The 123216-nt window shown below is 32.7% G+C and overlaps 5 protein-coding genes across 5 annotated transcripts; 1 reads left to right on the forward strand and 4 right to left on the reverse strand.

The window, feature by feature from the left end:
* Positions 1-6557: 6557 nt before the first annotated feature.
* LOC128163317 (alpha-1-macroglobulin-like) lies at positions 6558-57943 on the reverse strand. Its single transcript, XM_052826884.1, has 35 exons — positions 57882-57943; positions 54194-54366; positions 51369-51596; positions 50911-50963; positions 50462-50534; positions 49949-50065; positions 47301-47385; positions 46280-46409; positions 42116-42209; positions 41180-41295; positions 40714-40887; positions 40316-40528; positions 39417-39558; positions 39020-39225; positions 38438-38630; positions 36931-36971; positions 35811-35892; positions 34348-34450; positions 24695-24923; positions 24042-24194; positions 23175-23325; positions 22962-23051; positions 22704-22880; positions 16728-17056; positions 15342-15504; positions 15019-15242; positions 14520-14732; positions 13972-14096; positions 13029-13098; positions 11795-11878; positions 10905-11007; positions 10649-10714; positions 10461-10477; positions 6689-6764; positions 6558-6565 (listed from the first exon to the last, which is right to left on the reverse strand). The coding sequence occupies exons 1-35, from the start codon at positions 57941-57943 to the stop codon at positions 6558-6560; spliced, it is 4563 nt and encodes a 1520-aa protein (XP_052682844.1).
* Positions 57944-63095: 5152 nt separating this feature from the next.
* On the reverse strand, positions 63096-74830 carry LOC128163318 (uncharacterized). Its single transcript, XM_052826885.1, has 15 exons — positions 74769-74830; positions 70289-70344; positions 69834-69874; positions 69464-69567; positions 69068-69134; positions 68286-68369; positions 67609-67717; positions 67279-67419; positions 66811-66827; positions 66408-66532; positions 65806-65875; positions 65049-65132; positions 64022-64124; positions 63754-63885; positions 63096-63591 (listed from the first exon to the last, which is right to left on the reverse strand). The coding sequence occupies exons 1-15, from the start codon at positions 74828-74830 to the stop codon at positions 63557-63559; spliced, it is 1230 nt and encodes a 409-aa protein (XP_052682845.1). The 3' UTR covers positions 63096-63556.
* A 660-nt stretch (positions 74831-75490) lies between these two features.
* LOC128162374 (alpha-2-macroglobulin-P-like) lies at positions 75491-108887 on the reverse strand. The gene is made up of 48 exons (XM_052825542.1): positions 108758-108887; positions 104900-105063; positions 104354-104590; positions 103970-104028; positions 103653-103725; positions 103103-103219; positions 102511-102595; positions 101764-101890; positions 101049-101163; positions 100186-100301; positions 99714-99890; positions 99223-99435; positions 98336-98477; positions 97973-98013; positions 97759-97822; positions 97267-97473; positions 96120-96204; positions 95294-95406; positions 94447-94528; positions 93661-93782; positions 93259-93337; positions 92240-92367; positions 91083-91295; positions 90462-90686; positions 89519-89877; positions 89172-89321; positions 88723-88831; positions 88188-88246; positions 87385-87475; positions 86995-87100; positions 85330-85558; positions 84121-84273; positions 83649-83799; positions 83272-83364; positions 82945-83121; positions 82169-82497; positions 81856-82018; positions 81546-81763; positions 80975-81187; positions 80563-80687; positions 79871-79961; positions 79575-79658; positions 79115-79217; positions 78525-78674; positions 78142-78173; positions 77254-77329; positions 76440-76589; positions 75491-75853 (listed from the first exon to the last, which is right to left on the reverse strand). The coding sequence occupies exons 1-48, from the start codon at positions 108817-108819 to the stop codon at positions 75714-75716; spliced, it is 6597 nt and encodes a 2198-aa protein (XP_052681502.1). The 5' UTR covers positions 108820-108887; the 3' UTR covers positions 75491-75713.
* Positions 108888-110950: 2063 nt separating this feature from the next.
* LOC128163319 (trichohyalin-like) lies at positions 110951-113889 on the forward strand. Its single transcript, XM_052826886.1, has 5 exons — positions 110951-110958; positions 111921-112246; positions 112442-112641; positions 112734-113261; positions 113356-113889. Exons 1-5 carry the CDS (start codon positions 110951-110953, stop codon positions 113887-113889), a joined length of 1596 nt encoding a protein of 531 aa, XP_052682846.1.
* Positions 113890-115550: 1661 nt separating this feature from the next.
* On the reverse strand, positions 115551-120656 carry LOC128164359 (uncharacterized). Its single transcript, XM_052828157.1, has 6 exons — positions 120617-120656; positions 120408-120512; positions 119689-119889; positions 117700-119559; positions 117503-117557; positions 115551-117355 (listed from the first exon to the last, which is right to left on the reverse strand). Exons 1-6 carry the CDS (start codon positions 120654-120656, stop codon positions 115630-115632), a joined length of 3987 nt encoding a protein of 1328 aa, XP_052684117.1. The 3' UTR covers positions 115551-115629.
* Between the last annotated feature and the right edge of the window lie 2560 nt (positions 120657-123216).

A 123216-nucleotide genomic window follows, 5' to 3' on the forward strand; every position in this document is an offset into this window, starting at 1 on the left:
CTTGATATAGGTTGATAAACATAAGCAAATGCGTGTCAAAACCTTCAAATAGTGAAATATTTCAAACTTCAATGCCTTTTCCTTTATAGAGTGGGTCTGAGCTCTAAATTTTTGCCATGGTCCAAAAAAGTTTGATGGTAATCAAACCGATTTTAATCAACAAAAACATGGAGAGATGACCCAATATACTTTTAAAATGTCATTTGTATCCAAACAATTGGACTTTTTATAATCAAAGTACTGAAAAACTGATGGGAGTTGATTTTGTCGATGTTAATTTATTTTAAAATCAATGATACATGTATGTTATTTTGCATGACAAGTACATGTAGTTTCTAATTTGTATTTGAATTACGCACATTTTTATAATATGAATTTTTGGACTTTTTCGACAAGAATGTCAAAAACCCCCATATGAATCATGTTCAATAATATTTAATGATAAAATTAGTTCAATCAAACTATGTATCAGTAATAGGAATATTTTTCGAAAATTGTATGGATCCAAGCAATATCGAACTCTAGTTTCGTTCAAACAAACGCTCGACTGACACCGCAAATCTTCGACAAGCAAGAGAGACTCTCTGCTTGTCGGAGATTTACGGAGACAGCCGAGCGTCGAGTTGAACGAAAATATATTAAACTCTGGCGTAGGAATACATACGACTACAAAAATATCTAAATTGTTCGTACCATTTAAAATCTGAATATTTTGAAGGTATTCATAAATAAGTTTCCTTGAAAAACAATGCTTTAGCATACATTACATCGAATTTAATAATTATTCTTAGATCTAAGTCTTGTCAGCAGCGATGAATTGTGCTGAGGTCCGAACGCTGTTTCGCTTTCGGTTTGTTCGAGTAACTGCATAGGAGAGTTGATAAAAATCCACTCTCAAAAATAATACAAGTCCGTTTTTTCGTGGCCGTAGCCTCATATAGCATTGAACAAAAATATCTGTTGTGACTAAAATGACTCAATGGTTAGAGCACTAGTCTATAGGTAATTTATTTGAACTTGGATTTCCAGGTTGTTGGTTCGATACCACTAAAACTATAATCATTTTTTCTTATCTTTTGTTAAAATATTCTAAACTGAATATAGGTAGAAATTTCCCCTTGTTGACTTGTATTTTAATATATCAAATATACTTATTAAACAAAAACTAATTTTTAAATTGTATTATACGACTTAAACAAAAGGGCGTTTGCACTTTCTGGTTCCCCCATCTTCTTTAAAAAATCTTGAAAAAGTGTTATCATATTTAATTCTCTTCACATGACTATACTGTCCATCGAAAGAACCAAAATCAATCAGATCAAAGTTCTTAACCAGTATAACCTCACCATGATGTTAAATCCTACCGCAACTTAATTTCCATATAAAGAAAAGTCTGAAAAAGAATTTTTGGGCGACAATCGGAGACATTGTATTGTCTAAAAACTGGACAATAATTTTACCTCATCATAATAATTATTCCCCCAGAAAAATCTCATGAATTTTGTCATATATTTCGAACATTCCTTAAACGAGTAGCTTACTTGTTAAAGATTATGACGCATCACCGTTCTTTATAAATCATAATACAATATTAATAAATGAAAAACATTATTTTTTTTATTTAACTTAATCTTTCATTAAAAAAAAAACAAACTCAATGTACAAATAAATTTATGAAAAAAGTAGATACATGTTAACGTGCATTATTACACTTAAGCCGCATTTAAGTACGGCTTAAGTATAGCTTTTTAAAATACTATACTTTGACCTGTGCGTGCTCGAGTTGACATATGATATTAGACATTTACGAAATAGATAAATCTATGCACCGTATTGTTGACATTTACTCAACAATAATTAATGCTATTAATTTCTTTGCTTAGTTAGAATAATCTAACTGTGCCTCGGGACAGTTAAAATGTCTCCCATATACCTGTAATGTAGCAGAAAATTGTAGAATCGCTCCGAAACGATTTTGAACAAATGAATGAAATTACATTGAAAATAACAGTCAAATTATTTATAACAAACCATTTTGAGGCTAAAATTTTTATTCATATAATTAAAGAATACAACACTTTTCTTGTCCATCATTTTTTAATTGCTTCAAATTAACACACAATATTGACATTCAGAACTCTCGGGATTTTTCATAGTAAATGAAATGTGTTAAAGTTACCTCCAGTATGTTCTTTGATGAACAGAATATATAGCGAATTTCCAATGAAAATTTACACGTATTTGTATTATCTTTTCTGAGTTTACCAATATAAATGTGAACTAAAAAGCCCTCTATGATTAAGCGTGAATGCAATGCGCACGCGCAAGATTGTAAAATTATAAAAAATCCAGATGATTTCCGAAATTTATTTTAGCAATTGTTGAACTCTTGGTTGAGGAAAAAAACCCAAAAAGTTTATCTTTAAGTACCAATGATGTTTATAAAAATATAAAACAAAAGACAGCACTCTTCCGATTTATTGGTATTAAAGGCCAAAAATTCGAGTCTATTATTTTAATATAGTAGTAAAGATATCCCATTTACAGACATGTAAAATATATTTAGCAGATTCATGAAGCTGAATGTACAAATTCATATACATATACATAATATAAGCAGTTTGATATCACATCATAAACATTTCTCAAACATTTCTCAAACATTTCTCAAACAAAGCGACAGAGGATGAAACTCTGCTAATTAGCCAAATGAAAGATACTGAAAAGCTTACTGATAGGTGAATAAATAATAGTACATAATATTCATGGGATTATCCCGCATTTCCGTCTAATCAGAGTAACAAAAACCTTAAGCAAAATTTCATATGTCTGTCTAATGATAGTAGTGGTCTCTGTGAATCTGAGCTCGTTCCTTACTTCATTGAACTGATCCTTTGTATCAAAGATCAGCATACTTTCGCCTGAAACACATCGCATAACGTTAGTTTTAATTTACTTTGTATGCATTCTTTTCTTTCAAACATATATATATATATATATATATATATATATATATATATATATATATATATATATATATATATATATATATATATACACACACACGCAATGCCTTTTGTCTATTGATCAATGAATAAAATGGCTGGACATGCGAATAGTGATACGATGCATTTTTTTGCTTCAAAGGACAGAAATTACCAAAAAAATGTGCTGGAATTGACATATCGACCTTAATTTGAGTTCTAGTGAACAGGGTACCCTTAACGGGGTTCCAATATCTAATATGAGCATATTTCATATTAATAGATAACTTAGACTAGGAATGTGAACGACTACTCGAGTACTCGACAATCGCTTGGTCACGCCGTTCATCGACTTAAATTTTCTTAGTCGATTACTCGTTATAAAGTGAAGAAAAAAATTCAAGCCATTTTTTTTCTTACCACAGCAGTTTTTTGGGCTTCAAACAAAAAAAAGAGTTTTCTTTTCTCTGCATTTTTTATCATGTTACATTCTGTTCCGTCGTAAGTGTGTTCCTGATATATTTTGAAGCGACTAAAAATTGGTGTCGTCTGAATTTATAGACCAAATAATTGTTTTGAATAGAAGAACTTGTGCAAACATGTACTTGAAGAGATCAATTTGTGGTTCTTCTAATCAGTTTTTATTGGATTAAATGTTTGTATTCATCAAACAATGAATCATAATATGATGATATTATAATCTCAAGGCGTTTGTTCTCATAATCATTAACTTTAACTGTTGATTTGGTACGGCACGGGACATTGATTAACATGAAACAGGTCACGTTTACTTTCCTTTAGACTGAATGGATCTCAATTACGTGTAAGCGTCACAAGAAAAGGAAAGCTACGACATTAGCTACCGGATATTTAAATTAAATACTCTTTTTCGTTTTTTGTGTATATCAAATACATCTAGTGCGTATTATCAAACATTAAATGAGTTTAAGATACGATGCGTGTGACAGTAGATTTATTTTATTTGAAAATGACAAACAGTTTTAAATAAATCAACGAGTACTCGACTATCGCTCGACTACAGGCTCCGAATAATCGACTAAGCCAAACGAATAAAATTCTCATCCCTAATTTAGATAAAAAGAAACCATACGCTCTGAAGGAAAGTTAAGAATATGTTCTTGCATAACGAGCTATATTTTAAAGCTGCGTTCATGACTTCTTGAAGAGACCTGGACAAAGTGATCGCACATTAGATAGTTCAATATATTCATCGATTGCAAAAAGAGTAGTTTGTTACACAGACACGTAGCATCGTTTTTGAAAGTGGGGGGGGGGGGGGCCAGACTCATCCAAAAAATCTTGACAAGCAAAAAAAAAAAAAAAAGGAAAATATTACGTTTCCCAAAATCTTCAAAATCCTAATCGGTGGGTGGGGGGGGGGGGGGGGCTCGCTACTATATAACTTCAATTTCACTACTCATTTCCTTATTTTCATATCAATTTTTTTACATACTCCCAAAAAAGTTGGGGGGGGGGGGGGCAACTAAATGATAATTCCATTTTTTAAATGTAAATTTTAAAAAAATTGTTGCTGCGAGAAAAAGTGGGGGGGGGGGGGGGGCAGCCCCCCCCCCTGATGCTACGTGCCTGTTACATTATTAAAAAAAATTGACAAAGACAATGTGTTAAGAGCATCGTGGCCAATTTGTATAGAGTACTAAATTATGAGATTCTACCAGAAGGCCAATGAGCTAGAATTTACGTTACTAGCGTGCGGCGACTATCATTACACTGCGCTCTTATAAAATATATCTTCTTCGGAAATAATTATCACAATGCATGAAAATTTTTAGATTTGAACTGAAATAGGTAGATATATCAAAGTACAAGTTTTTGTCACTTTAAGCAAATTTTTCACGATTTTATCGCATCTATGACATTACTTTTGGATCAACCCTCGTATATATATCTATCATAACTTATTAAATATTTGATGTTTATGGTTTATACATCAGATGATTATAGTTACATTATATTTAATGGTTCTTGTATTAATACTTTTACAGGGCCATTTATTTATTTATCTATAACATTTACCACCGAGGATAAAAAGTTGCTGAGCCACACAAGCCTTGTTGTTTATTACTAAAATAACCAAGGTTTACAAAGGTAAGTGACAATAGGTGCTGGAGTTTTTTGTGGGCTTTTTTTAAACAAAGAATAAAAATGATTTACCTACTACTACGTATACTTAACGAAACAGTCGAACACTTAAAAAAGCAATAAATTTAGCAACATCACCTTACAAATTCACAAACCGATTGAAAACCAGCTAATTAATAGAAATCATGTTTCTTTGGTTTTGATACCTATCTTATCCAGATGATCGCAGATACATTCCTGGTACATCCGGTAACGAACCAAAGAAGGGATAAACTCTCTTCTCGTAAAATTTAAATCTTCTCTGCGTTTCATATTAAGTAACCTTTGTTCCGAACCGCGATCATATATTGACACCCTTTTTCTGTCCTTATAAGCACGGTTCACCGACAAATTGTAATCCGACGATCGCTGGGTAGTATTTGTAATGAAAAATAAATCTTCAAAAACGTCATCTTCCTTGGGAGGGTGAGTCTTCTCTGCACTGAAAACTAGTTTTTAAAACAAAAAGCAAGTTTTATATTTTTTAAACAGTGCATAATCAAGATTTTTGACAATTTTGAACGATAAATATTACACAAAATTCAAATATTCTTTTAAAATGCCAATGTCAAACCCGTAATTTCTCTGTGTAGTGAAAGATTACACTTCGTATGCTGTACATATTTATGATACAATCGGCGACTAACATTTCCTTAATGACCTGGAAGTCTTGTCATGATTTTTTCAATTTTACTTTTCAAAGGACTATATTTGGTATTGTCAAATATATGCCCCTAATTTTAACCAATTTTTAAACAGTATCGTATAAAAATCAAATCTTTATAAATAATTGTACAGAGGATGTTTATCACGCTAATCTTGATTTTAGTAATCATAGCTCATTTGCTGTTTATCTATGAAAATGAAAATATGTTATTATTGTCTATATATTTTGCCTTCGGAAGTATAGGGCGCAGGTCTGCTAAAGTATGATTTACACATATGTTTTTCTTCATATGATAATTCACAACATACTAAAAATTGTAAAAATGGTACTTTGGCAATCCTGCGCTCGATGTTTCACAGAAATGTTTAAATAGAATATCGGAAAACATCCATATTTGCTACAAAACATCAATTTGTCAAAATAAGACAATATTCATGACGTCATTTCCACATTTTGTCTCACTGTTGTGATAATCTTATACACACATATTTTTAATATGATTTTAACTATCTTCCACATTATTTTTCAAGCTCTTTAAAAAACTTGTTTTGTTATGTTTGACATTGTTAGACAACCTTTGTAAAGAAAAATATGGCACGTGCTTTAAAACTGTTTGCTCTGTATCTTGCTTATTATATAATAAATAAAAAACGGACGGTAATATTTTAGATGACCATCATTAACACTCTAGGAAATCTTCTCAAAACTGGAAATGTAAAATTTGAAGAAAAATAAAATCGGGATTAAGCCCCTTCAAAATATAATTAAGCAAATTACTTTATAACAAGATCAATTTTTTGCACTAAACAAAAGATTTGACAAACTTTCACGTCAAATGTATCGAGGAAATCGACAAAATGTTTTTAAATCTTACCTCTTGTAGAACTGCAAACCAAATCTCTTAACTCTTCACTTTCGGCTTCCATAGGCTCTGTACAAACTGGGCAGCCCTTTAAAAACATTTTGAGATGTTAATAATAACATGCATTATTCATGATAAAATTGTCAACATATATTATTTTACCTCTACTTATTTATCACTATGTAAGGAATAAGGAATCCAATAAAGCCCAAGGGCATTTATGATAGATTTTATCACGCCCCTGCCGAAATTGACGCCTTATAATATTCAAAGAATAATACCTTGTTGCTTACACCTTTATGATTTTTATCAATTGTACGATTAAATATTTGAATATAAATAGGCAATCCTCGCTTGCGCCCCATATGTCATTTGAATTTATTTGGACAGTATAGAACAAAATCGATAAATTGTGTTATCATAGGCAAAAACACTGAAAAATGTAAATATATTATCATGGTAATTCGATATATTTCGCTGATATCCTGAAAATCGCCGTAAACAGACTGATTCCCTGCAAAAGGTCTAATGCACTGATGCACACCTATACGGGGCACTTTCTGTTAGATAAAGGAAAAGTTCCGAAATATTCTGAATAAAATCGTAAATATTCATAACCATATAATTTAATTCTAGTTATGTCATTTTTAATTGGCTATTTTTATTCGTCTTTATCGTATAACATAACTTGCCTACAGTATACGTCACAATACGACGCGCGTGCAATTTAATTTTATTTATTTTAATGTTAAAATGTTTTGGATACATCAAGAGTTATATTAATTTGAACTTTATTGATTGATTGTTTGTATCGGTGTAATAACAGTAATAATATACCATTGAGGGATTTTCCATCCCCCGAGAGCAAGTCTATTTCCCGAGGCGAATATTAATATTTAGCATTTCGAAATGTACAAACATTCATTTTAAGTAATAAGACTCAACATAAAGGCATAAATGTACACATTAGAAGTTACAAAAAAAGAAAAGAAATTTATGGTCTTTTACAGTAGATTTAAAGAAAAAATATTTTACAAAATGTGTATCTTTTTACTTTTTTTTAATATGTTTCCATATCATCAGAAAGAATCCACTAAGAATACCACTAGTTGTATTGACCTTTAACAACCGAATAAGTATAAAATAGGAATAATCTATACATTTGAATTCAAATTTCAACTCGCGTTCACTGTTTAATCGAACACACAGCAAAAACTATAAAGTTAACATTCAGTTAAACCAACAAACATTTTAAGAAATCTTTTTTCAAGTGATTTGTTGTTTTGGAAATGAGCACGCAGACTTTATAGATACCTTCAAATACTGTGGAGTGATTTTTATTCGTAGGGGTCAATGTTAATTGGTAAACAGAATTTTCCTGGTTCGTGGGGACATAGTTTCTGGTAGCAAGTTCGGGATATATTTAAAACTGTATACAGGAATATTTTCGCCCCGTGTAATTTTTGCCATTCTCCACTTGCAAACAGTTTTGCCCCGTCTTGAATTCGCCATGACATAGTTGTGATTAAAGAGAGATAATTTGAGACCTTTTAGGTCGCCCAGTCTTACATTAGCCCACTGACAAGGAGGGCGAAAGGGGCGAAAATAAAACAGTGGCAAATCTTTCCCAGTATACAATAGATATTTGCAGAAAAAAGTTCTGTATGAAAATAAGCGGACAGTTTCGAGGCCCATTTGGGTGAGAACTGTCTAATATGTTTTCATACAGAAGTGTTTACATGTAAGGCATACATTGTACTTAAGACACCGCTATTAAAATTCATTGTTGATAAACCTGATACAATCCGATTTTGAAGGATATCAATACTGTAACCACTGGTAACGGTCTGATATTAAAAATCTCACTATTATCGGACTGTCACAGGTAAAATTCTAGAATGCCGTAACAAAGGAATTACATAACAGCGGTGTTATTATGATAAATATTAAACAAATGCAAGTATATGCGTACTTGGGGATGCAAATTTATGGGCAAGAATAACTGACGAATGCAAACATAGGTTCCCGACGAACAATGACGATTCCATTGTATTTACCACAAGGACTATAAATGTTGACTAAAAACATATTGATTTAAACTATAAAACATTTTTTTTTCAATAAATGTCACCTTAATATACAAATGCTCAACTCAGGTAAATGGACTTGCTCTGGTCACGTGATGATATTTATAACAAATGCCGTTAAATAAATCATTTACCACAACTGTCTCGGTGCAGTATTGTATAGTTGTTGTCTGTTTTTGATTATAAAAATATTTATGGAAATTTAACAGTAACGCAGCACTGTTAAGGACTAATTTGTGGTCGCGCCGACCAGAAAGTACGGGAAATGTTAACTATGACATCACACAAAACAACAAGTCGTTAAAAATGATAATTAATAAAGTAATTTCCACTTGTTATGGGTACGAAAACATTAAACTACATTAAAAATTACCTATGCGTGCAACTTTGTAGTCAAATAAGTCCAACAACAATAAATATAAACAAAAGACTGATCGATGTGACGTCATATTGTAAATTTTGACGCATATTATGTGTAGAGAGAAGCGGATCAATCATTTTTTTGAGAAATGCATTTTATAAATGAACGGATCATAATCATAAAACAATTATTATACCATTAAATACAATCTACTATGCTTGTTTTGATTCGGCATTTGATTATTTTTTAGAGCGTGTATTATTTCTCTTTTAGAGTGTTTAATGTACAAGTTCGATGTGTTTGACATAAGGAAGCCTATCTAAATACACTTTTTACAAGGGCATACACTTAACAGATCATTTTGATCTTTTAGATATTAATTAAGGTAATGTCAAAATTAATAAAAAGTGCTGCTGCTTCAATAAGATCTACAGAATGAATTATTAAATACGTAAAATATTAAGCGAAGGTCATATAAATTCCAACCGGAGCTCATTTCTTTGATATTTGTTCTAATAAAAGATGAACTCTATACAAAGAAGCAGCACTTTTCAGAATCTACTAGAATAGTAGAATTTAATTATCATTTAAAATTTTCACTCAAAAAAGGGTATGCCCTTGTAATATTGAAATTTGTTTATGACCTCCAATGGGGAGAATTATCAACACATATCACGTGACCATCAATTCAGGGGACCACACTAAGTGTCATCCAAAGTAGCATTCAATGTACGCTTTCATTTAATATCACATTTATATCATAATAAAATAACTTTACATAAATATTTTGTAATAATAGATGTATCGTTTTTATGAACGTTTAAATCCGTTGATATTTTCATAGCAAGCCTTAACAGTGCTGCGAAATTGTTAAGCAATCAAGACATGTATTTCAGCAAGCAGAAACCAAAGAATTAAAAAAGCACCGCAAGTTTTATGATAGTAATTCAAATTCCTTGTATGTCATATAATTATTATTTACTTCTTTACAGGTTATGAGTACGATAGCAGGATTAACCCCCCCCCCTCCCAGGCAGCAGCTATTTCCTGAGAGGAAGCCAAATAGTAAGGAGATAGGCATTTAATTATTTATACAAAACAATTTTTTAATTTACAGGTAATGAAAAGGTGATGAAAAGAATGCAATCAGGTTTAAGTAATTTGTTTTTAAATTTAACGCAGCGCCAAAATAATATCAAAGGGAAATAAAACAGTGCATCGGTTAAATTGGATAATAAAAGCAAAGTCAACAAGAATTCTGATATCCATAAGGACCAAGTCGGAACAATAATCTTCAATCAAAAATTCATACATTTTCCCTTTTCTCAGTACTTACCGATTTATGTGCAATATCTGAAAAGATAAGGTCATAAGCATTAGAAAAAAGAAGCCTGATTTAAATACCTTACCCTTAAAAACATAGAACAAAAATCTTGTATTTAATTGCCTTCATTTTTTTTGCTAGTGCATCATATTCTGCTGTATGTCTGAATGGTACCCGAAGCTGCATAAAAGATGGCTTACTTAGACGACGTTTTTCCGGCGTCCCACGTATTGTTTTCATGTCGTATTCTTTAGTTACTGATGAATCTATGTAGAAAAGATTAATAAGTGAAACCTATATCACTGCTAATATCTTTTTCACTCAAACATTTTATAAAGCATGCGTTTAAAATTGAAATCTAATTATTTAAAGCGCGTGTACGCTTTTCAAGTTTAAAGTAGATATATATTCATACAAGGTCCTTGCAAGAAATAAAAAAAACATTTTATTTATCACCTGTGTCATAGTAGTCATATATCTTTACGTAAGCTGGTTGAGGGTTCTTTAATTCAATTTCCTGCACTACATCTAAGTTAAAACACTTCTGTTCTGCATCAAACTAAAACAAATGATACAAATGCCTATAAAATGAAAAAAAGTTAAATGTTTTGATAAAGGCAGCAATACACGTACAAAATGTTCACATGAAAATTCGCTATTGATAATTCATAGTTCGATCTTACCGATATACAGTTTACAAATATTGTACAATTTTATAATGCATGAATAGTCAGTAGACCATTATATTTTCCCGATGTGCATTGGACAGCTCAGTGTGTTCAAATGCCCTTGGCCAACGACATCATATAATTGTTTTATCACCTTATTCCATATTAGTATTCAGATCTAATATATTGCAGTCTATTGACTGGGGGTCTAATACATGTAAGTCAAATAAAATATATACAGACTAATTTGACAACAATATTGAATCTGCAATTAAATCACAAGCTTCCTTAGGTAAACATAAATATTAAGATTTGAAACAAATTGTACTTATAAAAGTTTATCCTACGTATTTGTCAACGACAACACTTCGCACATATATATATATATATAGAGAGAGAGAGAGAGAGAGAGAGAGAGAGAGAGAGAGAGAGAGAGAGAGAGAGAGAGAACAACCACCACCCCTCTCCCCAAAAACAAAAAATATGCAACAACATATCTGCACGTTTTAAATATATCATTCATTAGTATTTATTTTGTTGCTTAGAACAACATAATCTTTATACCTGGCTGTAAAACTTCAACGTTTTGAGTATTTATTACAAAATTTAAATAAATATAAACTAAGAAGGTAAATAAACGCAATCATGCTGGCATTCAGGAGAATGAAAATAGCTCACGTGTTCAAAATAAAAGTGGACAACATTTCCGTCGATTTCATATTTTTGAAGGCCTGTTGTGTTTTTAATATCATCGGAGATAACCTGTAAAATTGAAAGATAACTATTCATTAAGATAGTATAAACAAATCAGTTACGAAACAAAACACCTGCAGCAATTTTATTTAATTTTTTTCTTTTATTTAAATCGCGTGCGACTGATTATGGTTATACATCTATAAGTCTGAAACATCATCTTAAATTTTTGACACACAAATTTTTTAAAAGATTTTATAAATCATTATCAATCAGTCTGAATAATACCACCCCTCTTCACCATACATTCGGCCGATAAGAGGTCATCTTCACTTGACTTCTACATTTACATAGAATCTAAGTATGCAAACCAATTATATACATTCGTTTATCTGTTTTATGTGAGGTGTAGCTCTTCAATACTGGATAATACATGGAAAAATCAAAGTACAGAAGAACTGACGGGAGTTGATTTTGTCCATGTTTATTTATTTATTTTGAAATCAATGATATGTTATTTTCTATGACAAGTACATGTCTTTTCTAATTTGAATTACGCACATTTTTATAATATGAATTTTTTTGACTTTTTCGACAAGAATGTCGGAAACCCCCATATGAATGTTAAATAATATTTAAAGATCTAGTCTCTTTCAACTAAACACTCAGCTGACACCGTAAATCTCCGACAAGGATTTACGGAGACAGCCGAGCGTCGAGTTGAACCAGACTATATTGAACTCTGGCGTAGGAATACATACGACTATAAAAAATATTTAAATTGTTCGTACCATTTAAAATCTGACTATTTTCAAGGTATATATAAATAAGTTTCCTTGAAAAACAATGCTTTAGCATACATTACATAGAATTCATCAATTATTTCAAGAACCAAGTCTTGTCAGCAGCAATGATTTGTGCTGAGGTCCAAACACTGTTTCACTTTCGGTTTGTCTGATTAACTGCATAGGAGAGTTGATTAAAATCAACTCCCAAAAACCCATTAATTGTCTCTCTCCTTTTAGATTTTCTAAAGCAGTGGAAGCCTTTTCCTGATTAGTCGGAAGTAAAGGTCGTGTGAAGATGACCTCATATCGATACTTGTTAGACCCCGAAAAGTGTATGGAGAAGAAGGGTGATTAACTAAGACTGTAACTCGGCAAGATTAAAACATGTAAAGTTTATTATATTTGTTTATAATTAAGCGTTCGATACAAACCGGGATCCAACCAGTCTGCATTTTGACATCAGCAATCGCCATCTTCGTTCGACCACTTCTACCGTTATAACTAGAAATAAAACCACTTTTAACAAATCTTTTCCCATTAATATCTGAACAAATATTGTGGGGTTCATAATTTTTAATTTTATAATTGCCTAAATTTTCAATAGTGTACATGATAACCTTTTGATCAGGCTAATACATGTTTTTATAAATCCAGTAAGAACAAAGCAATTTAGCGTAAAATGTTTTATAATAATAAGAGAAAAGGTATTAAACTTCAAGATTATAACAATAAATATTTGAATCATGATGATGCTTTGGGATGTCATTATAACGCACATTCAAAAATTATTCTTACAGAATATGTGTATATCTATTCTTTTTTTATTATCATAAAGACGTACATTATTATGTATGCACTAGTTTTTTTAAACACGACTGATTTTGAACACAAGTATTAAATGCATCAATACAAGTGATGCTCACCTTATCATCGTCGCTTTTTGAATTCAACTTTATTATATAATCAGTGTTTTGATGTTTGGCTTACAAAGAAATAATATATTAAGGGTTCAAAAACGCTCTTAAGGAAATGCTTCGCGATTCAAGCAGTATTATGTAATCAGGAAATGATATTTAAACCGTTATTAAGTATAAGCCTGTTTCGTTGGAAAATATTTGCCACACTCTACAAATTCAACAAACCAAAAATGTTAGCAAAGATCATCACGCACAAAGGATGCTTTTAAAAGGCATTTTGTGTTGGTGTAAACCAAATCTACTTGAGCATGCTTGACTATAAGTTTTTGATATAGAAGCAATAAGTCTTAACCCTTTTGACATTTACATTAACAAAATGAAATAATAGGTTTCTATTACATTTTTCTACTTGCTTGGTTGACAAATGATGCCTTAACACGAATGATATTAAATGTACCTTGCACATATATTGATAATTCTTTTGGAACAATGGCTATGTTTTTGCTGAGATCTGCGGATTGAGACATTCAAAGCAAAGTCCGGATCAGCCTTCACCTTTGGAGTGTTGTATTTCACGTTTGCCTGAAAGGAAACGACTTTTTATCAGACAATGTTTAAATGAATAACAATGACTTTTAAATATAAATCTTTGAATTTATAACCTCCAGTAGAATCATGGCAAAACTATTTCTGAAGGTGATTGGCTATTAATCAAAGCTCAGATTATTGTAATTAACACCATAGGTCAAACCTGTATTTATGGAAATGATGTAAATCCAATGCCTTACTGTTTGTACTAGATAAATCGAATGACTGTAAATTTTACAGCTCTTATATAATTAATATGCCTTTTTTCAAATTTCTACAATAAAAGTTATACTTTAACGCTTTGAAATATCAAACAACAGGACAAGTAGATGTATAGACATACAATCTTCTACAAAATAAACTCAATCTTAGAAATTAACAAAATCCGAGTAGGTTTTTTCTGTTACTAATGGATACCTGTACTAAGGCACATCCCACTCCCCGCACTGTCACATTCAGTGCATTTGGTAAGCGTAAGATGGGCACCGTTTGAAGAATTAGTCTATTTTCATTGCTGATGTTATACGTTGAAGACATCTGATCTCCAGTGACTACTACTGTGACATTTGTCTCACCATTGTGTAGCAAACTTCCATACACAGAAAGGGCCTGTAAAGCAATAACGGTGTCCTACAACAATAACATTTAATATTGCACATTAACTTGTTACTATCAAATGACTATGTTAGGATTTTGTGTCACTTAAAATTCGTTCTTACAAGTTGTGGTTAAAAAGTAAAGCTTCACATTTTAAACAGAACACTTTTTGAGTGTACCCATTGTGAGTAAATGTGGCAAAATTAAAAAAAATTCTCTTAGAAATATTTTATGTTCTAAATTAAAACCTTTTTTTTATTCTTTCAGATCGTCCGCGAAAAAAGTTAGGAAATAGTTTACACATATTTTTGAATAATACCTGAGTTGAACTGAAGCCACCTTGTGCATTTCTTTGTCTGGTGAGCCACAGGACAATTGGTGCAATATAGCCGGCGGCCATAGACTGATTTCCAACTGTCAAAGCTAGCAATGCGTATGACGTCATTTCCACCTCCGCTGAAGATGCGTGTTTATAGGGAAAATCAAGGAAATCTTGACTTTGTTCCTTCGGTTGAGGATATCGAGACCAGTAAATCATATCAACTATAAAATAAAGTTAAGTTTTTCAATTGTAATGATAACTTCCCAACAATAAACATGTTTTTTTTTATTGAATTCAAAATGATTGAAAGGGTGCGTTACTTCCTATTCTCTTCATTTTAGACCGCAGCAGGAACATAATTTCTAGTCGTCTTGCGGAGTTGATGTCATAAAGCGAGTAGGCATACGCCATGAGAGTCAACAAGTAGGTGTTCTTGACATCCTGGCGGTCAAGGCAACGAATAGCACTTCGAACGGCGAGGTCCTAAGAATAATCACAGAAAATTTATCCAATTTTAAGACAAATGGAACATTTTACCTTTGAATCCTATTAGGACAAGAGACTATGAGGCCACACCGCTTACCTAAACAACAATTGCAAACAAAAGACTCTTTTAGAATGTTAAATACAGAAAATCTCAAGGGTATATATCTTGGTTTTTAAATACAATTGGGTTTTCTCCATTTAATTCTAATTCAAACATTCAGCTCCTTTCATTGTTTTCAGATTTTGAGAAAAAAATGTTTTTCTCTGTAATTTCCTATGTGAATATTCAAACCCATTGTGACCACATCTTACCCAATGCTTTGAATAAACTACGCATGTTTAAACATTATTTTACAATTTTTCTGGCCAACTATTTTTAAGTCTATTTAATCCTATATTAAAATCACCCCACCCCATTTCCCAGTAATCATGACTTGAACAAACCTATATCTACTTTTACCCACCCTATTTAAAGATTCTTCAACACAGGATTACTTTTTTCTGGCCTATGGGTTTTTTGATTACGGTAGTAGATTGTCAACGATATGTTTTCTCTATAATAGACCTACATAAGAAATCGAACCCATCCTAGTCCTGGACACATGATTTGAGCTTATTTGAATCTACTTGAGGATGCACCCATCAAAGATACAGCTTTTCAGATTAAATTGTTTTCAGAAGTAGATTTTTCAAACATTTTCTATGTATACATATTCCTATGGATTATGATTCGAATACACTTGAATCTACACTGCCTGAAGATGTGTTCATCTTACTTAAATTATGTGAAGAATATTTTGAAATATTTTCTCTGTTTATTTCTATGTAAAAAATGGCCTTAATCCCCCCCCCCAGGAATGCTGATTTAAGCAAACCTGAATCGTTACTGTCTGAGGATGTTTCCACCTAATTTGATTAATTGAAATGCAATATGCCTTGATATTTTTTATGGAAACTATTTTTAATTCAATAGTATCACCCCTTTTAACAAGGCGTGGCCATTCGTTTAAAAACACGTGAATTCCTATGAATTCCCTTCAGCCAAAAATGTTTGAAAGTTTGCTTGGAATTGGCTAAATGGTTTTGAAGAAGAAGCTGCAATATGAAAAGTTTACGACGCCAGCAACATCGCCAGACAACGGACAAATTTTGATCATGTGAGCTAACAAACTTTTTAATATGTTCATTCTGACAAAGCATGTGTATGCTTGGAAACTAACATTTTTCGGGAGTCCTGCTTCCAACATGGCTATAAGTACAAATGCTGTGAGAGTCCCCTCTTCGTCGTTGCCCTTCCCCCAACCCCCCTTCAGGTAGTAGCTATGGGTATATCCAACCTTGGGGAAGCAGCCAAACTCATTTTGTTGACGTTTGAACCAAGCGATACTGGTGTAAAGGTCAGTTTGATCAATATCGATGTACTTCTGTGATTGTCCCAAACATTTTACGACAAATGCCGTCAGCCATGTGCTTCCGCTTCTGCCATCTGTCTCCCCGAATGCGGAATACGATCCGTCTTTGTGTCTGTACTTCAGTTGTCTTTGATAACCTTAACAGTTTTTAAGTAAAAAAATAACAATTAATATATGCATCTGGAAAATTAAAAAAAAATGATATTAAACTGCTGAATTATTATTAATAGCAAGAGTCATCATTTTAGATTAATTTATAAAAGAATGCATATGCAACAATTGCAAAATTATAGCGGAATGTATACGGACTTCAATGGAGCACTACATCTACCTCATATAAAAGGAAATATGTATATTTTGTTAAATATAACTTGTTCAGGACAAGGTCATGCTTCTCAAACCGGAAGGCACGCGTAGAACACATGAATTGAGTCTACGCGTAAGAAAATAGTGCAGAAAGTTTTCATGCATTTCAGTAAATGTGTATTATAAAAACACGCATTGAATCTTTAAGTCCTCGGTTTATAAACAAAATTCTATTTAGAAAATAAACAAATAGTTTTATTGATCAAAATATTCTTGCTCGGGTTCAAATGTGGAATGAGTTGCGTAACTTAATGCACAACGCCGTTGAAGATTAATTTGGTGTACGAGCTCATTAATCAATAGAAGTGGTAGATGGTGGAATCGAAATTAAAGTTCCCAAACGTAATGTGCCATTTTTGAAAAGTTGTGCACTTTATTTTGACAATCTTTCACCTAAATGCTACCAAACTTCATGCGCAAGCCGAAGTTAAAATCGGGACGGGTTATACACAGATGTTTTACAAATTAAATAGGCGTTTCATTGTCTTCCAGTCTACTTGCGGTATGACTGCTGTTCCCCTCTAGAAGAATTTTGTACAAAGAAAAAAAAAAGTCTGAATTTGCCTTCTCGTTCGTTGGCTCTTTAGCTGATTAAACTGAATTTAAATTTTAAACAATGCATTGTAATCGAAATCTATAATAGATTATACATTTTGGAAGACTAATACCTCATATAAAATATACAATCTTATCGATTGAAAAACCAAGTTTAATGTTAATGTTTATGTTTTCCGGCTTAGTTGGAATCAGGCTTGGGGTGAATTACATTGTAAAGTAATGCATTACATTACCATTACTTCATGAATTAGGGCATTAAATTACCATTACAATTACTTAATTTTCTTGAAGTAATGCATTAAATTACTATTACATGCGTAAAGTAATGCATTACCATTACTTTGTGAAAGTCAATAAGTTTTAAAAAAGTAATTTAAAAACTAAATAAAAAGTTTTTGTAAATATTTTATGAATAAAACAATCTTAAACATATTTACAGGTTCATTTTCATGTTCACTATCAGGTTCAAATTAAATGACTTATACAAGATTGCTGTTGCACTTGTAGTTCGCAAAGTGAGGTTGGTCCCGTAACATTTACACGCTAATGGCAGAGTTGCCAATCTCTGTTATTTATGTCTCTGATTTTCGGAGTATGATTTTTAATGAAAGGAACGGTTGTATTGTAATTCGTGTAGATGATGCACGAGCTTACACAAAGAAGTAGCAAGCGGCGAACGGATTTATTTTCACCTATTAATTTTTCATGAATTGCAAATGAAGAAAATCGTGTCAGATAAGTCGGTCTTAAAAATCAAAATGGCGACCGTGACAAATCTTTTTATTGTTTATGTTCTTGGAACCTTATTGTAAAAAATAATATTTCTAACGTCAGGTGCCTGTGTTTGTTATCGGTATCCAAATGTTCACTTTGTTTGTTAATTCAGCAGTTTTAGAGTATTGGGGGTTTTCATAAAACTTCTATTACGGATACCGTCCGACTTGCGGATTTTCCCTTGGTATCACAAAATTGAATAAATATAATGATAAAAATTTTCTACTTTGATATAGTTGTTTGATTTTCCGGGTTAGTAGTAACTTTTAAAATTTTTCTCCAGGGTCTTTTTTTTTACATAAAATACCGTTATGTCAATTTTCTACAATTATGAAGACAGGGATTGAGTAAAATTAAGACAAAGTATCAGACAATTGCAAAAGAGCCGAATTAACATAGATTGTAACAACTAATTCAAACTCATAATTTTTGGAAGCATTTTCGAGAAAATCCAGGACAATTACAAATTCAAACTTTCACGACCCCGTCTTTCAGTACTCTCAGTACTTTGATTATGTAAAGGTGGTTGTTAATTTCATGTAAAGATGGATTTTTTTTATATAAAGGTTGTGCTTTTATGCAATTTGTTTTTTAAAAAGAGTTAAGTTCTTGTGTGGCCATTTAAATTACAAATTATTTGTTTGAGCGTTAGCGGAGATTGACAAATAGATGTAGCGAAACTTTTCAATATCAGCAATTTTCTCATAGAGAAATAAAATAAGTATCCTTTTAAGCGGGATATAATTTTGGCGAATTTGAGCCTACAAGAAATATCACTTTTTGGCGGACATAGTTTTGGTGAATCCCTTTCCTTTATTAAAAACCTACTGACGGTTTATTATTATCAGCAGAGTAGTACATGTACATGTTATTTTTAATAAGCAAAACTCATAAGTCGCCTTTACAACAGCAAAAAAAATATATTTTTCTATCTCGACTCATTTAATATTTTTAACAGAAAAATCTAGCATAAGTTAATATATGGTTCAAAAAAGTATACGTTAATATCAATCAATTTTAATCTAATTATTGGGGAAGATCCCATTTGTCAGAAATTATTTGCACCTAAGTCGGAAATGGTCATATGTCTCCTAAAACATCACAAGCTAACACCCTTATCACTGGGGTTAATAACACACCTGAAGGGTCAGAAAAGTAAAATACTTCTTTCATTCAAAATGATGTTTAGTTTTAATTAACCATATTTTTTTTTTTTTGCTTACTATCAATTGTACATTTGTATTTGTAACACTGTATGCAACTAACAATTGTTCTTTTTGATTATGCCCACAGACTTCCCAAATTGTGTTCAAAGTTAGACTTAAAAACTATATGTTTGTCAATATACATGTAAGTATTCAAATTTAATAATTTTGATTTTGATGAATTTCCTAAAATCGCGAAAATAGGCCAAAATCATATCCCAACCAAAAATCCAACTTCACGATATTTATCAATTTTTAGTGTTTAGCGATTTGTAAATAGAGAACAAAGAGTTTAATATTTTAAGGTAATGAAAATGAAATGCCCGTTTGATGAAAGAACGCTTTAAATATGAAAATGACAAACTGAAATGAAGAAAAATCTACATTTAAAATGTAATAAAAAGGATTGTTTAAACCATACTATATTTTTCATGTCACTTAATTCATTTAACGCTTATACATTAAAATTGTGTGTTTCATCTTCAGTAAAAGTTTATAACCTTTGGGTGGGGGGAACCAATTTGCAATTGGATTGTGGCGTTTTTATATTTTGTATATCCCACCATTTTTTGATGATTGGCGTATCAGGGCCATACTTTTCTATGTTTTTTTATGTAGGGGGTCAGATGCTATATTATATGTTGCCAAAAATTTTGAAAATGCATCAGCGGTGTTTTTCTAGTCCCGTCTGACCCCCTCAATATTTACTGTTTTTTTTTTTTTACATCTTTGTCATTTATTTAAATAAATGGCCTTTTTCATCTTTAACTATGTTATGTGTTTCTATTCTCATAACAAAATCTAGTGCAGTCGTCTTGCCTCTTAATAACAAAGGAACATAAAATAGTTATTATTATTGACAGATGATAATACCCTTTATGTGACGTGTGAATTTATTTCATGTATGTCTTTTTATATGCAAGTAAATCTGTATATGTTTATTGTTTCTGTCTGTTCATCTGAAATGTTTGACGACGTGTTATGTAATAGCATGTGCTACGTCTTGGTCTTATTTGCTTAATTTAACTGTCCTGCATTATGCAAAAATCTTAACCAATTAGAAAAGCCCCAAAGGTCGCGCATTTGTTTGTCCTCTGGGTCAATGTTCTATTTTTAAACCGATTCTGAGAATTCGATAGGATTTGACCAATCAGCGTGGCTTCTCAGATCACGTGACTTCATTGTTTGTTTGTAAGTAATAGGTGAAGCCACGCCCAAATAGGCTAAGAATTATTTTCGGCAAAAAACAATAGTTGAAGATGAAAATAGGCCATTGATTCAAATAAGTGACAAAGATGTAAAAAACAGTAAATATTGAGGGGGTCAGACGAGACAAACACCGCTGATACATATTCAAAATATTTGGCAACATATAATATAGCATCTGACCCCCTACATAGAAAACATAGAAAAATATGGCCCTGATACGCCAATCATCAAAAAAGGGTGGGATATACAAAATATAAAAACGCAAACATGAAGATGACCCAGAGACAAACAAATGCGCGACCTTTGGGGCTTTTCTAATTGGTTAAGATTTTTGCATAATGCAGGACAGTTAAATTAAGCAAATAAGACCAAGAGGTAGCACCTGCTATTACATAACACGTCGTCAAACATTTCAGATGAACAGACAGAAACAATAAACATATACAGATTTACATGTATATAAAAAGACATACATGAAATAAATTCACACGTCACATAAAGGGTATTATCATCTGTCAATAGTAATAACTATTATTTGATTGCGGCGTTCTTCAGATAAATTAATTTGTAAACAAAACACAAATTTATTTTCCCCTGCAAATGCTATAGCTGTTTTTTTATTATCACCTAAAGAAAACAAATCCATCATTTCATCAATCTTCAAGATGTTTCTAGGCATAAAAGATTTTTTTTTCATAACGTGAAGTTTTCTTTATTAAACGTTTCAATCATACAGTTGTAAGTATATATATCTAAAAGTATAAATGCATTGTTTTTCAAAGTAGAGCTGGACATAAAATGTAGCAAGTTTTTGGCTAATATACGATTTAGAATTGAAGATAGTTATTCAAATCTGCTTATAATAATCAAAGTACTTAGAGTACTGAAAGACGGGGTCTTGAAAGTTTGAATTTGTAATTGTCATGGATTTCCTCGAATATGCTTCCAAAATTTATGACTTTGAATTAGTTGTTACAATCTACATTGCATTTTAATTCGGCTTTTTTGCAATTGTCTGATACTTTGTCTAAATTTTACTCAATCCCGGCCTTCATAATTATGGAAAATTGATACAACGGTATGTTATGTAAAATAAGACCCCAAGGAAAAATTTTAAAAATTACTACTAACCGGGAAAATCAAACAACTATATCAAAGTAGATAATTTTAATACATATTTACTAAAATGCATGAAAACTCTCTGCACTATTTTCTTACGCGTAGACTCAATTCATGTGGTCTACGCGTGTCTTCCGGTTTGAGACTTCGGCTGACAGTAAACCAATAAACGGGGTCATATGACCCCGTCTAAAAATGAATAAGTTTTATTCAAAGTGACCTTTTCAGATGAAATAAGAACAACATTTGATAAAATAAATCACCTTTACATAAGAAGGCATATGTTCATACCAAAAAACACACCAACATGGAAAAGCGTCTGCAGTGAAAATACATTCCATAAAAAACAACGTTATCACAATTGAAAGTACTTTTTTTACGAATAAAGAGCACCAGGGAATCCCATTATTTTTGAATTTTGAAGCAGATAAGAAATTTATTCTTCTCAATTCTTTTCGCACCTTTTGTGATAGTTCCCTTCCCGCGCGCTAGCAACGCAAATAACACATTTAAGATTTAATCGTTTGTTGTCCTAAAAAGAAAAAAAACATACCAATTCTCATGTATCTCAGTGCATCGTCTAACACACGACTCACGTCCATATTGTTGTTGTAGAGATACTGTAAAAGGAAGATATTCGGAGCAAATGCGGCCATATTCTGTTCGCCACAGCCATTAGGCATTTTCAGCAGGCCCTTCAAATTCTTAAGAGCAGGTCCCATTACATCACCTGGTCAACATGGGGAAAAGGAAGACGATTATGACATTTTCTCTAAAATTAATCATTTTACTGTAAAGGATAAATATTTACCAATGATGTTCATAAATCCTCTTTCAGAGTCTTGGATTCTATTAAAAGGAAGCTGCAATTGTATATTTTCTGTCAAAGTTCCGGGTTCCCCTGCATAAAATATTTGTCAATTTTTATCACATGCACAAGGAAAGTAATTTACAATGTAAATAAAACTCTTTGTTGTCCATGTATCAGCTTGAAGGAAATAACCTAACCGCATATTTCACTCACCTGATGGACATACAAAAGAAGAATATGTATACTCGTTTTCTAGTCCCTCTGCATCTACCTGAAGTTGTCGCCGGACGGCGTCGGACACCCCTGTTGCATCGCTACTAACCGAACTGTTACCGCACGTTCCGTCATCAGCAATGGATTCAGCCTGAAAGAGTTCTCAGACACTAACAACAAACAAAAAAAAATCTAGAAAAACGTTTAAACAGGCACGAAGCGCAGTAAAGAGTAAAGAGTTTTTCTTAATTATCATATAAAAAATTGAAATAACATGGAGTTGCCCCCCCCCTCCCACCTTTTCTGGGACCATTAAATAATTGAATTGAAAATAGGAAAATAAACACCGAAGTTAAAAGTATAGCTGCTTCCCCCACTCCCACCACACACACACACACGGATTAGGATTTTAAAAATTTAGAAACGAAACCGGTTTTCCCTTTTTTTTTCCTTGGCAAGATTTTCTGGATGATCCCCCCCCCCTCCCCTTACTTTTAAAAACGATGCTACTCTCTGTAAAAAACCGAATTGTCACCAAAATAGAAATGACGGTGAAAGAAATACAATGAGCCAAACTTAAGAAAATTAATTGTAATATTTTTGTCATCATGCATCATAAAAGGGATTATTAAAACATTCAAAATAAGGACAATCATGACATTCCTTATAAATCTCACCTTTGTATTGGTAAATAAAAAAATTGCGATTATGCCAAGCAATACTTAACCATTTATTATGACTCTTTTACACCGAATAGTTTAAGATTGATCACAGGAAAGCGATGAAAATGGAAATGTTGCAACTTACTATCATCTTCATAACTCATATTATCGTTATTGCATTGTTATCTTATCAAGCAAATCTTACCTCAGCTTGGATGCTGATTTCCCCAATTTTCAGAGGGATAATCAGATAATGCAGAGTATTGGATTCGCCCCCACAGACACAAACGGTCTTGGTTTTCATGAAAATCGTGTTTTTGAGCCTAAACTCCATTGAGTCTCTTAAAGACACCTTCATCTGAATGTTGTACATGATCAATCGTTATTAACATTGGAAAGTTTAAGACCTAACAGCAGCGTTTCATATTTTAATTTTGGTGTAAGTTTCGGGGATTTCCCCCAACAAACACAAATTTTGGGGGTTGTCAAATCCACAATGAAGGATGTTCTTTATATTTCACTTTGAAAAATGGGAAAGATTCTTTTTTCAAAATCTAACAAAATATTGCTGGCATTTCTTTTTTTATTGACTTTAATGGAAATTTCTGATGATTTTTTCTCTGATCTTTGCTACGGATTGGAATTTATTTACATCGTCTTACAATACATGTATATGACTTTCAATGAGCATATATTTGTTTTATAATTTTGTTTTATAGAAAAAAAAATCAAATGTTATTCATCATTATAGATTTTTTTTATTTATACACAAATCATGATGGATCTTACAATGATATAAATTCTATTGATTTCCTTAACAAGCTTAATAAAATCTTTATATATAAATGGGATTCTTACCACAAGGCATTGCGTCAGATAGTTGAAGACTGTAACAAGGACAGGAACTTCCTCATTCCGGACAGCTGAGTACGGAAGTGTGAAGGACAGGAAGAAAGGCTGGAAGGCCGTGATACCGGAAATGTATGATATTCCAAGACCGGAAGCAGAATTCATACATATAGCAGATCCTTTCCATTCAGTTATAGTATCAGGGATTTTTCGGACAAGAGTATTTTCCCCGGAGTCGCTACGAGGAAAGCAAAACGACAGCATAAACCATGTAGTTAGTTATGACAATATGTACATACAGTTCAGCAAATTCTTTTAAGCAAATCCTTTATGATTTTTTTTTGGTCATCATTACAAACATAAATAAAATGCAATGTGATGAGAAGATTGGTTCTACGTTTGTTTTATGTTTATACACCCTCAAATCAACGATGTTTATATTTTTATAGTATAAATCTTGCCGGTTTTTTTTTTTTTTTTGGGGGGGGGGGGGGTCAATTACTCGACCAGTAATGCCCTGTTTATCGGACCATCCTGTAAAAATGGTTTCCCATTTTACGCTTTCACTAGAATAAGAAAGATAAATAAAATTAAGGACTATATGTGCACATTGTAAATTTAATGGTGTGACGTCACAATGGTTTTCTAGCACATTGATCCGACAAAATTTTCGGCGTCAATAAATTTCGACCCACACTACATTCCAAACATTGCAAATAGCGTTCTCACGTTCTCGCAAGAATCAAAGAAAAACATATGAGTAACAGATAAAATGTTTTATTTCAAGAACGTCACGCATTTTGGATAAATAAATTTGACTAATTCGCGTATTTTTGATTATCGGAGATAATTAAAATAACTAAAATCTGAAATCCTCTACAAATTTTGCTAAGGCTAACGAATTAGGTCATTTCTTCAGAGATATGAAAGTATTGTAACTCGCACTCGTTTGAATGCTCACGTTTATTAGTTTTCGAGAGAATTCCTGTGATTTTCGCAAATTTTGGGTATTCCTGTCTCTTGATTCTTAAAGGAGTTTTACCAATCAAGCCTATAAATGCAGCACTATAACACCAACAATGCCATATTGAACTGACGTTACAATAAGTTTCGGATTGGAAAACATAGCTCTGCATTGCACATTTTGTTAATGGAATTTATCCCTACAGATAAATTCATTTATACAAGTAACAACAACTAATTATATTAACACTAAAATATTTTGACGGAGTTGGCTTTTACAAATCAATCGGGTTAGATTGACCTGATTAATATCGGGTTCAACATCCTTTTCTTCTCTACCCATCCATCACATTGCATCCCTGAAAAATTCAACGTTGAGAATCCAGGGAATCTGGCGTCATCGACAAACATCTTCACATATCATAGGGGTTAAGTATATCTCCAATCACGGTAAGTACTGGCTCTCATACAATTCAACTCATATGGCCGTATTTCGACAATTATTTCGTCGATAATTGGGTAACGTTGCACTTCCCTTTGTGTGATAGAATTACACCACCTGGGGTGCAGTATTTTGTTACACACAAAAGTTCCATTGTTTTGACAACACATCATTTATAACCTCAATTATTATTATACATATGTTACTTACTTTATTATCATAAAACGTAAATCATGTAATCATTATATTATATAATTATATATATCGTCGCAACATTACATTGGTACACTTAGCTTATCAGTGTTATATAGCATTGTAAAGCTATGCCAATAAATGGCAGTACACTGTCAGTATTGCTACATTATTAATATAACTAAATTGTAACAATTGGCTTAAATTGTTATACAACATTGTAGAACTATGCCAAAAGTCAAATCAAAAAATACCCCGGCAAGGCCACCCACTTCTAGGACACGCAGACCGGCCCGCAAAGATGCGGAACCTCTTAATTCAGCTCCAACCACGGTACCTAATTCCCCCACTGCTGGACCACAACATCAGTTAGTTGCAGCACCCATGTCTTTTCCCTGTGGATTCCTACAGACAGAAGTCGTATCTATTGCAGCACCGATTCCGACGCTAATCTCCGACACTCAAGACATACAACGCCTGCATATATCAGGTACTGCGAGCATGCAATTTTCACCTCAACCCCTTGTTAGCGTAGGGTCCTCTCTTGGGAATCATGTATCGCAACCAATTAAACAAAAGATACTTAAGGGGGAATACATTGACTTAGCCAACATGTTGCAATCAGGCTCAGACTCCTCTGATGCTGACCACCATAAACTTACAGTTAAAGACGGCCAGCTGGCCATTGTTTCAAATGCACAAAAACCAGGCAAACTAACTTCCATAGAGAGGTGGACCGATGCAATGCTTGTGTTCGCCGGCATCTACATCTATGGCCATATTGACCAAGCCCCCCCATTTGCTTAAATATATTGACATCATTCGCACAGGGGCTTCCCGCAACCCTAACAGTCAAGGCTGGCTTGATTATGTCAAGCAATTTAGACTTCGATCCATCAATTAGCTGGTCAGTAATCGACTCAGGGCTTTGGCTTATCTACATGGCCTCAACAACAAACAACCCCACAGCTTCACACAAGTGCTACGATTACAAGTTTAAGGGCTATTGTTCTCGCCAGTTCTGCTTTTACTCTCACCTATGCATGTATTGCTCCGGTTCACACCCCCAAGTTCACTGTGCTCGACAAAGGCGAGAAGCTCACAGCAACGCATCACCCGCCTACAATAAGCCCTTTCGGAGCCCAGGCTCCGCACATTTTAGAATCTCTGGCCCATCACCCCCCCCCCCCCCCGCTTCAACTTCACCAGACCTCGCCACGCCCAACCACATATGTCAGGTCCAAGACAATATAAACAAATGGCAACTAGGAGCTACCCCAATAATATTTGAGCAATTACATATGTACATTCAAAACTACTACCATCAAGAGGACAAGCAGTTTCTATTACAAGGTTTTTCAAAGGGTTTTAAACTCAACTTCGCAGGCCCTAGAACCCTCATTGAATCAAAAAATTTAAAATCCGCTCAGCAACACCCTGATCAAATTAAAAATATATTATATCAAGAAATTAAGCTAGGTAGAATGGCTGGTCCTTATCCTGTCAGACCCTTTTCAAACTTGCGCATTTCTTCAATTGGCATTGTTCCCAAAAAATCGGGCGGCTGGAGGTTAATTACTCATTTGTCTGCTCCGGAAGAAAACAATATTAATGACTTCATTGACCCCAAATATTGTTCAGTTAAGTACTCTTCTTTTGACGAAGCAGTTACTCTTGTACAGTCGCAAGGTCCAGCTTGCCTGATCGGTAAGATGGACCTAAAGTCCGCCTTTCGGCTACTTCCTATTCATTCCAGTGATTTCTGCTTACTTGGTATCAAGTTCCAAGATTGCTATTATTTTGATAAATGCCTTCCTTTTGGGTGTGCACTGTCATGCGCGTTATTTGAAAAATTCTCAAAATTCTTACATTGGGCATTAAGCCATACTACAAAGTCCAGTAACATTTGTCACTAACTTGATGACTTTCTGTTTGTCGGTCCAAATGCGTCAAACGAGTGCGATAGATTGATGCAGCAATTCAGCCACATTTGCGAAGATTTGGGTGTGCCAATCGCGGCTGACAAGACTGAAGGTCCCACAACTAACATAACTTATTTAGGGTTAGGGATTAATACAGTATCTCAAACACTTTTTATCCCACATGATAAAGTCACATCCCTTAATGACCAACTTAGGGACCTCTGCAATCGTACAAAAATCACTCTACAACAGTTACAATCACTTTGCGGGTTATTAGCATTTTGCGGCAGGGCATCACCAGCAGCTCGGGCATTTGTCAGAAGGTTCTATGGTGCTATGTCTACCGCTTACAGACCTCCCCACATGATTAGAGTCACATCAGGAATGCGGCAAGATGTACTCCTTCTGCTCAAGTTCATTCACTCCTTTAATGGAACCTGCCCCTTCCCTGATCAGTCGTGGTCTCTGGACACGGATCTGGAATTTTTCACAGATAGCGCTAAATTAACAGGCGGTGGTGTTTATTTCCATGGGGAATGGGCTTACATCTCATGGCCCGAAAATTGGGACTCAGCCACTAGGCAAGATATATCCTACTTAGAATTAATTCCAATTGTAATGGGCATTTATATTTGGGGCTGTCAGTTGTCAAATTCCAAACTCTTGCTTCACACAGATAACATGGCCTTGGTATCCATTATCAACTCCAAATCATCTAAGTCTCAACGCATCATGTCCCTCATTATGCCATTGGTCCTTAAATGCTTACATTTAAACCTTTAAATGAAGGCTCAACATATAGCGGGCAAACTTAATGAAATAGCTGATTTCAGTGTCATCGCCTTCGTCAGCTGGCACCAGCAGCATCACCCAACCCGCAACCAATCCCATCAGAGTTCTGGAGCCTTTTGTAGAGGAGGTCCAAACACTACTGTCGGCATCGATTTCAACAAATACTCAGCTCACTTATTCCAATGGCATGACTGCTGTCTCCCAGTTTCGTGAATCATACCATTTACCACACACCAATCCTCCTGATTAATTTCATAGCTTATAAGTCTGCTTCAAAATAAGCCCCCTCTACCATCAAAACGTACATGTCAGCAATAGCCTTCCATAAAACAAGAGGCCCATGGGGCCACATTGCTCACCTGAGCAACAATTGGCGTTCAAAAGATATTGTGCCATATGGTCCCTCGGTAGAATAACAAAAAATAAATATTGTCAAGTATTCGAATTTTACAATTATTTTTGCATACACGTAATCTTTGACATTGTACCTTCATGAAATACTATTTTTTACCAGAATAAGAAAATCCTACGCAAGATATAAAACTAAACATTTGGTAGGGGTACACTGTTAAGTTGTTAACTTCCAATTCCCTATATTTTCGTTCTGCCCCCCCCCCCCCCACACACACACTTTGTAAAGCGATCAAAATATATGAGAGCATATAGGTACATTTGTTTCATCAACTACTTACTTGTTATTGTATTTAAAAAAAATATATAATAGTTATTGTATTTTATTTAAAAAATCCTTCATGTATAGATGTGAAGAAGAAAATTGTACCTCAATGTGCTCAATTCCTCAAATTAAAACATTCAAAAATTTAATTTGTTTTCCATTATAATTAAATGACTGTTATTTACCTCGCGTACAAACCAGGATAATTTTCCTCTGTGATATTTTCTTAGGAATAGCGATAATTATTTTATCCCCATAACAGAAATGTGTCAAAACTATAGTGTTTTAAAGATGTCGTTTTTATTTACTCGTGTCTGAAAAACTATCAAAATTGATGTAGATTTCACATTATTTATTGTATAATGAGGGGACCCCAGAGAGTAGGTATATACAGAATATCATTCTTTTATTTTTTTTGTTCAAGTATTTAACATACTCTAATTCATATAGAATTTCAAATGTTCAACCAAAATTTCAGCGTCAATCGTAGAATTATAAGCAAGATACAGAGCTCACAGTTTCCCTAGGTTTGAGTCATATTTTGTTGACATGATTTTATTACATTCAGCTTAAGATTTTTAACTTGGTATTTCCTATTCACCATTAAAAATGGAAAAAAAGAATGGCCTAAGATTTTCAATTCTTTTATTCACTCAAGACCAGTTCATTGGTATTTAAGGTTCAAAATCAGTTTATACAAATGTACACAAACACAGTCAAGGATCACATGTACAGTAGGAGTAATAATGACGAAAAAAGGTTAAGTTTACAATACAATAAGTTGTTAAAATTGGTTTCTGGAAGAACAGACTTTGAAAATTTTCTTAATAAATATTGACAAATGTTTTACTTTTTTAATCTTTAGTTTTTAAGATCTGTGTACAAACATAGAATTGTGAGCAAATCTCTGTATCTTAATTGCTTATAATTCGAAGCTTAACACTCAAATATGGTTAGTAAATAGAAATTGTAAACAATTAAACACAAGAAACATGCATGCACTATAACAAATAAAGAACACAATTTATTTTTTCGAAATGAATCATATATACACTGTAACACATGTATATATACCTACATATTTCCTTCAGCGATATCAAACTCTATTTAAACTGAATAAACTCGAGAAAATGCCGAGCATCGATCTCAACAAAACCTATTGCATTAACCTACCATTACGCAAAAGATAATGCCGAATTACCGATAGAATGAATTGTATTTCAGTACTTTTTTGATACATCAGATTTTGCTTAATTTGCGCAGGTAAAGAGTTAACTGTTTGATCTACCGAAGTCTCTGTTTGAATTGATACGTAAAAATCACGAAATACGAGAGTTCCCAGGTTAAAATACAAAGCATAAATAATGCATACGAAACGAAAATCAGTCCTAGCTAACACCAACGTCATGTGTGAAATCTGTCAACGCATTGAAATATTTAGCCTCAATTTACTTCACAAAATCGGCACCAATATATTTTGCATGTTTCAAAAATTTCCCTTCATACACGAACTGTTGCATAAACAAGCAAATTTATCATAGTCAGATCGACCCTTTTTCGTATAACGTCATGGCTGCTTTAAACAAAGAACCTCGTTTTAGAAGTATGGAATACGAGTCTTGGTAAAATGGGTATGCAAACCCGGGCCGTGGCAAATTAAAAGCCGGGGTAGATCGGCAATCGTCAATTCCAAATACGCATTATTTTGCGGCAATATTTACAGCGAATACAAATATAACTGGTCCATCAAATATCCTGAAATTTTAATGAGATTGGCAGATTAATAACTGCCAATCTTTTGTTTTGACCAGGCCAAGTCTTGCCTACCCATTTTACCGGATGCCGAACCGAACCGAGGCTGAAACACGCCTTTCCTTTATCATTATTTTAGTAATAACTCAGACTTGAAACTGAATTAGACCTTAATTTTTGCAATTTATATTTTCCTTCCCATAAGGATAATTTATGCTAAACTACGTTGAATTTGCCTCGGTAGTTCTTGAGAAGAAGATTTTTTAAAATGCACCCCCCTTTTTCTACAGTTTCAAGGTTTTCTCCGCTTTGAATACAGATCGTATTTTTATTTCTGCAATTTATATTCGCCATCCCATAAGGATGCTTTGTGCCAAATTTGGTTGAAATTGGATAAGCGGTTTTAGAGAAGAAGTTCAAAATGTAAAAAGTTTACAGACGGACGGACAGACAGACGGACAGACGGACGACGGACAAAATGTGATCAGAATAGCTCACTTGAGCTTTCAGCTCAGGTGAGCTAAAAATTAATAACTTCCCTGACACTACTAAATCCTTCATAAATCAAAAGCTCCTGATTGGCCTTTCCAGGAAAAACCCTTCTCTCGACATTCGTAGACCTATCACATTACCTCTTCTTCATGCAATAATTCAGGCCCTACCACACACATGCCACTCCACTTACGAGTCAATTCTCTTCACTGCTGCTTACCTTTTAGCTTATTTTGGCTTCTTGCGTGTTGGTGAATTAACAGTCACAATAGGTACATCCCCTAGTAGAATTCTGCAAGCCAACGCAGTTTCAATTGCATCTCAAACCATACGATTATTCCTGCAGTTTTGAAAAGCAGATCAAACTGGCAGGGGAACCACCATAGTTATACCTATTGATCAGGAATCTTAAATATTACAACAAGCTCTGACAAAATTTCCCTCTGTAAGACCACCTGTTGAAGGCCCACTACTTTGCCATTTCGATAATACCAATTTTCCACAGTCCTTAACAAGACTTTACAGCATCTTAAGATCCCTCACGCAGCCTTTAAATCCCACTCTTTTCGCATAGGCGCTGCCACGGCCGCTTTCATTAAAGGTATCCCAGAACACCAAATTCAGTCTAAGGGGCGTTGGAAGTCAATGTGTTACAAGAAATACATAGGGCTATAGTCTTAAATTCTTTATTATTGCATCATTTTAACACGAATGCTAACATATAACAAGACTTTCAGGTCAAGCGCCACACATATGGTTAGTCGGATCATCAATTATTTCCAAAGCTAAAATACACAGCCAAACGCGCGCCGGAGGCAATTCAATGGGCCTTCACGACTTGATTGGGGCTGAGGTACGCTGGATAAGCAGACCTGGTATGAGGTGGGGGGACGTATTTACAAGCATTTCTACCGAGCTATGTTACACTACTCCTCCTGACATGTTAGTGATACATTGCGGAGGCAACAGTATTGGCGCATTACCTTTATTGGACCTTCGACTAAAAATGTTTGAAACTATATCTGAACTAGCTACAATTTTGCCTAACACTTTGTTGGGTTGGTCCGAAATTTTGCCACTGTCATGTTGGCGTTATATGTCTAGTACTATTGCAGCAGAAAAGTCCAGAATTCGTCTTAACATCGTAATTGCAACTCATGTTTTGAACTTGGGAGGGGCTTATATTAAGCACCTCGAATTAAATAAATATAACAACCAAATGTTTAGCTTAGACGGAGTACATTTATCCGAATTGGGCAATAATGTTTTCCTTGACACATTGCAGGGTGCACTTTATCTGTTCTCACAAACCCATTCATCAGTATATCCTGATCATATGTATTAGCTTATCCTTGTCACAAACACAACCTTATCCCCACCCCCTACTCTTTCCCTTTACTTTATCCCCAATAACCTGGTCATGGCTTGACCTTAAACTTGCCCCCAATTCCCCTGAACATATTCCCCTCTCTCGATGGGTTTGGGGTTGCAAATTGTCTGGCGGACAAACACCTTTAGCAAAGCTGTTTGTATGGCGGAATTAGCACCATGGCAAGGTTTCTCAAGTCTTTGATGTAGGCAACTGTTCCCAGGGCCTGCTCAAAGCTTGGGAATAGGTGGTCAACTGTTCCCAGGGTCCACCTAACCTAGCCAGCAACCCGCTTAAAGCAAAGCCACATTGATATTGACTTTCATATTTGAACTTTGATTGATTGATTGATTGATTGAACTTTGATTATTGATTTATTAATTATTTATTGATTGAATAACTTGATTGTTGAACTATTGATTTTGATTGATTTATTGTGCAGCCATATACCTGTTCATCAAGTGGGTGACAGGTCGGTTGTTAAACGTATTGCTAATTAATAAATAAGCCATGACCAAATCGCCAGCTTATGTTTAGCTGTTATCTTTTATTAAATCTTTATTTTTCATCGACATTGTATCCTAGATAAAAGTAGTTCTGCAGGGGTCGTAATATTATGCATTAATAAAAATTATTGAAACCTAAATAATGAGAAAAAATGTATTAATTTGCATTCAAATTCACAAGTCATTTACTTTGTTGCATTGTAAAACCATAGTATTTTAAAATGATTTATTATAATGATACGCATAAACATATTAAATCATAAGCTGCGCTCGCCCCAACGGTCGCCCCAACGAAATATTACGGTTTATATCAATCTAAATTTATACATTAAATATACGTACATAAACGACCTGTTCACTAATAGCAAGTACTGCAAATGCCAATTACTGTCATGCTACCTTTTTACGTCATATATATATATATATATATATATATATATATATATATATATATATATATATATATATATATATATATATATATATATATATATATATATATAAAGTTTTGCGCCGACACTAAAATTAAATAATGAATAAAGAATTATAGTTTTACCCTATTATCTGTAACTCCCATAGCCAAGTCTCGGGGAATAATTGTCTGACTCTTTTAATGGTGGGCTTATCTTCTGATGGTATCCCTTTTTCTATTTTCGTCTCTGTAACGAAGAAAAGATCGGTATGAAAAAATTTGTCAAGCCTGTTTTGTTCCTATTTTATTTATTGTATTATTGTATTATGTTTTACTATAAATTGACAAATTCCATGGTCCTTAACGATACCTATTCCTAAATTTGACAACATATAGTTTATATGCTAGTAAATATTGATAATCCAGAATAAATACTTTGCTTCAGTGTCAGGAAATTGTCATTTCGCTAAGGATAATATAAGACCTATTTTTTGTTAATATCTTTTAAAAAATGATTTCTTAAAACGTCCCCATCTTTTGTACACGTGCAAGCACTTGCCACTGTTGATTATGGTTAAATTGTAAATCATAAACCAAGAAATAAAAATATAAATTCTGAAAACGGATAATGCTCAATTAGATCCAGCTAAATAATAATTTTCCTACACACTCAAAGAATACCAACGAGAGATCCCAAGGCCTTGGCGGTCACTTTAGTACCATTGTCAGTAGCTTACCTGTTTAATTGCATTTTAAGCTTAATTTTGGAGAGTATCAATACCTATTTGCCATATTCCGCTAAAATAGACGCTAATATTCTTGCAGTTTGGAAATTTAAACATTATTGTGCATATTAAAAAAAGAGAAAGCTCTTTAAAAGTAAGAAAAAAAATGATGTTTTTGACTATACTTAACCAAAAACTTTAATATTTATAAATAACTGGCTATTTGCATCAATTAACGGTTTTATACTATTGTTATTTTGCATTGTTCACTTGTATATGTTCATTACAACAGTGCTGTTTGAATTACTCAACAGACAATATTATTAAAAAATATTACCATAGCCCTACCGAAGGACCTGAACTTCTGACAAAGAGTTAATGATTTTTATCATTTGGTAGTTTGAGGGTTTTATTGGCATAATCATGCATTCAGTCATCTAATCTACAGTAAATGAAGAGAAGATTTTCCTCGATCTAATACCATTTTCCTATAGAACCATATTAGCCACACACTAAGTAACAGAATCTCTGTTCCAGGGGTAATGAATTTTACATTTTTGGAGTTGGTTCGTTGTCATTATCAACAGGCATTTTCCCTTACATGTGAAGGAGTAGAATACTTAAAAGGTTTTTGAAATTTTGGCTTTTTTCATTTTGGCGTTATCTATTCAGCCCATTGGATGATAAGGTCAACAATTGTACAACTGAAATTCTTTCTGTAGTTTTCAAGAGGAATTTAAAAAAGAAAAATTGTTAACTCACGATGCATGGCGGAAGACGTACTAGGACCAATGACAGTTGGTCACATTAGTTACTCAGATGACCAAGAAATCTTAAGACAATAAAAGATAAATAAAATTTTACAATTGTCATTAAATGTACCAAAATGTCCGAAACTCGGGGTATACTGCACACAGGGTTTGGTCTTCAACTTTAAATTTGTCAATAAATGCAATCCAAAATTCTACAAATAAGTAAAAATATGATCACGTCATTGTATGAAATTAAAACAGGCATTTATGGCAGATCTAGTTCAACTCTCTCTCTCTCTCTCTCTCTCTCTCTCTCTCTCTCTCTCTCTCTCTCTCTCTACGGTAATAGAGAACTGTTCATTTTCTTTTTTCTTTTTTTATACTGTGTGATATCACCTTTCACTCTTTTTGGATTATATATATATATATATATATATATATATATATATATATATATATATATATATATATATATATATATATATATATCACTATGGGCAGGTATATGTCAAATGGAGAGTTATTGCACTGTTTGTGCTTATTATATATGTATTTATCTCTACAATGTGTATCGTTCCGATCCTCTCAAATTGTCATTTGACTTTATTCCATCGGTATCTCAAACGACTGTGCAATGCGCGGCCAGTGCGCTAGGTTCCGTTCGTCATCGAAAGCAAGTTTTTTGTCTTGCCTAGATCGTTAGCGCAGTGGCTGTTCACTGCTAGGAGAATGGGTTCCAGAGGTGGTGAGTTCAAGCCTCGCTAGGGGCGGCGGTGGAGCTCTTACAAAAAGTGAATTTCCTTGTGCTTTATATATATATATATATATATATATATATATATATATATATATATATATATATATATATATATATATATATATATATATATATATATGCGAATATATTACAATCAAACGTTTTCGTAAGGACCTTTTCGTGCTGAAATTTAAAATCACAAACCTTTTGTTTACTCTCAATAATAATCAAATCACTAAAAACAAAGTATTAAATGTCGAAGAAAACATTCAAAATTGAAATGAAAATTGCAACGTTGCTAAATATTATTAAAAGAGTAAATTATTATCATGCCTAGAAGCTACATCTCCGGCATTTATGATTTTACACGCAATAATTTTTTTTTAAAAAGTTCTGTAGCAGAAAATAATTAAAATCTAAAAACAAAATCCATGCTATATAAAGAAGATCAATAAAGTCGTATAATGACCGCGATCACCTAGTTTAATTTCACCTGAAAAGCTCGGAATGAATCCACAGGGCCATCATTTGGACGTTGAATTCTCACATTCTTATCTAAAAAAAAAACAACCAAATTCAAATATGAAGTATATACAATAATACAATGTCTTAAAATTAGAAATATTTCGGTAATTAAAATTAATTTAATTTAAATCAACTTCTCTTAGTGTATGTTAAAATCTGGTATGTTTAGCAAATCATTTCGACCGTAAAACTTTTACATATCAACCATATTGTAATCATATTTTAATTACAAAAAAACTGTCGACGTATCACATTTACAGTGTACAATATTTGGCGTAAATGCTTTTCACATAAGTTAGCGTGTATTTAAATTAGCGTTTTTTCTGGCAAAAGTTCCCCCCAAACATTTATGCAAGGCATGCATATACATGGATATATAACATTGTTATATTATTAATAAATTGCTAGCACTCTGATTGGCTCATATCCAACTATCTAGAAAAAACAGAACGTTTTATTCATCTGCATATGCCGAAGAGCTCAAATAACATTTGTTTTTCTCTACGTTGTACTTAAAATAGATTGTCCAATGAAATATCGCGTTTCTTCTTTTGGACGGCCATGGCTTCATATTAAATTATCGCTTAATAACACTGAATGAGATATGTCCCTATTAATTCGTCGCTGATCATATAATACAATATGTATTGCTGTTTTTCGATTAATACGGTGATTTAGCTACCCTCGAACTACAACTTTGTACTTCTCGGGTAGCTAAATCATCGTATTGACCTCAAAAACAGAAATAATTGTATAATGTATTTGATTGAACGGAATCCGTTTCCGCTAAAATGCTAAAAGAATATACAGCTAAATGTGATACGTTTACAGTAAGCAATACATCTTTCCGCTCCGTTTTCCGTGTCCTTTTGATAACAATTTTTTCGCCCGTTAATTATGCTTAACACGTCGAATGAGTCGATGTTTCTGTGGTGAATCTCATTACTTAACATCGTCGTTCTGATTGTGCTGTAAAACTGAAAGGCGATTTTGTAATTAGAATCAATCTTTTTTATTTGTATGTATTTGTTTAAACTGCTTTCAAGTCCATAACAAATATCTCAGTCAAAATTACATTAAAAGTTTTTAATGTCTTTGTAAGTCATACATGTATGAATGTTATATGAACTCTAAAAATGAATTGTTTACACTTTGAATTGAACATGTGGGCATGTAAAAATTTACTGACCAAAAAATAGAGAATCGTTAACAACAAAAGTGTTACAAAGAGCAGGTAAGATTTTTTTTTCGTCAAGTCGATAATACATGTTGCGCATGAAGAACATATACAAACTTGAGCATTTTATCAAATACAGTTCCTGATTATGATGCAAATAATTTAAAGTACATATGTACATGTATAATATATGAGTTTATCCATTAAAGGTTAATGTTTAACTTAGAAATAAATAAAAGGAACGCTAATTGTTGTAGAAACTGTTCAAATGTGCATTTTTCGGGTCTGAATATGACATTTGTTAAAATTTCCAACAAAGAATAACTGTAACAAAATAGTACCTTCTCAGGCGTCAATTGATGGTCTGCTTTTAGAAGCTCTATGCTTTTGTCCAATACCCCTATGGAGCAGACAGACCCAGGATCTCCTGTCACCCGGATGGTGGTGTTAGAACCGGGTTTAATTGGACTTTTAACGAATTCCATATTGACCTAGTGAAAAATACACCGCTTCATGTAAGCAATCTATATCTTGTCAGAAAAAAAACTGCTTGATATATTTCTATATCGGGTTGAAAGATCGGCATTGCTTTGTCGTCTATAAAATTGATCAATTACACAACATAATGTATATGTAGTTATCGACAGAAAAAATAAAATAGAGAAAAAAAGTGTAGTTGTCATTACTTTTAAAGGAGGTTTAGTGGTACATCAATTAGCAATCAAATTTACCGTAGCCTTTTTAACGATATGAGTTTGATGCTATAAACTATTATTTAGTAAAAAAAAAATATATTTTAGATTTTTTATTTCAATAATTTCTTATATCTTTGTAAAGTGTTCTTCTAATGACGATTTAATATGTCTAAAAAAATTCCTACCTTGTTATCAAAACAGTTCTCAACTTCAAGCCTTGTGAAACTGGATACCACTTCACCGTCAGTTCTGACGTAATAAACAATGACCTGGGACTCTGGGGCAAAGGCTGCCGTGATGGGTAGGGCGATTTGTACTCTCCCTACAAGGTTGCTCCTCTTGACCATATCATCTGGACATACGCCATCACAACAGGTTCCCTCTGTACAATCTTGAAATGTTTTTGAATGCGTTAGTTGAAATTCAAAGAAAAAAGTAAATCATAAAACAATATGTAAAGATGTTTTTTGAAGTTTTGTTTATCAATATAGCATTTGGAATGAATTATCATTTTTTAAAACTTAAAGCAAGATGCTGCTGAAAATATTATCGTAATTCAAGTAAATTAGGGAAAAGTCATACTTGTTGCCATTGACGTTGCTGTCGGAACAATTTGCATTTGAAGGTAGTGGTGGGGATCTGTGAATGTTGTCTGATGAAAATCACCCACGGTATACTGATGTTTCTTGTTTGTTGCATAGATTATACGCCCTCTAGACATAACCTGTGAAAGTTTGATACGAAATTGTATTTTTTTTTTTTTGGGGGGGGGGGGCTTCATTTCAGGTGATAAAAAATTGAATTACGGTGTTCCAAAACACGATATTTTGTGCATCTATAAAAATAACTGAAATGAAAAGACAAAAGCCTTTTACATTACCTTTATTTCACTATTATCCAATATAAAGAAAAATATATAAAAAATAAATCAAAGAATATTGAATTTTTTGTAATCATAGCTAAATTGTACATTGAAATTCTTTTCAAACATATAAATTGTTATATCAAAAAATTTTCACCTATTTATTCAGGAATTAAGAACTGTATTATCTAATATTGATAAAGAGATCCATTACTATGTTCATAAACAATTTATTCGACTTAATAAATACGTAATACAATTTACATTCTTTTTTATTTTTAAGAGAAAGTCTTAATTGGTGTTAAGGACTTTTGTCACAGAAATAACAAAAAGGGTAAGCGTAGACAGCCTCAATATCAATATCCATCGAAGGGACATAGTCATGACATTGATCAAAATTAATTTTGGTATTTTTATTGTTTATATGGTTTAGTAATATTTATGCTTTCTAAATATCAACCAAAATTTCGTTGTCAGTCGAAAAGTTATAATTTGTATATGAGCAAGATACGGAGCTTACAATTCTTAGTTATGTAAACAAGGCTCGTGCCCCGTTTTTGTTTGTAAACATTGGCTCAACCTGTACAATTAAATCCAAAATGTTTGGTTTATAACTTACCATGATATAAAAGTTTAAATTAGTGTCATTAGGAGTAGAATAGAGGAGACCAAGCTGGGAAACCTTGCCACATGCCAATGGTTGTTGAATATGTTCAATCTGTATATAACTATCTGAAGGTGAAAACCAACGCCTCACATTTTTGTGAGCAGAACCAATATAATGTCTGGGATACTGTTCTCCGTCTCCATTTTGAATAGAAAGTCCAACTGCCTGTGAAATATTTTCAAAATTTACAACATTTGTGAATCAGGAGGTTTATTTTGTTTTGTAAAACTAATATGTTTTCTTTTAAAATATACAGTTGTTTCAACATTGAAATCGTTTCAATATAATGTTTTTGCAAACATTATATTTTAATGGAAAAATAGATACAATTATTTATCAATTTTTTATACCGAAATTGAAAATGTAGTAATATTCTCAGGAAAATTATTTATGGCGAAAAATGCTGTTCCGTTCTCATCCGTATTGACTGTCAAAGTTAAATGCCAGGGCATCTGATATGTTGAAGCTTTAATTCGTATTCTTTCTTGTGGAATAGGAATACCCATGGGATTCTTAGCAGTAACCTATTAAAGATCATAATTTGCCATTAATATAATACAAATTAAATACCATTCTACAAAATGCATGCATACCTTACTTTAACTGTTCAAACGATCGATTACATGAAATGACTTATCACGAGAGTAAAAAGAAAACATTCAGGAGCAATTGCCTTTTTATTCCTCTTTGTTGAATATTAGTCCAATAGGCGTCGAAAACGGGGTTGAAGTGGGGGCGGGGCTTATGGTATCGTCTACACAAGTGTCAAGATAAAACAATTAATTGCTTTGACTAGATCAATCAACAGAGTTGTACCTTTCCGCGATATGGGAGTCCTTGTTTGAAATATCCACGATTTTCGTCGATGATTTTCAGAGTAGAGAACACATACGTAAAACCCGGCCCCTGATATTGGCTGGACACAATCACTCCTTGTGAATTAAAAAAACATAATTCTTCTACATCTATGCACTTCCAAACTGAGATTTTACATTTGTAGTTCGTCGATAAACTTACTTTATTCAGGATTATTTTTGCTCTTCTTCACTTATAAAAGGTTTGGCCTCATCTTCAATTTGCTTTAAGTTTTATTTTAAAAAGATAATTTTGCTGAATTCTCCAAGTCTTATTTTCGCCAGTTCAGGACGAAAAGGCCAAAAAATAAACCTGATTGCGAACGATATATATCGTTATTATATTAATTAATGAATGCTGATTAAATCATAAACGTACATAATGGCATGATTTTTTTTTCCTTTTGTTAACTGTTAAGTGCTTTTATCGCACACGTTGACGTGGAAACATATCTTTATTTATCCCACCCTGTTATGTAAGGCATGATAAAATAGCTTTTTAAATTAAATCTGGCCAAACATTTCTGTTATATCTTTTATGATTAATTTCCTTACTTCAATATGATAAAAAATAAACTGTTGACACCTAGACAAAATCTCTCGGAAAATATTTCATATTTTTATGTCACAACTTTGATCTATAAAACCAGAATCATCCTCAAAAAACGATTCTTCTGCTACAAAACTTCTAAGATACTATGTTTATACTTTTCCATTTTAAAAAATACAATATACTGTATAAAACCTAGATATTTGAAGAAGTTGCCAAACTTTTCTTTTAATAAGTAGCTTGTGAACTTCTTGTTCAGAACAATAAATAACCATTTACTCTAGATTAAGGATTGCAAAAGAAAATATTTAGCCTAGAGTGTGTTGAACATTAAATGTTCCCACATACCTGTTCCCTCCTCAGTGACGGAAGCGTTGATCTGAAGGTTTCCTGCACTATTTATCCTTGATGCGTTCACTGTGACCTTATAACAACCGTTGATCTAATAAGGAACACAATTTGTATTAGTACGATATGATTATAACACTTTTAAACGTCAATTTTGTCACAATAAATTTAGAAAACAAAAAAGGAAACAAAGAAAAAAGACACGAATTAACACCAACCCCCTCCCAAAATTAAAGAAAACAAGAGGCCCATGAGGCCACATCGCTCACCTGAGCAACAATGGCTTAATATGGGTGTTCAAAGGATGCTGTGCCGTATTGCCCCTCAGTAGAAAAACAAGAAAAAAGAATAACATAATAAAATATCGAAATTTTATACTTATTTTCCTACTTTTAATCTTTGACATTGTAACGTTATGAAATACCATTTTTTAATCAAAAACAAGATATTAAACTAAATTTTTAATAGGGGTACACTCTTAACGTCAAATTCCCTTTATTTTAGCTCTGCCCCCTCACTTTATGAAATGATCAAATTATATATGAGAGCATGAATATAGGTACATAAGTACATTTTCGTCTTTAACTACTAGCTAGTTATTGTATTCTATTTAAAAAATTCCTATGTTTGAAAGAAAAAAGTGAAAAGCTGTCAATGTGACAGCAAACCGGGTTTTCTTTTATGTGAACTGTATCCATAATCCATATCAACCCGTATCAAGTGAAATGGAGTACCCTATATGGAATATTTTGCCAAAAAATGATTAGGTTCAAAAGCTGTTATTTTTCCATAAATTATCAGACATCAAAATCCTAGCAATATGCGCACCTTTAAATTTGATATATGTACAATTGATCTGCAAAAGAACAATTTCTTATCTTGAGAACTGTAGAATGAGTTTTCCATACAATGAGGGAACCCTATATGCAATATTTTGCCAAAAATGACAAAGTTCCAAAAAATTGGTATTTTTTCATAAATTATCGGAAATCAAAATCCTAGCAATATGCACATCTCTAATATATGTACAATTGATTTCCAAAGAACAACTTCCTATCTTGAAAACTGTATGAGGAGTTACCCGTACAATGAGGGTACCCTTTTGGCAGCCGCCCGCCCGCCATTTTCACCATTTTAATATACGGATTTTTTCCGTTGGAAAACCTGGTTAAAAATTGTACCTCAATGCGCTCAAATTACAAACATTTCAAAATTTCATTGGTCTTCTGCATTTTAAACGATTGTTGTTTAGCAGGCGTGAACCCGTGTGACGTTTTATAACCATACTCACTTGATCAATGAATACACTTGAATAAAAATTGTTGTCATGTGATATGTGAAAGAGATATAATTTTAATCAATGCATATCAATCAATGCGTCGGAACCGGGGTCCCCCCCCCCCCCACACTTTTTTTGCAAAGTTAGACATAGCCGAATCCAAAATTAATTTTTTTTGCTTGTCAAGATTTCTGACAAGGTCTAGCCCCCTCTCAATAAGCTTCCGACTGCAATGTATTGACGGGCATATCACTTTATTTTAAGGCCCACCCTTTATTTTCATCATTATTCAAAATCAACATGAACAAATGGCTACAAATCAAGATGATTTTCCACTGTAATATTTTCTTAAGAATAAAGATAATACATTTATCCCTGTAACAGTAATGTTTGAAACTGTTTTGAAGAGGTCGTTTTTATTTAACTGTGTCTGGAAAAACCATCAAAGTTGGTGTAGATTTCATTTAATTCATTGTATAAAGAGAGGCCCCCAGAAAGTTGTTACATCATATCATCCTTTGAATTTTTTTGTTCAGGCATTTAACGTTTAGCGAGACATTTCTAGTGATCAATCAATATTTCAGCGTTAATCGTAGAATTAAATACAAGATACAGAGCTCACAATTCAATTTCTGTGCATTTTATTACATTCAACTTAAAGATTTTTAAACTTGGTATTTGCTATCAGAATGAACAAACGCATGACCTCAGTTCTGTGAGTAAAGCTCCGTATCTTGCTTTTAATTCGAAACTTGACACAGCTGAATATGGTAAGTAAAGAGAAAATTGTAAACAATTAAAACAGAAGAAACTTGCTGTAAAACAAGGGAAGAGCCCAATTTATTTTTCATAAAATATATATATATATATATATATATATATATATATATATATATATATATATATATATATATATATATTTATATATATATATATATATATATATATATATATATATATATATATATATATATATATATATATATTAATGGGTGAATGGTGAGAGAGTTATTTGGGATCACCTCGGAACCAATGGACAACAACTTAGAAGCATGGCACGGGAAGCTGAAAAGGATGGCCCTACCGTTCAACGTTCAAGTTTTTTGACGTCACGTTACTATGTTACCATTATATAGCTTCTGAAGATTTTAAAATGAAAGCGCTTAAGCTATATTGAACGTTTTTCGTGTTTTCTTATATATATATATATATATATATATATATATATATATATATATATATATATATATATATATATATATATATATATATATCTTTCTAGCAGCGAAAACAATCTCCGTTTAGACTGAAAATGCCGATCATCTTAACAAAACACGCTTTATTAATAAACCATTACATAAGGATCGTACCGAATTACCATTAGGATGTATAGAATCATAAACAAAACAAAAACAATAAGCTGTCTGATTTACCGAAGTCTAGTATATTTGATTCGATGCGTAAAAATTCCAATATACAGGTGATAGTTCCCTCAAGTTAAAAAGCATAATTAACGAAAATGAAACGAAAATCAAAACAACCTAAAACCACTGTCACAAGTGAAAATGTCAACGCATTGAATAATTTAACCTCAATTTACTTCAAATATATTTTACATGTTTCAAGTATCATTTCGCATGTAAGCTGTTGCACAACAAGCAAATTCATCTTCGTAAGTTTGACCTGTTTGTTAAGCGTCAACATTCAAACATGGCTGCCTCAACCACAAGGAACTTTCGTTTTCGATATGGAATACCGAACCCGAAGTTATAAACTGATTGACCGCGATGACCTCCGTAAATTACTTACATTTAGAACAGAATTCGCCCATAATTTTTGCAATTTAAATTTTCCTTTCCATAAGGATTATTTATGCTAAATTACGTTGAATTTCACTCAGTAGTTCTTGAGAAGAAGATTTTTTAAAATGCACCCCCTTTTTCTACAGTTTCGAGGTTTTTCCGATTTATATAAAGATCGGTCTTTCATTTCTGCAATTTATAATCACCTTTCCATAGGAATGCTTTGTGCCAAATTTGTTTGAAATTGGCCAAGTGGTTTTTGAGAAGAAGCTCAAATGTGAAAAGTTTACAGACAGACAGACGGACAAACGGACAGACGGACTGACGGACAGACGGACGACTGACAAAATGTGATCAGAATAGCTCACTTTAGCTTTCAGCCCATGGGAGTTAAAAAACAAAACAAAAACAAAATTAGTGAATATCTGATTCTCTGTTTGGGTTATTATTACATGTACGTAAAGGAAAGACATTCATCTATCATAAATATACCATTGAACGTTTATTGTGTGTGGTATAGAACAGCGCTTCTGATTTGTCAAAACTTTCAATAAAATAGAATATATAGAATAGAATATATAGACTTTCACCCGCGATAATTTGTTTGGACTTCTGATTGCACACAATCAAATTAAAGGATCATGGATTGATAAGAAACTAATAATGTAATTGGATCATTTTTATTTTCAAAAGTTTAATTTGGTCAATTTAACACTCTGGGGAAAAACGTTTTATTTTGTGAATTGAAAGGATGTTATTAAAAGATAAATCTTTCTAAACTTCTTTTTTAAAAAAGTATCAAAAAGGAAATATGCTCAAAAGAAATAATTTTTTCAGTGCACAGTACGCATTGATGCATCATGCCATTTTCCCTTTTGATGCGTCGACAAAATCAAGAAGTATTAATTTTTTTCATGGAGAAAATGTAATTATGATGTAGTTCAAATCAAGATTTGAATTAGTTTACAAAAAACCAAGACGTTCCTATACCACATATGCGTTGTAGAATGATGATCATACTTTCGCAAATGAGTCTAAAACAGTTACGAAATATCATTTTTGAAAAATAAGGTAATAACCTACCTCTGTTTTGAGGCTCTTTGAACAATGTGTTTCATACCGACTACTTCTATACCAACTTCTTGATTTATACCAAGTTTTATAGCACATTTTAACTTCCAACATTCCTTTCACTGGTTGTCCATGCGTGTAACTATAAACCAACGACATGAACAATAATGTAAAATATTGTCAAACTCTGAGGACGAACTGTCCCATTATTGGGAAAAAACAACATAAGGAAGGAAAAAAATCTACAAACCGAGCATTAAACTAAACTCTAAAAATAAAAAACAGTGGAACACTGGATTTAAACGTGTTAACTAAATCTTAGATTATAAATCAAAAGTCTGAGAAATAAAAACAACGTCTTACTCCGTCTGTGTAGGAGTGCTGAAAGATAACGCGTACGAATTTTCGAATTAATAAATACTCTGTGAATAAGCCAATAAATATGATACGTATACGTATATATGACTATATCCTTTTTGGATAAAAGAATCACTCCAGTACAAAAACCCCAAATTCTAGCGGTTCAACAAAATATGCAATTTGTATTTTCAACAAGAACCTACTACTTATCGAGGGGCTAGGTCAAAGTTGGACAAACCATACCCCTGTTTTAAAACCGAATACTCATATCAAATGAGGCAATGTGCCACATCAAAGCCTAAATGTATTTTTACCAACTGAAAAAAAAATCCCGAAAATTATTTCTATTGACTTTTGACGCTTAAATTCAATGCTTGTTCTCAGCATACTTAAAAATATATATCTTTATACAATTTGACGAGTGTTTACTATACATAACCATTTGATGTATAATTATATAAATATATATACAATATTTTATAATTATATAATTCAAGTTTCATTCATAAAATACACAACATAATAATCAATTGGGTCTTACAGGCCCAAATTTTATATTTGGAGTTGTCTGTTTAGGTATTATTGGTGCCAAACCAAGAATTTATTAAAATTGTTTAAAATTAGCGTTTTAACTTTAAAAAATGCTTCACATTTTTTTTTATTGAGGTCTTACTTGGCACAAATTTCAGCATCAATGATCCGTGAAAACCCCAGCAGGTAGGCCGGGGGTGTAATAACGACTTCATACTTTGGCAAAACTACAAAAAGAAAATACACTTGTGTTTTTAAACAACCATCTCAGCACATTTCGGATCATTCGTCATAAGTTACTGGCAAAATATTTTTAAAAATCACAATTTTTTTTTGATATAAACAAGCTGTAGTTATGTTTTGTTAACATATCTTGAATGAACCCTTATAAGTTTTGCTTTTTATAATTTTTCTATCTGGATATCTATTGTTAACTTAACAGTAATATCATATCACTAGTACTTCCGAGTATTGCAACTGTTTTGCTAAGTAACGTGTTTCCCATTCAGCAATCTATATGTAAACTACAACAGGCCAATAGGCCTTAACGGTCACCTGAGTAGCATATAACCCATACACAAACTTGTCGAGGAGTCTCATATATGCATTTAATTAGGTTACATTCTGGAGTAGAGAAATCATAAATTTGTAATAACTACCACTTCCCTGCCTGAAATCTTTCAAAAAGAACTGTGAAACCTATAATTTTTTCGAAAAACTTAAAGATCTGGTCTACAAAATCATGAATTCAGTTTTTCTTTCAGGTGTGTGGGAGTAAAAAAGTTAATTTTTTAAAAACTTTATGCATTAACACCAATACATCCATTTTGACCCTGCCCTAGAGTCAAAACCCATACTCCAGGGGACATGAAATTTAAAATTGTTGTAGGGGTCTTCCTGTTATACATAATTATGAAGTCAGTTTTTCATAGATATGTGTGAGAATAGAGAAGATTTTTAAACATAATATGCCAAAACACTATATTGTGTGGGAGTAAAAATGAAGATTTTTTAAAGATTTAATACATTTTTACTATATGGCCATATTGGCCCCACCATAGAGGCTGAACCCCGACCAAGGGGCCATGAATTTCACAATTTTTGTAGAGGGCTTAATGGACATTTAAATCTTGCATTTAGTTTTTAACAAATATATATGGGAGAAGAGAAGAAGATTTTCTAAGATTTAATACAATTTTACTATATGGCCATATTGGCCCCACCATAGAGCCAGAACCCATGACCCAGGGGCCATGAATTTCATAATTTTGGTAGAGGGCTTCATGGACATCATAACCATGCAACCAGTTTTTTCCTCGCACGTATCGGAGTAGAGAAGAAGTTTTTTTTTTAATTTGGCTCTTTTCCTGCATATTTGGCCCCACCTGTGGTGCCCCGGGGGTGATAGAGCCATGAATTTCACATTTTAGATTCCTCTTACCATAGAGATGCCTGACATCAAAAATGGTAACAATTAGCTTTGTAGTTGTTAAGAAGAAGTTAGAAATGTAAAATTGTTAACGCACGACGACGGACGAAAACGGATAGCAATAGGTCATCTGAGTTTACTCAGGTGACCTAAAAAGATGGCACCCACCTTTGTTTAAATAACAAAAAATCAGGAACCCTTTTTTTCCCTTATCATTTGATATTGATAAATATCAAGTTATATTCAACTTTTTAATGAAGTTTTGACATTTTGAAAAATTAAACCAGAATAATATGGTTCTCTTCCTTAACTTACAATTTGTTTTAAAATGTAGCCTTTGTAGTTTCTATCGCATTTAATAGTAATTCACTTAGTTTTATGTAGATTTATAATGAGAGCTTGAAACCACCAATCAGCCGTTGTTTTTGTTTATGTAAAGACTTCTGATGTATTTATATAAAAATCTCACCTAAATCTACGGAACAATAACTATTAGATACAGTAAATTTAATCAATAAAAAGATACGGTGTATACAGTTGACGAATCAAAAATGAAAGAAAGTTGCTTGACAAAAGCAATCCTTTAGTGCTATTCTATACAACGTTATAAACATTTCAGATAGCTAAAAATGTGTGTTGGACTCGGTAGTGTTAATGACACAGACTTACCTGTTTCAATCTTTTATTGGCTGATCCCATTCAATTTTGTGATATTTTGTTTTAATTTTAAACATTTGAAAATAATATGATTGTTAACTTAATTACATAAAAGTGATTAATGGTGTGTATACGTCTTTATATATGCGTTCTTACTAGTATATGATGCACATGCATCAGTAAAACTTTGTATATGCAAATCTTGAAATAAATTACAATAACGCTTTTATCTTCCAAAAAAATATGTGAGGCAAAGTTTAGCTCACCTCATGCTTGTATCATGACACAGAGTATCACGTACAAAAAAATATTCTTCAGGGTTTAGTTTCATGAACCAATGTTTTTAACAGAAACTCTCTTCGGTATATGCTTTATTTCGTTGTCGGTTTATGAGATATCATATTTATTTATGGGTCAAATACTTTTTTCTATAGCTCATTTTGTGTAGCGTTCACCCATTTGCTATCAGGCATTGTCTTCCTGGAAAGTGAATGCTAACAAAATACACATAAGATCAACATTAAATATAAGATTTCATTCTTTTTTGTCCTAACTTATTATTTTTAAGTAAAAACTCCTTATGTTTTTTATTTAGAAATTAAAAGAGACTTTCTACATTTCTATAAAAAGCTATCCTTTTAAAGGAAATTAAAATAGTATATTAATGACACGACCTTCGAGCCCTCTTAATATTGTCATGTTACCGTATTCTTCCACAGAGAAGGTGTTGCTGTACTCTTTGCTGTCATTGTATATGGCTTTGATGGACCAGGTTCCTAGAGGGGGGTCATTGGACAGTACCATTTCGAGACTGGCTATACCTTGTGTGAAAATAGTCATATTCTCAATCACCAAAAACATATTGTTTCGGTCTTTAGTTTGTAATTTTAGAGATAAATAATTTTAATTAGAGATTAAAAATGATGGATGATTACAAAATTACCCTTCCGATTCAGATATACAGTTTGGTCAGATATAGAGTTTAATTTGGCAAAGAAAATTTAAAATTTTTAAAATATCTGTATTTTTAATTTGGGTTGTTTCCCATATCTTTATACGGATCTCTTTTTCTCTCAGAGATACCAACATGGTCTAAAAGGGAACTGGGCTTTCAAATCTCATATAAACAATAAATTATGGGGAATGTTCCAAGTATTTTTAGTTAATGAAGTGTTTTTTATTTCATTCGTTAAACGTCTTTATTCATTATATCATACCATGGGTCGTGGGAACGTCTTTCCATTGCATTATGCGAATATCTGCTGGGCTTTTGACGTGCACTGCTTTGATCTTTGCAAAAAAATCACATCAAAATGTCCATTTACTGTAATTTTCTTTATATTCGTTGGCATGAATGTTAAATATTTATTAATGCTAGTAAATTTCAAGAAAACGTTATCTCGTGGAAAATGATCATATAAAATATCCTTTTAGAAATTGCAGTCAATAAATTCCTAATTTTGTTAATCATCTTAACATATCGAAAGGTATAAAAATTAATATTCAATGAATGTTAATGAAACCACAGGACTCGAATTAGTTGCATGATGAATTTAAACAGTTTTCTAACTTCTATTTAACTGCAACAATCAAGAGATAACGATATTTGCTATAATTATCTTTTCAAAAGATTAACAAAACATATGTATTGAAGACAAACATTTACCTTGTCAATATCAGGTCGAAAATTGCGATTCAGTCTCAGAATTCGGAATTTCACTGAAATTGAAATTTTTACAAACATTTGCATGCATATCACAGTTTGAATAAGTAATCAGTGGTTGGAGTTGTTGATTAATGCAGGTCAATGATGATAACTAATTTATGCATAAAAAGTATTTAATTTGTATAAAAACGGCCACATTATGCATGTATGTTTAATAGTTTAATATTTTTTCCACCACGTTCTGGGATACTGTAGGCAACTGAGAAAGAAGTTTTTTCCCACATTGATTTTTTTATGATAAAGTAATACTTTCATAAACATTATTTAATCAAAGGGAATGTTAGATTACAACATCACATATGAGACAAAATGCATTAACTGTACCAAAACTGCTCCACCCCCCCCTCTCTCTCTCTCTCTCTCTCTCTCTCTCTCTCTCTCTCTCTCTCTTCACATACCCGTTTGTCCAGGTTTGTAAACCGGTTTGTCTGTCTGTATCAGTGTTATGTATACATTTCCTGGCCGGGCATTTAAATGTAAAGGGTAACTATTTGTGAGACTCGTGTTGTCAGGGGAAGTAAACAATGACGGAATATAGTCAGCGTCTTTTTGTAGTGAAACTATCACTGTATAAGGACCAGCTTGTTCTGGGGCTCTGCGTTTTTGGCATTTGATAGTTCCTGGCGCTGCAAAGACAGATTAATCCGAAAGAGATGTTAATAGATTATAAAAAAAGACATGATAAATCTAACAAAGGGATTAATAGATTTTTAAAACGACATATTAAATCCAAAAGAGATATAGATTTAAAAAAAAAAGATTAATTCAAAGTATTTTAGATTTAAAAAAGACAGATCAATCCAAAAACATATAGACTCAAAAAGATCTCACACTTTCATTAATACACAAACAATCATCTATAGTAAATATTCGATTAATGAAGAAGTACATTGTATTATCATAATCATCGTATTTATAAGTAATGTAACTATATGTAATTCCTGAAAAAAAATTGTAACATATCAGTAGAATTAGGTTGAATTTTGTGCTACCATGATATTCATATGTAAAATCCTGACACTACATAGAGTATAACCAATATTTTGTTTAATATTAAACATTTGATTCAATGTAATAATTCTTGATATGATGATTTTTTAAAAGTTGTTTTTGTATATTTCCGGAAAATCTGGCTTTGACTGGCAAAACATTGTTCTAGAGATCAGGGCTCGAACAAATAATCAAAAGATGATGGCAAAGTGTTAAAAAATAAATATAAATATAAATATAATTTTTATATGCATATTGAATAAAGATTTTCTTAATTCAATCTTTTCACAAAAATTGCTTTCATATATTTTTTTATTCCCCGTTATTTAAAACATGATGTTCATGTATATTTTGAAATTTCATGAGCATTGTCTCTTTATTTATAAGATTTTCCACTATGAAGTTTAGTTCTTTTATGTAAATAAGGTTAAGAGCTCTATACACAAGAATACTGATAGGTAAATGTTATTGAATTTAGCTGAGTAGTTTCAAAATAAGAACAAAGCTGCTTTTAAAAACATTAATATGTTTTACGGTGCTACCGTTCTGGCGAGCGCAGAAAGAATTACACATACCTTGCATCATTGTCAAATTATAGTTTTATTTAGGTATCAACGAACGTCAAAGAATTATTTAGAGAGTATTGCTCTTCAATACGTATGCCAAAGGTACTAATTTTAATGGTTATTATACATACAGCGCAACCCCCTACCCAGAGAGAGAGAGAGAGAGAGAGAGAGAGAGAGAGAGAGAGAGAGAGAGAGAGAGAGAGAGATATGTTTGTAGGTGTGTAATTTCCCACCTTTAAATTTAATGGTCTGACTATATGCAATATCTACATAATTTTTTTACCTGTTTATTTTATCATTTTATTCCTTTTTTATTTAGTTCAAAATGTCCTATTGTTTATTTCCTCCCTACTCATATACTTACCTGCCTACTGTACATGCATGCACAATTAGTTTAAATATGGATCGATGTGGCAGTAAAGTAAGGCTCTTGCAAGTATATATTATTTATAAAATCTCTATATTAAAAAAAGATTAAAAACAAATCATATGTCAATGAGGCAGGTATCGCAGACTATACTGAAATAGCCAGTACACTCATTACAGATGTTTGATCCACCTCTAAATTTTTCGCGGGAAATATAGCGCGAGTGCACTGTGACGTCATCCATGACTTTGTTCGTCTTTGTTTACGTTTCTCGACTCAATACGAAGGTATGGAAGCATGTAACAAATCTTTTGAGTCTCGCCAAAGCATATGCGGTACTCAAAACGTGTCTTCAAACTTTAAGTCACCGTAAATTACGAGTTAAAAGTCGGCCATTTTTGGCATAGCACCACGGGTGTAAACATTAGAGAGCATTATGGGACGTAGACAAAAAATTTTGTTTGATGAACTGTAGGTTTAGCTCGTTCTTTTTCCCGCGCACACTGGTTCTTAGAGCTCGCTTCGCTAGCCGGCGCTGCGCGCCGGCGAGCTGCGCTCGCTATAAACGAACGAACATACATATTGACATACACGTTTGGTGATTCGAAAGAAGCGCGCAATGACAATGTCGGCCACTTTAAATAGGCTTGATGTTCGTAGCCATAACCTCCTTAAGAAGGAGGGGTTTTTTTAAAGAAATTTTGTCTTCCCATTAACTAGAGTTATCGTTACTTAAAGAGTTATATTTCCTTTATAACTAGTATGCATAACTCCCGGTTACGTGAAAGATTAGAAATCAGTCCAGGAGCTTCCGACAAGAATTGTTTTGTCAACAACTTTGGATATTTGAATTACCAAACAAAAAACATTAAACGTTATCCAAAATAAAAAAAAATTAAAGTCGGCGTATCTTATTTAATACGACATGCTTAATCGCCTTTTATTCTTTCTCAGATTAAGTCAAATCTCTCAGTGTTATATACACATTGATGATCAAACTGTAAACATCAATGAGCTAAATCTTTGTGCGTAATTTACATATTGTTGACCAACTGTAAACCTCCGGTATGAAAAGCTTTTGAATTTTTTTTTTTTGGGGGGGGGGGGGCAATCTTCTTTTGTCTATATCAGAGCTAACGAATGAATGGTTTAAGGATTTCCCTGATAAAATAAACCCAAACCTAACAGGGGCTGGAGTTAAAATCCGACTTTTTTCTAGAAATTAATTATAGAACTATAAATTAATAACAAGTTGTTATATTAAATCTTAGGGCTTAAAGATAACAACAACACAAACCAGCCAGGTATGTCTTGGGCTGGTCACGGTATACACTGGTTTTGTTCACTGTCGAGTACATCAAAGTATTGACTTTCACAGAACCATTGTAGAAGACTCCTGGTATCGTCACACATAGATCAAACTCCTCCCCTGCGTATACTTTGGAATTTGGTACTGCAATCAGGAAGTCTCTGTGTAAAGGAAGAGAACAATATATTATATTTTGTAAATTTTGTTTATTGTCATTAAAGATTTTATTTCTAAGTTCATTTGCAACAAAGTATATTTCAGTTCTTCATAAAAGATGGAGAAAATTATACATTGATTTGAAACTAAAAATTTATGAAATGTTATTTGGAAATTTTATTTGCATAATTTACCTTCAAAACTACATGTAGTTGTTTTAAAAGGTCTTTAAAGAAGACATTATTGTTTTTGCGAAATAGTAAATACAATTCTTTAACCAATATTTTTTTAAGAAATAAAACGAGGAGGGACATTTTTAAATTAAGATAAGCTCAAGCATATTAAGACAATCCCACTAGCTTCCAAAAAACACAGAAAGTAGTGCTCAAATCTTTGATTGCATTTTGGAACTTTAAGTTTTACTCATAGCTTCGCTGCTATAAAATGAACAAAACGCGAATTTCTATATAAGTTTTTGGATTTAGGTTTTAAATAGTTTGGATTAATGAACTAAGCTTAAATTTATTTACCTGATATCTGTTTAAAGTATAATGTAGTTTTACTCTCTAGCAGATACCTGATTAATGACTTAAAGCAATATGAACTATATTTTTTAGAATTTTATTTTGCTGCAAATACCTGCTAGTATGATAAGTCTGTACATAACTTAAACTTTTATGATAAATAAGATTTGAAAAAATCATTAATTTTTGTCAAAGCAAATATTTCTCTTCTAAGGAATATATAGGAAATCAATTGTTGTACAGGACGAGAATAATTCAATTTTGCTCCAAATAAGGCTTCTTAACGGCCTATTCCACAAAAATATAGCACACAGAAATTTAAAAACCATGATATTTTTGTCATTTTAGTAGAAAAGAACATTTCAGTAAAAAAAAAATTCAACATGAAAAATGCAGCCCATATTGCTTTATTTATAATTACATAATCACATTTGACTTTTTTTTTATGAAATGAAAACTTTATTTAGTTCTAAACTCTTATACAGTAGAACATTTCTGTCTATCAAACAAGAACACTTTACCACAATTATCATACTACAGATACTTAGTCTTTTTAAAAAAGTCAGGTTATCTTATCCTCGCCCAGATATACTTTATATTTCAAGACAATAACCATATATTTTTAGGAACAGTTCAACTTTCATTGTGAAGCCTTTTTCACTACTTTTGGAATTTTATAAATGAAAAACATAAGAGCCTTTATCACTAAAGGACTATATTTGACATGGTTAAATATCTGTCCCCATTTTAAACAGATTTTCAAATATTATGAAATAGGTATATTTAAAATTCATAAACTATTATGCAGAGGATGCTGATCACTTTAATCTTGACAAAGTCACAATTGTCTATTAGATGTTTATTTATGACGTCACCATAATGAGCTAATTCGCACAATTTTGACAAATATATGAACATTTTGTTTGATTTTTCATTTGGAAGGATACCGCGGAGGACTGCTCAAGTGCGATTTTTACATTTATAATTACACATATCATTTATTAAAATTGTACTTAAACAGGTATCATCTTCTCTAGCAAAGGGTTTACGATCTACTCCGCTCCTCTACAACTTCGCTAGCCATAAAAAAAACACCCATATTTATCTTCTAAACATTAATTTATCAAAAAGAAAAAGAAAATGGTTACTTCTTCATTATCAGTGTATTGATAAACCTTAACACACTAATTTTCAATATGATTGTTTTTTTAATTTCTGTTTTTATTCAATATGATTGATTTTAACTATCCTTAGCCTTATTTTCAAAGCTGTTTATAGAACGTAAACTTTGGGAGCGAGAATTGCATCATACTTCATAAAAACCCTTTTTTACGCATACATTACTAGATTGATAACATTTTATAAAATCTGACTCTCTAAGGGCCAAGTGTCTGTTCCTTTCGATGTTATACAAAGATGCATCGCCACATGGACTCATCACAATTAAGATATATATGAGTAAATTCGATTTTTTCTTATACTTTTACAACTGGCTTTACCGATCACGCTCGTGTATATTGTATATATTGTATAACATATATATTTACAATCTCAAATTGGGGAATTAGAATACGCTGTTAAATATGTTTGGAGTTTTTGCTTAATCCATAAACAGAATTGTTTATTAGCTTATCTTTAAACACGATCAACGAATTCTTTGCGTAATATTCTTTTTTTTCATGTCTTTGGCACTAACATAACTTCTTTTTATAAATGCAGGGCAAAGTAAGTGCTCTTAAGGAGTTCGTTGACTAAGATGAAAGTTAACTGGAAAGGAACACATCCATTATAGATTAGGAAAGACTCAGGTGATGAATAGACGCAACATGCATTGTTTATCTTTATCTAAGCATGAGTTATTACTTTGTTTTTATAAAAAAAAAACATGAATTGTTAAATTAGCTAAGTGACGACAATAATTTAAAAGTTGTACTTTTCTCGTAAGAGGTAGTTTTACGGTATTGCACTACGTTCTAACGCTTCAGTTTTTTGTCTCTATTATGCTATTCTTGTAAAACAGAAGGAATGATTTTTAACTCTCATTTGTATGTTAGCCGTTGCTGGGATTTGAATCATTTCTTTGATGTTAGAAAAAGAAGTTCGAAAAATATGTAATTTATGTTTGAATTGCTGATTATATTCTATAGAAGCACATATATTCGTTTGGTTAAAATTTCGGTTTTTTTTTTTATATATCAAATTCAATCTCGCTGGGATTTAATTTCGTCATATCGTAACCTCTAAAATGTATAACATATAAACTCTGTATTTATGAATACTTTGACGATAATTTCATCATGGGTATATGAAAATAATGAAACTTAATCCTCAACGAATATTTTTGCTTCTACAGTAAGTCAGAGTGTAACAAACCTATACATCAATTTTTTTTTTAATTGGTTATGAAAATATATTTCTTTTTGCAATTTTCCCAGTAATCATACATTTAATCTTTTTTCAGACTAGAAAAAACTAAAATAGCAGATTCAAATAAGGAAGATATGAATATACTCTTAAAATTGGTTCTCTAAAGTTTAATTTTACGTCAGTATTTCTTTATATTAATTTTTTCGTTGATTTATGTTTTGAAATAACAAACAAAATGTATATTGACTAGTTTTCCAATTCAACACTTGTGTTGTTTAATCTTTACAATACACATTAATTTTGTTGTTGCATTAAAAAATGATAATAGCATTTCAGTATGACTTTCACAATGTACAACAATTTTTGTTTTTAAACTCATAGATTGCGTATTTAAAACACGAAAAACAAAATTTTATTATCGATAAATCTTTTTTATTTTATCATGCCATGGCGTTTGCTAAAAAGTCTATATTTTGCGACAGCAATTTACTACATTTGTTTGTTAAAATAGCATTGACGTCATCGCAAAATTGCGTTTTAAAACAATTCTATTTTAAATTTATAAACCGATTGGTATCGGTTACTACTTCTAAGTTGTGATAAAAAAAATATTTTTATCCATAACTTACGGTGAGGAGTAGGCTGCAAGCACATATTGTAAGAGACCCAACCATAGTGGCCAGTGTTCCATGGCGAAATGATCTAATCCAATTTCATACAAAAGATTTATGAAAAACTTTCAAGGTAAGAAAATCACCGAATGTATTTGTACTGGCTGTGTATGAATAATTCAAAGACTCGATTTTTTCGGGTTTTCCTCTCAAACTAGATTTGGGACGAGTGCATCGCAATTGATGCAAGATAGAATAATCATGTTAACATGAGGTTCATGGGACAGTGAAGACATTCACTTTTAAAAAACCCCAAGAGTTTCCTGAAATCATTGAGAATAAAGGAATAATACATATTGTTTTTTTTTAAATCTAGATTTACCTCATTCAAAAGCAAGACAATTTTACAAAACAAACCCAATGATATATGATATTTAATTGAATTGAGTTTTAGCACCAATTGCGTTGAAATATTTGATTTTATTAGCTTTTTAGATTAAAATATTATCATATTTCCAATTGAATGTTATTTTATTTAATTTAAAGGTTATAATTACTTTCCTTAATGTTCATTTAAAATCTGGTATATACAGTCTGTTGAGAATGTTCTCTAGACGAAGATTCGGTTACTTTTGTTCAATTTGATGATGAACTGTACATTCATCAATACTGTGGTTTAACCAATATTTGAGACCATAGTTTTCGTGGATTTAATGGAAATTACAGTATTAATGATATGTAAACCCCTGACCAATAATCATATATCAGTTAAATGTCCCTTTAATTAGTTATTCGTTTGTTATTTTTTTTTAATTCGATGAACATCTAGTTTTGTGGATCAACTCAGCAATGAGATCCAATAGAATTGTTTTTCAACGAATTTTGATAAAACCACAGTGTCTGACAAATTGACACGTTTTTGTTATCATTTGTTTTATTTTTTTAGATGCATTAATGAGAAAACGAAAATAGAAATACATAAATTTTAATTTATTATGTACCAGGCGTTGTTGAACAAACAGTAATTCATGAATGTAAAAAACATTTCTTTTAAGCCTAAAAGTATATATCATAAACATAAAACAGTCTTTTACCACAATATTAACATTTCTTGTTCTTTTTGAAAATCTTGCGTTCAAAGAGCTTTGTCATCTGTAGGATTGTTGTCGACTTGGAAAGATTAAGATCTTTCTTTGATATACTGTACTGATCCCTTGTATCAAAGATCTTTAGTTTTTCATCTGAAATGCATTATCACATCGTGAATCTTTAACTAATTCTCTTAGTGAACATAAGTAACAAATTGGGATTTTAGTTAATTTTTATCTTTAAAACATTGAAAAAGTGACTGTATGATATAGCTTCGCTTCAGCCACTTTTCAATTCCTTCAATGACAAGAGTTATATATTTTCTACATTATATGAAACATTGAGACTTTTAAGCATAATAGTATTCACAATTGATTATTGTAACCATTGGTTATTAATGTCAATGGAATTCTATTGTTAAGTTGAATTACTTAATTAAAACGTTTATATATGCAGTATCTAATAGCAAAGGACATTTGTCCTGAATTTTACCTAACTCTGTAATTAAAACTTTAATTATAAAATTTTATTCACACAAATGTTTGTAAAACCGCAGTTTGTAGCTATTATTGATCATTTAGCTGCATCTGATAGTTAACAACTTCTGGATGGACACCTTCCTCCTGGGCTTCATATCAGCATAAACCTTGATCGAGTACTTGGTGTTGTCTTTTTGAGCAGTTTTCACCTTGAAACCTAAACTAGAAAATAATATTAAAAGTGTTATACATAGCTGTTAATAATCGAAATGTTACTGCTGTTATGTATGTGCATTATGACCAGTTTAAAAACTGGGCCTCAAGACGGATTTATAAATATAAAAATTTTTTTCGAAAAAAGTGAGATTAGCTAAACAATATTAATCTAGGCATAGTTTAGTAGGCTAGGTCAATTGATTAATTATTGAAGATTGGCTAGTAACAACGATTATATTAATTCACTATATGAACTATTATTTTCCGCGATGTTAAACCCATTGTGAAAAAACACAGTTTAAAATAAATGTGTCCAATATCATAGAAATTTCCTTATGAACCTTCATTGAGTACCTGACGTCGACTTTTAGACCAATTTTCACCTTGTAAACTAAAACAATAGTATTTAAACTACTAAATCTACTTGTTAATTAAGTTTTATGTGATACTTATTTTCTTAATCTTACAGTATCGAAAAATGGCTTTATGAATGGTTTACATGGATATGAACATAACAGAGTAAGTTAAAATTTTTAATTTAGGCATTAAGGTCAAATACGTAAAAAGCCATACATTTTACCGCCGCTCGTTTTGCCATGTCCAGACTTCAAAATGTTGCAATTGTTGCTTGTCTATTAAGTTTAAAACAGTAGTTCAGAGTTTGATTCACGTGGTTCTTAAACAGATGATCGAACTATATATTTCCAATTGTGTAAATGCTTTGTAAAATTGCTATAACTTTGTGTAGAGAGTAGTAGCGTTTGCAAGCACATGCCACCTGCAATGCCGATCTGTTTCCACAGGTCATACTTTGAGCTTCGTTTATAAAAGTTACCTTGCAAATTTACAAATTGATGAAAAAACCTTCGCAAGAAGATGCAAGTATACACTTGGTTGATTCAATAGAGGAAATTACAATGTTGTAGGTGAATCACCTAAATAAAAATTTCCATACTCAACTTACTTCTGGCAGAATTGCAGACTAAGTCAGTGAACTCTCTGCTTTTAATATCCATGGATTCTTTACAAACTGGACAATACTAAACATGAAGATACGAACTCTTGCTAACGACCTATAGAACAAATATGTCTTTAAAAAAAGAAAGAAAAAATTTCTCCTATATATGTCGAGAAAATCATTTTGTGTACAAATTAAAAGAATCCCTGTGATAAAATGAAGAGTCGATTACAGCAGTGAATTTTTAACGGGTGTTTTATACTACCTTTAATATCAAGATGGGGACTAAAAATTTTCATTTATATGTCACTTGCCTATTTAACAAAATTTTGGGGCCCCAAACAAAAATTATTATTCATTAACTCTTGCTAAAATTTTAGATGGAAAATGATTATTTCAAGAAAACATATTTATGGTTTCATCTATTTTTCAATTATGATTTTGATGCAATGTAATGTTGAACACATATAGTGAATATTAGAGTAAAAGTTTAGACAACATTTTAAAAGCCAACCCGGTGGCTTTAAATCCTCAAATACTGGAACATGTACTTAGGTTATCACAAAACGTTTAAGGAATCAAATTATAACGCATTGGTTTTTTTTAAATCGATAGTAAAGCCATTTTCTTAAAACTTTGCATACAAATAGACATAATTTTTTCATTACATTTGTATATTTCACGTCGGATTAAACAAAGGGTGGGGTCAAATTTCAAAAAATAAAGTTAAGCCCGATTTCTTCTGATTTCAAATATTATTGAGTTTCTATTAACTTTCAGTGTCTGGATTTAATTGGCGAGATACGCAAATATCTATCGATAGAAATATTTTAAAAAGATGAACAAATATGTTTTTGGAACAACAAAAGATGTACAAATATGTTTAGGGAACAAAATGGAGAAATCGGAATGCATAAAGAGTTTGTAAATTTATTCTGCACTGACCCTTGGGAAGCATAATGAGAGTCTTCAAAACTATAAGTTATGAAAACTGTTCACTTTCTTCTTAAAAACCCCCACCAAATATAGAACTGTACCTACCTCTGTAAATATATATTTTGTTTTTAAATTTTTTTAATCAACTTCATTTATTTGACAAAGTTGAATAGAATTATAGAAGTGGATCTAAAATACATGTAGAAATTATTAGTACAATTTTCAGGCTAGATGTAACAAACAATGTTCATCCGAAAACAGATGAAAAAACAATTCTAGATATTTAGAGTATTATTGTAGTATAATATTATATTAAAATATTTTCCTCGAATTTCGAATTTCTTTAGTTTTAAGCAATAAAAACTATTATGCAACAATTATTGTGAAATTTTGATTAAAAATGAAAAAAGGATCTGGTATTTCACAGGAAGAGGCCCATGGGCCATATAGCTTGCCAGAACAAAAATAATTCCACCACTTTCATGTTTTATATACTCATACATTGAAAAAATCAAAAAATAAGTCCTTGAAACCTTCTTTCCTTAGTTTTTGACAGAATAGTTTTTAACATTTTCTATTTATATTTTTAAATTGAACTTTGAACTTCGGACCTCATTTATTGTCTTGAAATAAACGATTTTACTAATTCAGAATTTACATTATTTGTAGATGCAAAGTAATATCACAAATTGTAAAACTGAAGAACTTGAACAGAACATTTTTTAACATTTTCTTTATATTTCTATATTGAATTTTGAATTTATCTGTGGCCCCTAGAAGTAATTATAGATAGTTATTGTTTTTTAGATTAATCATTCCATAATTTATTTTCTTTCGGTGCATATGGATGTCTCTACCGCGTTTGACATAGTGGTTCTAGAAAATAAAAAAAATGTGTGAATTTTTTACAAGCGGACGTAAAGACAGCAAGACGGACGACAGATAACATTCTAAATGTATTTAGAAGCTCAATTGAATCTGTTGCTCAGGTGAACTAAATACAGACCAGTGGGTGTATTTCCGAGAAATACAGTACCGATCAGACCCAACCTAACAGAAAGTAAACCCCAACGAAACCCTGGGTTTACTCTGGGTTTACCTCGGGTTTACTAGATTGGACCCAGAGTAAACCCAAAGTAAACCCAGAGTGGACACAGAGAGTAAACCCAGTCAGAAGTATACCCCTTAAAGCAGACGCTAACTGTGTATTCGGAATATACAAAGGGAAGGAATTACAGGCAATAGGATGGTAAGATAAAATACTAGTCTGCTTCACACTTCAGTGCATACAGTTGACTTCAAAAGCAATTTCAAAGTAAACCCCAAGTAATCCCCGAGTAAACCAAAAGTTAACCACGAGTGGACCCAAATTTTCAAAAAGTAAACCCCAAGTAAACCCAAAAAGTAAACCCAGGGTTTAGTTGGGGTTTACTCTGGTATTAGGTTGGGTCTGAACGGTACTGTATGTGCATTAGTATTTCTCTAGATTTAAAGTAGGTTCAATATTTGAATATAATGAACAAATTTCAAACACAAAATTTAATGAAATTGTCTCAATATAAAAAAATAAAATATATGCATACAATCCCCATATGAGACTTAATTGTAATTAAATGGTAATTGATTTAATTATACAGCAAAATACATTTTCATGCAATATAGATTATCAAAAGAAGCACAAATTACGTAGCATTTAATATAGAATTAAAGGTAGCGACCAAATTACACAAGAGAGAGAATTCAAAGCCTTCGAAGACTATTGATTACGAGCAAACAACACAGAAACTATTCCAATGTTGGATAAAAAAGATGTTTGTTCGTCATAGTTGTTGTTTTTTACAAAAAATATACATGTACACATATGTATTGTAATTCTAAATATTGTCAAACAGTGCATTTAGTCCTCCCGTGCAACTCTTTATTCGCATTCTGATCTGACATGCGAATCAACAAAAGTACTGATTTAAAGAACCAACCAGGAACAAAAATCTTTAATATAAACTTTAGACATTTTCCTATTTTCCAGTCCCGTCCGGAATTGGTGCTAAGTCTGGAAAAAAATGAAAAGCATGCAGTCGATCAAAAAAAGAGACTTAAAAAATATGAAAAAAGAGTTTTAAATAATTATTCTTAATACATACAACCAAAAAAAATTACACTTATCTACCTTTATACAATTTTAGCAAAATACAAACTGTTACATCAAATTTACCTGGATGGTTGAGTGGTACTCGGGCCTGCATGATTGGTGGCAAACGATCATACTCCTCTGGCGTCAGGAAAGGCAACTCTTCCTTTGTCCCACATGTTGTCTTTATGTCGTATTCTCTAGTTACTGATGAATCTTTAAAAAAAAAATATGATTGAAATCTATCTTACCGGCTTTGTTTGAATCAATATTCATCGCTTAAAAACTTAACAAGGCACAATCTTAAATATACAGGTTTTTGAAATAAATATAAAAACGTTTGTTGCATCACCTGTATCATAGTAGTCATATATCTTCACGTAGGCTGGTTTAGGATTCCATAATTTATTTTTCTGCTCTACATCTAAGTTAAAACACTTCTGTTCTGCATCAAGCTGAAACAAATTATATAAATGACTACTTGATTGAGTAACAGTTTTATAAAAGAAATATTACATACGAAATATGTTCATTTTGGGGCTTGAAATCGAATTATGAATTCCCAAGCAATAATTTTACTTCGATCTTACTGATTAACATAAAGCCAATATCAAAAACCATATATCTTTTTACAAACATTTTTTGCCAGAGGCAGAATATTTTGGTCTTTTGACTTCTCAGGCATTAAATATTTGTTTAATTAGGTAAATCCTTGTTAATTGTCTAGTGTTTTGGCCAGAGAGATTGCAGTCAAATGACCGACAATTCAGAAGATTGGCCTCGGTAGTTGAGAATAACTGAATACAAATACAAAGTGGAAAAAAAATATGTCATCTGTTATTACACAACAAATTGTGCTAACAGAGGTTTACCGAACGTATTTGTCAAGAATATACAAAATATATATAGACAAAAACACCCCACAACAACCCCCCCCCCCCCCCCCCCGAAAAAAACATATGACATTAAATCTTGAATTTTTAAACATTAAATGACTATTATATAAAAGTTAATCCCCTCGTAGAGTTGATTGTCTTGAACAATAATGTCTTTATATATAACTGTGTAGACATTTTGCAGTATTTGTAACAGAATGTAAATATAATGAATTTTTTATAATTTTTTTTATAATGTCGTAATTAAAATTAAATTGAGGTCATTTAAAAGGATTTACATAAAAAGATTTGTTTTTTAAAAGTCAAATACCAAAAAAAATTATAAGGTTAGGCATAATTAATTTGTATTTAATATCGATTTTATTAAATTTCGGTGTTACCATTAAAATGCTCTTCATATCATTGTATCACATTATTAAGATTTAAAACATGGATCAGAAAGCAGTTAATGCAAAGCTTTCAACATCAATGAAACTAACGTACGTCTTCAAAATAAAAGTTGACAATATCTCCGGTGAGTTCATATTTTTGAAGACCCGTTCTTTTTTTAAGATCATCGGATATTTTCTGTGAAATAGAAAATAACTATTGATTAAGCAATCCTATATAAGTCTGAACAATTATTTTAAATCTTAAAGGATCCAAGATACGATTTGAATTAAAACTTTTACAGTCTATGTGGGGTTTTTTTAAGTCTCTAAAATGGTAGATATGAATATCTTTTTAATTATAAGTGAAAGTTTAAAAACAAAATTGAGTGCAAGCAAAATAGTTATACATGTAGTATTCCAAATTCATTGTTACATTATATCTGAACAAAGTCTTGCTATTGATCACATTGAGTGGTATTAGTATGAGTTTAATTATTTTTTTTCATAATGTTATCTATGAACACTTTCAATTAGATTTTCTGGTTTAGAATGCGTATTTTTTTCAAAGAAATGAAAATTTTTCTACCATGCATTATTTCTAACAAATATAAGATTCAAGGTTTACATAACAATGAGTTAATATCTCTGTATCTCGCTTGAAACATGACTACTAACAGTCAATATTTGTCAATCATTCAAAATGTACAAGTAAACAACTTTAACCATATAAATAAAAATATTTTCTTTTATTTCGAATCGTATCAAGGATCCCTTGAAAACACAAACAACTCTGCAATCTATTACTCAGTAAGATTAAAATTGTGAAGTAACATCTTATTTTTGTTCATAATTCAACGTTTTATACGAACCGGGATCCAACCAGTCTGCATTTTGACTTCAACTATAGTCATGTTGTTTCGAACACTACTTCCGTTATAACTACAAATAAAATAATTTATATTAAAACCCTTTCCTGTTGTCTTTAGGGTGAAATGACAACACTGTTACGGTTTAGAGAATGGAAGTTATAATTCACAATTCATTACAGCATTATAGCTTTTAATGAGGAAATTACATATTTTAATGAATCTGATGAGAATAAAGCGACCGAGAGTAAAACTGTTTTATTATAATGAATGAAAGATTATGACAATCAATGTTTGTTTTATGATGTAAAAATGCTTGAATAGGAGCTGGTGTCCACTTGTGACGTCATAACAATTCACATGCAAAACTTACGGGGTTTTTTCAAAAAAATATATTGATTTTATTTTTTAGCCTTATAAGTATTTTTAAGGTTTAGTTAGAATATTTATAACAATCTTTATCTAATTGTGTAAACCAGATTTTCCTGAGCATGTTTACTATGATTTGAATATTGATGTATTCTATCTGAAACCTTCGACATGCACATCGGATAATATTACTTTGCTTATAGATGAAGCATCAAAATACATCATGTTACATGTACCTTGCACATATATTGATGGTTCTCTTGGAACAATGGCCATGTTTTTGCTTCGATCTGATGATGGAGACCTTTAAAGTAAAGTCCGGATCAGCCTTAACTTTTGGCTTTACGATTTTCATGGTTGCCTGAAACGAGATTACTATTTTTCAGATATTTTTAAATGTGTAACAATTCTGGTTGTTTTTTTTTAGATTTAGATTCTTTTGTAAAATTGTTGCAAAACTATTTTCGAAGATGATTGTCTGATTAAATAGTCCCAACGTGTACATATGAATTTGTATAAAAATTATACGCACAATTCCACGAAAGCAAAAGCAACATGAATACTGATTTTGTGATGACCACGTCGAAGCAAAAATATTCACTTTAAAGTGTATATACTTTCCTATTTGTCGATTCTTACCGGCTTTGGTGCAAAACCTGAAGAAAAAAATCAAAATCAATAGATAGAAGAAGAGATTGATTTCAACACCCTATCCTTAAAGGAGCATGGTAAAGATTTTGGCTAAAACTTATTACTCTGTTATTATTATTTACAATGCTTTAGAAATGCCTTTCTTATGATCCAAAGAAGTTTGAAAGTCATTTGTAGAGTTAAAAGCAAGATAGAGGGCTCACAATTCTTTGTCATGTAAACAAGGTCCGTGCCCTGTTTTTGTTTATAAAGGTACATTATACCAGTAAAAAATATTGTTAAGCTGATCTGTCTATAAAACATGAAAAAAACTTATCTCCCTTAAAACAGTTATTGCAGAATAATTGATTGAAATCACTTGGTAGAACATAGGACTGATTTACATGTAATCGCCCTATCTTTAAAAGCAAAGACAAAAGAAAGTGTGCTTATCAAAACTGGTGCATCATTATTTACTTGGATGATTCATTGGTACTCGGAGCTGCATGACCGGTTGCATGCTTGAACGACGATCAAACTCCTCCGGCGTAAGGAAAGGCAACTCTTCCTTTGTCCCGCATGTTGTTCTAATGTCGTATTCTTTAGTTATTGATAAACCTATGTAGAAACGATTAATCATTGAATTCTATTTCATTTGCTTTCTAAAATTAAATTCATCGTTCAAATTAACCGAGCATACTTCTAAAATTGACATCAGATAATCAAACAATTTTTACGTTTTTAAAGTAGATGAATATTCAATAAAGATAATACAATACATGTAAATTTTAATAACTTTTGTTGTACCTGTATCACCTGTTTCATCGTCAAATATCTTCACGTAGGCTGGTTTCGGGTTCCCTAATATCACTTTCTGCTCTACATCTAAGTTAAAACATTTTCGTTCTGCGTGAAGCTAAACCAAATGATACAAATGACTATTAACGTAAGAAACAGTTTGATAAAAGAAGTACTGCATATAAAATGTGTTCTAATTGGGGATTAAAATTAAATTCCCAAGCGGTGATTTTTATTTTTATTTTACTGATTGACAGAATGCTTAAATCATTCAATTATTTATTTATTAACAATACCCTTTTCCACCACACCCCTTCCCCATTCAATTGTACAACATATCTTTTTTATTAATCAATGCCTAGTTATAAAACATAATTCCTGCGTAGATACTTTTTTGCTAGAACAACGACATTTTTATATTTGGTTGTGTTAGCATCAAAGTTTGAAGTGTTGATAACAAAACGTAAATGATTATGTCATTTTAAAAGTTTACCAAAATTGATAATTTGGTAAAATTAATAAAGATTAATAAAGATACGCATAAATGATGTATTTTAAATATTTTTCAAATGTCGGTTTTACCTTAGAAAGAATTATTCAAAGTAATTGTAGTCTTGGATTAGTAATATTAAAAATGATTAAAAAGCAGTTAATGCAATTTTTCAAAGTAAACGAAATTAACGTACGTCTTTAAAATAAAAGTTGACAATATCTCCGTTGACTTCATACTTTTGAAGACCGGTTGTATTTTTAAGATCATTGGAAATAACCTGTGATGTGAAAATATAACATCTGATTAAGACGTCCAATAAAATAAAAAGACCAGCATTAATTAAAAATAAAACAAAACAATTGCAAAACAAAATTTGAACCACAAATGTTTACTTTTTATGTTTTCATTTTAAGTATCTAGAATGGTAAATATGTGTATTTTTAACTATTTGTCAAAGTTAAAATATCGATATTGAGTAACAAGCAATATCGTTACGGATTTCAAAACTCGTAGTTAGGTAAACCAAGCTTCGAGTCCTGTTATTGTTTACATATGTGTAGTATTACAATGTAGTATAAGTTTTAATTAAAAGATTTTTTTTTCATCATATTATTTATGATATTATTCAATTCGTTTATCTTGCTGAGAAAGAGTCACTTTGTCAAAGAAATGATTTTAATTTTTGTACTTTGCATTATGTGTGAACAAATATAAGACTCAATATTTGTTTACATACATGTTACAATGAGTTTTCATCTTTGTATTTTCCTTGAAACTTGACAATTTACTTTAAATTGTTGGCAACCATTCAGAATGCCCAAGTAAATAACCATAAAAATAAAAACAACTTTTGATCTCAAATTGTGTCTAGTTCCTTTTATAACACAAACAATAATAATCTATTACTCGACAAGAGTAAAATCGTGATAAGATTTTTAATTTTTATTCATAGTGAACGAAACGTTTAATACGAACCGGGATCCAACCAATTTGCATTTTTACTCTAACCACTGCCATCTGGGTTCCGTTACTTCCGTTATAACTACAAATAAAATCATTTGAATAAATTCTTTTCCCATTGTCTTCTGAGTCAACTGGCAACACTTTAATGGTTAATTTTCTAAAAGATATAATTTTACGATTGCTTAATTTCTCAATACTATACAAGTATAGCATTATAATCAGGCCAATGCATGTTTTATGTATAAAAAGGAATCTACAGTTGTTTTACTATTATTTTTTAATGTTTCAGCCAACTGTCTTTACGCTTTTACATGCACATTGAATGATGTTAAATAATATGCTTATGATACATCTTTCTACATGCTTGGTTGACAAATGGCTCCTCAACATGAATAATGTTGCATGTACCTTGCACATATATTGATGATTCTTTTAGAACAATGTCCATGTTTTTGCTTTGATCTGCGAATTGAGACCTTTAAAGCAAAGTCGGGATCAACCTCCACGTTTGTCTGAAACAAATTTACTTTTTATCAGAACATGTTTAAAAAGAAAACAGTTATTTTTTTAAAATAAATCTTAAGATTAAGATTCTCTAGTAAAGTTATGGCAAACTATTTTCGAAATTATTGTCTGTTAATTAGTCACAAAAAACAACATGAATTTGTACTATTGTTTGATGTTCGATTTCACGAAAGCAAAAGCAACGCGGATACTGATTTTGTAAGGACAACGTCGAAAGATAGATATTCAATAAAAAAAAAGTAATAGTTTATACATTTTTTATTTCCTCGGTCCTTCCCGGCTTTGATGCGAAATCTGAAATAAGATCAAAATCATACGACAGAAAAATAGACTGATTTAACCACCCTACCCGTAAAATACAGAGACAAAAAAAGAAGTTATATGTATCTTCAATAGCTATGATATATCAATTGGATGACGTTTTAAATTACTGTATACAACTGAAAGTAGATTTTGGAACTAAGAATTATATTATTACATACAACTTTCGTAAATATTATTTAATGAGAAAGAGAGTTAGATTGAAACCTTACAAATAAGACAAATGCCTAAAAAAATGTCCCACACGTTTTAGAATGGTCATATAAGTGCAGTAGCAAAGCCACTCCATACACTTCTCTCTCTCTCTCTCTCTCTCTCTCTCTCTCTCTCTCTCTCTCTCTCTCTCTCTCTCTCTCTCTCTCTCTCTCTCTCTCTCTCTCCACGTACCTGTTTCTTCAGGTTTGTGAATTGTTTTGTCCGTCTTTATCAAAGTTATGTTGCTGCTGTAAAATTAAACTTCTAAATTTCTGTAACTTAAATATAAAGATTTACATACTATCAAAATATCAGTATGATGTTTTGTAAAGTTTGTGAAAGTTGGGGGGGGGGGGCAGATATTAGACCTTATCGAATATGGTCCTTTGTTCTATATGTCATTTAGAAATTATTAATTTTTCATTTTATTTGCAGAATATTACTTCAGGTTTTGATAAAGAAGGAGAAAAATATACAGGTAATTTACATTGTAAATTTGTTGCATGTCATTTATCAATGTTATTTAAAGACTTAACCTAAAGAAAAAAATATCGCTAGTTCTGATTTTTCCATAAAATACATTATTATCATTATTAAGTACTTAAATTGTCATATTTACACATGAACTGATCTTTTCAATCAATATAATTGTAATTTTACCAATTTTAAAAGTAAGCTTTTAGATTTACATTTAAAAATGTTCCATGATGAAAAGCAAGGAAATTGAATGTTGTTGCTAAAACAATACGTGGAAAAATTAAAAGTGAGAAAACGTTTAGATATCAAATTATGTCTAGATTTAAAACGAAATTAAATTGATATGTCAAAATAAAAGATAGATACTGATCAAACAATCAATAAAATTTATGTTTTACTTCATCTTTTTTACTTTACTTTTAGAGAAAAAAGAAACACCAGCTTAGCAACGTGTCAGTTTAATTTATCTTAAGATTACGTGTTGAATACGCCATAGGGTTTTAAGAAATGAAGATAATAATTTTTCCTGTTGATCGACGTATCAAAGAAAGAATTGACCGAATACGATCAATAGAAAAATTATCATTTTCATTTCCTATCATTTAATAAAACATTTTCAAATAAAAAAATGTGAAGTGTCATTGATCACAAATGTAAATAATGTAAATGAAGCGGCGCGTATGAATACAAAAGAACAACAGCAACAAATATTCAAAATGGATGCGCCTTCAGCTGATGCAGAGCTATTGAGCTGAATTTAACGGATTAAACCAATATAGTGAGTTAAAATCTGAACCGGCTGAATTGAAAACGAAAGGAAAATACATGCGATAGCTTGTGGTATTATTCACTGTGCAGAGAGATTCGTAATAAAACTAGTTTTCATGTGAGATCGCTGGAATATGCAACTGGACATAACCATCCAAGGAGGGACGATCGTGGACGAAAATAGTTGATATGTCGACAAATAATAGTATGTATAAGCGACCTTTGTAAACTTTGTGGTAACTAGATAGCCAGTGATTTACTTAAATGGTAGGAATTGATGCATTACTCATAGCTTTGCTTGACGATGCTTATTCTTATGTCCGATCATGTACGAGTGTAAATTTAAAAATCATCGTTACCAAATTTGAACAGCCGTGTTACCGTAAAGGTGTATTAGCATTTATGTTCGTAATGATTTTTCTGGAAAAGGAACAGCCAGCTTCGCAGATATGTTGATTGATCTCAAGCGACGAAATCGTGAGAAGACTCTTAATTTTCTCTTTCGTGAATCAAATAATGCGTTTTATTTATTTTTAAAGGTTAAACTTTCAAATTTTTTTGTTTAAAAAGTGGTATTTTGTTTCCAGACAATGAAACAGAAACAACTTTACATTTTGTTGACAGTGTTTAATTTGGAAATTTCCGTTCTATAAATAGTGTTAGATCAGAACAGTTGAGAAAAGTAGATCAAGCAAAATTTTATTGATACAGGTATCAAACAGAAGTTTTTTGACCAATCAGAAGCGACAATATCTCATCAAACGAATTAATATTAAATGATTGATATATCAATTTATATTTTATTGAATTGATTAAAAAGGAGAGAAAAAGTGTTTACCAAACAATTTGCTGATACTGTGAAATCATTTAAATTCGTGGGGGCCAATTTTCGTGGATTGTGAATTCTTTGTTCATCCGAGGGGATGTAATATCGTGGATGCGTCGGTTACTCTTTCAGTAACAAAGATAACTCTTTCTAAAATTGTTTACGTTGAGGATTTAAATTCGTGGGGGAGGGCTACCCACGAATACCACGAAAATTGAGCCACCACGAATTCTAATGAATCCACAGTATTCTTTTTGCCAAGTTTTGAAAATCAGATTCTTTATACTCGTTTAAAGTGTATTTAATACATGTCAATACTGGATCAGTTGATCATAAGTCTATTGCATACAAAAGAACACGTTCCTGCGAGTAATAATGGGATGTGAGTCGGAGAGGAACTAAAATAAGGACCCCGTTGATTTTAGGACCTTCAACCCTGTATTGAATTGAATCATAGAAAGAAAATTTGGTTATCTATCTCGTTGGTTTTCGTTGCTACCTATTACAAGGAACGATTTAACGTAAGGTCGGTATATAAAGATATAACCTTATATATATACATGCATAAGTGTAAAAGCTTGTTAGTAATTTGTAAATAATAGTAAAACTATTACGATGCTTGCAAATACTCTGTTGTGCAAGATAACGCTTAGAATAAGGATGACGTATAAATGAGATTTATCTCCCCCATGTTCGTACACAATGCTGTTCACTAGACGTCCTATTGCGATGCTTGCAAATACTATAATGTGACCTATTGCCATGTAATATGACGCTTAAAATAAGGATGACGTACAAACAAGATGTATCTCCCCATGTTCGAATATGATTAATTTACTAGATGTCCGCACTTGCTGTTCATAGATGCATAACAGTTGTAGAGCGAGAGTCATTTGTTATCCCATCACATCTGTCCTAGATGGTTTTTCGCCCATCTTTGGATAACTTTGAATAAGCCATAAATAATAGCAGAGATACGATATTTGTTGACATACGACAAATATTGTCGGATTACTCGGAGATGTATGATGTACGTTAGCAAAAGAGGATAAGTACATTTGTACTTTAAGTATGTTTTTAATTTAATTTACCATTTAATAAAAAAGAAGTAGCACGCGGTCAATTGCATATACTGCGTATCATGCTAAAAATGTTATATCTTTGAAAAAATTTGTCAACTACAATAAAAAACGAAATGGTAAATAAAAAAAATGAAAATCATTTTTGTCATCATTATATATCTTATTCACACATAATCTTAAATACTCCTGAGTATGTAAAACCGTCGTTTATACTTTAGACTAAAGGTTGACGTTATTATTTATGTTAATGCATATTATACATATATACCAGTATGATGAATGTTTTAAATGTTCTAAATCAAGAAATCGAGAATACTGTAAAATAGGTTTAGAATGTTTGAATATACCATAATCATAACCGGTATCTTATTTACGTATACCTTAAAAATGAGTATGCAATGATTTCTAAAATATTCTTCATTTGCACAAACGGAAGATTTTTAAGAAAAGTCATTGTAAGTCGAAGAGAGGTTATTTGGACACAGTTTTTTGACAAATATTTACCACAAAGGTGCGCCTCAATATCATTTTTAGTAAAGAGTCAGATGATGAATTAACGCAACATACACTACTTATCTTTATCACAACATGAATTTCGCTTTGTGTTGAGAAAAAAAATGAACTTATCTTTCTTATCTGACAGAAAACAACAATATATTTGTACTTTTCTCACCAGAGGTTTTAATGCGCTGCGCTCCAACGCCTCCGCTATCTTATAAGTCTTATAAGACATAAGCAATTTGTTTACTCTAACTGACATGTTATTTAGATCTGTTAGTAAAAACTGGGTTTTTACTCAATACAATGAGGTCAGTAAAAAGTACCGAGAACGATGTTGATTGTATTTGCACTGTAAGATACAATAGTCAGAATGTTATGAACCGGGTTATAAATTCTGTAAATCATTTTTGGAAATTTTGTTTCCTACAAACATTCACACTAGTTATGGAGTTGCTTTTAACTTAAACAAGAGAAAACCAATTAAATTCAATCAGAAAACATTCTCTTGAAATTGGTTCTCTGAAGTTTTTATTTTACATTATTATAGAAAACTTCAAGGTGTAATAAAAAAAAAATGCATACGCGCTTTAACATGTTTTTGTCTTATGTTTTACAGTTTGTAATGAAAAATAAAATATTCATCACTAAGATCATGTAAGGAACACAATTGTGTGTTTTTGTCATTCTTAACAATGCGGATCTTATGTTGCATAAATTAAGGGATTTTAACATTTCAAAATGAGTTAGACAAATTTATAACTGATTGATGAGTTATTAAAAACAAAAACAAACATATTATTCTCCTTTAACTTTCTATGACATGTTAAATAAACGTTTATATTCTGCGACGACATCGAACCAAAATATGCGACATAAAAAGTCGTCAACGTAATCGCAGAATTGCGTTTTAAAACACGCTGATGCGTCTATAATTAAAATTTTTAAAACAAATTGATTTCGTCTTACTTCTTCTATGTTTCTATGTTCCGATAAGAAAAAATGTAAATATAATACTTACGGGGAGGTGTAGGCTGCTATCACACAATGTAGTAAACCCAACCATAGCAGTCGGTGTTCCATGACGAAATGATACATTTTACCATCAAACGTCAGGTATTATTTAAAAAAAAATGGGATTTTTTCCAGGTAAGAAAACAACTCAATTAGCTAGCTAATGTCGATTCTAGATGGTTTAGAGACTCAATTTTGAAATTAGTTTATGTTCTCATTAATTTGCAATAAGTGCATCGCATCTATGCAAATTGGAAAATTTACTTACGAAACATCATATTAATGGAACACAACACTCACCTAGTTACTTAATACATGCAGTTATTTAGTTGGTACTTTAAAGACTTGAAATTTCAGAAAAAACAATCGTAAAGCTCAATGAGAGGATAGGCATGTTTTTAAGCTGAACCTTCATTTGATTCATATACAATATGTTTTGATAAAAGAAAACCTATACGGTATTCCTTTAATTACATTGTAAACATATTTTAGATAAAAATTAATCAAAAGTTACTATTTTATCGAATGTTATGATATTTGATATCAAAAGGTCAATGAACAGTAATTATAAGTGATTTCTTTTATATTCTCTGCAAAATGTGGAAATTCGGAGTACACCATGCATCCGTTTAGAATGTTCTCCAGCAACGAAATGTACAAAATTTGGTATTTAAATAATGCATTTCAATTCGTAAAACCATTATGATACTGCTTGAATTAAAATAACAATTTTTTGTTATCAAAATATTTTTTTTATTTCATATATTGAACTAGATGCATAAATGAGAAAATGAAATGAGAAATACATAAATTTGAATTTGTCATGTACCGGGCGTGTTGAAACAAAAAGTAAGTTCTAAAGAATAAACAGGTACGTTCATATTACAAGAAAACACGTCTTTGCAACCTTTGAGTACATACTATATACATACAACAGTTTATTACAACAATATTAACATTTCCTGTTCTTCTTGAAAACGTTGCGCTCAAAGATCTTTGTCCATTGTACGATTGTTGTCGACTTGGAAAGGTTAAGTTCTTTCTTAGACTCACTGTACTGATCCATTGTGTCAAAGATCATTAGTTTTTCATCTGAAACGAATTATCATAATATGATAACTTTAATTACTTCTCCATATATTGGGAATTAAAAATGAAATAAAACACAAATAAGGATCTAAACAGTTTCTTTTTTCATTACATTATGGAACTCTTTCCCTCAGTTATCATAATTTTTGTTTTTAAAAATGGAAATGTTGCTGAATGGAAGAGCCCTGGCATTCAGCCATCTTTTAGTTGTTTCAATGGCAAGACTTTTAGTTTAAGACAACTTTCGCTTAAACCATTATTTACATTCATTAAGCCAGTATAATTACAATATATCTAATCTGAGAAATTTTTAGCACAACAGTATTCTAAATCAAATACTGCTATTTCATTAATATTCATTAGATATCAACTTTCGTAGATTTGTTTGGCTAAGCTTATTAAATTATGTAGAAGGTTTTAATGTAATTTCTAATTTAACACACTGTACTGACAAGACCATTGTCCTCAAATTTACTTCAATTTTTGCATTAAACTAAAACAACGAAACTTGATGTCCACGAATATTTTTTGGAACTACAGTAGGCAGCAATTTATGATATTTCATTATTATTATTTTTTTTGTTTTTACCTTTTTGTTCCAAAATATCACATGAACACGCTTTCTGCATCTGATGGTTGACAAACTCGTGGATAGGCACCTTCCTCTTAGGCTTCATATCAGCATAAATCTTCATCGAGTACCTGACGTTGTCTTTCCGTGCAGTGTTCACCTTGAAAACTGGAAAATAATGTTCAAAATGTTATTACTAGGTTTTTAAAATAAAAATGTTATTGTTAATATAACTAGGGGTTTATGACAGGTATATTTGCGCATTATAAGCAGTTGTTTTTCAAAAGTTTGTTTCAAGACAGCTTCATAAATCTCTTTTTTTAAGTAAAGTGAGATTAGGTAAGAAAAATAAAAATCTGGTCTAAGGTTTGAAAGGCTAAGTTAATTGATAAATTACTGTATATTGACAAATAATCACGATTTTAATTCGCTATGGAAGTGATTGACCATTTTCACCAAAATCAACCCATTGTGAATACACAATACAGATAAGTGTATTCAATGTCATTTAAACGATTTTACTGCTCACTTTCTTGCAGCGTGAAATAAAAATCATCATTCATATAGTATTTTTGAGAAATTGTGAATTCCACATCATGCCATTAAAACGTTTAATGGTGGACAAAAGCATAATAACATAATTACACATTCATCCGCACACGTTATTGATGCAATGCATTTCAACTAAAATATTTCTTACTTTGAAACCGCCTTTACAAAGGTTATCTTGCAAATTGATAAATTCTTAAAAACCATACGTATTTAACCGTGACTGATATCTATAAGTAACTTTCAATGTTGGTAGTAAAATAAAAAAATTCATAGAACTTACTTCTGGCAGAATTGCAGACTATGTCAGTAAACTCCGGGCTTTTGACATCCATGGATTCTGTACAAACAGGGCAGGACTAAACATGAAGAAAAAAAGTTTGTTTACAAGTTTATGTAAGTATTTAAAGTGTAAACATTATCTTTATATACAGATAATAAGTTAAAGTGGGTTTAAAAGGGATCCTATGACAATATAGCGTATAAGTAAAAGCAGTGAATTTTTGCTTTTTTTTTGGTAAATAACAATGACCATCCTAAGAGATACATTCTTTTTATTTATGAGTTGTTTGTTCGTGTAGAAATTAAGCCGCTATGGTACTTAAATTCTTTGTCTCGCATTTTGAATTCAGTAAAGCAGTAAAAACAATTATCCAAAAAGTGAAATTCTACATAAACGTTGAACATGACGACGCCACTCGCCAAAACCGAGGTCATAGATGGGAAACTCTGGGTGTTATGTGCATTCGTGTTTGTCAAGATCAAAAGTAATTTCGACGATGAATAAAATGATGGAGAAACAAATCAAACACCAGGGGTCGACACTAACTTTTTAAAATTATCAAATCACCCATAAAATCCTGCATACCTCTGTTGTTTTCACTCGGTAACTCTATAATCACCAAAATGTATCATATATCAATTTACTGTAAAAATAAACTCGGCGTTTTCCAGGAAGTTGTCGACAATATTGCCGTGGCTTTGCAACATCGATAGTTTACACATCTTTTTAAGCAGATTTTTTTATTAGTCCAACCGGACTGATTAGACAGAAATTTTGTTAGTCCGACTCAAAATCATTTAGTCTGTGACTAACGGACTAAGGTTAATGTCGAACCCTGAACACAAAATGTAAAGATATTCGTTTCAAAATAATCATGTGTAAACACACCTTAATACCAGGAGGTCCAGGTTGGCTTGAATCTGAAAAGTAAATTATGAATAATACTCTAGAAAGTAAATCTGATTGAAATGCAACCAAAATTAGATCAAATGCATATATGAATGTATGTAGAAATCGTTTTTCATAAAGACATACGAGATCATAGCTTTTCAGACTTATTAATAAAACATTTAAAATCCTGGATGGAAATATGAAAGGAAAAGGAAAAAATATTGATATTACTATTTATCATTTATGTTATATATGCTTTAACATTTATATTACAAATTGTAGCGTATTTTTTCTTGGCAATTTTATTTTAGTTTCCATATCCGCTAAACTAAAGGTTAAGGTAAATATAATCAATGACGTGGCAATTTTTTTATATTTACTTATTCGTTCAATGGGAATTCTGACTTGTACAATTTCATCATCAGGGGTCATACTCAGACCGAACTCATACTCCTCGGGCGTCAGGAAAGGCAACTCTTCCTTTGTCCCACATATTGTCTTTATGTCGTATTCAACTGTCACAGAGGAGTCTTAACGTAGAAAACACAAATAATTAAATATTAGTAAAATTAATTAAATGGAAATAATAGTTTTGAGAAAGCCAGGGTTTTGATGAAATTATCATCAAATTTATCTAAAGTTGTATTACTTTGAGAGTTTAGATAATATTATACATGTGCATCTAAGTAATATTTTTTTTCAATTGTTAACGTTTATGGTAACCTTTAAGAAAATCATATTCATACATTTATAATGATAATTTAGAAGAGTGGTTTTTTTTAGAAAATTAAAGTATCATCTATTGATTTTATCTTTTTTAGTATTTAAAGCACCATCAACCTATTTACAAATTATCTACAATGTAATTCTATTATGTTTAAAAGCTCGAAGGTATTTTCATCATATCATATTCTTATAACAAACTGAAATATAAATACTACTGCAATAAACACAACCTTTGGTAATTTACCTGTTTCATAGTAGTCATATATTTTCACGTAGGCAGGTTTGGGGTCGCTTAGTTCAATGTCTTGTTCTACATCAAAAACAAAACATCTTCGGTGTACATCAAACTAAAAAGAAACGACGAAATGAATGAGAAGTTTGATTGTAAATAACAGGAGATAATCAGGTGGTATTGTGTCAATGGGTCAAGCTACAATACTACATGCTATTACAGAGTGTTCATTTGATATATGCTTCGTTCTTTTCTTTTTATCATTTGACGGGAAAGTCATATCATTACGACAAAATAATCAATTACTTAACATCATGTGAACATGGAACTGTTTCGTTGAGGGTATGTATGAACATTTTACGATAACTTAATTTTTTACTTATAAGAGCGGTTTTCGAAAAAAAGTTAATGTCCTGTAATGCAGGATTTGTGAACGTATTTGAAAAAGTAAAAAATTATGAATAAAACTCACGTATTCGAAATATAGGTGGACAATATTTCCGTCGATTTCATACTTCTGAAGGCCAATTGTGTTCATTATCCTATCGGAAAGTATCTGAAACATAATATAAGAATTTCATAGTAAATAAATAAAACTGCTATTCGTTTTGTAAAGTTTACCAAATTTGTTGCATTTGTATTTAATAATGATTTAATTTCATATGAAAAACAAATGTATTCCTAGAATGTTTCGATGCAAAAAAGTAAGATTGTTTCAATTATTGACAGGAAAATATAAAATTAGTAGAAAATTTGATGTCATAATACCTTATTCAGCGTATCACGAACCGGAACCCAACCAGTCTGCATTTTTACGTCAACGATCGCCATCTTAGTTTGACCACTTGCTCCCTTGTAACTACAAAACATAAGACTTTATGAAATTGTTTGCACAATTGCCTACATATGGATTGCGTGCAACTACTACGTTAAGTACTACAACATGTAAGTGTTGAAAAGTTTGCGTTCAGAGATTTGTTCAAGGTTTAGTGTTTAATTTATTGGAATGTGAATATTGCCAAAGTACTTCTGCATGACTAGCGAAACTGTTTTGTTATTTCTCCTTTATCATTATCACAAAATTTACAATTTAACTGTAAAATTCTACAGAACAAAACCATTCATCGAACTTCATCGAACTTGGAGTAACTCATCTGATTCAAAACCTGTGAAGGAATAATTATTGAAGGAATAATGATTCCTTAATGAGAATTCAGCAAACTATTTTTTCATACAACATACATAACTTAAAGCATGACGCTTAGTCACAGAATAATCCTTGTTTGCACAACAATTTTGTAGCATAAACTATATTTTTGTTTAAGACTGTTAAGAAAATTACTACCTCTTAAGTATTTTTTAGTCCGTAGAAAACATTGCAGTTTGTACTGATTATGATTATGAGCACAGATTAGCTACTTGGTACTCATAGTCATACACACATACAATATTATCTTTACCTGGCACAGATGTTGATAGTTCTTTTGGCACAATTGTTGGGTTCATACTTAGATCTGTGTGTTGATATCTTCAACTCGAAGTCAGGTTCAGCCTCCAGCTTAGGAGTGTTGAATTTTACGTTGGCCTTTAAGATAAGTTGTTTTATAATAGAATATTGTAAAAAAAAAAAATACCGCTAAAAGCTAAAATCTAATTATTCTAAAAAATATTGTAAAAGGTAAAGTAGAAAAACATGGGTGTTAAAAAATCTGGCAAACCTAAAAAATTATTTTTTGTTAAATTGTAATAAAAGATAATAAGAATCACGAAAGACAAAAAATGGATCCAGAAAAAAATAGATATTCAATGAAATCACCCGTGAACATGACTACTGCAGAATGTATGTGACCACCAAACATGAATGGGCCCTACCTGTACCAAAGCACACCCCACTCCTCGCACTGTCACACTCAGGTCATTGGGTAGTTTGGGGATGGGCGCTGTTTGAAGAACCAGGTTATTCTCGTCGCTGATTCCGTACGCGGCAGACATTTGGTCTCCCATGATTTCTACCGTGATGTCTGTCCCGCCCTGGTGTACCAAACTTCCGTATACAGACAGAGCTTGTAGGGCAATGATGGTATCCTACAGTATCAACAGACATCATTCTACATTTAAGCTTCAGTATTTCTTTAACAATAGAACAAAGTTGTCTAAGTAACAACACTTGGGCTTGGAAACATTTCCACCTTTTGGAGGAGTATCAAAATGGTTGTGAAATATCGTTCTAAGAAATTTTGAAGAACACCCCATATTCTGGATCGCTTTTATCACCAGCACTTAAACTCAATCCAATGCATCGTTGCATAAATATTTATCATAGTTTTTAATTTTAAAAATAAAATTATCAGCTCATTTATGAAATAATTTGTGTAGTTTTGTCGCTATGTTCTGTGAGACATAAGAAGTAGGAAAATGAAAGTCCTTCTGTTCTTCCGGGTACCTGGGTTGAACTGAAGCCTCCTTGAGCGTTTCTCTGCTTGCTGAGCCACATAACAATTGGTTTAGAGTTGATAACGGCTTCCGGCTGATTTCCCACTGTGTATGCTAACAACGCATATGATGTCATTTCAACCTCCGCTGAAGGTGCGCGGTAGTATCCCCAAGGAGATGTTGGTTCCTCTTTCGGTTCTGAATCTCGTGACCAGTAAACCATGTCGGCTGCAACAAAATGACAAAACAATTAATTTGTTAGTGTACAATGGTAAAAACAACCTTATTGTAGACAACATGGATTGATGAAAGTTTATTACTTCCTTTCCTCTTCACTTTAGACCGCAGCATGGACATAATTTCTAGTCGTCTTGTGGATTTGATATCATAAAGGGAGTAGGCATACGCCATTAGAGTCAGCATGTAGGTATCCTTGACGTCTTGAAGGTCAAGGCAACGAAGAGCACCGAGAATAGCAGGATCCTTGGGAAATTCAAATGTATATGTCATTACACAGTTTCGATCGTCTCAAAAATGAAATAACAAAATAGTTCTATCTCAATTTTTGGACTGATAAAAAATAATCAAGAAATTGTCTTTTCCTGAAAGAAAATGAAATTGTTATCCACTTACATCCTTCGGAAGACCAGCTTCCAACATTGCAATAAGAACAAATGCTGTCAAAGTCCCCTCTTCGTCGTTGCCCTTCCCCCAACCTCCCTTCAGGTAGTAGCTATGGGTATATCCAACCTTGGGGAAGCAGCCAATCTCGTTTTGTTGACGTCTGAACCAAGCGATACTGGTGTTGAGATCAGATCGGTCAATATCGATGTACTTCTGTGATTGTCCCAAACATTTTACGACAAATGCCGTCAACCATGTACTTCCGCTTTTACCGTCCGACTCACCGAATGCGGAATATGATCCATCTGAGTGCCTGTATCTCAGCTGTCTTTGATAGCCTTGAAAAACAAATTTGAAAGTTAACTTATTGCATTTACATGAAGCAATCAAAACTTGACATTCGTTTGGTAATCTCAATGTACCTATCAAGGAAAGTGTTTGATTAACCACAATCACAGAATCTGAAATACAGTCTGTGTGTAGCATCGTATGACATTATAAACAACGCATAAAGCAAAACACTCGCAGTATCAACATTCTGTAACAACATCTGTTCCATTAGTAAATAACAATGAAAATATACCATTGCAATTTCAATTTGCAATTGAAAATATACATCTAGCAAAAATAATACTGTAAGAAGTAACTCATTTGTTCGCCTTAACGCAGGTCACTTTCATGTCTTAAAGTGAGTAATGCATCAATGAACAAAAACAATTTGTAGTAATTTAGTGTTATTAATAATATAACTAAAATATAACTGATTTGTGCTCCAAAGTACCTACCCACTCTCATATATCTCAGAGCATCGTCCAACACACGACTCACGTCCATATTGGTGTTATAGAAGTACTGCAAGACGAAGATATTTGGAGCGAAGGAGGCCATGTTCTGTTCTCCACAACCATACGGCATTTTCAAGAGATCCTTTAGGTTAGTGAGGGCAGGACCCATTACATCACCTGGTCAATATAAAAAATAATCTTTTTATAGAATTTATATACATTTAGTCAACGTTCTTGGTTCACTTGAATATCTTAAATATGTTCTTCTCAACGGAAAGGAAAAGAAAAAGTGCAAATCTTTACAGATACAATAATTTGTATATTTACCAATGATGTTCACAAATCCTCTCTCGGAATCTTGGATTCTATCTGAAGGAAGCTGCAACTTAATATTCTCTGTCAAAGTTAGTCCGGGTTCTCCTGTTAAAAGTGAAAAACGCATGACAATCCTTATGAACATATGTAACTTACTTTTGTTGTCTAGGCTCAATAAATTACAATGTATAAGAATGTCAGTGTTCAGCAGGATTTCAGTATGAATAGTTTGTAATATGAGTCGGATATCTAATTTTAAAGTTAAACATGTTGATAAAAGTGTTATAATAATGATTTATTATAAAAATTAATAACAAATTTGTTTTAAAAATATGACAAAGGTTTCTCTTTTTGGGATGCAAATGAAGACACAAATAATGTTTACGCACCTGATGGACATAAATAAGACGAAAATGTATACTCGTTTTCTAGTCCCTCCGCCTCTACCGGAAGTTGTCGTCGGACGGCGTCAGACACTCCCATTGCCTCCCTACTCACCAAACTGTTGCCACATGTTCCGTCATCAGCAATGGATTCCGCCTGGAAGAGGCCACAACGACACAGTAAGTAACAACCATCAGCAAAATCATATATTACATTAGAATGAACAAAATACAGTGAATTTGAGAAAATTTTAAAGGTTTATTAGTTTAAAAAACACAATGTATTTTATCATAAGAGAAGATCAAATATTGCATAAGAATGAACAAAAAAAAAACCCAGAATCTTTGAAAATGTTAAGGTTTGCGATGTCGTTAAAATTTAATTAGTTTAAAAAAATACAATGCATTTCATCATAAGAGCAGATCAAATATTGCATAAGAATGAACAAAAAACCCCAGATTCTTTGAAAAGTCCTACCTCAGCTTGAATGCTGATTTCCCCAATTTTCAGCGGAATAACCAGGTAACGCAGGGTTTCTGATTCTCCCCCGCAGACACAAACTGTCCTAGTTCTCATGAAAGTCGCCTCCTGGAGCCTAAACTCCACTGAGTCTCTCAGAGAAACCCTCATCTGAATGAAGCAAAAGATGAACCGTTATCAATAATATAATGTCAAGCAATGTTAAATCAATTTGTCCATTTTGGTTTTGTTCATTCTCAACTAAACTGATAACACATTTTCGACAAAATGAAGGGTTTTATAATTTTGTAATTTATGATTTACTCAGAAATAACAGAACAATTAAAAATATCACAAGCTGTGTCATTTTTAACCAGTTTTCTCTATTAAAAAATGGAAAGATGCATATACTACTGACATTTCTTTTTTATTAAAAAATATATAACTTAATACAGCTCATAACTATTTGCACTAATGAGTAACCAAAATAATGGTGTTTATATATATAATTGCTACTTATTTAGAAATTAGATAATCAAAATTATAATATTAATTCATAATTATACTAATAAGAATTCAAATAATAATTTTAATGTAGATTTGCATCCTAATGAAAATTATAGTGTCTTAATATTTAACATTGGAATGGGTAACCAAAATAATCATCTATTTATTTAGAAGTACTCCCTTAATATCATATATTAAGGAAATATTTTATATCCCTTAGAATTAAAATTTCTAATTATTGATAATGATTAAAAGAACCCATATTAATACCCTGTTTATATAAAATTGCATCTTTAAGAGAATTTTAATCTATAAATATTTATAATAGTAAAGAGTAACCAAAATAATAATATGTCTTTATGCATGTAAAATTGCTCCCTTATCAAAATATTAATTTCTAATAATTAATAATGAGTAACCAGAATGATAATCTGTTTGGAAACATGTAGTATTGAATCTTTACGAAAATTATTATTTCTAATTATTCATAATACTAAAGTGAATCCAAATTAAAAAAAAAACCCTTTAACATAAAGATGCATATCCTTTCAAAATTTTCAACTTCGTAAGGTTATTCATTGTAATGAGTAGCCAAATCAATAGTCTCTTCTTTTTTTTTTTTTAAATAAAACTGTATTTTTACGAAAAAATATTTGTTTCTAATTATTTATAACACTAATGATTAACCGTAAAAAAAATTGTTTAGAGTTCCATCCTTACCACGAGGCATTCCGTCAGATAATTGAACACAGTAACAAGGACAGGAACTACTTCATTACGGACGGCTGAGTACGGAAGTGTGAAGGACAGGAAGAAAGGCTGGAAGGCCGTGATACCGGAAATGGATGAAATTCCAAGACCGGAGGCAGTATTCAAACATATTGCATTTCCTTTCCACTCAGTTATCGTATCAGGGATTTTACGAACCAAGGTATTTTGACCTGAATCTCTACAAGATCAGAATAAACATACATCCCGTTTAAAGGTTCACAGGTATATGAACTTCTTTGTCGTGTGATTAACTTCTGTAAAGCCAAAATTGCTTTACGGTAGGTCTAATTACGTACCTACTAAAATTGCTTTTTTTTTTACTTTCATTGTATGCTTGAGAAAGACAGATTTCAATAACTGTGCTGTTATGTTCATAATAAATAAATTCAAGGTTTATTAAACGATAAGCACGTGCAGTTATCATTGTGACAATATTAAAAAGTATACACAGACCAGAAATGAAGGTTTTTGCTATCCTATAGGTTCATATTAGAATACATATTTGCAAATATGAATATTATATTAACATATAAACATTGTATTGATTAACATGTAATAAGGGTCTTATGATGTGCATAAATTACCATTCTAAAAGAATAAATGCAATAGCCTCAGAATGCAAAATACATACCAACATAAACTGGATTTGACAGTTTATGGTTTATAAACCTTAATGCAGTTTAAATAAATGGGTGAACTACTTCAATACTATTTAACGAAAATCAATTTTTGATCATTTTTGGGAGTTGATTTTAATCAACTCTCCTATGCACTTACTCGGGCAAAGCGAAAGTGAAACAGTGTTTGGACCTAAGCACAAATCAATTATACCGCTGACAACACTTAGTTCTTGAAAATAATCGATAATTCGATGCTATGTATTCTGAAGCATTGTTTTTCAAGAAAACTGATTCATAAATACCATGAAAATAGTAAGATTTTAAATTGTACAAACTGTTTAGATATTTTTTAAAGTCGTATGTATTCCTACGCTAGAGTTCAATGTAGTCTCGTTCAACCAGACGCTTGGCTGTCTCCATTGATATACGATAAAACAGAGTCTCTCTTGCTTGTCGGATATAAACGGAGACAGCCGAGCATTTGGTTGAACGAGACAAGATTTCAATCTTGCCTTGATCCATACAATTTCTCAGAAATATTTCGATTACTGATCCTTCTTGCCATGCAAAATCACATATCGTTGAATTTGAATAAATGATAATCTATAAAATAAACTCCCGTCAGTACTTCAGTACTTTGATTTTTATTTTACGTCAAGCAGATTGATACGGTTTTTTTGGCGCAAGCCATTGTCTCGTCATCAAAAAGATATACATATCAAACATATGAATATCAGATCTACAAAACATAAAGACGAGCCTTTTAATCTAACCAATGAAATAGCGTGTCCCAAACAGATGGACATATTTATGACATAAATTATTTAATTGCCACGTGTTTGAAATAAAACTCTTACAAAGTCAAGTCCGATTGTATGATAAGTGTATAACAATGGTTTTTTCCAAAAGGTCTTAGATGCAACTGGATCTGATGAGAAAAAGTTGTAATGGAAAACATTTAAAACAATACAAATTAACATGTAGTTTTTCTTACCCAATAAGTTCTAGCTCCCACAACCAAGTCTCTGGGAAAAAACTCCTGACATTTTTAGCAGCATTGGTGTTTCCCAATGATGGAACCATCATATCCACTGAATTCTCTGAAAACCAAGCAATTATAATGTTTTTAAATGAGGTAAGATGTTTTTAATTATCTCTATAATATTTATTCATATAAATATTTATTGATATATACCCTTCTTTAAGGGAAATCTGCATCTTTCGACTTAGTTTATAACGCGTTTTCCATATTGAAATCAAGATGTAAGATAAATGATAGTCTTATAAGCCAATATCATTATTTATGTCCTGCAAAGCCGTAAAAATTTTAAAATCAGGTCAAATTCAATGTTTATCTTTATAAGATTAAAAAATAGTTCCTAACCTGCATACACCCGATGATACATTGGATAAATATACTGTACACACGGTCTGGTTTCCAATTTCAAATTTGTAAACACTCTCAATCCGAAATTCTACGAAAAACGAATTAGCGAACAAATTACAGTTACATGTAAAATATACGCTAAGCATGATAAAATGTATATCTGGTCAAATGATACATAATTCCAGATTTTATGTAAGTTAAAGTTAGTAATGGCGTTATAAACACACAATTAAAAAAGAAATCATCATTATAATTAAGGAATTATTGTTTTAATTCTCAGCATAAATACAGATAACGTTAGATCTACCTCACTTTTAACAATTATAATTAAAGTCAAAAGAAAACGCGTTTATTTTTGAAATGTCTTTACAGTTTATATTTCTACTGATTACAATTCTTTAGAAAGTAAAAAAAAAAAATTCATATAATTTTTTTACCCCCATTTATTGTAAAATTATCTGCCGAAAAAAATATGTGAAAAAGTGAGATTTATCCCTCGAGCTGGTAAAAATTTTGTGTACTTGCAATTATCCTTATAACCTTGTCAGCCAATTTTTACCATTAACAAATATTTTTATCTATAAATTTCATTACAGTAAAAATTGTAAAATAAGGTATGTGCATTCGACAATGGACTTAATTTTAGAATTAACAAACGAGTAGCAAGACGGACAGACACTGTTATTATCTTTCGTTACATTTAAGTATACACACGTGATGATATACTTTATATCTTATTCATATTATCATATTATACATAAAAATGGTATATACAAAAGATGATGTATTCAATATTTTACCTTAAACGCCTGGTATGAGTCCACAGGAACGTCATATGGATTTCTTAGGATTTCTACAGCTAATAAAAAAATATTGCTTACAAGGTATGCATAAATTCTGGACATTTACGTTAAGAGAGACAATATTTTAAATAAGTACAAGTAACATCATAGTATCAACATGTTTCTTTCAATCATTTTTATAAGGTCCTGTAAAAAAGTTCTCTTAAAGTAGACATCAAGTTTAGGAAATGTTTTATTACACATATTACTTGTGGTATTTCCACGTATATTCATAGGGGAAAATCTCGCTAAATTTTAAAATTGTTGTCTTTGTTTCCTTTTTTTTTACGTTGAACATTCGAGTTAATCTCGCTCAATTTTAAAATTGTTGTCTTGGTTTCATTTTTTTTACGTTAAACATTCAAGTTAGTTTGTATGCTCAACAATGAACTCTACGTAAATTGATTCCTTGCAATTAAGAAGAAAACCACAGTTATTGGAACATATTTCACACGGAAATCAATCCGATGACTGAATTAAATTCAAAATATACCTTTTTCTGTCCCATTTTCTGTGTTCTTATCTCTGCAGTTTCTATCGAAGTGGTCGTTTATTGAATAATAATGATCATACATCATGTCCGTGCTAAGTAAGCTGTAAAACTAGATATAACGAGAGAAAACCGAGAGTTGAGTTCAATTTACAAGTTTATTGAGGCTCTGTCTTATAAGATAACAGGTACGTTTAAAATTTATAATTTCTTCTTGGATTCTTGGATTCTTTGTTATGGCGCATATATAAAAATGTCAAATAAGAAAACATTGCAGTATAAATCAGAACCACTGACCGTCTATTTCGTGATTCATTAGATATTTGGTTTACCAATGTCAAGAAAAATTGCTTATATTTATATAAAATAATGCTTTTGTTTGCATTCCATGAAAAGGAGAAATATTATGATAGTGAAAAAGTTGCAACAATCAATAATTATATGTGTTCTACCTTCTCAGGCGTCAACTGATGGTCTGCTTTCAAAAGCTCTATGCTTTTGTCCACAACCCCTATAGAACAGGCAGACCCTGGATCTCCTGACACTCGAATGGTGGCGTTAGTTCCGGGTTTAATTGGACTGTTAACGAATTCCATATTCACCTGAAAGACATCAGAAATACATGTATGACTCGCTTACTGCAGGTTTAAGGTATTTTCATCTATAACATGCAATTGTACATTAAACATTAAATTCCTAGGAGATGTTTGTTCAATAAATAATTTGGATCAACTTTTCTTATAAACAGTATTTTACCAATAAAACAAAATCACCTTAAATCTTTTGTAAGAGTAACTACCTTGTTATCAAAACATTTCTCCACTTCTAGCCTCGTGCTACTGGAAACCACTTCGCCGTCAGATCTGACGTAAAAAACAATGACCTGGGACTCTGGGGCAAAGGCCGCCGTGATGGGTAGGGCGATTTGTACTCTACCTACAAGGTTGCTCCTCTTGACCATATCATCTAGACACACGCCATCACAACATGTTCCCTCTGTATGTTGGAAGTTGCGACATACTGGGATTTTGCAAAGTTGTTCTGCACAGAAGAGGTTTCCCATTTCACATGTACATATTTTACAAGGATCCTGTGGATTCACTGCTTCCTCTCCATTTGGTATCGCGTTTCCCAATTCATCAATGCAAGCCAGGGGTTCTAAATATATATTCAATTATAATTGTTCAATATTTATATAGTCAGAAGAAAGTCTTTTTTTTTTAAAAAAGGTTTGTTTTATGTTTCATATTTACTTGTTTATTAGAGATATTCTTTTTTACATATTGAAAGAGAACATTCTTTGAGAAAATGATATGAAAAAAGGTGTCATTCGGAAAGGTGACAATTCGGAATTTTTTTGTCAATAAAACACAATGAATAATAACATTAAAAAGCCAAATATTAATAATTTTGGAGAGAATTTTAATATATCCTATCAAACGTTAATTTTTATCAAATTATCAGAATGAAATAATCACATTTCTTTGACAGCTTGAATTCCTTACACCTATATTTATGTTCACTGTAAACACGTATTTTCATATTATTTAATGTTGATCCTTTATAAGCGTAATTTACAATATACGATCAGTTGATATAAATTTCGAAAATTATAAAAATAAATTCAACTTTTCTGTTAGCGCGAATTCGTTTAAAGTATGTCTTATGCAACCGTGTTTTACTTTACTGTCAACGTTAACTTTATTAATAGATTATTAACTTTTATTCATTGCTGGCAATACCTTCGGGTTCGTTGGTATTCTCTAGACATATGAAGCCACAGCAGGTGCCCGGGACCAACTTGTATCGCTCACAGGGTGGGGCATCACAGTAGATATAGTTACATTTGGTGGTCTCTCCGTTCTCACACGAGCACATTCTACAAGGGTCGGAACGATTCGGGGCAAAGACCTCTCCATCCGAAACTAAATTACCTCGCAAATCCATGCATCCATTTGGAACCCCAGCTGTAAGTATTTTTACGGGAAAATTATGTATTGATATACGTGCAAGTTTGTACAATACGCAGATATATCAAGTGTTTTACAACATATCTTTGTACCGTTGTTAAGATTTTTTTAAATCAAGGCAAAACAGATATACCGTTTGTGTTTTTTGCATTAGAATAAAATACCATGTTTTTAAAATGCAGAAAGATTACATAGCACACATTTCTTATACTTTTAAAACTAACGCCAGAATATGTTTTCTTGATATGAGAAGGTTTTTCTAACCAACTTCTACAATTTTAGTAGATTGATTGATTTTATTTTTATTTGACATAATGACTGTAAAAAATGGCATTTGTATCAGAAAAACTTGATCAACAGTCAACTCTTTTTTTATATTAAAATTCCACTTACCTGGAGGTTCAATAGTACTGTCCAGGCATATAAATCCACAGCATGTGCCTGGTATCATTTCATACTGATCACAGGCGGGGGCGTCACAATACATGTACTCACATCCAGTGGCCTGGCCATAGTCACAAGTACAACTTTTGCATGGATCGGACAGATCGGGAGAAAACACTTGTCCATGGGGGATTTCTTCCCCACTCTTGTCTACACAGTTATCTACGTAAACGAAAGACAACTAACTTTAACCTTGTAAAAATCGCGTTATATAGAATAATGGGATCATAATGATTATTTGAATCACTCGCTGAATGAACATTACTAAAAGAAACGATTGGTAATAGGAAGTCAAATAATCCGAGTCAAATTCAAGAGATCTAATGGCCTAATCATCCATTACCCTGTATGTACATGTACATTGTAGCAAAAATTATAAGTCACTTTATTAACTGGAATCTATATTATATTTGAAAGCAAAAACAATATACTCAATATTTTTACTATTTCAATTAAACAGTTCTAGTGCTACAACACGTTCAGATCTGAGGAACTTATGTATTTATGTCAATAACATTTCTCAAAGTCAACAATTAAGATACTAGTATTTAAAAATGTTGAAAGAGCTTAATTTGAAACTGAATTTTATTCAAAATGCAACATTTGTATCCATGATATTAAGATATTTCCACACAGTAGAATTTTGCGGAATCTGTTGGGTTTTTTTGTAAAATCTCCCGTATTTCATTTTTATATTCTTAAAGGTGAGTAAGATTGTGTCATGTAGCTCTATAACAAAACTTTTACATTTAAAAAGTTGAATAATTCTGTCAAAAACATTAGCTTATTTTGCCTAAATACTTTTTGGCTTATCTTTTCTTATTTGATTTTGTTCATTTGTAAATAGATTTGTTTTATTATTTAATATTGAAGTTGTTTTGTATGATTAAAAAGAAACAAACTAACAGAATATTGTTAGTTTGAATTGTGTTCGGTAGCATAACTCTTACAAATGACACCTATGTTTGTTATCTCCCCTTTTGATAGCTCTTTAATCATAAAGAGTTAGTGTTTGTATAGATTGAATAACGTACATGTTCCAATGGTGGTACACGTAGCAGAACGTGGTTTAAACAAAGTGTGACAGTGTGTTTATCATACAATACCTGTGCCGTCCCCAATACAGATGCCTTTCAGATTCTGGAGACTCTGTTCAGTGATTTCATACAACGTGTTACCCTTGCAGACAGTGCTCATCTTCTTCATACAAGCCTGCAGGGCTTTAAACGCATTACTGTCAAACAAATTAAGATGATCATTAAGTCAAACGTCGAGGAGGCTAGACTGTCACCAAATTACCAATCTGATCTTCATTTTAATATCGGATAATTTTTTCCTTTAACTATTATATTGTAATGAAATATATTATGTAACAATTGTTTTAGCTTTTAAATTTAAAAATTTTATAATTCTTCATATATATGTATAATTATTGAAAATCACATTCGTTTCTAGCAAACTTAAAACTGACTTTTTTAAACTAGTGGGTTTTGAACTCATTACTGGCATTTGAATAGCTGAGACCGGGAACAATTACCTTGGACAAATTTATATTGCTATTGCTGTATCCAATACCTTTTATGCATTTTTTTAACCATAAACTTTCTACATTTAAAGTAAAATAGTTTTGTCTCATTTGGATTTTTAAACAATTTAGAAATGCTTCACCAATAGATAAAAAGAACAAGTGGTTTAAATTCCAGTGGAGAAGATTAAATGTGACAAATGTTTGTTTTTGTAATGAAAGATTATACAAAATTTATGCTCGTTAACAATATTTTGGAATTTGAATTAAAACGTTGTTCCAACATGTCGATTCCAGTGCTTTGTGTATTCATCTGATGTATTCTCTTTTCCTAATTCTGTTTTTTGTTAATTAAATCATGTTTTCCAATCAAACAGAAAAACTCGTAAGTTGTACATACTCTTTTGTAAAATTCTTTATAGTGTCATGCATGATTTTGTTCTGTAAGTAATGAATTATTGACGATTTAATATATTTTTAATAGTGATACAAAAATGTATGGATATCTATGTGTCTAATGAAAAAACATCTCATTTTTCTCAAAAGTTACATAGAAAAAAAAACAGGTAAATAAGATAATGACATATTTACTAAAATTACCATTGTGGCATGGAACTTAAGCCAGTTAGGTCAATTCCGGCATCTTCGTAACATTTCTGTACGTTGCACTGAGCACCATCTAAGGTTAAATAAACATTTACAAATCATACTTCACATCACAAATAAAATACATGATAAATATAATTTAACATATAACTAATAAGCGAAACACTTTTCGTAAGCAAAATACCATTATAGAAGTTAACCAATTTGCGATTCTTTTTTACTACGCTACTATTACATGTTAATTTCCAAAACTTTTTTGATACCTACCTTTGGTTCAATACCTTATTAAATTGGTTGGTCTTACTTTGTAGAGTTTTCGTATCATATTATGTTATTTTTATTTCGGATATTTTACCATGGGTAATTAACAATTATTTATCATCGTAGCACATTTACCTGTGCCACTACAGATTGCTTCCAGACCCTGTAGACTTTGCTTTGTCATGTCATAGATAGCGTTACCCTCACACACACCACCGATGCCCGCCATACAGGTCTGAAGAGTCTTAAAGGTGTCGCTAAAAACAAAACAGCTTTAGAATTTTTATATTGTTCATTAAAATAATTGTATTTTTTTAAATCTCGTGCGTTTTAAAGTGGAGAGCATTTTTTTTTAAATATAGTATGCTCAAGTCTTAACCAGTTTACTCCAACTTGTTGGTGTAAAATACGATAAAAATAAACCATCAGATCTGCCTTAAACTTTCAAATCTGATATTTTTGTCAAAACACTTTTACATGGTAAAGAATGATTTTCATTCTAAAATTTTAACAATTTTTATATCTATTAAGTAAATACTGAGCTCTCCATGTAAAGAACCTCATTAGTCTGAAAATGGACATGACCAGCCTGACCTCTTATCAAGCAGTCTATTGTGCTGCTCTGTTGTACATACATCAAGAGACTGAGTGAAAATTAGAGTTTTAAGGTAAAGTTAATTTTAAAGCTTTGAAATGAACACAGTAGGTTATATACCCCGTGGATTATAACTTCTGTAAAATCCTTTTGTATTTCATAAATGATTATAATATGTATGCAAAAATTGTGTTATATGTTATATATAAAATGTTAAAGACATCTGCCTTCTTAAATAGCTAAAATGAAAATAATGAATGAAGGATTGACTTATTCTAAAAGTAATAAAAAAGCAAGACAATGCAAAAAAAAATTAATCAAAATACCAGTTTGGCGTGGAACTTGAGCCCCCCGTTAGGTCAATACCGGCATCTTCGTAACATTTCTGAACGTTACATTTGGCGGCACCTGAAGTTTATAGAAGACAGAAATACCCTGCAATCACTGTTTACATAATGTAAATGATAACTTTTTTTCTTTTAAGTTCATTTGCAAGTGACATATCCCACTTGAATTTTTTTCCTTTTAAAGAGACTGAATGGTATACAATATATCCATCAAATATACTTTCGAATTATAGAATGATATGATAATTTTGGTAAGTATATAGAAGACAGAAATACATGTACCAATCCTTGTTTACATAATTTAAATGTTAACTGTTTTTTTTTTCTTTTAAGCTCATTTGACATATCCTATTTTAGTTTTCCTTTTAAGGAAGCTGGATGGTGTACAAAATACCCATCAAATCTACTTTCGAATTTTAGGACATGATCACTTTGGCCATTAACTATCATTTAGTTAGGAAGGATCCGACTGTTTTAGTCTTGAAATGTTATGTTCTTGTCTATTTTTGTACAAAGCTCTTTGTCGCAATGAGAATAATCATTTGGCTGAAAATGGTTACAATCATCCGGCCCTCTGTGGCTGAGAGAGAGAATTTGATTTCAGTGTAATTGAGGGACTGATTGTCGTAGACATTTTCAGACTATATCATTGAGACAAAGAGTTCTGCTCTTAATGAAAACCATTTGTATCTTAAATGTTTTCATAATATAAGAACTTTTTTTCAATTTCAAGAATGTTTTTTTACTTAAACACAAATTCAAAACGTTGAGGTATATAGTTTGGATATAATTTGTTTTGTATCTGTATACATTAAATTTAAACTACCTGCGCAAAACGGTTCAACAGAGGTAAGTGAGACAATGGCAGTCTGGAAATTTTCGTCTGATTCGCAGTTTTCCTCGTGAGGTGCCAAACAAGCCTTCGCTTTTTCAAGATTCCTGCAATGGTGATTGGAATGAATATAAGACTGAACCTCATCGTTACTCAACAAGCGTTACAGGTGCGTGTGATGGTTAGATCTTATCATCAATATTTATCAGTTTTTAATATTATTGTTGTTTTTTTCATAGCTTATTTGACGTTCAAGAAATTTATTGTAAAAGCTGGTACTATTAATTGTCGTGCCATTCAAAATATGCCGTCTTTTTATTTAAAAAAATGCATTTAAATTTCTTATAAAGATTAAAATCATAAAATCTAATCAGGTTTCAAACTCAGGAGCATTTAGGTTTCTTATATAAAGATTAAAATCATAAAACCTAATCAGGTTTCAAACTCAGGAGCATTTGGATTTCTCAAAAAGGTTAAAATCATTAACTCTAATCAGGTTTCAAACTCGGGAGCATTACATTGCCGTCTGTCCATTACTTTTATGTCAATCATTATCGGACGGACGGTTTGAGACAACATGAAAAGGTCCAATACCAGATTTACATAACAGTCATATCATTAACCTATATCATCGTATGTGAATATAAATCATTTTCCTGGGCTTAAGTTTAGAAAAAACTTTCGCAAAACAAGATCAAAACACATTGTCTTGTTAAACAGTCGACAGTTATTACTTGTAAAAAGCCGACAAAAAATGGCTTTTGCTAACCGATGGCTTTTGGTTAACCTGTGGGCTTTTTTAGTAGTAAATTTGACTTACGAGCAAGTCGCTGCCATGTCCGTTTGAGGAAGGCTACTAAAGCAGGTCATAGCAGAAACAAAATCACAAGGTTGTTTAACGGAAGCTGAAAAATAAATAATAATGTCACGTCATAGCTTCCATTACTCTTCAGAAAGTTCTTCAGTTTGGCTTACATCACTGCTGGTTGTGTGTTGACTCTGTATGTAATATTTACTTGTAAACTAACGTCATTTTTAAAATGATAGGCCTAATTTTCTGATTTTTGTTGTAGAAAATCAATTTGTCATGATAAATTTTGTCATGAGTTATACCTTTGCGGCTTATAAAGCGCAAACTGTTATTTTATATCTTACAACCCAGGTAGAAATTAAATTCATTTCTTAAATATTGTTAATAAAACTTTAATACATGCATGTACATGTACGTGTGTACTTCATAAAATTATCAAGTAACTTTTCATGATTTGTGAAAAAATATAGAGAAGCAGCAAACGCGGATATAAATGTACCATCAGGAAATTTTGGCGCAGGTAAATTTCAAAGTGTCATATTCACATTCTATTGTGTTTTTTGTGAAAAAAAAACCCACTACGAATCATTTTTGTAATGTATAGTCCAATATGTTTTATCAATGATACCCTAATATTTAATTGTACAATTGCTGAAAATTATACAAATAAAAGTACATGTACTAGGTTATTATTCTTGGAAAATAGTGAAGCGACCCCCCCCCCCCCCCCATTACCAACTTTCCTCCATTCAATGCTCAGCCTCAGGTCAGAGCTTTGCCCTAAAAATAATACTTTTTTCATATAAATATTTGAGTTGAGGACCGAGTTGAGTTATTTGAAAATTTTTGTGACGGCGGGGCCAGATCTGACCGGTCGGGCGTGATGAAACCTATCATTACCTTATTTGGACTCTATTTGATTTGACCGTATTTAAGCATCTTATGCACGTACTAGGTATACTCAAAGAATAAAAAAATCATTAGAATCACTTTAAAGAAAATGATTAAATAAAAGAATAAACTAAATCAAATTTACATTAATATTAACAGTAAACTTTGAACACAAATCTTGTGAACGAAAGAAAGGAATGATTAGTATAACAAAATTGATCTAATGTATAAATTTTCTAACCGTTGAAATGTGAAATTATCTCACCTGGTTGGTCTTCTTCAGGACAGACGAATCCACAGCATGTGCCCTCGATGAGCGTATAGTTGCTGCACTGAGGCTCGTCGCACATTTGCATTGCACAATATTTTATAGATCCCTCGACACAATTGCATATCCAGCAAGGTTCCGAAACATTGGGGGCAAAATTTGACCCGTCCTCAAACACCTTTCCAGCATTGTCAATACAGGATTCTAAACCAAAAAAAAAAGAATATTTTCAAGTAGGAGGTAAATTGTTGATACCTGTACATTTTGCGTTGAAGAAAGCATTTCTCTTTAATAAGTATGTTAAATTTGTAAAATAATTTTTTAAATATTAGTAAAATACCGATATTTCTTTAACCAATGTCTGTTCATTCTCGTATAATAATATGAAATGCTTTACTGTATTTTAAAACAATCTTCGATAGTTTAAACTAAAAAGAAAAACTCTGATGAAGCCTTATGCTGAAATAATAGTTTGTAGGACAGACTGACTTTCGCTTCGGCGTTTCCTGTATAGAATTGGCGGAAGTCCGGTAATTGCCTCAATTGTCTCATTCTAAAAGCAGAATTAAGAGAGAAATCGTATTGCACGCCATAAATAGATGTACATTTGAGAGATTAAAACATTTTTTAAAAATCATTCCAAAAAGAGTAAAATTTCAGAAATGATGGCATTTAAAATTAAATTTAGGTGAATTTTACTCACTAGAATCTTCGGTATAGGTGGAGTCGGGTATGAAATAATTACTGAAAGAAAAGAGGTTTCATAACTTTTAAAATGGGATAGTTTTTAACAATTCTGAAAATCAAAAAAGAACAAAGCTTTACGTAAATTTAGTGGACGATTCGTGATTTGAAAATGTTGCAAAAATACTAGTACATAAATTGAAAAATGAATTAAAAGAAACACAGTATAGTTAAAACGAAATGACTACAGTGGGTTGGTATAACTACGCCTGAGGAGTTTGTGATAACATTCTGCAAACCAATGAAAACAATGTTATTGGTGGCCCGGGCAAAAGTTTAGAATTCCAATCAATCAAACATAATTAATTATAGAGAGCTGTACTTTTTGGTCTTGGTGTTGTCGTTGGGATTTTTTGTATTTGAAGATACTGGTGGGGATCTGAGGATGTTGTCTGTATGGAGTCTGCCTCGGTAAACTGGTGTTTCTTGTTTGTGGTATAGATAATACGTCCTCTGGACATAACCTGTATATGGTGAATACATCAATTTAATGATAGGGAAAATTAATTTGTTTTATTTTATTATTCTTAATTTAATAATTATTATAATCATTATTGATTAGCAAAACTTTTAATAAATCTCTTATAGAGTTTGCAGTTTGACCATTTTCACTTAATCATTATTGATATAATTACAAAACATAAGAACAGTAACCAATTACAAAACAGAAAAATACTAGTACTTTCTGGGGCATTTCAAATACAATACTTTCTGAGGAGTTACAATTAATCCTTATTATTCTATCCATCACCAGTTGCTCACACGACATTAAAACAGCAATCAAACATAATACAAAAAAAAATTCTTAAGTAAGACACGCACAACCAAACATTTTCCAAATCCTCTAACATAACATTCAAACATTAAAATAGTTCCATAACAAAATAGTATTATGTTTGAACAGTTTGCTTCTAATATCATCGGGTTGTTTGTTTATTTGATTTGTTTTGGGGGTTTTCAATTTTGGTATTTTCGCCCATTCTGAAAAAATGTGACATTAGAGCTGACAACAGTCATTTGAGCCATGAAGCACAAAACAGTTACCATTACATTGTATTTGTCAAGTATCAACATGTTGAAATTATAATTAAAAGTATAATTTCTGTATTTTTATCTGTGAAAATGAGGGCAGAAATGGTCAAAATTGACATCAATTCTTCTGTTTTTGTCAATGCTAAAAAATAGTAGATTTGAAATTTGAAAACTCACCATGACATAAAAATTATAATTAGTGTCGCTCGGAGTAGAATAAAGAATGTCAAGCTTGAAATCCTTGCCGCATGCCACTGGTTGTTCAAAACTATCAATCTGTATGTAACTGTTGGAAGGCGAGTACCAACGAGTCACGCCTTTATATGCATTGCCAGGAGACATCTTGTGATAAACATTGTCACTTTCAAATTGAATATCTACGTCTTGTGCCTAGAAAAAATACACATTACAGCTACAATTTTCAATTTTGATTACGAAAAATACATCTAGCAATCCGTAATACCTGCAGTTACAAATAATGATAATTCAATTCATGCATCTAAAATTTTTATATTAATTAAGGTGAAAAAACTTACAATAATGTAATATGTTCATATTTTGCTATCAGTTACTTTGCATTTTTCCAGATGCATGTTACATCTATTTTTTTTGACAAAATCAAAAGAGTATATTGGACATTACAGACGGTATTGTTAATATGATTTTACCGATATAGAAAACGAAGTAATGTTTTCTGGAAGGTCCTCAATTGCAAAAAGAGCTGTTCCGTTGTCGTCTGTTGTGACATTCAAAGCTACCCGCCAAGAATCCAGCTGATAGGTCGAGGCACTGATTTGTATCCTCTTCTTTGGGATCGGACTCTCATCCGGGTTCTTAGCAGTAACCTAATTGTGCAAAATATTTGCTTGTATATTAAATCAATTTGTAAAGTATATTGGAAACATATTAAACGCAATCAGACATCAACAGATTAAAAAGGTGAATAGCAATGAAAATGGATTCATATAACATTAGAAAAATAAGGTAAAGTGAAAAACTATATCAAGTATTTTAAACGAAATTTTTTTTGGAATGAGACTAAATACAAATTTATACTTAAAATAGATAGACGTTAAGAGGTTCAAAACAGAAACATATTTTTGCTTTAACGTTTAAAAATCACTGAAAAAGTTACAGTACTTTTCCTCGGTAAGGAAATGCTGGTTTAAAAGATCCATCTGTCTCATCAGTGATTTCTAAGGTGGAAGAAACAATCGTCACTTCCGGTCCCTGCGACTGGCCAGACAAGACAACACCTGATAATTAAAAGAAAAAAATGTTATTAATAAGCAGACGTTTTTATTTTCGTTTAAAGTGTAATTATTTACAAAATTGTAAAGGATTTTGTTATGCTCTTAATAAAAGTAGCATTCATTTGTTACTTTAGAGGGATTTTTTTTCACAATTTAAATTTAGAACAGTTTTTCATAACTATAAGTATTATCAGTCTAATGATACATTTCAGATTTAATGTAATAGCCATTTATTTACTAATTGTTAAACAGAATAAAATTGTTTTTCTTCTATTCATCCTCACAGATTTTTTATTGACTAAAAAGTCGAAATTATTTTAATTTCTGCGATCATTGCAAATCATAAATATCACTATATTTCAGAACCTTTAACACTTAATTTAAGGGTAAGCAGTTGTCATCTCTGATTTATCTTATTTAATTTCGAATCAGAAACATGCAGTGATTCATAACATATATTAGTTTAAAACAGTATATGATGCATGGCATTCTAATTACATGTATGTTGATTAGGTATATGTATTTTTAAGAGGGGTGAAAAGTCGAGGCTTTTTTAATATCCTTTAGAAAAGAGATTTTTTATAAAGATATAGGAAAATATTCAATCATTATTTTTCTTTACTTAATACGTCTAGTCTATGACTTGAAAAATCATAGTTTATCAATAATTTTAAGGTAGATCTAATGAATAACTTGTCGATCATTCATTATGGTTCCTTAAGGTACATTTACATTCAATGTACGCCTTACCAGTCCCCGCCTCTGTGACCGTTGCGTTGATTTTGAGCTTTCCCCAGATAGCGTATCGCCTGGAGTTTAGTTCGATTTCTGATGCGTTAACAGACACCATCGTACAACCATTTATCTAAAAATCAGAAAATGTCACATGATGCATATCATTCAAATGAAGCAAATCAAAAATCATATTTTTTACCCATTTTTTATAACAACTTTAGTATCTATAAACGTTGTAAATGAAACGATAGTTGTAACTAATGAAACAAAGCCCATTGGCAAAAATTCTTTGTAAGCTAGACATATTAATAATTATGTATTGACACTACACAAAAGTTAGACTGTCCTATTTTACTTCATATACTGTTTACTGAATAAATTTTCAAACAAATAACCAGCTGAAATTCACATACATGTATTAGCTAAACATATTTTGCATGAGTTATCCATGTTGCAACGGAATGTAACAGTCTCTATCATGTCTATTGTAGTTATTTTGAAAGACTGAATTGGAAACCACCTCCACTACACACAGGTTTGCACTCACTTGTTCTACTGTGTTTACACCTTATTTACAGAGAAAGATATTTCAATCTTATATATTAAGTCAATATTCATTTCATAAAGTCGACCTAATGCGTTCATGGTTAAATCTATTCAGCATTTTGCTATTTTAGCTAGTTTAGCTAGTTAGTTTTAGCAATTTAGCTAATCCTGATAAAATAACCACCTCCAATAGTCTTTCTGTGCATGGTCTTATGAACTGGGGCCCTCGACGTCGCCAGCCATACCCGTAGGGAGAGTTATAGCAGACCTTTACTTGCAGCTGTCCTTTTACTGGCTTTCCATACGTATATCTAAAATACAAAGTAGTTTTGAATCGGATCCATTGATGCAGTTTATGTTAAGAATACAATGTACTTAGTTTAGTAATAAGAGTAATATTTTTGTTCTTTTAAAAGATAATATACGTGCATTTTATATAAAAGTTTGTAAGTTTGTGTTAAATCTGTTTTGTTTGTTGTTTCAATTTCGATAAAGCAAACGTTAAATCAAGAGAGCAGAGTTGCTAGCATGTTCAAATTTAGAGCTCCCATTTCAGAAGGTGGCAATCGTATTGTAAATTAATAAAAGTCATGAAAGACCCAAATGATAAGGTAACGATTTTTCTTGTTTTGTATAGAGGGCGCTGAACCGGATATCGGCTAATGATTGTTATACGTATGTAGTATATATGTATACTGTATACTAGGGTACATTTGTCCCGTGCAATTTCGTCCTGCTACACTTGTAAACAGATTCCCACGTTTTGAATTGGTCCAGAAACAGTTGTGCTTAAAAAAAGATAACAAAGAGACATTGGAGTTCGCCCAGTTTTTAAATGTTCCCGCTGACAATGTGAGCGACAGGGGCGAAAATAAAACGGGGGCAAATATTTCCCCGTACACAGTATACACCCAATTAGTTCTACCCTTACTTGGCACAGACTTTGAAATCGATGGTCTGAGTGTCGACCAGCAAGTATGCTGGGGGTGTTAAGGATACTTCATACTTCGGCAAAACTGAAAATAGACAACGTGACCATGACACTTAGCGGTAACTTTCCTCACATGAGTTATATCTTATTCAGGTTGTTTTGAATGCCTTTACACTATTAATATGCAGTTTGGGGAGAGATTTCCGGATTTTGTTAAAAATCTGAAGATATTTTGGAAATTGCGACCCTATAGGTAAATGCATAAAGTCAATAGTAAATGCATAAAGCCACCGTTTGTATGGGTGTTTTCTTTACAGTTATGTATATAAAAATTCAGATTTCGTATTTTTTATGTATAAGTTTGACGCTTTGTATATGCTGGGGTTTTTGTTTCTGGCAAATTGAATCACTAACGCAATTCATTATGCCATATATTATCGCTAGAAAATGTTTATATAATCTATACTCTGAGTTATTATAACTAAAATTTGTGATTGGAACTACTGCATTCATGAAGTTATGAACACAACTGACGAGTGGTAGGAATATAGACCAAGAATTTGATAGTTATGCAAATATGTTGTAATGTTACCGTATTCTTCCACAGAGAAGGTATTGCTGTACTCCTTGCTGTCATTGTAGATGGCTTTGATGACCCAGTTTCCCTGTGGGGGGTCATTGGACAGTAACATCTCCAGACTGGCTATACCTTATGCGAGAATTACCAAATAAATATTAGGAATCAACGCAAGGGGTACCATCTTCGCTTAAATAAACGTTGATATCATTGAAAGACAGCATAAAAAAGTTAGTGAATTTGTAATGAATTAATTTTAATCTGTATATATCAATGTTGGCGTAAGATTAGAGAACAGTAAAAAAAATATAATATTTTAAGTAATCATTCAGTTTAATTTTAAGTAACCAACAGTTTCCTTTCATTAACTATTCCATTTCATATCTGTATCCATTCTGTTTCCCTTAAATAACCATTTAGTTTCCTTTCAGTAACCACTCAGCAACATTTTAGTCAAATATGATAAACGACAGAGAATTGTTCTTTGATCTGTGCTCAAACTTTATCTTTAAAATTAATGCACTTAACTATCAATTCACTTCTTTTTTTTACCAGGGCTACCTACCTTGAGTCGTTGGGACGTCCTTCCATTGCATAACCCGGATGTTACTTGGGTTCTCAACATAGACCCATTTGATCTTTAAAATAAAAACCACAATTCCAATAAGTACAATCATATCTTTCAGGTTCTAGTTTTTAACCTAGATATCAAACGCCTTTAACTCCGACCTGGCGGCAGTATTTCAACTGCAGAATATACGTAAAAGAAGCCAATAAGATTTTTCCAATAATTACATAGTGCAACAGCAAGAACTTTTTTTGGATATACAAGTCAATTCAAAGCATGCTATAAAAAAAATAACAGTAACAGTGTTTTACAACCTTGTCGGTGTCAGGGCGAAGTCTGTTGTTGGCCTTAAGTCGCAGGATCCGGAATTTCACTGTTAACAGTAATAAAATTACGTTAAACTCATATGCAGATAAAGAGTTTTAAGATGCTGTGATCTAAATTGGAATTAGTTTCTTCAACATTGTGTACGGATGCTGTTATTGTTGGATGATTGTCACTAATGTAAATGGAGATTGGTGAGGCGGGTAATGGTCAGTGAGAAAAGGGCTTCAGGTGATACATGTATTACACGTCGACCAAAATCACAGGAGTATGTTTCAAAAGCAAGAATTGGTAATTATAAAAAAGGGTCCACTTTTAACCAGTTCCTGGGCATCTCTCTCTCTCTCTCTCTCTCTCTCTCTCTCTCATCATACCTGTCTGCCCAGGTTTGTACAATGGTTTGTCTGTCTGTATCAGTGTTATATCTGCATCCTCTCGTCGGGTTTTTACGTTCACCCTCTCAGTTTGAGTAGTACTCAGATTGCCCCTGGGAGGATACCATTGTGGAAGGTTCGGGACGTAGCTCCCATGACTCTGCAACGTGACATTGAATGTCCAATATCCCTCACGCTTTGGGGCTACGAGTTTCTGGCATTTTATGGCTTCTGAAACTGCAGAGACATGTTAATGAGGTATACAGTACTATAGTATATAATGTGCGCCAGTTAAACTCGTATTTGTACACAGTAAGTATTATTTTCTAAATGGTGCGGTCAAAAGTTTTAAAACCATGACTGCTTGTTCAAACACCTATAAACTGATATTTTAACTAGGTGGGAAAATTCAATTTTTAAATTCAACAAGATCATCCCAAACTAATAATGAAATTTTACCAATAATCGTCTTAAACAGTATGTTTCTATTCTCAAAAAGCTTAATCTATGTGTTATCATAAAGGTAATAATAATATATCTACCAACCTGTAAGATAAGTCTGGGGTGGATATCTGACGACATCTGTGTCATCTAGCTGCATCTGAGCGTTGACCTCTACAGAACCATCCTGGAAGGTTCCGGGAAACGTCACGCAGAAATCAAACTCCTCCCCTCTGTAGACTGACGCGGGTACTGTGATCAGGAAGTCCCTATAGAAAACGAATAACATTTGTATACATTGTTGACTCTCTCTCTCTCTCTCTCTCTCTCTCTCTCTCTCTCTCTCTCTCTCTCTCTCTCTGTCGTTGAATGGACGTTCAATATGTTTGTTTTTGTTGAAAAAGACCATATAAGAGTACATTCATTTAGTTTTTTCTTTTACTGATCACTGATCAGTAAACTTTTTTTAAAAGCAACTTTCAATATCCTCTTAAAAATCACCTTTTAAAAAAACAACACGCGCTTAATTTTAATTCCAGTATACATTGTACACCTGTATGTTGTTTTGTCGAACTTTCTTATTACAATACTGCACAAGTAGAGTTATGTAGACTAATTGATTCAATTTTAAAAAAATCCCTAGAAAGAACTCTCTCTCTCTCTCTCTCTCTCTCTCTCTCTCTCTCTCTCTCTCTCTCTCTCTCTCTCTCCGTGGATTTCGGCAAAAACAAATCTAGAATTAAGATGCACGGTTCTTCTAGGGAATTTTTTTTTAAGTAATTGAATGATAGTAATATTGTACAATGTAGGGTTATTTAATTTCGATTAATGGTTAGATTATAAGGGTTAAATCATTAGATACGTAGCTCAGCTTTGTTGTGAGTGTTTTTGTCCAAGTAGTGACGTAAATATTTAATTGCTGAGGGGTCATATTTTAATTCATCAGGGAAAATTTATTTTTTAACGACAGTATGACCCATAAACCATTTCGCAACAATAAATAAATATGATTGTCTCCGTCATGAAACATCTGTACCGGAAGTGAGCCCGTGGTATCTTCAAGAATTCTGTGGTATCGTGTGAAATCAGCTGACGTAGGTCTACATTAAGGAATAACTACACTTAACCTACTTGTTCTAAAGTGGACAGTGCCCTAGAAATGTATAGAAACTTAAAAACATTGAAAATGAATATCATATCATAACATTTTCTGGAGAGAAATCAAAAGTTACAATTCCAACTATCAAACTATTAATTTAGACACCTTGCCCTTAAAGCCATAAAAATAAGACGAGCTCACTTTTGATATCAGTCTCAGTTTTCCACTATATACTTGTGTGGGACATCAGAGATCAAAAATCAGCTCGTCTAAGTTTTATGGCCCCGGGGCCCGTCTCATGAACTATCCAGCTAAGTTGAACTGACTTTTGATATCAGTTTCATTTTCCCATAATATATAATCTTATGTAAGGATGAGTCTGAGATCAAAAGTCCATTGCCCAGGGTCTGTATTAAACCAAGTATCACATTTTTCTCATGCGCGGATCATTTTTGCCAGGGGTGGAGTGCAAGGAATGATTTTGGTTTGCCCGGTGGGGGGGGGGGGGGGGGGGTTGCTACTTTGACTAAATTCTGTCTAAAATCTTGAATTTTCCAGACCGGACCCCTCCCCCTCTAGATCTTCACGTGGTTCTTTTATACCTTGTGTACATACATGTCAGTAAAATTTAGATATACATGTAGTATGTCAAAAGTCATGCCCCTTTTCGCTTTATCCCTGCACGTTTTGCACAAATAGTTTTCCTTAATTATGATGTTGCATTTTTATGATCTAATAAGTAGTGTTTCTAGATATATACGGTCAATCAGCTGTTTGACGGTTTCGCTGTACAAAAGTTTCTTTTTTCTAGTTTCTTGTTATAAGCGAATAGATCATTCAAGACGAAGGCATTTAAATAACTAGTTTCGTCGTTATCTCATAATAAATTAATTGATTAAGCGATATACATGTATTAACAAAAGTTTATATGTTCGAATAAAAATCACTACCAAAACATGCATCCCCCCCCCCCCCGCCCTTCCTCAAGTGATGACAAATTTAGAAGAAAAACATCTACATGTATCTTTCCACTGCCGCCGACTTTGGAAACGTTCAACCACAACTGTATGACTACTGACCACAAAATTCGTAATAAATAGATGCTGTGGCGAGCCACTTTGTCTGTTAATCTCCTTATCACGCAGGGCCTCTCAAACAAGCTGACAAAAAGGAAATCCAGCTCTTCAGTTTTCTCGACCTGGGTAGGGAAAACTCGGTCTCCGTGTTGAAATTCTAAGTGGATATTTACCGTCATAAACAGCTTCATAAAATACTTTTCCTCGCAACTTTCCCTCCACTTGGTGGTCAAATTCTTGTGTTCGGTGGTATAAGGTCAATCTAACCTTAGATTATGTAATATTTCATTTTCAGGATGGACGAATATTTAATATCTATTATACATGTTCCCTGTATTTGGCATGATCCAAAAGTACTTCATCATGAAATCACTCAAAAATTCTGTCTTACTTAGTCATTTTAAAATTTGTGCATAAATTCTGGGTATTCATGTACTAATTTTTCCTATGTTATTTTTTTCCGTAACTGAGAATTTATTAATGCAAAGCTTAAGTTTATTAATGTTGGCTCAGAGCGCATTTTACTATTTTTGAGTTTTGAGATCTTCAGCTTACTCCCCATCAAATAGGAAAACATAATTCAATTTTGACACTGTTTTGCTAAGATGCTGGGCGGAAGTCTATCACAAAAGATTGCAAATATTTAGACACCCATGAGATTCGGACTTTTTGTGCCTTTCTGATCCCATGGACAATGGCACTTGTCACTCTATTGAGAAAGTTACAAAGAGTCAATATTATCGCAGACGACAGTGGCATTGTCGCAGACGACAGCGGCGAAAGGTGTGAAGCTCGCACGTGCGTTGTAAATGTTTTTAGATCTCTATTGTTTGAGGCAATTACATGTACATATTTATATGCATTATATAAACTACTCTGAGTTTAACGTTTAGGTCAAGAAAAAGAGGGATACGGTCAATTAATGAAAAGTCATATTGTGCGTTTCCAACTATGTTTTAAAATTATCTATTGATAAACATTGATAAAGTTTCAATTTCTTTTAACATTTTCATTGTATACATGAACTTACAGAAATATGCTATATGTACTAAAAATAGTTTTAGTGCATACGACTCACTAAGTTTACACAGTTGTTGAAAAAAAATAAACTAAGGATTTTTTTAACATTTAAAATATTTTTCCATATATGTAACGAAATTATGTTACCGAATTAAAAATGTCATTTAATATGAAGATTAACTGTGTGCTAGCTTCGCATCTTGCAAACATAATGCATGTTTATACATTCGAGCTGTGAGTATGAACAATGCACTTAAATTGCGGTATATTTATGTACTTGAACATGTCTCATAATCGCCTGTATACTAAAACAAAAATCTTATCTCCTTTATTTAAAACTCCATATACTTTGATGACTATCAGTACTAATGCGTTTATTTATCATTTGCAACGCCATTGAAATACTTCATAACCTATCGTAACTTTCAAGTAGACTTTGTTCTCATCTAATTTCCTTGTCCAATGTTAAAAAAATGAGCAAACTTTACCGACAGTTAGACAAACGTTTGATCCATTATGCACTAGTAAAAATTTTACAAATTGTCCTGTAATTTTCTTTCTATTCAAAATGATTGGTATTCTTAATCGAATTCGAAAACCGAAAATATTTTTAAAGTATATCAACTTACTGTGAGACATACGCTGCAAGCAGATAAAATGTATGCTAGTAAAAAATAATAGCATCAATTTTCCCGATAAGTTTTTCGCTCTTTTTTGATTGGTTTTGGAAATAACTAAGAAAATGAATATAAAGGGACTTCAACTTACGGGGAGGCGTTCGCTGCTAGCAAACAGTGTAGGAGCCCCAACCAGAGCAGTCGGCGTTCCATGGTGAAATGACGGGAAAGTGGGAGCTGCCACCCCCCTCCACTCAAAAACTACTTAGCTTTCTACGTTGTATACACAGCGGCGCGGATCAAAGGGTTTGATATAATTGGGATATTGAGCGAGTGTATCTCTAACAATGACCATGATTAAGAAACGGCTTCTCGTCAGGCAGGGAGTAATTAGATTCCTATTGTCCACTTATTCAAATCAATTCAATTTATTATCCTTGAGCTTTACAACTCATCGGAATACAAATTATAATACATATAAAATTATATACAAATGTGCAATGTGCAGTAAGTGAGTGGACATATTATGACAATATAATCATGTACATATCTTAAGATATGAATGGACATAAATTATGATAAGTGGCTTAAACTGTAGTATTATTACAATGCTGCGCATTCATTTTGGAAGCGCTAGACAAATATTTTCCTAAATTATTGAGTTCCTTTGTATTGTTCACACTTAAAAGTTTAGCTAGCTTAAAAACACTTGGTTTTTTGTAATAAAAATTTCTTTCGTAATTCAGCGTAAAAAGGACATATGAGTATAAAGTGGAACTCATCTTCTAAATCTTTTTTATTACAATGATTGCAAAATCTTTCATTTCTTGGCACCTTGTTGTGTCGACCACTTATAGTTTGTATGTATGTGTACACAGGTATGAGTTCAGTACTTAAATCATTCATGTCGTAAATATTGCAATAATTTATAAGCGAGTTTTTGTGGGTCATTATTTGGTTTAAAAATTTTTTTTTATTGTAACAACAAAATAAATGACAACGAAGGCAGCAGGAAAGCCCTTGTGATATATAAGTCTTCTCCGTATAGTGAGTAATAAATTTACACGGTATATACAAGTATTGTACTCGTGCATATACTAGTACATATGTATACTTAGATAAGTTCAGCATTCAATACACGTAAAATCTCTCTCTCTCTCTCTCTCTCTCTCTCTCTCTCTCTCTCTCTCTCTCTCTCTCTCTCTCTGATAAATATTCAAAGGGCTACACGCTTACTTAGATTGTATCAGTGACAGTTTTTGTATTAACTTTATCAGGGCTTTATTGTGTTTTGTGATTTTTATTATTAACCAAACATCTTGTAAGAAACGCTTGATTGCAATCAATGTACGAATGGTTGATCAAAAGGTTGTGGTTCATAATGTATCGCGCCTCGCTGTTTATTGAACAAAAATTTTTTTCCCTTCAAATTGTTTAGAAAAGCAGTTGGAAAAAAGAACAGAAAATCTACGCCGATAGTGTAAATTTGACAATTTTAGCCGAGGTGATTAATGGTTATTATATCTTTTAAAAAAAAAAGACACCCGGGGAATGAAGTAGTTTTATTACCAGAAATTGTCCTTGGGCGTTTATAACATTATAACTTTTTTCCAGTGATTAAAATTCATTCACTTGCTTTACATGTACATCTCATGTAATTACATGTACAATGTACATGTACCTGATTACATGTACGTGTTCATCATGTATTTATTTGCTGAACTATATTTTATATGCCATGAGAGATGATATCCTTTCATGTGTTAATTTATGGTTAATGGGAACTTTTAATGTAATTTGCTTAGAAAAGTAAAAACAAGAGCACGGCGCAAACTTTTTCTTCATAAATTATATGAGCCCACTTTAATTTTGGACATTCAAATGATTCATTTTTCAAAACTCGGCATTGCAATAAAGGATTAAACATTATCAGTTAACGTGTTTCTATGCTCTTTTAGCTACATGTACAATCTAAATCACACGCCCTAGTGAAAATTAAGTATACGCAAATTAATTGTACATGATTCATGCCTGCATAAAACCTCTTTGTTTGGTCATTCTTTTCTGTCTGTAAACCTTCCAACTTTTTTTCCACGGTATTTCACAAGCATTAGATGTTTACTTTGCAAGTTTTCAATCGATTCCCTTCATCTACAGCTCTAATTATAATCACTTTATTTTCAACGCAGCTGGTTCTTTTTTCCATTTCATGCATATTTTCCTATTGCATCTCCACTGATTGCTGAATGCAATCAAAATAAAAAAGAAAAACAAAGAACATTTTATTTAGTTTCATGGTTTTATTTCAACAAACTTCTGTTGTGAACACCTTTAAAAAATTAAAATGGCCCAGTAAGGGTATAAAATTGATGGTACAATTAAACTTAATGAGTAGGTTGAAAGACATTTCAATGACCCAGCATTTCATAAAAATGAAAAAAGATAAGGCAGTAGATCATTTTGACTAGAAAAAGAAAGTTGGCACATTATTGCGTATAATTATATGAAGATTAACAAATAAAGGGGGGGGGGGTTGAAAGTTGAGGAAATGATAAATATGATAAAGATGTAGAAACAAATGAAATGGTAAAAAATATGGAGTAGTTAATCAAATGTACATGACAGTGTTTATCTGAAAAATTATGATAAAAAACCTAATATTAGTGAGGGGGCCGATTTTTACAGTCTTAATCCTGTGAATTTAAAGTAGAAAAAACTATACATAAACATTACAAAAGAGTTGTTGAGGAAAATTAAAAGTTATGAGGAATATGTAGCACTGAAAAGGAGTAAAATTATGGAAAACTTTGTCACATACTTGTTTTTATATATTCTTTTGAAAAATTAATTACAAACATTATTTAGTCAAAAAATTGAGATTTATAGATTTCTAACATTTTTTCTTTTATCTTGAAATTTCAAAACAGAAGAGGGTTAAAAATGAAAATGACAAATAACTTTTAAAATTTTCTTTCTGAAATTTTGCTAATTCAAAAATTAATGAAATAAGAGGCAAATTGCAAAAAAAGGTGAAGTCCTAGTCTTATTTTGAGCATTCAAGATGGAAAAATAAAAGATTAATAAATTTTAAAAAAAATGAGATGATAAACAAATTAAAGATTAAAATAAAAAGCTAAATACGAGAAGAAATTTTGAATCCATTAACCTGTATCCCTTGACCTAATCCTGACTTCACCCTCCCCCTCCCCAACCTTTCCCTTTCATCTCATTTCAAGGAAGTCCCAGGGCAGGGGCCGTCATCCCCCATCCACCTCCCCTCATGCCAATACAAGCATAGAAGCAGAATAAAAAAGACGGAAGAGGAAAAGAAAGCAAAAGGGAGGTAAACAGGAGAGAAGAGAGCAAAGGAGAGGAAAACAGGAGAGGAAACAGAAGGGGAGGAAACAGGAGAGAGCAAAGAAGAGGATACAGGAGAGGAGAGCAAAGGGGAGGAAAACGGGAGAGGAGAGCAAAGGAGAGGACACAGGAGAGGAAAGGACACAGGAGAGGAGAGCAAATACGAGGAAACAGAAGAGGAGGGCAAAGGAAAGGATACAGGAGAGGAAACAGGAGAGGAGAGCAGAAGGGAGAAAAACAGGAGAGGAAAGCAAAAGAGAGGAAACAGAAGAGGAGAGCAAAGGTGAGGAAAACAGGAGAGGAGAGCAAATAAGAGGAAACAGGAAAGAAGAGCAAAGGAGAGGACACAAGAGAGGAGAGCAAAGGAGATGACACAGGAGAGGAAAGGAAAGGAGATGACACAGGAGAGGAGAGCAAAGAAGAGGACACAGGAGAGGAGAGCAAAGGAGATGACACAGGAGAGGAGAGCAAATAAGAGGAAACAGGAGAGGAGAGCAAAGAAGAGGACACAGGAGAGGAGGGCAAAGGAGAGGAAAACAGGAGAGGAGAGCAAAGAAGAGGACACAGAAGAGAAGAGCAAAGGAGAGGACACAGGAGAGGAGAGCAAAGAAGAGGAAACAGAAGAGGAGGGCAAAGAAGAGGACACAGGAGAGGAAACAGGATAGGAGAGCAGAAGGGAGATAAACAGGAGATGAAAGCAAAGGACAGGAAACAGAAGAGGAGAGCAAAGGTGAGGAAAACAGTAGAAGAGAGCAAAGAAGAGGATACAGGAGAGGGAGGAGAACAAAGAAGAGGTTACAGGGATGAGAGCAAAAAAGAGGAAACAGGAGAGGAGAGCAAAGAGGAAACAGGAGAGGAAACAGAAGAGAGGACAAACGAGAGGAGAGCAAAGGAGAGGAAAACAGGAGAGGAGAGCAAAGAAGAGGACACAGAAGAGAAGAGCAAAGGAGAGGATACAGGAGAGGAGAGCAAAGAAGAGAAAACAGAAGTGGAGAGCAAAAGAGAAGACACAGGAGAGGAGAGCAAAGAAGAGGAAACAGAAGCGGAGAGCAAAGGAGAGGACACAGGAGAGGAGAGCAAAGGAGATGACACAGGAGAGGAGAGCAAAGAAGAGGACACAGGAGAGGAGAGCAAAGAAGAGGACACAGGAGAGGAGGGCAAAGAAGAGGACACAGGAGAGGAGAGCAAAGGAGAGGACACTGGAGAGGAGAGCAAAGAAGAGGACACATGAGAGGAAAGCAAAGGAGAGGACACTGGAGAGGAGAGCTAAGAAGAGGATACAGGAGAGGAGAGCAAAGGTGAGGAAAACAGGAGAGGGAAGCAAAGAAGAGGAAACAGGAGAGAAGAGCAAAGGAGAGGACACAGGAGAGGAGAGCAAAAAAGAGGAAACAGAAGAGGAGAGCAAAAAAGAGGAAACAGGAGAAGAGAGCAGAAGGGAGAAAAACAGGAGAGGAAAGCAAAGAAGAGGACACAGGAGAGGAGAGCAAAGAAGAGGAAACAGAAGCAGAGAGCAAAGGAGAGGAAACAGAAGCGGAGAGCAAAGGAGAGGACACAGGAGAGGAGAGCAAAGAAGAGGACACAGGAGAGGAGGGCAAAGAAGAGGACACAGGAGAGGAGAGCAAAGGGAGAGCAAAGGAGAGGACACTGGAGAGGAGAGCTAAGAAGGGGATACAGGAGAGGAGAGCAAAGGTGAAGAAAACAGGAGAGGGGAGCAAAGAAGAGGAAGCAGGAGAAAAGAGCAAAGGAGACGACACAGGAGAGGAGAGCAAAGGGAGGACACAGGAGAGGAAAGCAAAAAAGAGACAACAGGAGAGAAGAGCAAAGAAGAGGACACAGGAGAGGAGAGCAAAGAAGAGGATACAGGAGAGGATAGCAAAGAAGGGGATACAGGAGAGGAGAGCAAAGGGGAGGAAACAGAAGAGGTGAGCAGAAGGGGGAAAACAGGAGATGAAAGCAAAGGAGAGGAAACAGAAGAGGAGAGCATAGGGGATGAAAACAGGAGAGGGGAGCAAAGGAGAGGATACAGGAGAGGAGAGCAAAGAAGAGGAAACAGAAGAGGAGAGTAAAGGAGAGGACACAGGAGAGGAGAGCAAAGGGGTGGAAAACAGGAGAGGAAAGCAAAGGGTATTAAAATAGGAGAAGGGAGCTAAAGCGGAAGAAAAACATGATAGGAGTGTGCAGGAAATGAAAACAGTGGAGGGAAAATGAAATTAAAACGGAAGGAGAGCGTAAAGAGAATGAAGGACAAAGATTTATTTAGAGGAAAATGTAAAAAGGGAAATAGGTTAAAGAGAATGAATTTAGAAAATGTTTTATAGGAAGAGTTTAGAGGGAAGTTTTAAAAAATGGGAGAAGGCTGGCTATGCTTGTATTGGAATGAGGGGAGGTGGGTGAGGGAAGAATGCTCATGCCTTGGAATTTCTTTGACCTGAGATGGAAGGGTGGGTATGGAGGAAAAGGGAAAAGGTGGGATAGGGGCAAAGGATGCAGGTAAAGAGCTGTTTAACATAAGCTTTTTATCTTTATCAGCCGAAATGTGTAAACTTAAAATCTTAAATATACTACAGGAGAGATTGAGACGAATGCAAAATAAAAACTGATGGAATAAGGATACACAGAAAAAATTAATTTTACATGAAGAAAAAAATTAACTTACAATTTAGGAATAAATTTGTGACAAAGCTTGTGATGTTATAAATCTAAAAAAAGAAACTATGTTTGGGGGAAAAAGTAAAAGAGACAAGTACAAAATATAGTTTGGGTAAATGAAATAGAAATGGGAGAGAATGCATGTACAAATGATAAACTACTTCAAAAAGGGGAGAATGATGACTGAGCATTAAGCACTATTTTTCAATGAACATTTTAAAAAACATTATAAATAAATTAGCAGATTAAAGATAAAAAAAAAATAATTAAAAATTCAACAATAGTACTATCTGTTTAACAACTATTAAAAAAATTCTTTTGCAATCTGTTTAACAACTGTAAAAATTTCTAAAGGAACAATTGCACTCTCTGTTTAACAACTGTAAAAATCTGTTTAACAACTGTAAAAATACTATTAACAAAAACATATACATTTAACAAGGATATAAACTGTCTAAATCATGGTTTTAATGCTGATGAAAACCTGGCATGCTGCTTAAATATAATAATTGATGAAAACTGGCACATGTTAGAATGAAAACCATAAATACTTATATCAAAAGTAGAAAGGGCTATCGACTTAAAAGACCTAAAAAAATCACAATTCAAAACCAGCCATGAAAATTCAAATTAATTACAAAATATTGGCTGTCAATTTGATAAAATTTTTTAGAAAACATTCCGAAAAAGGTAAATATGTCTAAAAAAGACTTCAAAATATTAAAACTCTATAAAGAAAGCCCTTGAATATCGTATTGATCAATTCATGATATACATTCAAAATATTAAAAAAAAGAAAGGGCAAATGTCTTAAAAAAATTAAATAATCACAATTCAAAACCAGCCATAAAAATTCACATTAATTACAAAAAAACTGGCTGTCAATTTAATTATGACTTTGGAAAACGTTCCGAAAAAGGTAAATATGTCTAAAAAAAGACTTCAAATCATTACAACTCAAAGAATAAAGCCCTTGGATATCAAATCAGTTACAAAACTGTGTCTTTTACTTAGCATTCAATCCCATCTTTTGTAGATTTTGGCTCTAGCACTGTCCACTTCTGGAAGGCTCTTGGGATGCACAGCAGCCATTTTTCCAGGTTTCCTGAAGGTCGGAGCCAGCTCCACAACATTCTTCTTATAGGCCGGCATCTTGTTGTTCTTGAAGTCTGGCAAGATGGCGGTTCCGGTCATCATGGATCGCAGCTTGGCATTGCTCTTGGCAGCTGTAGAGGTTTCCTTGGGAGTGATCTCCTTCTGAGCACAGATGATTGGAACAGGAACCTGTCTGGGTCTGCGCGGCAAGGTCATGTCAATTTCAGGGTGGAATGGCATTTCCACTTTGACCACAGATGCTGGGATCTTTCGGCAGACTCTGTTGCTCTTTTGAGGCTTAATGGGGGAAAGCTCCTCTTCCTTGGGCTCACTGGAAACTTCAGTTGGTTGAGCATGTGATTTGGCTTTTGGTTTCAGAATCTTTGGTTGCTGCCTGTGGCTTTCTTTGTTGGAGTCCTCTGGGACTGGTACAGCCTCCTTTGACTCAGACCTCCTCTTTGTTTTGGGCTTTGCATCAGCATCATCAGTTTTCAGTGCAGATTTGGGCTTCCTTTGACTTTTCCTCTCAGTTTTATCACACACTGAAATACCAAAGTCTGCTTTTGTAGCTTTTTTGGTTCTTGGCTTGACGTCATTCAGCAAAGAGAGATCAAGTTGTGGAACGCACTCTGGTCTCACAACTTTAGGTTGCTTTTTTCTGAATTCCCTCTCGGATTCATTCACAACGGATATGAAAAGTTCTTCCTTTGATCTTGGGATGTGTGAGAAATCATCATCATCATACTTAGGAAGCTGGAGGGATGGAACCACAGGGTTTCCTTGGGATCTCCCAGGTTTTGGCTGCATGTCACTTTTTCCTTTTGATTCTTCCATTGTCTCATGGTCAAGGTTTGCTTTCTTGCCTTTCAACTTCTTGCTATCATTGTTGAGCTGAGATTGAATCAAAGGTGGAACATGCGGGTTTGCTCTGGGTTTCAGAATTTTGGGCTGCACATGGTTCTTCCACTCATTGTACACTGGAACGGCCATATCTTGATGAGGTCTTCCAAGTATGGGATTTCTCTCATAATACTGACTCTGCTGAGAGATATTCATGGGTGGAAACATCTGCTTTGCTTTAGGCTTCTGATTCTTTGGTTGATCAAAATTTCTATTCTCATAGAAATCATGAATTGGAAAGATCATTTCTCGCATGGTGTGCTGGGCCTGAGGCTTGGTGTCAAATCCCAACTTTGACACATCAAGAATGTCTGGTTTGGGCTTCAGGACTTTGGTTCGGACCATGATAGCTACTCCAGACATGGCTCTCATGGATTGTATCTCAGCTTCCAGTGTGTTGACCTGATGACAGATCATAGCTTCTTGTTCAATAAGCCTCTGGTAGAGGAAGACATCCCAGTGAATCAGGGATTGGATGCGATCGTCAAAACATCCCTCAAACTGGCCGAGTTCCTGGTGCATTGTGATGAGTTTCAACGACTGCACGGTCATTCTGTTGAGCACCTCGAGGTGGTACTGCCTCAATGCCTGCACTTCTTGCTCACCATCCTCCAGCCTGAGGATTCGGCGCCTCACCCCGTTCTGGACTCGCTGCACCACTTTGTTAGTGTGCTTGGCTTCAAGCCTCAATCTCTCTACTTCCACATCTTGCCTCCTGTCGCAGAACCTCTCCAAAAATTTGATCACCCTGCAAATGTAAGCGAAAGTCCTATGTCATGATGAAAAAAATAAAATTTATTTAAGTAAACAAAACTAGTTAAGTTAGTAAGTCTATTAAGCAAAACAAATCGAAATCAGACTAAAGTAAAATAGAAGATTACAATGATTTACTTACTTATCCTCCTTCTCTTGAGCTTCTGCAGTCTGAATCTCAGCAGAGGGGTTTGTTACTGCAATGCAAAAAAATATAATGAGAATATTTTATACAATTATAATCATAAATAATAAACTCAAATGTTTCTTATCATGATAATTGTTGCTATTGTAATTTAAAATACAAGTATAAACATATAATAAATAGAAAAGCCTTACCGTCTTTTACCAGAATTTGGCCCTGAGAAGCAATTCCTGTGCCTTGAAGCTTCTCCTTGTGGCTTTGAGGATGATACCCACTGCTATGTGGCTTATCCTGGCTTGGAACAACATTTCCAGTGCTGTGGAGCTTATCCTGGCTTGGAGCAACATTTACAGTGCTGTGTGGCTTATCCTGGTTTAGAATAACATTTCCAGTGCTATGGAGCCTATCCTGGCTTGGAGCAACATTTACAGTGCTGTGTGGCTTATCCTGGTTTAGAATAACATTTCCAGTGCTTTGGAGCCTATCCTGGCTTTGAGCAATATTTCCAGTGCTGTGTGGCTTATCCTGGCTTACAGCAACATTTCCAGTGCTGTGTGGCTTATCCTGGCTTATAGCAACATTTCCAGTGCTGTGTGGCTTATCCTGGCCTACAGCAACAGTTCCAGTGCTGTGAGGCATATCCTGGCTTGGAGCAACATTAACAGTGCTGTGAGGCATATCCTGGCTCTGACTTGCATATCCTAAGATGCTAAGCTTGTTGAGGTCTCTACGTTTATAGGCCCAGCGACCATTGTCTTCTGCAGTTTCTCCAGGCTTGATGTAAGCTGCTGGGGTCTCATCAAAACTGAATTCTCCAATTTCAAGGACAGTTCTGGTTGTCTCCACGAGTTCAATGGTAGATACATCGCTGACACTATCTGAGTACAGAACTGGTGGCTTCTTCATTGGTCTCATGGCTTCTGGAGTGACTGGCAGGTCCATTTCTGGCTCTGCCGTGGCATCTGAAACAATCATAGGTGCAGCCTTTTCCCCTGGAATATCATCAAGTTTGTGCACAGATCTTCTCCTCCTGAGTGGACACATGTACTGTGAGACAAGTTTTTTAGGGGATTCGCATGAGCTGGCAAGATCTCTGGGTGTTCCAAAACTGAAACTGTTTGAAGTGGAAATCATGCTCACAATTTCAAAGCTGTCCTCGTCCTCAACATCTATGATTTGCATGGAGGGTTCATTCAAACTGTCAAAGAAACTGTCCATCTGGATCTCCTTGCCGTTTGGGCTGAGAATGAAGCTCTCTGATCCGGACTGGTATATCGGCACTAGATTGCTAGGTGAGTAGACTCTTTCACTGTTGCTGTTACTGCTAGGGACAGTGAAAACTCGCTCAATAGTGCGGGAGCAGGAGATGTCCAATCTAACAGGAACAAAGTTCTCAGGTGAGGCAAACACATTATCCATCAGCATTCTGACTGATGCAGGAGAGAGGCTTCTTTCACTGGGAGTACCACATCGTTCCTCCATGTTCATCATAGCTTGCAATGCCTTGTTTTTCTTCAGGAATCTATTGGCTGTGGGTTGGATGAACTCTGGAGACTGTCTATCATCTGTGCTGTTAGAGACTTCATCCATCAATTTCTGTTCTCTTAGTTTTGCCTCTGCCTCCATCAATTTGATTCTTTCAAATAGTCCCTTAGGTGGTTTGTACTCATCTTCTCTGCTAGCACCAATGGGACGCACACTTCCGCCTGGGGGTTGCCAATTTCTTCCTCTGGCTGGGGGTCTCTGGGGGGAGATCTTCGTCCCAGTCAGCCCCATTTGTGGGGGAGATCTTGCCAAGGGTAGGGTGGTATCCAGAATGGTGTGCATCGCCATGTTAGACGCTGGCTTCTTGCAGCTCTTCTGTGGCCTGCTGGCTGAGAGAGGGACTCTGGGAATGGCTTTAGGCACACAGGGCACTGCAGAGATTTGCACATTCTCAGGTGTGATCAACCTGTTGTGGATCTGTGCTCTACCAGTAGGAATGAACTGCTGCATTGGAGCTTTGGCCTTTGGCATGTGGTCTGCAGCGCTGGTTGTAGCAATGTCACTTGTTGCTATAAGTTAAAAAATAAAAGATAATTTCATCTATTTCTAAAAATATAACAACTAAAACAATTTTCTTACTCAATATTGATGTATTTTAAAAATTTTCAAAGCTGCTAAGAAAAATAAATTCTACTTACTGGCTGCAACTGCCTGTGCCTGACTAGTTGTTGCCTCTGTATGTTCTTCACTTGTGCCCTGCATGGGGGAGGGTGAATCATCTCCTTGAGGGCTGCTAACCACTGAGAGTGGGGTGGGGATGGCTATGCCGACACCTCTCTGTGGGGTGGGGGCATTCATGCACATCCTGGTGCCGACAGACACTTGTCTGATGTTTCTCACTGTTAATTTACAAACAGCAAATTACAGACCAATTTTATATCATTAAATTAAAAGGTCCTCAGTTAAACAATACAAGGCTGATAATGAGAAAAGCATTTGATCTTTATATCAAAGATAATATCAGGTTATAACAGAGTTGATATAGCTCATGCGCAGACCCCCCCCCCCTCCCCCTCCACCCGGAAAATGAAAATTAGTTATAGTAAAAATTCTCGAAAATATGCCTCGGACCCCCCCCCCCCCCCCCCCCACCGGCAAACACAATTATCGTTTTCTGGATCCGCGTATGCATAGCCGATATTAAATAAGAACAGAGTCTATCAAAATAGAAATGAAGATATTTCAATGATTTGGTCATTATGAAGGATATTTCTCTATAGTATATACAAAAGCATTGATTTTATTATAATATACCAGTATATCAAGTGAGAAATGTATTACAATGTATCACTGTATTGCTATATCTGCAACACATTGTATCAGAGAATACGAGATAAATGAGATAACGGGTACTTACATGAGTCGGTGGGAACCACTGAGCTCCCTTGAGACTGGTTTGAAGGAATCTCTAGGAGAGTGACCGAGCTTGAGTCGGTGGTGTCTGACTTAACGTCGCCTGACCCTGGAACGCGACAATGAACTTCTTACAATTCAACTCTACACTTACGTTGTCCTGCACATTAGCAGATTATTGAATAGATTTTGAAGACAAAAGTTTACACCTACCTGTTTTCTTGTAACAAGGAATATTGTCGTTTTCTTCCATTACTCTGTAAGCAAAATGGAAACACAGCTTTACTCTACAGTCACAAAACTATAGTGATTAAATCTAAACAACATGCAATTGTACAACGAACATCTAACCCTGCCAGTCCATGATTCTTTAGAACATCATATATGTACTGTAGGAAATGATAATTAATCAATAAGGAATGCCAGGGATTGTTTTGCATTATCATTAAAATCATATCCATTCCCTGACACAAACGCAAAATATTCAAGAGTTATTCAGAATGATTATTTCGATACTAAAAAAAAATTTTGAAAACTATGTATTAGCATATTAACATCCATTCTCGTTCATTTGAAAATTATTTATCAACCTTGAAACCCCCAAAAGATCTAAAAACCCACGACAAAACTACCGTTGTTCTATAATTGGCAGTGAGCCAAAACATGCACCAGTGTAATTTACGGTAAACCTTTTACATTATGGACAGAAAACAGGTAACAGTCAATGAATAAACCATAAATAATAAATAAATCGTCGAAAACAGCGACAATTTTCTTAAATTCCAAGAAAATTTTAGTGGTTTTAAAGAATGGCGCCATACCAACTTATCTCTCTGGATCAATTTTCTGTTGTGCCTAACAACGATACTAGCGCCACTGGTGGCGAGAGTTTAGAGCTGGGCGGAAATAGCAAAGAGTTATCTCCCATAACGAGTTAAAAATAGCATATAAAAAAATAAAATAATGCCAAGGCGTGATAGGCAAGGATAACAGATACATTCTCTTTGTGAAAATGAGGTTTTTAATCTGTGGCTAGAATTGCAAGACTAAATTTTCACGTTAACAAACGTACATGCATGTTGCTTAAAGTTAAAGCAATATTCAGAATTTCAAAGTACAAAATACTGTAAGCATAGCAAAAAGTAGGCATTAAAAGAGGTTTTCTTAAAATTCAAAATCGTGCTCTGTAAGAGAGCTAAATCATAATTTGAGACAATTCGTAAGTATTTTCCCCTTAAAATTAAACGCCCCTCTGGGCCTCATCAACATCCATCATATATTTTCATTATGGCATGGAACAGAGACTGGCAGTATCAATTTAAAGGGATGCTTATGAACAAATACGTAAGAGTCGACTATTTAAAACACCGATAGAATAATTACTTACTTCAATAATCAAAACTATTCACACTTTGAATTACAACTCAGCCATCGAAAACCACATAAAATGTGAGAATTCGAAGGATGGCGCCAACAGCTACTTCTCTGTTGCGAAAACTCTGTCGTACTTGACAACGGAAGTTACGCTACTAGCGTCGTCTAACGGATAAAATTAGAGCTGGGCGGAAGTTGCAGATATCTCCATGCGCGGATCTAATTTTTTTCAGGGAGGAGGTCGAATGACATTTAACTTTTTCAGGGGGGTCCGAGGATATTTTCGGAAATTTTAATATGTAAATTTAAGAAATTTGAATTCTTAAATTATCCCCCTAAAGTTCAGCGCATGAGCTCCCATTAAGTTATTTGTATTTTTTTTTCATATAGCGGATTGTACATCAAATATTCCCTTTATTTGAATACTAAAAATCTGAGATTAAATTTTTTTAATATGAATTGAGCCCGCTATACGCGGCGAACTCGGGGGGGGGGGGGGGGTGCAAAGTATCTCAAATGTCATGAATCATAATCTGTAATCTCTAAATATGCAAAAATAACTTGAATATATTCTATCAACGCATGATCAATTTCCTAAGGAAAGAAATATGCATAACAAAAGGTGTTTGGTTATGGTTATGTACATGTATAACCCACCTCCCCGGTTTCTATGGAGTCACAAGGGATTGTGCATTGGGGGATCCGGGGGGGGGGGGGTGTCTGGGAGTTGGACCACCTCCTCCCCTCATTTGGAACATATGTTGTTGTTGTTTTTAAATCTTAAGGAAGGAGTCTTTTCATTATCAAACATACTTCTTATAATAAGAAATGCATCAAATTTTGACACAGTCAAACGGATCATATTACTTAATGATTCTATCAGTTTAATTAAATTTGACCTTTTTGTTTTCGGATAAAGGTCAGGTCAAGGTCACTACCTTTTTCCTCAACGTAAAGAGTGATAAAAATAAGTGTAGCTCTTTATAGTTCTGTAGACATTTGTTTAAGATTTGAAGATTCAAATCTTCAATGAAATCATAGACCATGAGAGTGTCTATCAGCTTATACCGGTACTACTAAATTGGAATAAATATTTATACTAAAATTGATATTGCTTAGCCCGCATTTCCTCTAATTTTCTTAAATTTTGAAGAAATTTTGATTATTTTTTTATGCTTCCAATAATAAAATATTTCTAATTTTTATGTATAATGAAGACTTTATATAAAGATATAAATTGACAGAAAAGCTAATATATTGACCATTTCATAAGAGAGAAAAACTGATTTTAGTGATTTTTTCACAAAAATCAATGTATAGAATGGGCGCTTTAAAAAGCTTATAAAAATGTTATTTGATAGGCAAATCATATTTTAAAAACATATTCTAAAACCCAAGTATCATATTATTAGTTCACATTAGTAAAAAAAAATCCAACA

The sequence above is a fragment of the Crassostrea angulata genome, chromosome 9, assembly GCF_025612915.1.
Source record: "Crassostrea angulata isolate pt1a10 chromosome 9, ASM2561291v2, whole genome shotgun sequence".
Classification (NCBI taxonomy): Eukaryota; Metazoa; Mollusca; class Bivalvia; order Ostreida; family Ostreidae; genus Magallana; species Magallana angulata.

What these genes read in the sequence shown, in the direction of transcription:
- LOC128163317 (XM_052826884.1), bottom strand. Translation starts at nt 57,943, where the DNA reads ATGGAACACTGGCCACTATGGTTGGGTCTCTTACAATATGTGCTTGCA. An exon ending in GATGCTGAAATTTGTGCCAA is followed by an intron (nt 46,410 to 47,300) that starts GTAAGACCTCAA and finishes GTTGGTTTATAG; the next exon opens with TTACACGCATGGACAACCAG. An exon ending in AAGCAGGACTCCCGAAAAAT is followed by an intron (nt 15,505 to 16,727) that starts GTTAGTTTCCAA and finishes GATTATTCTTAG; the next exon opens with GACCTCGCCGTTCGAAGTGC.
- LOC128163318 (XM_052826885.1), bottom strand. Translation starts at nt 74,830, where the DNA reads ATGGAACACCGACTGCTATGGTTGGGTTTACTACATTGTGTGATAGCA. An exon ending in ATCATCAATATATGTGCAAG is followed by an intron (nt 69,135 to 69,463) that starts GTACATGCAACA and finishes TTTTATTTGTAG; the next exon opens with TTATAACGGAAGTAACGGAA. An exon ending in CGATGAAACAGGTGATACAG is followed by an intron (nt 67,420 to 67,608) that starts GTACAACAAAAG and finishes GTTTCTACATAG; the next exon opens with GTTTATCAATAACTAAAGAA.
- LOC128162374 (XM_052825542.1), bottom strand. Translation starts at nt 108,819, where the DNA reads ATGGAACGCCGACTGCTCTGGTTGGGGCTCCTACACTGTTTGCTAGCA. An exon ending in ATCAGTTGACGCCTGAGAAG is followed by an intron (nt 88,832 to 89,171) that starts GTAGAACACATA and finishes CGTTATATCTAG; the next exon opens with TTTTACAGCTTACTTAGCAC. An exon ending in TGGGGTGTGCTTTGGTACAG is followed by an intron (nt 80,688 to 80,974) that starts GTAGGGCCCATT and finishes CTTATCTTAAAG; the next exon opens with GCCAACGTAAAATTCAACAC.
- LOC128163319 (XM_052826886.1), top strand. An exon ending in AACAGAAGAGGAGAGCAAAG is followed by an intron (nt 112,247 to 112,441) that starts GTGAGGAAAACA and finishes AGCAAATAAGAG; the next exon opens with GAAACAGGAGAGGAGAGCAA. An exon ending in AGGATAGGAGAGCAGAAGGG is followed by an intron (nt 112,642 to 112,733) that starts AGATAAACAGGA and finishes AAGAGGATACAG; the next exon opens with GAGAGGGAGGAGAACAAAGA.
- LOC128164359 (XM_052828157.1), bottom strand. Translation starts at nt 120,656, where the DNA reads ATGGAAGAAAACGACAATATTCCTTGTTACAAGAAAACAG. An exon ending in TCCTTGTTACAAGAAAACAG is followed by an intron (nt 120,513 to 120,616) that starts GTAGGTGTAAAC and finishes GTCGCGTTCCAG; the next exon opens with GGTCAGGCGACGTTAAGTCA. An exon ending in GCTCAAGAGAAGGAGGATAA is followed by an intron (nt 117,356 to 117,502) that starts GTAAGTAAATCA and finishes TTACATTTGCAG; the next exon opens with GGTGATCAAATTTTTGGAGA.